Source organism: Crinia signifera, chromosome 1, assembly GCF_055691185.1.
Source record: "Crinia signifera chromosome 1, ASM5569118v1, whole genome shotgun sequence".
Taxonomy (NCBI): Eukaryota; Metazoa; Chordata; class Amphibia; order Anura; family Myobatrachidae; genus Crinia; species Crinia signifera.
In genome coordinates this window covers 360,052,989-360,181,373 of record NC_139217.1, presented here as the reverse complement: position 1 = coordinate 360,181,373, position 128,385 = coordinate 360,052,989, and the positions used below count along the sequence as shown (strand labels likewise).

Sequence of the window (128,385 nt, the reverse complement as noted above, 5' to 3'; positions counted from 1 at the left end):
TCACTGTAGGGCATCATGTGGAGTGCCGTTGAGGGGGGCGTACCACATTTTACCCAAAGGGCGTATCTATCTCCACCCATGGGCGTGTCTGCTGTCACTCAGAGGTGTGCCCTGCAGTGGCAGGTAAAAAGTAAAGTACAAAGGGCGGGATGTACTAAAGGGAAAATGCGGTAAAACCCCCGTTTTACCGCATTTTCCTATGTACTATCACCGGTTCGCCCCGTTTTCGCAGGCCAGGGTATCGCCACCCAGAGGGTGGCGATACCCTATAGAAGCCTATAGGCTTCTTTCGCCGCCCGACGTACGCCGTCCGCGCGCCGCCCCCCCCCCTCCCGTCCTCCTTTAACCTCCTCCTCCCTCTGGTGTGACAGCCGGGAGGACATCCGGCTGCACGGGGAGGAGGAGACGCAGGGGGACGCTGGCAGCTGCGGGGAGGTGACGGAGACCCCCGCAGCCCACATCACAGGTATCGCGGGGGGTCTCCGTTACCGCAGCCCGATGCTGGCCGCATATGTTAGTACATATGCGGTAGCATCGCGGCGGCTGCCGTGCGAAGGGCGGGGATGTATGTTGATACATCCCGCCCAAAGTGCAGTACTGGCTACACACACTGATCACTCAGCTACATGGTGACAGACATGGTGCTTGGGCTGGGGCCACATGCTGTGTCCCTTCCCACAGTACTACCAGCCTTCCTTTTAAACTCTGTCCCTGTTCGTTTTTGACTTGTGCATGCACAGTCCATAATGTAAAAAGGAGGCGGCTTAGGGGATTTCTAGAGCTGCGCTTCAATTTGCAGGCCACCGGGGTACTCAGCCACACATCATAGTACATTATACACAGCACCCCCCCTCCCATATTAAACCCTGTACACACAGCACATTCTACAAAACACCATAATATATCACATGCAGCTTCAACCCATATTACACCCAATCCCATTACATATACACAGCACCCCCCTCCCCCATATGACACCCTGTACAGTACACACAGCACATTGTACAAAACACTATAGTATATCACATGCAGATTCCCCCCATATTACACATATTTACATATACACAGCACCCCCTCCCCCATATTACACCCTGCACAGTAGACACAGCACATTGTACAAAACACTATAGTATATCACATGCAGATTCCCCCATATTACACCCATTACATATACACAGCAGCACCCCCCCCCCCATATTACACCCTGTACAGTACACACAGCACATTGTACAAAACACCATAATATATCACATGCAGCTTCCCCCCATATTACACATATTTACATATACACAGCACCCCCTCCCCCATATTACACCCTGCACAGTACACACAGCACATTTTACAAAACATCATAGTATATCACATGCAGCTTCCCCCCATATTACACCCATTACATATACACAGCACCCCCTCCCCCATATTACACCCTGTACAGTACACACAGCACATTGTACAAAACACCATAATATATCACATACAGCTTCCCCCCATATTACACCCATTACATATACACAGCACCCCCCCCCCCATATTACACCCTGCACAGTACACACAGCACATTGTACAAAACACCATAGTATATCACATGCAGCTTCCCCCCATATTACACCCATTTACATATACACAGCAGCACCCCCCCCAAAATTACACCCTTTGCACAAAGCATAATGTACACAACACCATAATACATTACACACAGCTAGTACATGCAGCACATTGCACACAACATATTAAATTATACATAGCAGCCCCATATTACACCCAATACACACACATAATACACCAGCCCCCATTTCCTGTGTTGTTGCTCATGTCAGGGACTTGCAGGGAAGCAGCCATGTGGTGAGGGAGGGAGGCGGAGAGGCAGGAAGAGCTGGTCTGTGTAACTAACACGGAGCTGAGTGTGGGGGCGGGCCCAGCCTCAGGGAAGCCCCGACTGCAGTGCCAGATGACCTGATGCACAGACTTCCGGTCTGTACGCACAGGAGCTGGTCACTGCTACCCATAACACCGCGGTGGCCGGCTGTGACTCCCCCACACAGGCCCCGCCCCCCGCCACTACGGACGCGCGCATGCGCAGTCCGAATGTCCAGAAAATAATCCCAGAAACCGGGAGGTATGAGGGGCTTTGCGGGGCAGCGGGAGGTTCAAGCAAAAAGCGGGACCCTCCCGCTGAATGCGGGAGGGTTGGCAAGTATGACCAATGATTATAAAGAAAGCATAAACTATGAATTATGTTCAACAAGGGACGGATTACCATGCCACGCTATAAAGATAAATATGTCCCAGTGAAGGAAACAGGTGTTGCGCAATTCAGGTCATTGAGTAAACCAATTGTAAGGCTTGAAAGGGTCTATTCAATTGGTTCCGATTGATAGATCTACAGTGTTTATAGATAATCAATTAGTCTATCCCAGGAGTTCTCAAACTCAGTCCTCAGGACCCCACACAGTTCATGTTTTCCAGGTCACCCGACAGGTGTATTAATTACTTAATGACACATTTTAAAAGATGCACAGGTGGTGCTAATTGTTTCACTTGTGATTCTGTGAGGAGACCTGCAAAACGTGCACTGCGTGGGGTCCTGAGGACCGAGTTTGAGAACCTGTGGTCTATCCCAAAAGGTTGACATGCAATAGCGCGACAGGGTTAAAAGGTTGACAGGAAGAAGGTAGACACTTGACAAGGTCAACACGAGTTTTTCATGAGTTTTTTGTTTAAACCAGCTTGTTCTTACTTTATCATCCAGGTCGGCATAGAGGGAGAATATCATAGTGTGTCGAGCATAGTGAGACACTGAACCCGAAGCTTGGCGTGTGCACACGTTACACTTTTTGGGGGTCCATGGCATCAGTTGTCGACACTGACACAAAAAATGGGAAAAACTCATGTCGACCTTTTCATATGTCTACCTTTGCTTTTTAACCCTGTTGACCTATTGCATGTCAACCTTTTGGGGTCCACCTATTGACTGTCTATCTAGTAATCCACACCAATTCAATACAGTGTGCAGTGACTGGTGCCGGGAGGAAGCTGCACGCTGCAAAGCCCAACCAATGGATTCCTGTTTGCACCCCTCCTGCAGTGCCAGCAGAAATCCAACAAAACTAGAGTGCCAGTGCTGTTTTGTGCCCTAGTGCAGCGCAAACAGCATCATGGGTGCTGTCAGAAAATGCCTGTACCCATGGCTAAACACTGAATACTGGCATTCTTCGGAGTTCCATCCCAGCACTATTCACTGCGTACTCTATTGAATCAAATTAGGCAAGAGATCCTAGACAAAGTGCAATGCTCTGTGGACTAGAGTTCATGGTGGGATGTCCTCATTATTGGCATATCAGCCAACTCCTGGTCACATCAGAGCAGCTTCCTGGGCGGCAGGATCATATATCGTATGCAGCAGGGTTGCCGACCCTCCCGGAATTACCGGGAGTCTCCTAAAAAATCGGGACCCCCTCCCAGCCCCCCGGAAGGGTGGGTTTCAATGCGCATTCATAGTACAGAGTAGGCTCCAATAAAGAGAAACGGCGAGGCAGAACATATTGCAGGGGGGTTAATACATTAGGCCAGTGGTTCCCAAACTGTGTGCCATGGCACCCTGGAGTGCCACAGGACACTTGCAGGGGGGATGTCCCATGACCAATTACATTTATTTATGATCAATATATCAGGCAAAATCAATGCTGGTGGCTGCCAATCATAGCGTGAACAAACAGAAGCAAATACTGCCCCTTACCATATGACTGATCCCAAGGATAATATATAAGCACAAATTACTTAATTTTATAATTTTTTTCTGAATTTCTCAATAATAAAAATTCAGGGGAGAGTGCTATGAAATTTTTTGGTGCTGTAGGGTGCCATGATCTGAAAAAATTGGGAACCACTGCATCTGTTACGGCTCCTCGTTATGCAGGAGAAGAGGGACCCATTATTTTTAAAACATTAAGGACATATTAACATATCTACCCCACTGTAATGAAACACAGAAAGAGCACTCATTGTGGTTACTGTGATTGACAGCTTTAATGATATAGTTTTCTGTGGAATAATAGCAGTAATGAGCACAAATGGCCACAGGATGGCAGCAAAACATTTGAAATACTGTTGTGGATCCAATGATGCCGTTAATAGGCGTAAATTCGATCCAAAAAGATGGGACATTACAAAATCTGTGATGTGGTAAAACTTTGGGGGATATAATACAATAATCTGTGGATTTGCCTATACTGTTGAGATGCAACAGACGGGAAGTGTTGTGTCCTTACAGCAGGGGTGAGGAACCTTTTTTCTACCGGGGGCCATTTGGAAAATTTGAAAACCCTTCGGGGACCATATAAAAATTATCAATTATCGGCATATACGCGTGGGCATTATACACAGGGCAGCGGCATATACATGTGGGCATTATACACAGGGCAGCGGCATATACATGTCGGCATAATACACAAGGGCAGCGGCATATACATGTGGGCATTATACACAGGGCAGCGGCATATACGTGTAGGCATTATACACAGGGCAGCGGCATATACGTGTGGGCATTATACACACGGGCAGCGGCATATACGTGTGGGCATTATACACAGGGCAGCGGCATATACATGTGGGCATTATACACAGGGCAGCGGCATATACATGTGGGCATTATACACAGGGCAACGGCATATACATGTGGGCATTATACACACGGGCAGCGGCATATACATGTGGGCATTATACACAGGGCAGCGGCATATACATGTGGGCATTATACACAGGGCAGCGGCATATACATGTGGGCATTATACACAGTGCAGCGGCATATACATGTGGGCATTATACACACTGACAGCGGCATATACATGTGGGCATAATACACAAGGGCAGCGGCATATACATGTGGGCATTATACACAGGGCAGCGGCATATACGTGTGGGCATTATACACAGGGCAGCGGCATATACATGTGGGCATTATACACACGGGCAGCGGCATATACATGTGGGCATTATACACAGGGCAGCGGCATATACGTGTGGGCATTATACACAGGGCAGCGGCATATACGTGTGGGCATTATACACAGGGCAGCGGCATATACATGTGGGCATTATACACAGGGCAACGGCATATACATGTGGGCATTATACACACGGGCAGCGGCATATACATGTGGGCATTATACACACGGGCAGCGGCATATACGTGTGGGCATTATACACAGGGCAGCGGCATATACATGTGGGCATTATACACAGGGCAGCGGCATATACATGTGGGCATTATACACACGGGCAGCAGCATATACATGTGGGCATTATACACACGGGCAGCGGCATATACGTGTGGGCATTATACACAGGGCAGCGGCATATACATGTGGGCATTATACACAGGGCAGCGGCATATACATGTGGGCATTATACACAGGGCAACGGCATATACATGTGGGCATTATACACACGGGCAGCGGCATATACATGTGGGCATTATACACAGGGCAGCGGCATATACATGTGGGCATTATACACAGGGCAGCGGCATATACATGTGGGCATTATACACAGTGCAGCGGCATATACATGTGGGCATTATACACACTGACAGCGGCATATACATGTGGGCATAATACACAAGGGCAGCGGCATATACATGTGGGCATTATACACAGGGCAGCGGCATATACGTGTGGGCATTATACACAGGCAGCGGCATATACATGTGGGCATTATACACACGGGCAGCGGCATATACATGTGGGCATTATACACAGGGCAGCGGCATATACATGTGGGCATTATACACAGTGCAGCGGCATATACATGTGGGCATTATACACACTGACAGCGGCATATAGATGTGGGCTTATACACACTGGCAGCGGCATATACATGTGGGCATTATACACACGGGCAGCGACACATACTTGTGGGCATTATACACACTGGCAGCGGCATTTACATGTGGGCTTATACACACTGGCAACGGCATATACATGTGGGCATTATACACAGGGCAGCGGCATATACATGTGGGCTTTATACACACGGGCAGCAGCATATACATGTGGGCATTATACACATGGGCAGCGACATATACATGTGGGCAGAGACACCATAAAAAGTGACAGTCTGGAGGAAGGGGGGGGGGGGGAGTGTCACCCCCAAACAGGTTAATAAGAATATGTCTGATTATGAGAATCAGACATAATCACATTAACCTGTTTGGGGGTGAATCCAGGGGTAAATGACAACCCCTGGATGTGTCAGTCACTGGGGAAGGGAGGGTGAGAGAAGCAGCATTGGCGGGCGCATCTTCTGCATATCTCCCCCGCCACCCGCCCGGCTATATTACCGATTAATCAGCTGCCCGCCCGCCTATATTACTGATGTATCAGCCGCCCGCCCGCCCTCCTATATTACATACCAGGCGCCGGGGATGGCTGCTGCTGCTGCTGCCGCCGGGGAGATGTGTAGAAGATGCGCCCGCCAATCACAGTGGCTGTGGAGGGGATGCGCCGGCAGTGATCGGCTGGCGCGTCTTATGCACATCTCCCTGGCGGCAGCAGCAGCAGCCATCCCCGGCGGCTGGTATGAAATATAGGCGGCCGGGCGGATGATACTTCTGTAATATAGGCGGACGGGCGGCTGTAATATAGGCAGGCGGGCGGGCTGGACATCCCCGGCGGCTGGTATGAAATATAGGCGGCCGGGCGGATGATACTTCTGTAATATAGGCGGACGGGCGGCTGTAATATAGGCAGGCGGGCGGGCCGGACATACTGGGTGCGGGGGCCGTATCCGGCCCGCGGGCCGGAGGTTCCCCACCCCTGCCTTACAGCCTAACATTATTCCACACACCGTAATTCCCTTTGCACATTTTAGTGAACTTTGTAATACCCATTACACATAAAGCCACATGCTGTAATGCCAATTACACATAAGGTCACACATGATGCCCATTACATACTATATAACAAACCGTAATGCCCGTTACATACTATATAACAAACCGTAATGCCCATTACACATAAAGCCACATGCCGTAATGCCAGTTACACATAGGGTCACACATGATGCCCATTACATACTATATAACAAACCGTAATGCCCATTACACATTTGACACAAGTGCCACTTACCTGCATGCTCATTGCTAGGAACTTCATGCTCGATGCCAAGGGGGGACTGAAATTGCTAGTTGCCAAGGGGGGACTGAAATTGCTCGTTGCCAAGGGGGGACTAAAATTGCTCATTGTCAAGGGGGGACTAAAATTGCTCATTGTCAAGGGGGGACTAAAATTGCTCGTTGCCAAGGGGGGGCTAAAATTGCTCGTTGCCAAGGGGGGACTAAAATAGCTTGTAGTCAAGGGGGGACTAAAATAGCTTGTTGCCAAGGGGGACTAAAATTGCTCATTGCCAAGAGGGACTGAATTCTGCTGCAGCCCACTCCCCCGCCCGCCCAGCTTGCCCGCTCCCCGCTGTGCCAGGCTGTCCACCGCTATTTTCAATTCAAGTCTCCCACTGGACTGCTAGCCAATAGGTGCTCGCCATCCAGCAGCCACCAATGCTGCTTCTGATTGGCTGCTGGACCGCAAGCACCTATTGGCTAGCAGGCACAGCAGGGAGCGGCAAACTGGGTGGGTGGGGGAGTTGGCGGTGCATGGCTCAGGCGCCCTGTGATCTTTCGGCGCCCGGAACTCGTGCTCCACCCTTGCCCCTGAGCAAAATATGTCTGCTTATTAAGTGATGGGGAAAGAAAAGAGTGTCTTTTTTGTTGGCGCACAGAGGTAAGTTGAAAAAATATTAAAATTATAAGTCTTTAATGAAATTTGTTTGTATGTCTGCTTATTACCTGATATTTTATGTGCTATAGTTCTCAGCAATGGTCGAAGTGAGAAATTTAAAGGGTTTTAGTGCTCACACCAGTATGTTTTTTTTTGTGTGCCTGGAAATGGGACATGGCCACTATGTCCTTAAGAAATGTGAGGTGCTATATATTAAGGCAAAAATGCAGGGAAACCCCCATTTTCTGGGTTTTCACTGCATTTCCGAAAGTACTAAACCCCACTGCTGGGGCTTCAATGTGAAGGGTATCCCTCCCAGTATATGCGGTGCCATCGGCCACACTTTGCACATGCGCAGTGGGACTCCTAGGTCATAGACTAGACACCGGTTCTCATTGCAAAGGGCAGCTCTTATGTGGAACTAATTACATGTAGTACATAAATATGCAATTAGTATTGGCACGATGGGAGGCGGGATGTATAGCAAGTCATAAGGGACGTTCAGAGTGATAGAGCCGGTTTGTAAGCCTGTCACTAACACGTGCCCATTCTGTCCCTGGGGCTCTCTATGCCTCCAGATACACAGGGGAAATGAATGACCGGGAAGAAGCTGGAGCTGAAGAAAGCCAAGAACAAGATGGTAATGGAGACCAGGAACTGACCGTGCCAGCTGCAACAAGTCCCTAGATACCCCCCACTCATAGGAGTGCCTACCCATGTTCATACCTCCCAACCATCCCAATTACAACAGGATAGTCCTGCTAATTGGAAACTGTCCTGCTGTCCTTCCCATGGGTCACAGTGTTGGGTAGGGGGGCTAGTTGATGGGAGCCAGAGATCACTGCTGCTCAAATCTGCAGAGCAGCAGGTGATCACTGAGTGCACACGGCATCTATCAATACAGAGAGGGGAGACAGGGGGCTGCCCAGCTGCTCAGGGGGTGCTGGACACGCCTCATAAAATGGCAGTAATGGGGGTTTCCCATCCCCTTTGTGTATAGCTCCACCCCTTTACTAGGAGCATTCATTTGAGAGTTATGCATGTTGCTGCTTTCACTGCTGTTGGCAGAGGAGCCTGATTCAAAGTTCAGGAGTGGAGTGGCTGCTGCTCTGTGCTTGTTATTCAGGGCCGCATGTTGCCCCCCCCCCCCCCCCCCCCCCAGTGGCACCAAGAAGGAGGGGCAGCTACTTTTTACCCAGGCCAGGTCTGATGGAGGAGGGGCCTGGAGTCAGCAGTCCCCTCTGCTATTGCAGAGTGCCGTGCAGTAGGATACAGAGTGCACGGCCCGGCTGTCATGCAAGGAGCAATACCCTCAATACCCTTGGCAATGAGCAATACCCTCCCCCTTGGCAACGAACAATACCCTCCCCCTTGGCAACAAGCAATTCCCCCCCTGCCCCCCTCCCTTGGCAACGAGCAATATCAATTCCCTCTGGCAACAAGCAATCCCAACCCCCCCCCCAACGAGCAAATTCGCCCCCTTTTTGCAATGAGCAGTTAACTCCCCCTAGGCTAGGAACAATTTAATCTCTCTCGGCAGCAACAGCATTCCCCTTAGCAACGAGCAATCTCCACTCCCCCTTTGCAATGATCATTTAACAACTCCCTCGGCAACAAGCATGTATTCCCCCTTGGCATCAAGCATGAAGCCCCGTTGGCATCAAGCATGAAGGCGAAGCCCCTGGCATCAATAAATAGTATGCAATGGACATCATGATGTGTGGCACAATGTGTAATTGTCATTACGGCGTGTGGTCTTATGTGTAATTGGCATTACGGTGTGTGGTCTTATGTGTAATTGGCATTACGGTGTGTGGGTCTTATGTGTAATTGGCATTACGGTGTGTGGTCTTATGTGTAATTGGCATTACGGTGTGTGGTCTTATGTGTAATTGGCATTACGGTGTGTGGTCTTATGTGTAATTGGCATTACGGTGTGTGGTCTTATGTATAATTGGCATTATGGCGTGTGGTCCTATGTGTAATTGGCATTACGGTGTGTGGTCTTATGTGTAATTGGCATTACGGTGTGTGGTCTTATGTGTAATTGGCATTACGGTGTGTGGTCTTATGTGTAATTGGCATTATGGCGTGTGGTCTTATGTGTAATTGGCATTACGGTGTGTGGTCTTATGTGTAATTGGCATTATGGCGTGTGGTCTTATGTGTAATTGGCATTACGGTGTGTGGTCTTATGTGTAATTGGCATTACGGTGTGTGGTCTTATGTGTAATTGGCATTACGGTGTGTGGTCTTATGTGTAATTGGCATTATGGCGTGTGGTCTTATGTGTAATTGGCATTACGGTGTGTGGTCTTATGTGTAATTGGCATTACGGTGTGTGGTCTTATGTGTAATTGGCATTACGGTGTGTGGTCTTATGTGTAATTGGCATTATGGCGTGTGGTCTTATGTGTAATTGGCATTACGGCGTGTGGTCTTATGTGTAATTGGCATTACGGCGTGTGGCTTTTTTGGTAATGGGTATTACGACGTTTGCTAAAATGTGTAATGGGCACTACGGTGTGTGGTCTAATGTGTAATACCACGCCCCTTTTGTGATGACGAAAGGTCCAGCCTACTTCTTTGTTTGGATCTGGGACCACCCATTACATATTTCTAGATTCGCCTATGCTGAGCAGGTGTGTGATGCCAGTCCCCATCCCTGTTTTTTTTTTTTTTTAACAGGGGTGTGACCATGCCCCCTCATTTTACTGGGGCCCAGCAGAGCTGTCGGTGACCCTACTCTCCCCTACTGGGTTCTCCTCCCAGGCTGGAGATGTGTGCTGGGGCAGGAGAGGAACACATGATTGATGGAGAGAGGAATAAGGTATGGAGCTCATTGGTCCCGGTGTTTTGTTCCCCTCACCCATGTCACTGTACAGGGGATTACAATTCCCATAAATTCACAGCTAATACATACAGATGAAAGATTACAGATGTACTATACTTTCCTAATGCAATCCAAAATCTTCCACTCTGCAGCGCATTGGAGTAAGTACGATAGTCTGGGGGAGCGGTAAAAGCCCTGAATATTGGTCCTTTTTTACATTGGATACTGTATGGAATACAGTATTAATATTTAACAGTACAGATGGTCTGTAGTATAGGCTGTTTCAAATATTTAAATAAGATAAGTGGTCAGGAAATGTTTTAAACATATAATAAGTAAATAACTACACAAACATAATAGAACCAGTGCTGCACTTTCTAAGCTCACAATCTCCTACTGCATGGTAAGGCTCCTGTCTCTTTCTCCTGACAGCTACTCTCTGGTCCAGGCTCAGATCCACACATACAGTAAATGTGGTAGAAGAAGCTGGTACACTGGGCATGTGCAGCAGCTCTGCTCTGTCCCTTAAACTGCATGATGTGATGGCAGCTCTATTGATCATATTATACACCAGTGCTATTGTTATAATTTAAGACACTTGCCAAGAGGGGGATTTCCAGGCAACCAGAAACCCCCCTTGCATTTGCCTATGAATGACAGGGAAAACGTAGGCATGTTAGAGGAGGGTTTGTGAGGTCAGCTGCAGCCCGAATGTGCCTGGTTTTTCCCCCTTATAGCATAAACATCCATTCGCAGCCTAGTGGGCGAGGACCACATCATTCGATGGTCACAGTCCATCGAATGATGTGGATTGTACACTCTCAGTTGTCTAAGCTTTGCGTGTGTCCTGTATGAGGACAGGGTGGGCAGCTGACATCCGGTGATGGCACCTGCATTATCGGCCCATTACCATGAGAACACCCAGCATCTTCATGGTAACGCCCATGAAAGGCTGGGCGTTCCCATAGGTGCATCCCCTGGCCCACCGCCCCTCACCTGCACTGTGCGAGCGCCTGGTGAACATTCTATTCGTCATGGCTGCTATCACACAGCGCATGCACATGCACAGAAATGCGCATGCGCAGAACATAAACATTGGCTCCCATGCATATTCGCTTGGTAGCGCATCAACTAGAATCAGGCCTCAAATACACAGGTACAAGAGTGCTAGTTACATAATATCCAGCAGCAAAAATAAAGAGAAAACCAATGTAAGGTTCTCTCACTGCTTCACCAACAAGAATACAAAGATTAACTACTGTAGGTTATCACTCAGCGCTATACTGTAGACCTTATAGTCCCTGGATTTTTTGTAGTTTGTACACCTATACATTTTGGGCAATTACTTTTCAGGAGTGTAAGTTGCCCTCATGGAATTTATTAAACCCATTGTGGGTGATGCCAACTATCAATATTTCTGTACGCATGTTGGAGGATTCTATTGCTTAATTATTAATATACAGTATAAGGAAATTACATCAAGGGGATGTCATTTCTTCTTCTTGCACGGCATATGTGATGTCATGCCCCCCCTGCTCATTAGGCAGAGCATAGTCCAATGCTCCTCTTAGTGGTTCTTCTTCACTTCAGCGGTGGTGATGGCATGACATCACATATGCCATGCCAGAAGAAGAAGCCGCTGGTACAGGCTTTTCTGTTCAGGGCTGTGGTATAGGTCGAACCTGAGGTGGTAGAACTCAGTTCCACCCTGTTCCCCCCCCCATTTAACCCCTGTGATATCCTTACAATGAAATAAGAATCAAATATGATTTGAGGTAAAAGTTTAAAAAAGGGGCAGACTAGATGGGTTCTTATCTGCCATCAAATTCTATGTTTCTAGGAAGCAAATGCCCAATTCATCAGTGTTTCTCCAAATGAAACACGTACAGACATACGTGCACACACTGTCGATATGGAATGAACAGTTACATTTTTTTTTTACAAGAATGGGGAGAAGTAGTAGTAGTAGTGTCCCACCCCGTCCCACCCCCCCCCCCCCCCCCCCCCAAAAAAAAGAAAATAAAATAAAAAATACACATGCAAACCATTCAAGAGTGACAGAATTATTTTATGGGATTTGAAACATCCTTTTTTTTAATATGGTTTTTGAGAAATTACCCTCACAAATAAAGGTTTAGAAATTTGAGGGCATGTACAAGCTACTTTCATCCGCTGTAGCCATGTTAAATGTAATAATTAGAGACCGGATTATATGCATTTGCATATTTGCCCGATTTTCAGCAGAAATTGCATATCTGACCTAAATGTCCTGATGGTGCATATTTGGCATAGCGCGGTCGGCGCGGAGCGTTCACCCTCACTTCCTGACTTTTTTTTTCTTTATATGAGGAAACGCCGCTGATAGGCTGACAGAATCGCCCATCAGAGGAATGGATTGAGCGGCCTGTCAGCGTGGCGGGGGGTGGGATGTGGGTGGAAGAGCTGATACGCCGCAGTGTGTACTGTAGGCTCTTCCAGCTACATCCCACACCCGCTGCGCTGACAGGCTGCCCGCCGCGCTGACAGGCTGTCCACCTCTGCTGACACGCGGGGAATCACTGCGCGCCACATGGGTGCTGGAGGCCCCGAACAGTGGTGCTTCTGGACAGAACACTGACCTCAACCAACGGATGGCAACGGTGAGTGTAACTTACAGCACAGTTTCTGCTGGGGCATTACAGTATGTGCGGTTTTGCTGGGGGCATTATGTACACTTCTGCTGGGGGCATTATGTACACTTCTGCTGGGGGCATTATGTGCACTTCTGCTGGGGGCATTATCTGTGTTATACTGCTGGGGGCATTATCTGTGTTATACTGCTGGGGGCATTATCTGTGTTATACTGCTGGGGGCATTATCTGTGTTATACTGCTGGGGGCATTATCTGTGTTATACTGCTGGGGGCATTATCTGTGTTATACTGCTGGGGGCATTATCTGTGTTATACTGCTGGGGGCATTATCTGTGTTATACTGCTGGGGGCATTATGTATGTTATACTGCTGGGGGCATTATGTGTGTTATACTGCTGGGGGCATTATGTGTGTTATACTGCTGGGGGCATTATGTTAGGGTTGCCGACCCTCCCGGAATTTGCGGGAGTCTCCCGAAAATCGGGTCCTTCCTCCCGGCCCCCGGAAGGGTGGGCAACCCTCCCGGAAACAGGGGGACCGCCACTGAGCCCCCCGATCGCGGCATTTATATGCCGCAATCCGCGGGTCTCAGGGGAGGGGGCGGAGCTAAAACGGCACAATCGTGACGTTTTAGCCCCGCCCCCTCCATGGATAACAGTTATTTCGGCTATTTGTCGTAATGGGGGCGGGGCTTAATGACGTCACAGTTAAGCCCCACCCCCAAAACGCGTAATGCAAGATTCCTCTCCGGGCTTCTCCCGGAGAGGATTTTTTTAAAGTCGGCAACCCTGCATTATGTGTGTTATACTGCTGGGGGCATTATGTGTGTTATACTGCTGGGGGCATTATGTGTGTTATACTGCTGGGGGCATTATGTGTGTTATACTGCTGGGGGCATTATGTGTGTTATACTGCTGGGGGCATTATGTGTGTTATACTGCTGGGGGCATTATGTGTGTTATACTGCTGGGGGCATTATGTGGGGTATACTGCTGGGGGCATTATGTGTGTTATACTGCTGGGGGCATTATCTGTGTTATACTGCTGGGGGCATTATCTGTGTTATACTGCTGGGGGCATTATCTGTGTTATACTGCTGGGGGCATTATCTGTGTTATACTGCTGGGGGCATTATCTGTGTTATACTGCTGGGGGCATTATGTGTGTTATACTGCTGGGGGCATTATGTGTGTTATACTGCTGGGGGCATTATGTGTGTTATACTGCTGGGGGCATTATGTGTGTTATACTGCTGGGGGCATTATGTGTGTTATACTGCTGGGGGCATTATGTGTGTTATACTGCTGGGGGCATTATGTGTGTTATACTGCTGGGGGCATTATGTGGGGTATACTGCTGGGGGCATTATGTGGGGTATACTGCTGGGGGCATTATGTGGGGTATACTGCTGGGGGCATTATGTGGGGTATACTGCTGGGGGTCATTTACTACTTACTAATTGTATGCTGATTTAAATAAAAAACTATAAAATTTCACTTTATTTTGTATTTTTTATTTAGCATATTTTGACACTTTTCATGCATATTTTAAGTATTTTTCATGCATATTTGCATGCATTTTTCGAGCTTTTTATGTTGCATATAATCCTGTCTCTAGTAATAATGTTGTCTGTTGAATATTTTATATATAGATTTTATACTTTTATGTATGTTATGTTATATGTGGATACTGTTCTATTATACTGGTATTTTATGAGGATGCAGTCAAAATCCCGACGGTCAAAACACTGACATTTAAAATCCCGACAGGGTCAAAATACCGACATATAGAATGTAGACAGGTGAAAAAGTCGACATGACTTTCGGGCAGGTTTTTTTTTACAGGTTTTTGACTCGACATGTGCCGACAGGCAGTATTGCCGTACCATCCACTACGGCAGGGCTGGCCAATTGCGGCCCTCCAGATGTTGAGGAACTACACATCCCAGCATGCCTTGCATCAGTTTCAGCATGGCCACATAGCAAAACTAATGCAAAGCATCCTGGGATGTGTAGTTCCTCAACATCTGGAGGGCCACAATTGCCCAGCCCTGCACTAGGGCGTGGTGGAAGAATAAAATAGTGTGCCAAGCGCAGCCTGAAGCATAGCGAGCGATGCGAGGGGCTGCGATTGACTTCCAACTGTGTCCATGTCGACTGTGTCGACATTCGGGTAAAAAAAACGGTGAAAAAAACCCCTGTAGACCGAAAGACATCTCTATATGTCAGTATTTTAAATGTCGGTATTTTGACCTTGTCAGGATTTTAAATGTCGGTATTTTGACCTTGTCGGGATTTTGACCGTCGATATTTCATACCGAATCCATTTTATGTACACTATAATCTCGTCTGCAGAGAGAGTTTTGTTTCTTTTTGCTGATGACAATAAACTTAACTTGACTTGACATCGGGAGTAAAAAAATTGCTGTTTTTCACTTTTTCAAGTTTTTGCCCGAAAACGCTTCAGCAAAACCTGTGTGTTTTTTGCAAAGTATTAGCCCCATTTTTACTGGGGCGGGTAAAGCAAATCCCTGATACGGGGTTCACACCAGTTTATTGGGGCTATTAGGATAACCCCGGTCGAGAGTATTACCCATGTAGTGCCGCTTACACCACCACATTTTTAAATCTGCTCAAAAATGTGGGTGAGGTACCAACCAACATTGTTATGTGTGTGCTCGATGTAAAGAGCCTTTACACATGCATCCTCCACAGTGGTGCAAGTAGAATTTTTTTCTTGGTGGTACTGATAGTCTCCACCAAAAATGGGCATGGTCATATGTCATCAGGGGGCGTGGTCACACAAAACTAGAGGAGTGACTAAATGACAATAGAGGCGTGGACACAGGAGACAGGGAATGCTTGGGGGAGAGCCAGGCAGCTTGTGCTTACAATAGTGGAGCCTGCTCTTCATGCTGTCGGCGCTGCTGATGCCTGTCAGTGTGACAGGCTAAATCAGCAGTAGCCGGTAGCTGCATACAGCACCAATCAAAACGCTGGGTGGGCAGGCTGTGGATGCATTATATTTAGACTTAAAATGAAAATAGAAATGACAGTGGATCAGGGGTAAGTGGTACTGCGTACCTGCAACATATTTCTTACAGGTACTCCGTACCACGCCGTACCCCCTTACTTGCAACACTGATCCTCCATGATATTGGTTTATGGACCTTTTTCTGGTCCACATGCAAAACTGCAAAATATACTGCGAGTGCCACCTCCCCCCTTGCACACCGAGTTCCCCCACACACGTGTGAATGGATGTTTAGCATAAAAACCCATTCTCAGCTTGCGTGCGGGTAGGAAATCATTTGATGTTCATCGACCATTGAATGATTTTTATAGTGCTCACAGACTTAAGACACCTGTGTGGTGTCTTAGGTCTGTGGGCTCCCTGTGCAGGAAGCGTGTGGGCTGCTGACATCCTTTGACATGGGAACATAAATCAATTTGATAAAATTTTGGCGAATATTAATGCTCTCTGAGGACCAATTAATTTTACGTAGCATTGCAGTTGCGGGACAATAGACTTTCTCGATGTCTCTGTGAATCTATCCAGTGGCCAACTTCATACACCACTTTTCCAAAAGACCACTGACAGAAACACTCTTCCCTTTGCCTCTTTAAAAGAGAAGTACTACCATACTTGCAGATACCATACTTGCAGATGCTCCAAGGACCAAGCATTACCAGCGATGTGTCTAAGCTCCCTGAGGTACCGAATTATATGATTCATAAATTTAGACCTGAGGGATATTGCTTAAAAGATCTGCCGACCAGTAAGGTGTTATGCCTGGATATGCAAATTCTACTGTTCTCTTCAACAACAACACATTTTTTTGGACCACTACATTTGATTCTTCTAGTCAAGTAATGTGTGCCCCCTGGCCTATCATTTCCAGTGATAAAGACTTATCCGGCCTTAACAAAAGAAGACCTATAGTATGACCTGTTACAAGAGGGACAGGAATCTCAGAGATAGGCTTGTCCAGATGGATGTGACAGATTACAGTCTTTGGAATTTTACTACAAAGAGACCTTCCTTTTACCATCAGCACTCCAGTCAAAAAGTTGACATTCAACATGTTCTCACATGCAACACTAGATATGTCGTTTACATTATAACATGTCCTTTTGGTCTTCCCTACGTGGACATGACCACAAGGGCATGTAAGGAGCGCATCAGTGGCAAACGCAGGATTTTCAGAAGGGGGTTTCCAGAGGGGTGGAGCAAAGCACGGAGGTGGACACTTAGATGACCCAGTATATGCCGGGTCAGTTAAAGTATTATAGATAGACCAAATGTTTATAAATAATAATAATAATAATAATAATAATAAAAAAATAAATATATATACATATATACATACATACTGTACATACTGTACATACAGGGGTGTCAACAGCAGTGTAGACCCCTGGGCATAGCAATGTATTGGGGCCCCTACTGATCCTTCAGCGGTAGGGGTGGGGGAAGCTTTGATGTCCCGCAGGTGGTAGGGGGTATTAAATCAACCGCTCAGCATGTAGGGCCTGGATCAGTAATTTCCACTAATTACCCATTTACTGCACAGATGGTGGGAGATGGAGTGGGAGAAGGGGGCATTGGGCTGAATGAAGGGGCCCTGATACATAACTTCCAGGGTGGTAGAGGATGTTTAATACGCAGAGGGGTGTATAGTGGAGTGGGCTTATTATTCATAATTTTCTGGTGGGAGGACAGCTTGCCTGACTGCAGATATCTCCAGTTCCCGGAATTAGATTTCTTAGATTTTACTGGAATTAAAACTAGATAATCCCACCTACCAAATGGTATTGGGGACTAGGGGATCAGAGTTCAGGAGGCAGAGAAATCTGCCAACGAGTATATAGAACTACATACCAGGTGTGTGGAGCTGGAGCAGTAACCAGCTGCTGGAAGGCTGATATCTCTGGTTGTGGTCAAGGTAGCGACAAGCTACTAGTGTCCATCAATGGGGGAGAGTCCAAGCTTTTGGAATATACCCTGAGAAAAACTCTAAGCCAGAAAGAACCTGAAATATCTGACTGGGAAGAGCAATTAACAGGCTTGGATGGGGACCACTGCTTTGAAGTCAGATATCTCCGGTTCCCAAGGGCCGATTTTTACAATTCTTGTACCCATGGAAAGAGGGAACCCTCAGCTTTCAGATGAGGGCCCTTAGACTCCTGGGGAGGTTTCTGGATACTCAGAAACCCCCCCTGCGTGCGCTACTGGCATGGCACTCCACCACTCTGACATTAATGCAGCATTGAGTGGTAAACCTATGGAACAGCCAGATGCCTCAAATTTTAGAGCATTTGGTCATCAACTGCCTTAATTGAAATATTGTATTATCGAGGTGGTGATTGATTATGAAATTAAAGGCTTCAGTGGACTTGACAAACGGAATTCATGGAACTTTTTAACATAAATATGTCTTCTAGTGGCTTTTTTGTCATTGCCTTATTTTTAAATGTCTTTGTTTTCTTTGATGCCCATCTCTAATTATCCTTGTTGTTTTGTTTGTATGATCTAAGTAGTCCTAATACGATCTCAGTATATCCATGTACATATGTGTTCTTCATTGCTATGCTGTGGGTTCCATGTGTTTCTTTGTTTCACTATACTTTATATTTGACATCCTCCACAGACAGCCGCTTGGACCAACGTGAATTAGTTATAAACTGCTGGGGAGAACACTTGGTGACATCACTTTGTGTGTTGCTGCACTTCTAGAAATGTTGTGGTTGGTGTTTCTTTTCACTTATAACGTATGGTTTTTATTAAGGCATGTAGCTTGTTGTGATTAATATTTGGAGTGCCAAGCTGCTGCTCTGCTCTATTCTTCATCTGTCCCAGTGACGAAACGCGTAGGGTTGTGGCCTAGTGTTCTGAACAAATTACACTACGAGTGGGGAATCCTGTGGCCGGGTCCATGCTTTTGATACTTGAACCACCCGTGTTTATTTTATTATTTATTTATTATCAGTTTCTTATATAGCGCAGCATATTCCGTTGAGCTTTACAAAGGCATCTGCATTCATGATGGACTGTAGTGGTGAGAGTCTGTATTGGGGAAGGCCAATTAGGAGACTATTGCAATAATCAATGTGTGAGATGATGAGAGCATGGATTACAGTTTTTGTAGTGTCTTGTATAAGGTACGGGTGAATTTTGAATATGTTTTTAAGGTGCATGTGGCATGATTTTGAGGCAGATTGAATGTGGGGTACACAGGAAAGTTCAGAGTCAAGGATAACACCTAGGCAGCGAGCTTTAGAGGTAGGAGTGATTGTCATATTCTCAACAGCAATAGAGATATCAAGTTGGTAACTACTTTTAATGGCGGAAATATAATTAATTCTGGTTTTGAAATATTAAGTTTGAGGTGGCGAGATGACATCCAGGATGAAAGAGCAGAAAGGCATTCAGAGACACGGCTCAATATAGATGGGGACAGGTCAGGGTAGGATAGGTAGAGCTAAGTATCATCCACATACAGATGATACTGAAATCCAAAAGAGCTGATTAGTTTGCCAAGAGATGAGGTATAGATTAAGAAAAGCAGAGGACTTAAAACTCAACTCTGAGGTACTCCAACTGAAAGAGGTAGTCAAGAGGAGGTAGAATCAGACAAATGAACACTAAAAGAGTGGTTAGATAAGTAGGATGAGAACCAAGAGAGGGCTGTGTCTTTAAGACCTAGGGATTGTAGTGTTTGTATAAGAAGTGTGTGGTCAACAGTGTCAAAAGCAGCAGAAAGATCTAGAAGAATTAGTAGTGAATAGTGTATTGTAGACTTAGCAGCTTTAGTCAGTACTGTCTCTGTGGAGTGTTAGGCACAAAAGCCTGACTGAAGCGGGTCCAGTAAGTTGTGCGAGTTAAGAAAGTGTGTGAGGCGAGTGTAGGCAAGTCTTTCAAGTAGATTGAAGGTGCATGGAAGTTGAGAGATGGGACAGTAGTTTGAGAGAGAGCTTGGGTCAGAATTTTTTTTTTTTCAGAATCGGAGTAATAACTGCGTGTTTGAACAATAAAGGAAATACACCAGTTGAGAAAGAGAGGTTACAGATTTTAGTTAAGATTGGGATGAGCGCAGGAGACAGAGATTTACTTATTTGTGAGGGTATAGGGTCAAGAGGAGAGGTAGCAGAATGGGAGGAAGAGAAAAATGCAGATACTTCATATTCATTCGTGGGATCAAATGAAGTAAATGTGTCAGAGGGCTCAGGCATGGAATGGAGCAGATCACCAACTGAGTTGGAGAATACCAATTCATCTCTGATCTTGTCAATCTTATCCCTGAAGTAGGAAACAAGATATTGTGCATGGATAGTGGCTGGTGGCTTGGGTGAGGGAGGGTTGAGAAGGGATTTAAATGTATTAAAAATACGTTTTGGGTTAGAAGCTTGAGCAGAAATGAGAGTTTTGAAATATGTTTGCTTGGCAGTTTCCAGAGCACAACTATAAGACTGATAGATAGTCTTATATGTAAAGAAATCCATTGGACTGTGAGACATACGTCATTTACGCTCAACTTTGCGTGAGAGATTTTGAAGGTGTCTTGTTAATTTAGAGTGCCACGGTTGGCGTCTACGCCTACGGGGAGTGTAGTGGGTAAGTGGAGCCACTTCATCCAGGGCTGTTTTGCGAGTTTAGGTGTGATACAGCCATCTCAGGAGTAGTGAATTCAGAAATAGGAGCAAGCTGTTGTTGCAGAGAGGAGGAGAGTACTTAAAAATTAATATCATTAATATTTCTGCGGGCTTGAGGTGGATTAAGGGACTTCAGTGTTACTAGAGGACAGCATGCAGTCAATAAGGTTGTGATCTGAGAGAGGGAAAGTAATATTGGTGAATTCATACACTGAGCACAGCTTAGTGAATACAAGATCAAGGCAGTGGCCCTCCCGATGAGTAGAGAAGTCAGTCCATTGAGAGAGACTGAGAGAGGAGGTTAAAGAGAGAAATTTGGAGGCATGAGCATAAGATGTTGGGCTATCAATAGCAATGTTGAAATCACCCATGATGATGGTTGAGATGTTAGAGGAAAGGAAGTGAGGGAGCCAGGCAGAAAAAAGCTTACTGCAGGGTGCACTAGGTGTGCTGCATGTCAACATGAAGGACTGCTTTGCACAGATACTTTACTGTAGCAGTCACACAGCACAAGCACTGTCCTTATAAATTCCTTGGTACTGTATAACCCTGGCTGTGGTCTGGAGTTTTGATTTACTGTACTTTATCATATGATTCAGGGGAGTAGGAGATACACTTAGGGTTACCACCTTTGTGTTGAGAGATTCCCAGACAGTGGCCCGCCCCTTGACAAACACACAGCCCACCCATTGACCTGCCCCAGCCCCGCCCCTTGACCCATCTTATCATGGTTTTTTTTAACCTTTGCTTCGATTCTATTCTTGATTTTGTACACCGTAATGCTATTTACACGTTATGTCACACACTGTAATGCCCATTACACGTTATGCTATACACTGTGATGCCCATTACACGTTACTCCACACACCACAATGACCATTACACATTATGCCACACACCGTGCTGTCCATTGCACATTATGCCACGCACCATGATGCCCATCACACGTTATGCTAGGATGCAACACTTTTTTTTATTAGGGACAATACAGACAGTGCGTGCCCACAATTTACACCGTAATGCCCATTAGACATCACACACCCATTACATATTATACCACATGCCATAATGTCCATTACACATTATGCGTGGGCTCTACAATTTTTTTACTAAATCTGGATAACAGGGACAGTGTGCGCCAAAGGCGAGCAACAAATATTTACACCATAACGCCTATTACATGGCACACACCCATTACATAGTATACCACATGTCATAATGGCCTTTACACATTATTCCGCACAACGTAATGCCTATTACACATTATACCAAACACCATAATGCCCATTATATGTTATCACAAACACAATAATGCCCATTACAAATTATGCCACACACTGTAATGCCCATTACATATACCACACACTGTAATGGCTATTACATATTATGCCGGGATGCAGTCAAAATCCCGAATGGGTCCTAATACCGACAAGGACAAAATCCCGACATTTAAAATCCAGACCGGGTCAAAATACCGACATATATAATGTACAGGTGAAACAGTCGACAGGTTGCAAGGTCGACATGGGTTTTTTCACTGTTTTTTGACCCGACATGTGCCGATAGGTAGTATTTCATGCCCTACCATCCACTAGGGCGTGCTGGGAGAATAAAATAGTGTGCTGAGCGCAGCGAGGCACCATGCCCGAAGCATTGTGAGCGAAGCGAGCTATGCAAGGGGCTACGGTTCACTTCCAACTGTGTCGACATTCGGGTCAAAAAAACAGCGAAAAAAAACATGTCGAGCTCGCGACCTGTCGTCGGAAAGTCATGTTGACTATTTCACCTGTACATTCTATCGGTATTTTGACCTTGTCGGTATTTTGTCCTTGTCGGGATTTTAAATGTCGGTATTTTGTCCTTGTCAGGATTTTGTCCTTGTCGGTATTATGACCCATTCAGCATTTTGAATCTGTTGGGATTTTAACCTTCGGGATTTCATACCGAATCCATTATGCCATGCAAATGCCGCTTACCTACATGTTAATTGATGGGGTTTTCTTGCTTGATGCCAGGGCCTTCATACTTGTTGCAAAGGGGGGGGGGGGGGGGGTGCAAATGCCTTTTGCCAAGGGGGAGTGTAATCAATGCTCATTGCCAAGGGAAAAGTTAATGCTTGTTGCCAAGGGTGAGTCAGTTTAATCAAAGCTCATTGCCAAGGGGGCATTTAATAAATGCTCATTGCCAAGGCGGCATTAAGCTCATTGCTAAGTGGGAGTTTAATTAATGCTCATTGCCAAGAGTTGCCGGGACACTGGAGACAGCCTCGGACCTGGCTGCTCATTGGCTATTTCAAATCTCGCACCAGCCCGTGATCCGACACCCAATCAGGAGCCGCTGCTGAACCGTGAGATTTGAAATAGCTAACAGGTCTGCCTATCTCATCTCTCCCGTGTCCCAACTTCCAGCAGCGGCTCATCTTCTTCTCTCCCCTCACCCTAGTGGCAGCGCTGTTCCTGGACACTGTATAGTCCAGGAACGCCAACCATCCGGACTCCAGACACCCAGCTTAATTATCGGACTGTCCAGAGTAATCCCGGACGGGTGGTAACCCTAGATACACTACATTAAGAACTTTAAATGGGAGACTGTTGCAGGATCCTGGAGGGTAGGCAACTACTGTATGAACATAAAAGAAAATATGTGTGGAGAGAAATTACCCTCCACTGCATGCAGTAAGAACTCGGTACAATTGGGCAAAGGTCCAAAATTTTATTGCATAAAATAATTAAAAACAATTACACACATAATTTCTGGCAGGAGTGGAGCTACAGGAGGGGTGACTTGTTTGAGGGAGTGGCCAGAACGATCACATCAATTTAGCCATACCCCCCATCATGCAATTCCAGTATTTCAGGCATTGCATTGCGGTGGGTGGGGCTAAAATGATGCTATTTCTATTTCCAATGAGGGGAAGGGGGTGCAGGAGACAGATGGCAATTCTGGGAGGGTAGGCAACCCTGCAACACTGTACAGTATTAAAATGAAAAATGTAAGCATAATTGTAGGCCGATGTGTCTGTTCGCCTTGTTTTGCATTGTGACCCCAGCCCACACATGACAGGCAGCCCACTTCATACTGAGTATACTGACATGTCTCCATTCATTCTGTTATTCCATTTTTGCAGTACAGCAGCTCTGCCATCCAGTGATGCTGACATGGCTAAGCGGTATGTTATACAGTACCTCTTGTGCTGCCCATGCCGGCCCCACCTAGAAAATTTTACAGGACCACTTATGGTCTGGGACACATCGGCAGCAAAAGATGCAAGTAAAGCTGCATTTGCATGTAATCAGGCCCTATAAGGAAGGATCACGACCCCACTCAACATACATTACTCCAGGGCCGTTTCTAGAGGCGGACAAGCCGTGCAGCAGCCCGGGGCGCCGCACGGCTTGTCCGCCTCTGAAACAGCCAGGGCGCCCGGCAGTCTCCCCCCCCCCAAAACCCTGTAGCCGCCGTAGCTGCCATAGCCGCCGCCGCCGCTGTCTCCCCGGCCGGCCCGACTACACGCTGGAGAGGGGAGGGGAACGCATCGTGCGTCTCTCCGTCCCCTCGCTCAAGTCACTGGGCTGCCGCTGTCAGCCAATCAGATCTCGGGCGCGAGATATGAATGGCTGACGGCTCAGCTCAGGTACACACACTGAAGGGGAAGGAGAGAGGCAGGATGCGCTCCCCTCCCCTCGGAAGCAGCATTACAAAAGTGAGTTTGGCACTGTGGGGGCATATATTTGTGGTACTGTGGGGGCATATGTGTAGCACTGTGGGGGCATATATTTGTGGCACTGTGGGGGCATATGTGTAGCACTGTGGGGGCATATATTTGTGGCACTGTGGGGGCATATATTTGTGGCACTGTCTGTGGGGGCATATATTTCTGTCACTGGGGGCATATGTGTGGCACTGTGGGGGCATATATTTGTGGCACTGTGGGGGCATATATTTCTGTCACTGGGGGCATATGTGTGGCACTGTGGGGGCATATATTTCTGTCACGGGGCATATGTGTGGCACTGTGGGGGCATATATTTCTGTCACTGGGGGCATATATTTGTGGCACTGAGGGGGCATATATTTGTGGCACTGTGGGGGCATATGTGTAGCACTGTGGGGGCATATATTTGTGTCACTGTGGGGGCATATGTGTAGCACTGTGGGGGCATATATTTGTGTCACTGTGGGGGCATATGTGTAGCACTGTGGGGGCATATGTATGGCGCTGTAGGGGCATATCTGGCACTGTGGGGGCATATTAGTAAACGGCATCAGTTGTGCAGCAGCGGCACATGGGGCATAATGTGTAATGGGCATTATGATGTGTGGAGTATTGTGTAATTGCCATCACAGTGTGGGGTCTAATGGGCATCTTGGTGTGCGGCGTAATATGTAATAGTCATCACAGTGTACGGCGTAATGTGTAATTGGCATCACGGATAGTGTATAATGATTTAAGTAGCCTGTCGTTGTTTGGCCTTGATCTGTGAGGCGTACTAGGTCACTGTGTGTGGCCTTCAGCCGGCCAACCTAAGTGCGGGAGGACAATAACAATTCCTGCAGCAACCAATGTCTGGTCATGCAGGTTGCAAAAGTGTGATATAAGGTAATTGTTTTCCTGCTAGACCACGCCTCACATTAAGCCACACCCCCTTTTAAAATTAAGCCACACCCCCTATTTCGGCGAGCGCAATTTCTATTATCCCATGTTATGTATGGGGGGGGGGGCGCATTTTTTTTTCTTCGCCCTAGGAGCTAAATTGTCTTGAAACGGCCCTGCATTACTCCAGCGCACTGTGTACAGCAGAACTGGCATCCTGTGTTACATGCCATTTGTGCATACTACGCTGTTCATCTAGCGCCTGTGACAAAGGACTTTCATTTGCGTGTGTATACAGTAGAAGCACGATTACTTTAAAGAGTTCAGTACTACACTATAAGTATTGAGAGGCTTGGAATTTAGTTATGCAGACGGGATGCGGTCATTTGGTCTACAGCATGATGGTAGAGAGTCATTAGGTCGACATGGGAAAAGGTCAACATGGTTCTAGGTCGTCAGTCAAAAGGTCGACATGGGGTTTTTCACAGTTTTTTTAGCCGACAGGCGGTATTTCATGCCCTACCATCCACTAGGTCAGGGGTTGGGAACCTTTTTTGTGCCAAGGGCCGTTTGTATGGGGAAAAAATCCTTTGGGGGCCATATGTAAAAATTTCCCTTACAAATTGTCCTGCTGCAGCCGTACCACGCTCCAGCGGCTGCCGCTGACTAGGACTGACAGTCTCCGGCTGCTGTTGATTAAGTGGAATCTCGCGAGAACTACCGACCTCTCGCGAGATTCTCCTGTACTTGACTCCCAGCAAAACTGCCAGGCGGGTGGGAGGGCCACTCAGACCGGCTAAGAGGGCCGCATACGGCCCCCGGGCCTGAGGTTCCCCACCCCTGCACTAGGTGGATGGTGGGAGAATAAAATCGTGCATAGCGAGCGCATGCGGTGCACTTTAAACTGTGTCCATGTTGACTGTGCTGACATTCAGGTAAAAAAAACTGTGAAAACCCCACATCGACCTTTTCCCTGTCGACCTAGACATTGTCGAACTAATGACATGTCGAACTAATGACCTTTCAACCTAGAACCATGGCGACCTTTTCCTATGTAAACCTAGACCCATGTCGACCTTTTCCCACGTTGACCTAATGGTGTCGACCTAATGACTGTCGACCATCATGCTGTACACCGAATGATCCCAACCCACGCAGATCATTTTTGTGCATGCATACATATTTTAAATGTAATAACAAAACAAATTCTGGTACTTGTTTCCTAGAACGGCGCCCACTAAGCAAATAGCTTAGTGGGCTATTCTGCGTAGGAAAATTGCGTACCGTGTATAGTGTTGTGGGATGTATGTGAGTATTAAGTGTACAGGAGTGATTATACAATTAAATATCGCATAGGATCGCATGGCACCAAACGCGATGCGATATTTGATTGTATAAGCACCCATGCCATGAGTTGTGATGGGTGTTTACTATGCCATGTAATGCAATGACATGTGATATGTGCATAGTATAGCATGTGATGGGTGCTTACAATTGTAAGCACCTCTGGCATTTTTTTGCGTCACCCCCACTATCCATGCCACCCCAAAGTGTGGCGAGCGGAGGCGGAACGCGTCCTCCGACCTTTTCATACCCCGACTATCCACGTTGGTGTGGAGTTGATTTTATATAGTGTGGCAAGCGCAGAGAGCCACCGAGCCCGAAGAGTGGCGAGTGGACGCGGAATACATGTGAAGTAATCCGCGACCCTTCGTGGGGCTCGCCACGCTTCGGGCTTGGTGGCTCGCTGTGCTCGCCACACTATATAAAATCATCTCCACGCCGACGTGGATAGTGGGGGTATAAAAATGTTTTAGGAACACATTCACACCAGCCATATCATACATCTGAGACAGTAATGACAACATGTGTTATCAAAGAACTGTAATTTTTACTGAAATATATTGTGTGTGATTTCTGTGAGGATGTGACAGGGGGCGGGATTACCAGTGAGGGTAAACATTGACCCAGATGAGGTAAACAGTGAGCCAGAGAGCAGGAATGGGAGTGAGTGAAATCGCACGCATTGCATGTCACTATATAGTGGCATGTGATGCAATGCGATTTTACAACGTTAGCGTACGTAGAAAATCTGGGCGCCGTGCAAGTACCCAAGTTCTCACTTAAAGAATCGAACCTGGATCTCCAAGCTTGGAGAGCGGCACACTGATCTAATAGCCTAGCCCAACTGGTTATAGTGAACCATGCTCATGAGTCAATGGACTGTTGCTTTAACACGTTCCTTTGCATCGTCTGAATACATTCATTTTATTTACTGATTTAGCAAAACACCAACAGTTATGCTTATGCTGTATCAGCTACGGGATCATTTTATATAAAGTATGCTATTTTTATTAAAAGATTTGCTGAGGGGACCCTGACGCTTGCTTTAAATTTAAACCATTCCTTTATGTCTGACTACACTCTTTTTATTTACTGATTTAGAGTATTGTTTTCTTCTTTTTTTCTGACCACTGGTCTGTGTCACGGTCCATTTGCCTTTTACTATACAATATATATCCATCTGCAGCAGGATTAGTGGAGCATTATCCACCCAGTGGTGAAGATGTGTGTTGCATGCTGTGTATGTTGTTGTGCCTAAACTCAACTCAGTGCATCTGTGCGTGCTCCAAATGTGGTGCGACAAAATCCACATCTAGGCATGCTGAATAACCGTGGCTCCATCTGTATACACTGAGTGTATAGATGAAAAAAAGGGATGTTTGTCTTCATATGTAGGGGAAAGCTATGACATGCCAAATCGCTGTTGACTGGAAAAAAGCCTACACAGTAACCTACGCATTTCATCCTGTCATGGATTTGGGGGGTGATTCTGACTCCTCCTTTAATGGACAAAACCATGTGCACTGCAGGTGGAGCTGATATAACATGTGCAGATAAACTTACATCTGGGTTGGGTGTGTTCAAACTGAAATCTAAATTGTTGTGGAATAAAACAGCCAGTATTTACTCTGCACAGAAACAAAATAACTCACCCAAATGGGTCCATGGCTGACTTCATAATCGTTTGGCAGCTGAACACATGAATTGGTCTTACAACTGTTATATCATTATTTGAGGTCCTTCACTACATTTCTTCACCTTTCTCCTTTCTAATATTTATTTTCCTATCTTCTCTTCAGTTGCTTTCTTTTATCTCTCTTTTCTCTTTAGATGGTTAATCTTGCTGTCATAACTGAGAATGCATTTGTGCTGTTTATTTTCTTCTTACAAAATTTGATCACTTTGATGCTATTGTTAGTTTCTAACACACATGTATGTGCTTACTCTTTGTGATTCAGGTTTTCGTTTGTGTTCTTTATACTTACTGTATCTTTTATCTCATTAATAAACAGCACTTTTAAAAAAAATTAAAAAGTAAATGACAAATTGCAGAGGGTGGAGTACAACATGTACAGAGTACAGACACGCGCAGTACAACAATAATTGTGCAACTTCACAAGCAACAGCATTGCTAACAACCTGCATCCACCTCTGAATAAGGTCCTCAGACGCTGTTCCATTTTGTTTTGCCAGGCGTTTCTCTCAAGAGTTAAAACCAGGTCAATAAATATGCCCCAGCGGCCCAGCCTTAGAAATTGGTTCACTTCTGCCAAGAGACTTTTCTCTCTGCATCTCAAACTCTTCACCTTACTACCTGTCTCATAACACCTTATTTTCATCACAAGTGTGATGGTCCCCAGTGATCTGAAGGACCCCAGAGCTTCCATGCCCCCCCCAGCCATCTGTATTAGCTGTCAGTGACCCCTGCCTACTGTGCCATCTGTGTGTAGGCAGTGTGGCTGAGTCTGACTTGCTGTGTACCATCTACTGTGCGTGTGCTTGTGCCCGCTCGGAGTCAGCTGTCTTGAGTCCTGTCTGTGCAGTGCACAGTGCGCACGGCTGCAACCGCTGGACGATGCTGCTGTGGCATCTCCGGCTCCTGTACTCACTGCGCATGTGCAGCTACCCGGGTCTTGTGTTCCGCACTCTACGACCAGGGGAGCCGAGAGAGGGGGGGAGCAGGTACTAATTACCCGGGCCCAGGCTTGCTGAAGGGGCCCTGCAGGGACCCTGGTTCGACCCCTCCCTTCCCCCTCCGTCCCTCCCAGGTATCAACAGTAGCACACACTTCTACTGCATGTGCTGTTCTGACAGCAGGCTCAGCATGAGTTTTCTTTTATCCACCTCTAAACATTTTGGGGGTGTGGCCTAAGTGTGGGAGGTGGCCACACCCCCAAAATTTTACCGTGGCCCGGCATTCCTCTCGGCTGCCCTGTCTACGACTGCCTGCTCACAGTGCACGGCATTCTTTTGTGCAAGTCAAGGCAGGTGGCAGCAGCAGACAGAAGCCAGCAGCATGGAGAAAGGGAGAAGTCTGTGCCTAAAAGCAGGATCTGGAGCCGCGAAAAGGTTAGATGAGGAGCTCAACTCTGCAGTGTCATCATTATTGTCATATTATAGTAAAAATTAGAGTACCGTGTTCTTAATTGTTTTTAAGCAGCGTCAATGTGTTCAAATAGATTAAAATAATATAAGGAGCGCTTGGGGTATTGTGTATCATTAACAGCGTGCACCGGTAAAAAAAGAAAAATTTATAAAAAATAATGTATAAACGCCTTTGGAGTGGTGGAGTCCCCCGATGGGAAACCTAACTGTCCCTACCGTCCAGGAGTTTGGCCTGCCGAACATACCTCCCGCTGCACACCGCCTGCCGCCACACACGGAACATTTATTGGTACATGCAGAAGAGGTTTTTGGGGGGATTTGGTGGAGGGGGGGGGGGGGGGGGGCAGAAATATCAGTGTACAGGGCCCCAAGCTTTAAGGTGCCCATACACGGAGCATTTTCCCTGTGTGATCCGATGTGTGCTCCCACACACAGCACATAAAGTATGTGCAGCCAGGGCAGGCGACAGGGGGGGGGGTCAAGGGGGACAAGTGTGACGGGCCCCAGAGATCTGAAGGGCCCCAGTGTTTCCATACCCCGGCACGGCCAATACCTGTACTAGCTGGCCTGTCAGTGACCCTTGCGGCCTGGCCGTCTACTGTGCACCACCTGTTATTGGCTGACTCAGTGTGTGCCACTGACGTCTACCGTGTGTGCGCCCTGCCACTTGGCGCGCAGAGCCATCTACTGTGTGTGTGCATGGCCTGGTGCCACAGGTGCACAGCCGTACCCACCACTGGTGCTGTGGCCTCAGTCTCTGGCTCCTGTACTTTTACTGCACATGCGCGGGTCGTCTGTTCTGCACTCTGCGAATGACCTGCCCTGCCTGCTCATAGTGCTCTGCATTCTTTTGTGAAAGTGACAGGCCAGCAGGAAGAAGCAGCTAGGAGCCAAGCCAGCAGGACTGAGAACGAGAGAAGTCCACACCTGAAAGCAGGATCTGGAGCACCAAAAGGTTAAATGAGGCTCATGCAGAAGAGCATTGTGTGGATTTGGGATTAGGTGGGGGGCCCCAGAAATATCATTGTACAGGGCCCCAAGATTTCTGTTGCCGGCCCTGTGTGCAGCCCCTGCTTTTTGTACGAGATTGCTTCACATCTAGTACAAAAAGCATGCTGCTGTAGCACATGGCATGCTTTTTGTACTAGATGCGTTCTAGTACAAAAAGTACATAGCACATCGCTCGGTGTAAGGGCACCTTAAAAACAACAATCCCACTTGCTACAATTGGACACACCATCAAAACATGCACTTGCCCAATGGAGAGTGAGTGTTAGTAGTTAGTGTGAGTAGTAGATTTATTAAGTTTGGTGAAGTGATCAAGTGTCACTGGCCAATCAGCTCCGACCTGTCATTTTTCAAACCAAGCCTGTAACTTCAGTTAGGAGCTGATTGGCCGGTGATAAAAACCAGACACTTTGGGGGACATTTACCAAAATGGATTCGTTGAAAAAAGGTGTATTCATAGGGAGAAATACACCTTTTTTTTACGAATTTGTATTTTCAGGATTTACAATCCCAAAAATACAACAATTCGTATTCCTAAAGATGGAACATTCGTATTTGTATTTACAAATACGAATGTCCTACACCATCGATAGGATACGACAGAAATCACCATTCAAAAGAATGGTGATTCCTGATTTACTAAGCAGCCGTATGGATAATACGGCTGCTAAGTGGTGTGAAACACCCACGCAAATACGACAGGAAAATAGAACACCATTTTCCTGTTCTATTTGCTTTAAGCCTGCACGGATCAGTCAGATCCGTGCAGGCTTCAGTGTAAAAAAATAGAAAAATTAAATAAAAATAAAAAAACAGCGTGGGGTCCCCCCCACAGCCGAAACCAGCACCAGGCTGAAGGAGCCGGGGCCGGTAATTAAAAATCAGGGAACCCGACAAATAGGGGTTCCCCGATTTTTAACAACCAGCCCCAGGCTCCAGGTCCGGGGCTGGTTCCCAAAATACGGGGGACAAAATGACTAGGGGTCCCCCGTATTTCAAGAACCAGTCCCAGGCACAACCAGCCAGCAGGGTAATGTCACAGCCGGGGGGAGACTTTTTATACAAGTCCCCCCGGCCAAAACATTAACCCCCTGACCGGTCAGCCTGGCCAGGGGTCCTGGGGGAGTGGGGACCCCCCCAATGAAGGGGTCCCCCCCCCTCCAGGACTTACCTGACCAGGCTGAAGCCTGGTACTGTCCCCGATGCCACTGGGCGGTGGGCATCGGGCTGATTATGGTGTAAAAAAAAAGATAAAACTATTGTTTTTTTACTGTGGCACTACAAGTGCCAGCAAGCCTCCCCAGCAAGCTGGGACTTGGAGAACCACAAGTCCCAGCCTGCTGGGCATTAAAGGGCCCGCTGGCACTTGTAGTTCCACAGTTAAAAAAATAGTGCACAAAACACACTGACACACATTTGAAATAAAAGTTTAATACACACATCACAAACACACTGATACTTACCTATCTTGATCCCGTCGGTAGGTCGCTGGCTCCGGTGTCGGCGGCTCCGGTGTCGGCGGCTCCGGGTCGGCGGCTCCGAGGTCGGCGTCCTGTCTGAAGAAAATCCATGTTGGACCTGTGGAAGTAAATCCTACTCACCAGGTCCTCCATGGATGGTCTTCTGTCTTATCTCTTCTTTTCCAGGACTTTATTCTTTCTCTTCTGTCTTCTGTCTTCTTCTTTGTTTACGCTGCCGGCTGTCGGGACTTTCAGAGCTGGAGAGATGTTGCCTCCTCGACGTCTGGACTAAGAATGAATTCTAGCCAATCAGGAGCCGACTTTACTGGCTCCTGATTGGCCACTAGGCCTAATTTAGGGGCGTGGCCTATACTCGCGGCTCCCCGTTTTGTCACGCCCCCATTTTGCCGCTATGGGGGCATGACCCAGAGGCTCTGTGAGCCTCTAGCCATGCCCCCAGCCCCCTGGCTGCGGGAATAGATGCTGTGCGCATGCGCACAGCGTTTATTCCCCGCTGCTTGGCAGCCGACAGGGGGGACTCCCAACAGCCCCCCCCTCACTGCGGGACACTGCCGCCCGCAGGTGGCAGCACTGAGATCAGTAAAATGCATTGTAAACTGAAACGGATCACCTTTTTGGAATCGGTGACTCATTCGTCCTTAAATGGGATCCGTTCAAAAGATCCGGTTCGGTCACGAACGACCCATCTCTAGTGCAAACATACCGTAAGCAAGTCTGTGCAGTGGCGTCACTATTGTTGGTGTCACCCGGGGGTAGGAACTCATGGTGTCACACCCCCCCCCCCCCCCCCCCCCCCGGCTACTTTCTGGAAGACGGAGAGGGGATGCTTGTGCGCGCCGGAGGCGCGCTGGAAAATTGGGGGTGTGGCCTATCAGAAGGGGGCGTGGTCTGTACCATGATTGTATTGTGTACCTGCTGTCACAGTCTCCCGGACCGCGGGAGTTTCTTACCGGGTCCGGGGACGTGGCTTCTGCGGGGGTCAGGCGCTCCGGGCACTGGCTGGGGCAGTCTGGGCGACGGAGGGCTGAGGCGGGTGGCAGGCGGCAGAGTAGCGGGCGGCTGGCGTCTCTCCCTGCACAGCTCCCGTCAGCGTGTCTGCGGCTTCCGGGTACGCGGGCGCGCGCTCACTAGGGGCGCGCGCGCCGCGCGTTCTGATGTTTAAAGGGACAGGCAGGAAATTGAACTGCCTAGTCCCCAGTATAAAGGAAGTCTCTGGCAGGCAAATCACTGCCAGAGTATAGGCTCACACCTACTCCAGCGTTACTGTACCTTAGTGCTTGTCTCTATTGCTACTATTTTGATCCGGCTTGTTACTGACTACTCTTCCGCTTAACCCCTTGTACTCCGCCTGTGACTTCCCCGTGTATGACCCCAGCTTGCTCTCGACTATTCTCCCGTCTCATCCCAGTGTACCGCAACCAGTGTCTCCCGTGTATGACCCGGCTTGTATTGGACCTTCTTTGCCTCTCCCCTGGGCTCCTAACTGACCGCACAGATACCGACCCGGCTAGACGACCGCCTCTCCATATTACCTACTCCCGGCCGCCAGCTCATAAAGGGAAACCTAACCGGAGGACCGCGACCGACGTGTCAAGTGCCGCAAAAGCCCAAATCCCAATTGGAGGGGTCACTGGCAGAAAACCCTCGGCACGGTTAGACTCCGCACCTCTGCGTTAGGTCAAGCCAATTCCCGAGCTGAATAGGCAGGGAGGCAAAGTATAAATTGTGACACCTGCAGATTGCACATTTTAGCGAACTATACCCATTACACATGACGTAATGCCAATTACACATAATGCTGCACACGTGATGCCAGTTACACATTAAGCCCCACACCGCAATGCTAATTACACGATACACCGCACTCTGTGATGCTAATTACACATTATGCCGCACACCTTGATACCCATTACACCCCACACTGTGATTGCAATTACCCAATGCTCCCCACACCGTGATGCCCATTACACTGCACACCATGATGCCCATTACACCCCACACTGTGATGGTAATTATTTAATACACAATACTCCCCATACCATAATGCTGCCCATTACACCCCACACCATGATGCCCATTACACTCACATATGCCCCCATAGTGCCAGACACTGATATTGTATGCCCCGGCCCCACAGTGCCAGATATGCCCCCACAGTGCCAGACATATACCCGAAACCATGATGCTCATTGGGCCATTTCACTCACATATGCCCCATAGTGCCAGACAGACTCTGATATCATACTGTATGCCCCCACAGTGCCAGAAGCCAGAGCCTTCCAATGGCAAACACACAATACATAGAGCATTCAAATGAGATATAATACAAATACAATGCAAAGAGCATAGCAATTATCTGTAATTTACAGATAAACAATAGACAGCATTACAGTGACAGATGTAGTAAGTACAATGAGTATTCCATCCAGTTACAGATATAGAGTACACAGCATTCCAGTAACATATATGTGTGTATATATATATATATATATATATATATACTGCCCCTATATACGCCCCCACAGTGCCAGAAGCCTCACCTGCTGCACTGCAACCATTGGGAATGGGTTGGGTTCGTTCGAAGTTGATTTTTCAGGTATTCAATTTCAGCCAGTAATCCAGCAGACTCAGTGTGTGCCAGTGCGCTGCGCAACGGCCGCAACCTAAAATGTCACTGGCCGCGGATTCGATGAGGCCGCGCCCACCCTCTCCCCCCCTTGAGTGTCACAGTGGTCCTGCTGCGCTGTGCGCGCCCAAACAAGGTGCCTCCCTCCGTCCCCTGGGGTGGCCAATCCCCACACAGGAGGGGGGGGCACCCGCTCTACGCCGCCGATAGCCGCCCTTCGCAATTCGCCCGGGCCGGCGCACCGCACCGCGCCGCACACACAACAGGGGGAGAGGGGGGCGGGTCGGCATAGCATGATGCACAGTGCGCATCATGCTATGCCGACCCGCCCCCCTCTCCCCCTGCTGTGTGTGCACTGCACCGTGCGGCCCGGGTCAGGTGCTGCTGCTAGATAGACGTGCTGGTGCTGAGAATGCTGGGACTTGTAGTCCCGGCTCCCTCCCCCCTCCCGGTCTATGCGCCGCTCGCTGCCCTGGCCTGGCTGTAGAGTGACTGACTAAGCCAGGGCCGGGGCCCGAGACAGAGATTTAGAGCACTGGGTGTCACCCTAGAGACTGGTGACACCCGGTGCGGCCCGCACCCCCCGCACCTGGGTAGTGACGCCACTGAGTCTGTGCATTGGGACTGGAGGAGAAGCTAGCAGCCGAGGCTTCACTGAGGCTGGCCCCGCCCACCACAGGCTCCTTGTGTCAGCCTGCTCTCACAGCTCCTGTGCCGTGTGCTGACTTCATCCCTGGAAGGAAGAACACAGCCAGGTGAGTGCTGCGGGTACTGAGGGAATGGGGTCTGTGTATAATGTGTATATTTGATATAGTGTGTGTGTGTGTGTGTGTGTGTGTACTCACTGGTTGTAAGATGGGGGGGGGTCTATGTATAATTTACTTTTGTGTTGTGTGCATTGTGCTGTGTGTATTGAGTGTAATATGGGGGGGGGTATGTGTATAATTTACTAGTGTGAAATGTGCTGTGTGTAATATGGGGCTGTGTATAATGTACTATGTTGTGTGTGTGTGTGTGTGTGTGTGTGTGTGAATGTACTGGGTGCAATATGGGGGGTATATTGTATTGCTGTGTGCTGTGTGTGTACTGGGTATTATAATGTACTATGGTATTGTGTAATATGGGGGGCAGACTTGCCTCCCACTTTTAGCCCAAATCCTCTGCTGCCCTGCAAATTGAAGCACTGTGCCCCTCTTACAATGTGGATTGTGCATGCGAAAATTAAGAATAAACAGAGAGGGGACTTGAAAGGAAGGCTGGTAGTCCTGTGGGAACAACCGAGCATGTGGCCTCACCTCAAGTAGCGTGTATTCCCGCCTCAAGCAGCGTGTCTGTTACCATGCTTACATACAGCCCTATCTTGCTCACATCCCCCTCCCTTATCCATGCACCCCTGACCCCCCCCCCCTCACAGGTACCCCTCTCCTACTAACTTTTTCCTCACACCTCCCCATCCATGTCACCCCTGACCACCTTCCCACCCCACACATGTACCTCTCTCCTGCTCAATTTCCTCACATCCCCCTTTCCCCATGGTACTGAGGTTAGAGCTGTTGGTTCGACTATTGTAGATGCACATTCTTCATTGCTGTCTCCTCTCTCAGGGCATGACTCCGGCATGAACGTGACCTGACTGCTGACGTCTGACATCGGCAGATACAGATCCCCACGGTCACCTCCATGCTGCCTGGTTAGTGCTCTCTGTTGCAGCTGCTTTCCAATACCTTTCTATCTCTCTCTCTCTCTCTCTCTCTCTCCGGCCGCATCAACATCGGGCAGCCCGGCTTCGCACCCCTGGGTTATCGCCATTCCGATAACCCATTGTAGCCTATGACTACACATCGCACTGCCCGGGCAGCAGTGCGGTCAGCGGGGTCGCGGGGGGTGGGGGTGGATTGTCAGTGCGTAACCGCACATGCGCAGACCCCCCGGCTTCCGGCTCCGGGCATCACAGGGACGGGCTCTTTTCGGAGCCCTGTCCCTGCGCCTAGCAGGTCATACATTGGGGCGAAATGATCGCATTTTACAATGACACTGAAATCATGCAAGCCTACTCTAACCTGCAGAAATACTATTGCTATTAATTTTCCACAACTTTCCACCTCCCTGCAACAACAGCTCTCACTAATTTCTACATTTACCTCTCCTGACTCTGCTGTTTCCCACCTCTACCAGACTCTTGAAACAGCCCTTGATGAAGTGGCTCCAGCTACCCATTACACCCCACGTAGGCTTAGAGGCCAACCGTGGCACTCCAAGACAACTACGAAATCAGTCACTTAAAGTAGAACGCCAATGGCGCAAATCTCGTAATATGACTGATTTCCTCGCATATAAGACTACCACTCCTACTGCAATGCTTTGGACACTGCCAAACAAACATACTACCAATCTCTCATCTCTTCTCATGCCACCAACCCTAAGCGACTTTTTAACACATTTAAGTCTCTTCTGTACCCTCCCCCTCCTCCCCCACCAGGCCAACTACCATCAGTGCACAAGAACTTGCCTCCTACTTCAAGGACAAGATAGATAACATCCGAGATGAAATGATCTCAGCAGGCCCTGGAGTCGGAGAGCGGAATGATGCTCAGAAGGACCTCTGTGATTCTGCTGGCCCACGTCCGCACTCCCAATGCTGCCGCTGAACAGCTAACTTCGGTGTACTCGCCACCAAATAAAAAAAAACTGTGTGTCCAGACAAGGGCCCCCTGACAGGCCCGGGTAAACTGTACCTGCCCCCCCCCCTCTCAGCACCCCTGCTAACAGCTAACACCCCAGCCTCTCTCTCTTTCATCCCATCTATCTCGAGTCATCTCCCGCAACTCTCTTTCCTGGGCACTCTCTCTCCCACCCCCCTTTATCTTTGACACTTTCTTAGTCTTTCTGTCATTCCCTCACTTTTCCTTACAGCCAAATTCTTTCTCTCTATCTCTTACACACCCTGACACTCTTATTCTCCTTGCATTTCCTCAATTTACCTGCCCCCCCCCATCCCTGTCCCCGACTCTCTCTCTCTCTCTCATACACTTTCTCTCTCATACACTTTCTCTCTCAGACACTTTCTCTCTCTCTCTCAGACACTTTCTCTCTCTCTCTCAGACACTTTCTCTCTCTCTCTCAGACACTTTCTCTCTCTCTCTCTCATACACTTTCTCTCTCTCTCTCTCATACACTTTCTCTCTCTCTCTCTCTCATACACTTTCTCTCTCTCTCATACACTTTCTCTCTTTGTCCCGGATTCTTTCTTCACTTTTAGGGTGGGACCTGCAGAGGAAATGTCTAATACCCCTTTTACACCGCCGAAAAATCCGGGTCAGAGGCGGGTCAGACCCGGATCTTCGGCGGTGTAAATCCCTAACGCCGTGTCCCTTTACACGGGACTTCTACCCAGGTCCTGACCTGGGTAGAACACGGCTAGGACCTGGGTAGAGGGCGGTGTAAATGGGAACGCCGGGTCGGATGACCCGGCTCCCATTTACATGAATGGGGAACGTCCAACCTGCGGACCGCAGCGTCCGCAGGTTGGACGGGTTGTCAGCCTGACAGTCACTGACAGCCGGCGCTGCTGTCTGCTATACCCTGCAGACAGCAGCAGCAGCGGCGGCGGGGGAGGGAGGTGAACGGATGCCTGTGTGCGGCATCCATTCACCTCCTGTGCGACGGCGGGGGAGTGTGCGCGGGGACTGGGGGCAGCCTAGCAGCTTACCTTAGTGCTGGGCTGCCCCCAGCAGCGTTCCGGTCCGGCGGCGGCGCGCGGCGGTGATTGGCGCTTGGAGATGACATCGCGCTGTCATCTCCAAGCTCCGGGGAGGGGCGGGCGCGGGTGCGGGTCAGGCTGTCCGCCCGGTGTAAATGGCACTAAACGCCGGGTCGCACCCGGCTTGAACCTGGGTCTAAAAAAGCCGGGTGTGACCCGGCGTTTTGGTGTAAAAGGGGTATCATTTACAGGCCAGCCACTGGCACTGTCACCACCACACTTAGGGAAAGCTGTATTCAGTTTCAAAAAATTATAAAATACAAAGAAATAAAGTACCAGCCAATCAGCTAACTGTCATTTTTCAACTATTAGCCTGTAGAAGTTAGGAGCTGATTTGCTGGTACTTTATCTCTTTAAATTTTATCACTATTTTGAAGCCTAGCCCTGAATGTCATGGGGAGGCTCTTTGTTGGCAGCAGTGGCCTCAAACCAGTATGATCTATAATCTCCCTGAAACTACTTTTCAGAAGTAGGCAAGTATGTTGTACACATGCACACTTGCTTGCATTGTGTGTGGCTCAAAATGAGTCTCCCCTTCAGTGGGAACAGCTGCTCTGTATTTACAGCACAGAAACCATAAGGGTGTAAGTATGATACAAATAAAACTCACAGGTTCTCACACTGCAGAGGACAGAAGTAAGGTAAGAAGAAGGTTACTGTTTCTATTATTTTACATTCGATCTCAGGCCAGCCACAATACAACAGATCAGCCAGCACCTAGCCCAAACCAAAGATGGCTGACGGGTACTCCACCGGGCCACGCCCATTCTGTGGATGAATTGAGGACGGGGCTTTCTATAGGAAATGCCAAGTTCTGCGCAGGCTCCACCCTCCCTGATCAGCTGACGCTGCCTGGTTCGTGTTGTGACAGGGAGGCGGCCGCGAAGGAGACGGCGGAGACGGGAGGAGAGTCGGTAATCTTTCCCTAGGGACAGAGTCTGTGCGGGGTTATAGCGAGGCCGGACTCACCGGGCATCCGATGCAGGGGCGGGGATTTCCAGTGGCGGAGAAGGGAGGGGAGCGCCGGCCCATAATAGCATGCACCCCCACCCTAACACCACGTAACCTCTTCCCCTGGCACCCATAGTAACCCTGCGGGAAGTGCTGGGGTTCGAATCGTCATGCACGGTCGTTCTCTGCTTGCCATACCATCTCTCTCCTCCTTGGGGTGTCCATGGGAAATTGCCACGGTTGTGCCCCTTTCTCCTCTTCACTTATTGTCAATTGATCCTGATAGAGTGCTGATACCCCTTTTACCCTGGCATGGACACAGTACCATGCAGTGCTAGCTCACCCTTATCAGCCATCTGTCCTGTACACCTCAGGTCCTGGTGCCACACTAGGATGGTATAATCTTGGAATGGTAGGAGTATAAGATTGGCATCTTCCTTTATAGACTTTTTCATCTTCATCAGTGACCCCTTTATTTTTAACAGCTTGGTTTATGCAGTGCTATTGTTTTAGTTGCTACCACCTTACTGAGCCATACTGCCCTACCTATATACTTCTACCCTTTGCCATATATTCCTTTTCATTTTGACTTTTTTTTTGTTTACCTGTTTTCCCTTTCAGCTTATTGCTTTTGTTTGCTTATCTTTTGCACTTCTACCACCTTACCTTGTTTGTGTTTGCCTATACACCCTACTCTGCATTTTCCACTTCAACGCTATACTCACCGGTGCTAATGGAAAATTTGAGTCATGTACAGTATGAGACCCCCATTTCCCCCCAGCCATAGGTTTAGATATGTATCCTTATTTAATGAACCCCCTCCAGTATTTTAATAGCTATTGTATTCTCTCCAAGGCTTCTGTATTGAGAGGGTAAAATGTCTGCATTATATAACCATTCCTGTTCCTAGCCTCATTTAGTTTGCAAGCTACTGTTACTTTTAGAAGTTTTTTACTTACTTGGGAAAGACTGTTTGCAAAAACCCCACTCCTCCCCACTAGAGACAGAAATTCCATGGCACCTCATCACCCAATCGGACTCCCACATTCATGGACAGCTGCCTCCTACCCCCACCCTGACTCCAGCAGCAAAACCTCTAAGAATAATACATCACCACTCTATCTATTTATCTACCCACTACCTTTCAGTCCCGCATGAATATTTTGCAATTATTCATTAGCATATGATAAACATTATTTTCATACCGATTTACTATCCTTTAAAAAAAAAAAATTATTCTAGCTATGTTCTATCTCGATCTTGCATTCCGTTAAATGAAGAAAACATGGGTAATATAACCACTTTGTAATATAAACTGCAAACAATAGAGCTAAATCCGTACATTTTTTTGTTGACCCACTGTAGAAATAGCCATGTACTGCAGAACTTAATTCATAAGGACGTGTGAGCAAAAGCTTCTTCGTCTTCACGATATATGTTTTTTATTATGACAGTGTGATTTGTTTTGCTGGACATGCAGTGATAATGCTAGCAATGCGATGGTTAATGCCTGCCTTTTATATCCCAGTTCATGTAATATTAGCAATGCCTCTTGTCTGAGCTGCTGCTACTGTTGTGTCTGGCTGTTGGGGAGGGGACCTCTCATGTCTCACTGATGCACAAGTTTGCTTCTCCCTGCCCCCAACTCATTGTGGTTTTCTCCCGATTGTTTCAGATGTGAATTGAGATGGAAGGCTTAGGGGAGAATAAACCTTGGGGGAAGCTGAGCAGGCTGCTGGGAGCTGAGACTGAGGCTTCGTCTGAGCTGTTCCTCTGTAAAAAGCAATGGACAATTGGAAGGAAGAAAGGTAATTCTCCGTCCATACATTCAGTGGAAGGCCAATTATGCAATTTGTTTTCAACGTTTTATTTTTATTAAGTCTTATTTTTATTAAGTCTTTCCTCATGTGCCCTTCCTTATCTTATTTAAAACATCCTCTTCTCCATACTCCAGTTGACGGCATCTAATCTCTTGGATTTTTAGCAACGCTAATATTTATGTCCGTATCGTCTGCTGATGCAGATATGTTTATATACCCTGTACTTGTCCTATACAGTCTTGACCTTTTAATGGTGTGTACACACAGTGAGATCCCCTTGCTATTCGACGTAAGATTCGACTGCTATCCAAGCTTTGCTAACTCTGTACTATCTACATACAATTCATGCTACTTACATTAGATTTGCACTATATAGTCATTGCTGCCCTGTCTATCTGGGTTTCGATTTGTGCTGTCACGGGAGCGCGCATCGGGATTCAAGGTAAAAAACCTGTGCGATCTGCATGCGATATTGACTATATAGTCAAAATCTCATGCTGATTGTACCCGTGTGTACACACCATTAGTCACTGTTTTCTTGTTTTGCCTATTTGTGTTCTGTAACTGGATGCTGTGGATCCCTTGTGGCGCTATATAAATAAAGGCTATTAATTATTGCAGCCCCTGATCCTTTTTGTCACTTCTTCTGTTAAAAAGCTTATTAGGCTCTATTTCCCCTTAAATGTTGCTGTTCAACAACCCATCTTATCCAGCCATTCTTCCATATCAGAGCTTAACCTACAAATTGTGTTATTGGGGTATTTTGTGCGCATCACTTCTGTACTATACCCTGTAAAGACCCTTGTAATATACACTATATGAGGTAAATTTACTAAAGCTTCTAAAAATTAAGAGGTGATGTAGCCCATAGCAACAAATCAGTTGTGGTTTTTTTTTAAAGCAGCTTTAATAAATCTACCCTATGCCTCATGTGTTACACAGAACAATATTATTTGCATATATTTAGCAAACTCTAAGAAAACGCATGTCCAAACTGTGGCCCTCCAACGGGATTCCGACCGCCGAAATCCCGAAACTTTCTCCCTCCGTGGGTGTCCACGACACCCATAGAGGGAGAATAAAATAGCGTGCCGAGCGTAGCGAGGCACCGGGCCCGCAAGGGGGGGCGCTCCACGTCCCCCCCCATGTCGGGTTTTCGGCGGTCGGGATTCCGACCGCCGGCATTACATATCGGATCCCCTCCAACACTTGTGAAACTACACATCCCAGCATGCCTTGCCATAGTTTTAGCATTCCCTAATTGCAAAACTGTGGCAAGGCACGATGGGACTTATAGTTTCTCAACAGCTGGAGAGCCATAGTTTGGACATGCCTGTTCTAATTGCTTTCAGCCTTTCTTTAAAGTAAATTGTTTGTTAGAAACTGTTAATTAAATTACTAAATAAAAATAAGTTAGCTGCTTAATATTCATTGAGTAGGAGTTTTCACTATTCAAATCTGAACAGTGAGTGAAAATCTAAAGTATCTAAATATTAAAGTATATTGTTTTACATGGACGTTTTGGCACTGTATCAAAAAACAGGCTTTATTTTGTATTTTACTTCTGTACATGACAAATCTGTGAATGCCAGCAGATCCAATACAATTGTTTGTAAATGGATTTGAATTGATCTGGTTGGATTAGCTTGATATTTTTTTTGTTTTTGTATATTATGTTTTTATTGAGTATAATCAATTAAACGTTACATAATGTCCATACTATAAAGTCTGTACATATTAATAGCAAATTACCAGTCTAGTTCTGAACAAACTACCAGTTAAAATAATCCTCAACATATAAAACTAAGCAGAAAAGGGGGGTAGAGAGTGGGGGTATGAAAGAGGACAGATAGAAGAGAGAGGAGGGGGGCAGGGGTGACCATCGTCCGAGAACGGAATTGCTAAGAGCCTAGTAACAGTTCCTCATGGCGAAACTTCTACAACTCCAAGATCTGTAAGCATAGGGGGAGATGGCATGGAATAGAGAGGGGCACATGTATCACCTCATTAATACTTTTATATTGTGTCTCCCTTACTTGGATGCATATAGAGCTTCTATGGGATTTAAGGAAGATGGTCTCCCAATTTTTGGGGGTTAGAGGTATACCCAAGTCTATCTCCCATTTGTGGGTGAAAATAGGGAAGATTTTGCCTGTCTGGAAGTTGGAGTAATTTGTATAGAGATGAGATAGTGTGTTCAGGATCTGCAAAGGCCACACACATACTTTTGAACGGTGTAAGTTCTCTAGAAGCTAGTTTGGCCCTGTTATTGGTATTCAAAAAGTGTCGTACTTGTAGGTATTTCCAGAAGCCACTGGAAGGGTTGTCCCACTTCAAACGAATATCATAACATAATTGTTTGACACTTGAGGCTTGGACTAGTTGACCCACCCTAAAGAGACCGTCTAGCGCCCATTGTCTGTAGTGTGCTAGGGTCATTCCTTGGAGGAATTCAGGGTTGCCGAGGAATGAGGTCAAGGGGCTAAAAGTCGAGGAGATGTGTACATTGCATTGTATCTTCTTCCAGCACAAGAGTGTAGGGGAAATAGTCGGGTGTTTAATGGGAGGTCTATCTAGTCTAGTCTAGGGAGCCAGGGAAAAATCTCAGGGTATTGTTGCATGCACTCCCCCTCCAGTTCTACCCACTGTTTATAATCTCTGCTCCTGGTCCAGTCCAGAACTCTATTGAGCAATATTGCATTATAATAGTTTTTTTTGATGGGTACCTGGAGACCGCCATTTCACACAGAGCGGGCCATGATACATTTACGGATTAGCTTGATAATTATGCTCTAGAACCGTTTTATTGAATTTAACTAAATTGTAGTAACCATACATCTTTATAGTCAGTGAGCTCAAAGCAGTAATGTGTGTGTGTGTGTGTTTGTGTGTTGCAATTTCTATTTTTTTTTCTCTTTCTTACAATCTCATTAAAAAACATTAAATATTTATGTGATTGCACAGAATTGCAATAGTTTTGTGGAAACCGCAACAAAAATGTATCTGTTTTTCCTATTTGCATATGGGAACGCCCAGCATTTTATGGGCGTTGCCATTAGAACGCTGGGCGTTCTCCTGCTAATGGGCCAATGGTGGGCAGCTGACATCACCGGATGTCAGCTGCCTGCCCATTTCCTCCCGAGCGCCCACGCATCTATAAGTGACTTGAGTCACTTTTTTATATGCGTGTGCCTTCGCCATCATTCGATGGTTGCCGACCATCGAATGATGTGGGAGAATCCCCTAAGGCTACGAATGGATGTTACTGTGTAACATCCATTCGCAGGCCCTGCGTGGTGGTGGTGGCCAGGCCCCATTCACAGGGGGGGGGGGGTTGGTGGACTCGCAATAAACCAGAATAACCCCCATTGTGTAGTGTGCATCCACGATTTTCCCAACAATGTGTTTCTCTGTGCATCGTCCGCCGTCGTACCTGAGGGCAGCATGATCTTATTGTAGATCAGTTTGTATCATTTTGTCTAAAGCACATAATGAAAAGTATGGGTAGCCACTTTGGGTACTTGTGTATTATAGCGGCGCCCCCGATGTGCATCGCGCAATGTTTATATCGCATGGCATGGCATGCGATGCGACCCGATTTTTGCTCCCTATGCGATGAAAGATCGTATAAGAGGAGACAAACCCGCATGCAGAATTTGATGCAAAAAGTGAAAGTGTATCCGAAATACAACATGATAAATATGATGCACAAACAGCGGACCTGACAGCTGTCTCAACAGACTTGATCAGTTTTCTTCAGGGGTGAATGCAACGGATACAGGGCTAGATTCTCTAAGCTTCAAAAGTGATAAAATGGAAAATGATATAACAGCCAGCTAATCAGCTCCTACCTGCCATGTCACAGACTGTGTTTGAAAAATGTCAGACAGGAGCTGATTGGCTGGCTTTTTATCACTCTCCATTTTATCACTTTTGAAGCTTATAGAATCTGGCAATAGGCATAGTCTTAAATAAAATAAAAAGGACACCAGTCCCGTCTCTGGTGACCCCACAGGGAGCTGTCAAGACTGTCAACTTGGGGATTCCACTGAATGACGCCCGATGATCCACCCCGGCTGTTGGTAACATTGTCAGCTGACAGTTAAACCCTGGTACTGAATGACGGCTCCCTTTGGGGTTACCAGAGATGGGACTGGTGTCCTTTTTATGTTATTTAAGACCATGCCTTTACTAGTTGTACCCCTGAAGAAAACTGGTCAAGCCTAGTTGAAACATCTGTCGGATCCGCTGTTTGTGCATCATATTTATCATGTTGTATTTCATACGTTCACCTTTTGCATCAAATCCTGATTGCGGGTTCCTTTCTGCCATTTCACCTTGGATGTCATTTCGCCACCTCAATGTCCACATTTCTAAAACTGAATTTATTATATTCCCACCAGGCAAGAGTAGTTACCACACTTTTGTTGGTAAGCTGCTCAATCAGAGGTCTGTCACTCAGGTGCCAAAAGGGAGGGGCAATTCTGGTTAGGAAAACAACATTTTGTATCCCAATTGCACACTGAGTGAGAGATATCTACATAATAATCAGATAACACAGAGATTTTGGTTGCGTATATCTGCAGATATAGGGTTAAGCCCCCAGGCCGTACGTCAAGGCATCTCTGTCACTGGGGGTCCCTAATACTGGGTATGGGTCTGGGGTAGTTACCAACCTGATATCTCTATCACTGAGAACACATCAATCAATCCTACTCCACAAGCTCGCTGCCTATCACATTTATTTTGTCTCTAAATCATGTTACATGCATCTAAAAAACATGTCCAAAATTTGCTGTACCTTACACAAGACACCTACATGATCTCTAATCCATGCACTCATTATATCATGCATTGATTATTGCAATAGCCTCCTTACCGGTCTTCCTAAGAAAACTCTCACCGCTACAATCCTTTTAGAATGCAGCTGCGAGGCTGATCTTCCTGGCTACACGTTCTTCGTCTGCTGATCCGCTCTGTCAGTTCCTCCATTGGTTGCCTGTATATTACTACATTCAATATAAAATACTTACATACAAAGCCATTACTCTGACTACACCGAGTTATATCTCTTCGCTAATCTCAAAATATATCCCCACCCGACCTCTCCGCTCTGCACAAGATCTGCGTCTCTCATCCACACTCATTACTTGCTCCCACTTACACTTGCAGGATTTTTGTCAGGCTGCTCCCACCCTATGGAATGCCCTTCCATGCACACTAACACTCTCCTCTAGCCTCCAAACTTTCAAGCATTCCCTGATAACTCACCTCTTCAGGCAGGCCTATCATACTCAGGACCCCCACACAACCTCCAGTAGCATTCTTATCTAATTGCATCCCATCAGGACTGTCTTGTGGGACTGCCATGCTATGGAATCCTATCCTTGTGTATCTCTCCTATAATCCCTATAGATTGATAGCTTGTGAGCAGGGCCCTCCTACCTCTGTCAGTTTGTTTCTACCTTTGTTTTATCACTGTTGTTTCCATTTGTAAAGCACAAGGGAATATGCTATGTAAGAAACTAAATAAGTTGAGGAAGTGAGTGCCGATATTGGAATGTTCCTATGGACCTTGCACCTCTCCCTCTTTACATAAATGAGTGCCATCCTGCATTATGAACTGTGCCTCTAGAATTTTGCATGTGCTGTTCCCTTTCTCTGAAATACCTCTCCCCATAAGGCTCTCCACCTCTTTACAAAACTTCCAGAACCTCTCAAGACCCACTTCTTAACCAAACCAACTTTCTTACTAACCCTCTGTACCACATTCACTGTCTCAAACTCGGTCCTCGGGACCGCACAGAGTTCATGTTTTCCAATTTACCCGACAGGTGCACTCATTAATAAGTGACACATTTTAAGGTGGAGCTAATTATTTCACTTGATTCTTTGAGGAGACCTGCAAAACATGCACTGTGTTCCCATACACGCAGGGCCGGATTATAATGGAGGCACAAGGGGTCAGTGCCCCTGGGCCCCCCTCTAGCTAGGGGCCCCCTGTGGTTGGCATGTATTCATGTATTCACCTATCTGCCAATGTGACAATGATTAATGGTGCTCAGCATCGGGAGCCAAGGCACACTGATTGCACAAGTGTGCAGTGCATTACTTGGAGTTGACTAAGTCTCATGACACTTTGCACCAGAGGGCAGAGGCTGAGAAGTTTGTGCTGAACTCTGATTGGTGGAGCTCATTACATGCTTCTCGGGTCCCTGAAGAATAGCAGCAGCAGCTTAGTCATGGGAGGGTTTTTAATCAGAGGCAGCACTAGGACTGTGAGGTCTCCTCCAGAGTAAGGGGCAGAGGGACAAACACAGGCTTTTCATGTGGTGTGTGTGTGTGTGTGTGTGTGTGTGTGTGTGTGTGTGTGTGTGTATGTATGTATGTATGTATGTATATATATATATATATATATATATATATATATATATATATATATATATATATATATATATATATATATATATATATATATATATATATATATATATATATATATATATATATCCCCTGCAGTTAACGATTGACCAAGTTTATTCTGCCTTTACTCTGTGTTTTGACAGTATAATATTCTCCCATGCAGTGTGCGGCCAGTAATGACAAGTGCAAGAGGGCCCCCCGGTCTAAAGTACCCCGGGCCCCCCGAAGGCTTAATCTGGCACTGCATACACGTTACAATTATTGTATACAATATCACATCGCATCTCAGTTTTGCGATGATCTAGTACAAAAAGTATGTGCAGCACATACTTTGTGCTAGATCTCCTCTCATCTCATCTCCTCTCATCGCAAAACTGAGATGCGATATTGTATACAATAATTGCAACGTGTATGGGCACCTTTAGAACCCGTGGTCTACTTCATCTGTGTCACCCCGGTCAGGCTGCCCCTCCCCTGTATAATGCAAGCTCTCACGAGCAGGGCCTACTTCCCTCATGTGATTTTCTTACTCTTATTTATACCATCTTCTACTCCATAGTTCATATCTACTGACTTGGTTTTCTGATACTTATTTCAGTGTGTTGTGTGTAAATTATGTACTTGTCCTGTATTGTCTTCAACTGTATGTCACGGTGTTCTTGTTTTGCTAATTTGTTTATGTTCTCTGTAATTGGGCGCTGTGGATCCCTTGTGGTGCCATACAAATAAAGCATAATAATTATCTATAGTTTCACAATACTTAATGATATCATTCTATGAAGGCTCACTTCATACTGGGGGAAACTCACTTTGTGGCAAGTCTGCAGAGTTCCATTGGTGCTCATTGGGGAATGGCAGAACGCTGGTTCTTGACTGACTGACATTGTCACTTTTCTCTAACCCCACCAGATGTGTGCAGCTAAATTTTTCTACCAAGAGTATAGTATTTTTATTAGGTTTGTGTAGTAATACCTCAAGCTCCATATTTGTACTCTTTACTCAAGGTCAACTTTTTTTTTAAAGGCGTGAAAAAGCAGTGATTTTGCAAATCTTGGCCAAACCTCATCCAAATAACATTGGTATAAATGGAAATTGCACTATGTACTAAGAATTATTTTTATAAAAACCCTCCACTACAAAATTGCATCAAAAATCACATCTACGCACTAAATCAATGCAGTGGGGGTTTTTTTTGTATCATGTTCACATGTGTGAATCAAATATTTTTTTGGTACTTATATGTTAGCACACACTATAGTTAGTACGCTCATACCCCCACTATCCATGTCGGCATGGAGTTTATATTATATAGTGTGGCGAGCCACCGAGCCCGAAGCGTGGCTAGCATAGCGAGCCCCATGAGGGGATGCGGAAAACTAAGCAAATAGCTTAGTGAGCGCCCAACTAACATAAGTACCTATTATTTTATTTTTTTGTGCGTGTGCCTAAAGGGCCCCTTACACTTGTGAGATTTTGTCAGATTTTACATAATTCAGATGGATTGGGCCAATTTATCTGTCAAAATCTGATGTGTAGGCACAATCCCGTGCGCATTGGGTCTAACCAAGAGATTGATCCTCCGGCACATAGGATAACAAGGTAGTCAGGTCCAACTTGTTGGACAACAAGTTGTCCAAGTGTAAGGGGGCCTTAAGACACCTCAAAAGCAACACCAAAATTGCATAAGAACACTGATAAAAGCCCACGAGCCACTAGTGCACAGGTTTCCACTGGATTGTTGGCGTATTTATAACCTGATGATGTCACATTTATGTTGAGATAATTTGTTGCTTTATGATGTCTTGTGGTGTAAAGGAAGGTGGAATTTTGTGGTGCAAATTGAAGTCTGATTAGGTTTGTGTTGGTGTGCAACTTGTGAGGCATTGTACTACACATACAAAATGCGATTTGCGTAAATTTTTCCACTCTCGCATGGGAAAACTATAACTAAATATATAATCAAAAGTAGTAGTTAATGTGTGATTATGTGCCTATGGCTTCAAGATAATGTGCATCTATCTCCTTGTAATACTAGTCCTTTTTGAATGACATTCATCATACATTAAGTGTATCCCTTGTGGTTTTCCCATAGGTTGCGACCTCTCATTCCCTGGCAACAAGTTGGTCTCTGGAGAACACTGCAAAATCACAGTGGATGAGGCGTCTGGGCTTGTTTCATTAGAAGACACCAGGTAAAATACAATAAGGCTGTCTAATACATGTTCATCAATATATAATAATTAGCAGAAAGCTACTAACACTTGTCGTATAATATAGCATGGTAAAGTACTTTGTGATATAGAAAATGGCAACCAAGGTCGACATGGGTTTAGGTCGACACAGCGTTAGGTCGACATGATTTTTTGTTTTTACTGTTTTTGACCCAAATGTCGACACATGGATACAGTTGTAAGGCAACCGCAGCCCGTTCGGGCACGGTGCCTCGCTGCGCTCGGCACACTATTTTATTCTCCCACCACACCCTAGTGGATGGTAGGGCATGGACTACCCCCTGTCTGCTCAAAAAACCAGTAAATAAAAAACCATGTCGACCTAACGCTGTGTCGACCTAAAACCATGTCGACTTTCACCTATGTCGGTCTAGACACCCGTCGACCTAATGACTGTCGACCTTAGTGCTGTCGACAATACGACCGTAACCCCTTTGTTTGTGCATATGTGAGAAAGTTGTAGTCTCACTCTCTGCCAGCAGATGGCAGTGTTTTGGAGAATCATGGACCTAGAAATATACAGTATACAAATGATATACATGAAAGGCTAAATAATTTACGATGTGGCTTATGTTACTGCTTAATAGCTTGCTTCCTCTTTTACATGCCTCTTTTTGACAGTTGTTTTTTTCTTTTTTTTTCCCCCAGAGTGTTTGTACTAGTTCACTTGAAAGCCACTTTTAGATACCTGCACCTTCCACATCTTTCGATGGTTGGCGACGATCGAAAGACGTTATTAGAGGTTCCCCCTGCCCTGCGAATGTGTAACATCCATTCGCAAACCCCTGCGAACGAGTCGCCCTTGAGGATGGGTGGTCCCAGCCAACCATTCGCAAGGTGGGCTTTGGTGGACTCGCAAGGCGCCTTGCGAATCAACCAGAATAACCCCTTAAATCTGGTCTCCTGCTCTTAAGGGCCACATGCACTGCAAGGTTTTGCACAATTTCATTCAATTACGATCTTTTGGTCCAATATATAATTTGTAAAGTGTCAATTTGTGTGTGTGTGTTCCATACGATTCAATGCGCGGTTCCGTGTTGAATAGGAGCCGCTAGGTCGCTCGTACTGCGCCAGTCATTTATCAGAATCAGGTGGAAAAAGGAGTGCTTTTTTGTTCTCGTGATATATCGGTTCTGTGTATTACCAGAAGATTGACTGACTTTTCCAGTCCCTCTAGCCCCCTAATCCAGCCCATCAGATATACCTTATGGTACAATTGTATTCCATAAGAGATATCGCATGCAATGTATCGTGGCTAAATATATTTTATGCAAAATATCTTATGCAAAAAAAAAGACACCTAAGTACCAAATCAGATGGAATCACTTCTGAGAAGGTTGAGGGAAATCCCATGACATATTGTTGTAGTGTATGGGGTCCTTCAGCTGTCATTGGTCAGGTTTCAGATCTGCAGTGAAGGTTAGGTTCTGCAGAAACTCATCTGTTGAAAAATATATATATTTTTTTTCTGGCATCATAAGTATGATGCTGTCCACCAATTTTCTTTTTATGTGTGGAAAGAGTTGAGCACAATGTTCACCTTGCCTCCAGACCCAGAATTAGTTTGTTTTTTTTGGCCTTCTGTGTGGCACTGGCCAGAGAGTGTTCCTTTTTGTGATATGGGTCCTGTAGTTGCAGGGGAAAGTTCTGTTGGGTTGGAGACAAATGTATATTCTCCAGCCAGTCAGATACTGACGTCATGATAGAGATTTAGATATATTTCAGATAGACGTTTCTTTATTCCTCTCAGAGGTGTCAGTTGTAGGAATGGTGACCTTAATGGGCACTCGAGAGAGAGGTACTATGCTATCCAGAATAGAACAGGAGCACTGGAGGTTCTATGTGTTTCTTTATGTAAAATTACCTCCTTGTATGAGGCGATCATGGGATTCAATGTGGGTGGCATGCTCAGTCATTTGGTAACTGAAAGGATTGTGAATTTGCAGTGATCAACTCTGAATCAAGCCCTTAATTTGAGTCTTCTAAAATGTCTTATTTGTGCAGGGTTAGTGCATTGGCAAGTGCATACACACTTGCCGTTGGGGATGAGCATCACGGGGTGGGGGGGCAGGGACCCTTATTACCGATCCACTCATACACCTATTCATGCACAGATGATGAAGGAAGTTGTCAACGACTCACGGGAGCTTACATTGACTGCCGCTGTAGGTGTACACACACTAGACCATATAATGAGCAATAGCGCTCATTTTATCCCTCCTGAATGGCTGAAATCTGTGATATTGCTATTTATATCATCCAGTATGTACAGGGCTTAACGGATGGCGCTCCCCTCACAGCCATAAGACTGCACCTCTTATAGGCCTCGCTGGGCCTGATTCAGACCTGATCACTGGAATCTTCGGAGGCCAGCGATCCTGTGCATCCACATTCCTGTGCAAAAATGTTGCAGCTGTGCACAAGGGTTTAACCAGTCGCAATCACCATCAAATGGTTTCCCCCCTGTTTGCAGTTGAGGGGTGTGTTATTATCCTGCCACCCCCCTTAGGCCTATTGTCCCAGCTTCAGTTGTAAGATGAAAACATGGTTAAATATTGAGGAGAGTAGTGTGACCCGATTTCTGTATCTAACTGGTTAATCATTGCCAACTTGCCGAGGTGTATGGTGCTAACCACAATTAAAGGTTTGGTACCCCGCCTGTCAACCGGCCACTGAGTCACATCACTATTTTATCAAAGTACTGGTGAACTGCCAATTTACCTGCATGTGTGCACAGTGCAGTCAGATCTGGGGACTGACAGCTTCTGACTAATGACTCCATCCTAGACCCGCCTTTGAGCTCTCTCCTTTGTATTGAGGACCTAGACTGAGGATTATGATCACATCAAATGGGATTACACTGCTGCCAATCCTAATCATGCTTTGCTGCTGAGTAATATCTGGGTAATTATATCTATCTATATAGATAGATGATATCAGTGGTATGCCTGTATAACCTGACTGTCCTATTACTTAATAGATAGCAGTTCTGCTACTAACTGGTGCCGCTCGGGCTCCTTTCGGGTTCCTGACAGTTGTGATTCTGAGAAACGATGGTCAGAATAATCCCAACTGTCTGTAAATTATACCATACCCCATATAACTACGTATCGTTCTCTTTTAGGACCAAGGTAACCGCAGAAGTTTTCTTTTGTAATATTCATTATCCTTTTTAAATTATTTACGGACTGCAATGCTGGTTTAATCCTACAAAGTCTACTTATTTTTTGTTGTAGGCATAAATTACTTACTTCATCTATATAGAATAATCCCACATTGTTAGATCATTTGAACTTGGATGTTTTATATTGTTTTTAGAAATAAATTATTGTATATTTCGTTTATAAATATGTTAGTCTGACAGATTGCACTTTATCCTAATTCTTTTTCTGTGTTTTGGTTTCTAGCGATCCCTCATTTAGGAGCTTGGTTATCCTAGTGCTAATTGTATTTATTCCTATTACCGGTTTTCTTTTGAGGGGGATTTTCGCTAAAAATCTTACTTTTTTGGTTTTGCTATATTTTGTTAACAATACTAGTTACACCTTGCTCTTCCATCTTTATATGCACTTGTTTATTGTTCATCTGTTTTTCTTTCAGCTGACATTGATTTTTGTTCCTCTTCTATATATATTTCTGCAGTACTAATGGCACCGTAATTAACCAGCAGAAAATACTAAAGAAACAGTCCTACCCTTTAAAGAACGGTGACGTGATTTATGTTGTTTACAGGAAAAATGAGCCAGAACAAAGTAAGTTGCAGGTTTTTTCTCTTCTCTATACTTGTAATTATGTTCCATGACCAACTAAGTAATTACACTTTAATTACCTCTGCTTTTACTTGTTCCTGTGTGTGTGATTTTTATATCCTGATTTCTATGCGCTTTCGTGTATATATAACCTATAACAATGAATCTTTATTTTTTTTTTATTTTTTTGGGGGTGGGGGGTGGGTTGTCACAAAAGTATTGGCATATGAGAGGTTACATTCGCTAATACAGAAAATATGGAGGTGGGGGGGGTATCCGTGCGCACTATTTCTCCTACGGAGGTATATGCAGCCCTCTGTTGCCAAATAAGAGTGACACCAACTCTTAGGTGTACAATTTCGGATAGGGAGATAGGTCAACAGGTTTAGGCGCACATAGCCCGGAGTGGATATGAGAATAATCTGGACCCACAGTGGGGAGTATTAGACCAGAATGAAGATTTATTTACACACACCATTCACAGATGAAATACACAGTTAAAAAGTGCAAATGCAAATGGATACACAAAAGTGCAAGTGCAGCAGCAGTACAAGGATTCAAAGTGACAATGCATATATATTCAAAAGTGCATGTACAATGAATAAGACGGGGCAATCTGATGCTTTTATCTCACCATTCCAGGGTGGTGCGGTGGGCTGGGTGCTATAAGATGGTGAATCCCGGGTAGCAGGAATAAAGCACCACCGCACAGGCTTTGGATGGGGATAAATGGATGTTACAGCAGAGTCCTCCCGTCAGAGTGTTGGCATCCTCATAACATGTTTCGGAATCAGGTTCCTTCTTCAGATGTGGATGCCAACACACTGAAGTCAGGGATTTTTATACCATATGGGATGAGGTGATTTGATACACCTGTGTCCCACACCTCCGTTTTCAGGAAGTGACGTTTTTTCGTGCACTGGGGAATCTCCTCCTCCATATGCATTCCATTCCACAGACACCCACAGCGTGGTTCCGCCTGGAGGCAGACGCTGCGAGTGTAATCACATGCAGTATGGTTACACACAGTCTATTGCGCTCCGGACCGGAAGTTCAAAACCGGAAATGACGTCTGCGTGTCATAGCGCTTCCTGTATGCGTTCCACTGCGTCTTTTCTCACATGATCCAGGCTTTCAAGTTTTTTCAAATTTCATTTTGGCGATTCGGGTTGCTTCTATAACAGGAATCATTCACAGTTGTATGAAGACTTTTCTTAGGAGAATCTCTATGATCCTTTACATGAGTCCCAAATCTCCATTTTGAAACCTGGCAGTCCAGCAGATAGCGCAATGGAATATCCTATATGGCCACATCTAAAGCTAAGCCCTACTTCATTCAGGCTAAGTCCATCCCTGATGTGGCCATATTTCATGTAAGAATCAACCAAGTGTCATGTGGAATAAAAAGATTAAAAAAAAAAAATTGATGGGTTAAAATTACAAATACAGAATGAAAGATACTAAATACACATTAATCTAAAAACCACTTTAACTCAAAATCTATGTTTAGTCCATGTGGCGTGAGGGTATCTAAATTAAAAATCCAACGCATTTCACTCTGGGCGAGAAGTTTTTCTACATTCTTCTCTCTCCAGGTGTCTTTCGCTACTTGGATTCCTAAAAATCGTTTAATGTGCTTCTCATTGCTGCCATGTTTCATTTTAAAGTGCTCTGAAACTGAATGACTCATGAGGCCTTTTCTTATATTATATATGTGTTCAGCAAGCCTCACTTTTAAATTTCTTGAGGTCTTGCCCACATATATTAGGCCGCATGTGCACTCCAAAAAGTAAATCACATTTCGTGTATGGCAGGTGATAAAATCTTTTATTTTATAGGTTTTGTCTTTAATTTTGAATTCAGTATATTTTCTTTCTATATTAGACTTGGTGGTGGCTTTGCACATAGTGCACTCACCACATCTGTGGAAACCTACATTCCTCGTACTTGGAGGTTTTTCAATGAGAGCACTTCTGACCAGCTGATTTTTAAGTGATTTTGCCCTTCTATAAATAAAAGATGGTCTTTTAGGTATTATCTTGCCAATCACAGGATCATCTTGTAGGATTCTCCAATTGTTAGAGATAATCTTTTCCAATTTTTTGTGATGGCTACCATACTGACTGATGAAAGATCATTCTGTTTTATTATCCTGAGCCACTTTACTTTTTTCTATCAGCAAAGAATTTCTATCAACCTTTTCTAATTCGTCAAGGGCTTTATCTAGAGTTTGCTCTTGGTACCCTTTTTGTTTGAACCGATCTTTCATTTCAACAATCTCTTCTTGCAAAATATTTGGATCCCCACAGTTCCTTTTTAAGTCTCTTAAATTGTCCTAGAGGAATATTTTCTAGCCACCTTTTGTGGTGTTCACTCTGGATATCAATATAAGAGTTGGAGTCAGTTGGTTTTTTAAAAGTTTTTGTGCAAATACTGTTGTCTTTAATGTAGATCGTTAAGTCTAAAAAACAAATTTCTTCCTGACTAACACTGCTGTCACTTGATGTCTTGCATACTTTTTTAATATATTGAATTAAACGGATCTCATGTTAATTGACAATAAAAATTCAATTTGAGAGATAAATCATATTAAATAAACACAATACTGGTACATCTCTGTAGTTTACATTAGCTTAAGAGTGATCCAATTTTAGAATATCAAGAGGTGAGGAAAACAACCTCACATAGAGCGTTGTGGCTAGCCGCTGAGAGTAAAAAAAAAAAATAGTTAAAGAATGGCGGTAAGGTAACAAAAAGGGTTTACTGAATTCTATTTTTGATTTTCAGTGCTTAGCTTCACATTCGGTTTTTTGCTACAGTATTTTTTCACAGGCTATGTAGTGCGGCGTGCCAAAAGTCTGCCAAGGGATATTTTTTGCAGGTTTGGTTTACTTCGTAACACAGGGCCTTATTGTAGTTCACTCTTAGAGGCAAATTCCTTCTCAAATGGACAAAACCATGTGCACTACAGGTGGAACAGATATAACATGTGCAGAGAGAGTTAGATTTGGGTGGGGATTTTCTTCAAAGTGAGATCTATATTGCAGTGTAAAAATAAAGCAGTCAGTATTTTCCGTGCACAGAAAAAAAATAACTCGCCCACATCTAATTCTATCTGCACCTGTCACCTGCAGTGCACATGGTTTTGTCCATCTGAGAAGGAATTTGCCTCTAAGAGTGAACTAGAATAAGGCCCATAGTCCTTAAGTCTTGAGCCAGGCGGAATTTCCCAGTTTGGCTTCTCCAATGAATTGTTGATCTGTTCAGGTTAAACAACATTGGCAGAGATGTGTTAACTGTTCATGGTGCATGCTTGAGCCCTAGCTAGTGTGCACTAGAACTTAACGGGCGACAGGTATGTTCCAGAATCTCTGCTTTGGTTTCCCTTCTCATTTTCCGCTCCTATTTGGGTCTGTCCTTTTGTGCTTCCCCTCTTTTTCGCTCCAATACCGAAAGAGCCACATTAGCTGCAAGAGGGCTCAAATTATCATTTGGGCGGATTCTAACATCTCATTTTTTTTCTCCACCATCCGCTTCCCAACTTCTTTGCAAAAACCGTAGGCTTTACAAGAGACGGTGGGGAAACTCCATGCTTCTGCGGTGGTCGCAGTTAGATTGTTTTGTGTTTCTGAAGCCAGACGGTTCATTCCAGCCTATCTTGCGTCTCAAATCCTTAAATGTTTATTTGATATTTCACAGGTCAAGATGAAATCCTAAAACTCACATTAAGGATGCTTAGCCTCACATTCTGATTTGGGAACTTCATCAAACTTTCTTGCAATTCTGGGCTATCAGCCTTTTTATGGCCTTCCCAGGTATTCATGGATGTGACCCATGTGATGGCGCTCCCACTGCAAGTAACCATAGTTCCCTACCTTTATAATCATCTTATCAATGTACATTTGGAAGATACTCAGTTCATGGGACTGTGCCAGTCGCATTCTATTTATCCAGGGGTGGATTTTCAACCTCAAGAAGTCCAATCTGGTACTGCCCTAGTGGCTTCCCCTTCTGGGCATGATTTTAAACATTCCAATCCATGCTCCCGGTTGGTGCTTAGAAAGGTGTTAGTTCACTTATGCATCCACTTAATGGGAAAAAATGGTAGCTTCTTTTGAGGCGATCCAATTCAGGAGATTTCTATCGGTACTTGTGTAATATCATGGCACCCGGCTACGCTACGTTTTCAGCGTAGGCTAAGCTACATTGCCAGCATAGCCCAAAGGCTACCTAGTGTAGTCAGCGTAGCGCGCCTGCCAATGGCTGCCTAGCGTAGTCAGCGTATCACCCCTGCCAGCTCTCCCCAGGGGGCAGCTTGTGCTGCCTGTGTCCCTGGGAGTCCTCCTACCCCCCACACGGCCTCCGGTGCAGGCAGGGAAGCTTCCATCTCCCTGCCTGCCGCCGTTCCCAGCCTCCCTGCGGCGAATTTATACCAAGTTTTGTGTACTTATTCCCAATAAGCAAAAGGGTTTACAGGAAATTTTACCTGGTGTATTTAAGTACCTAGTACTGAGAGAGGATACTGCTTTTCACTTACTGTCCATCGGTTTGGGATTAATTTGGCAAATGCCTCCCTTTAAAAACCCACTATCCACGCCAGCCCGATGCGTTGCGAATGCAGTGATCCCTGCGAGGGGACGCGTTCTGCGTCCTCCCGACCTGTTTATACCCCCACTATCCACGTTGGCGTGGAGTTTATTTTATAAAGTGTGGTGAGTACATCGAGCCACCAAGCCCGAAGCGTGGCGAGAGGACGCGGATTACTTTACATGTATTCTGCATCCCCTCCCGGGGCTTGCTGCGATCGCCACGCTTTGGGCATGGTCGCTCGCTGCGCCGGCGTGGATAGTGGGGGTATGAACAGGTCGGGAGGACGCGTAACGCATCCCCTCGTGGGGCTTGCTGCGCTCGCCATGCTTCGGGCTGGCGTGGATAGTGGGGTGTTTCAGGAACACATTCACACCTGCCGTATCATACATTTGAGTCTGCAATGATGACATGTTAACTGGTAACTGGATTTTAGTTAATAATAAAGAAGATAAAAGCAACTTGACAAAGTACGCGGGAACACTACGCCAAATCTGACAGGGATGCTGACTATACGCTGGCCGCGGGACCACTACCCCGAATCTGACAGGGACGCTGACTACGCTGGCCATGGGAACACTATGCAGAATCTGACATACGCTACGCTAACTACGTAACGGGCACCGTGATATTACACATGTACCTTTCTTTTTCAGATGCTTCAATTGGGCTTACTCTCCAAGTAAACAGGGTCCCATCTTCAGATATGCTAGTTTGTTCATCTGTCTTCTCCAATTCTTCTTTCGGTACTTGTTTCCTAGCACGGCCACAATCTTCTTGGTCGTGTGCCTTAACTTTAAGGCACACGATGCCCACGATGGACCCGATTTTCTTTCAAATCAGGTCCATTTTACCGGCAAATGGAAAATCGGGTCCATCGCGTCGGTCGTGTGCCTTTAATAAGGCACACGACGCGACCGACGCGATGGACCCGATTCTCCATAGGCTTCAATGTTAAAATATTTTAACATTGAAGCCTATGGAGAAATCGCGTCCATCGGGTCCATCGCGTCGGTCGCGTCGTGTGCCTTAACATGGCACACGATGCGACCGACGCGATGGACCCGATTTCTCCATAGGCTTCAATGTTAAAATATTTTTAACATTGAAATCGCGTTGATCGTGTCGGTCTTGTGCCATTATAATGGCACAAGATAAGATGGACTTGATTAAGTCCATCTTCACATAGTAATCAATGGGAAAGGGGCCAATATGGGCCATTTCTCATTGTATATGGCTCTGTCATGCCCCCACATTGTAAACGCCACCCCACTATTGACGCCAACCCGAAGCGTGGCGAGCCCGCGAGGGGCGGCGGTGCGCGTCCTCCGACCTTTTCATACCCCTACTATCCACGTCGGCGTGGAGTTGAGAATAGAATAGTGTGGCGAGCGCAGCGAGGGGACGTGGATACCTTCACAGGTATCCGCGTCCCCTCGCGGGCTTCACAGGTATCCGCGTCCCCTCGCGGGGCTCGCTGCGCTCGCCACGCTTCGGGCTCGGTGGCTCGCTGCGCTCACCACACTATTCTATTCTCAACTCCACGCCGACGTGGATAGTAGGAGTATGAAAAGGTCGGAGGACGCGCACCGCCGCCCCTCGCGGGCTCGCTGCGCTCGCCACGCTTCGGGTTAGCGTCAATCGTGGGGTGGCGTTACCAATGAGGGGCCATTTCAACCATCAGGGGTGCTGAAATTGGGGTCTGGGGGCTATTTTACATTGAATCCTATGTAAAATCGGGTCCCAGGGACCATTTTACATTGGATCCAATGTAAAAATCGGATCGCATCGGTCGCATCGCATGCGACCAAATCGCATGCGATGCGACCGACGCGATTTTTCCGACACGACCATCCCGATGCTAATCGGTGTGGCCGTGCTAGGAAACAAGTACCCTTCTTTCTGTTCTCTGGTTAAATGCTGATCACCACGGGGCAGTTAATTGTTTTTTGATCTAAGATTGGGTACTTATGATCACCGATGGCAGCATGAGGAGTTGGGGTACTGTGATTCTGCATGCTCATTTTCAGGATCAGCAGTCTTGCCAGGAGACTCTTCTTCCAATTAACATTCTAGAACTCGGCTTGATCTTACTTGCTTTAACAGCAGTGTGTCATCTCCTCAATGGTCATCCAATATGAGTACAGTAGGCGCAGTGTCCTTCCAGACCCCAGTCACTTTTCTGGACCCCAGGAGGTAACATGAGATCCGTTCCCTCCCCTTGCCTTGCAGATCAATTTGGCCCAAGGGGAGGGACACAGGATGGATAGCAGAAGATGTAAAGGAGGGAGCACTGCAATTCGTGTGTTAGTCCATACTGATGGTAGCCACCCCCCTACAGTTTGATTCTTTTGCACCTGCAGAAGCTGAGTTTGGACGCTTGGTGCTGCAAGTTTCTCAGAGGTAGATGTCTGAAGCAGTGATAACAGAAAAGTGAAAAATTGGCCGTTACTTTATCACTTGCCAATCAGCTCCTAACTGTCCATTTTTAAACCCAGCCTGTAACTTAACAGTCAGGCGCTGAATGGCCAGTGATAAAGGCACTTTATCACTTATCCTCCCTTATCACTGCTTAATACATCTACCCCCTCAGTACCTTCCTGCCTAGGAGACCAGCTTTGGGATGTCCCAAGTGTAACTCCAATATCTCCCAGGGAATCAAGGATAAAACCGAACTTTGGTTCTTAGCAAAAAATACCTTTCTCTCATTACATAGGTGCACTGAGTGGCCCTGGTGCAGTTGTTGATTGTTTCTGTGTTTTGTATTGCTGTTGCATGCCTTTCTGTTTTTGGTTCTTGTCTAGAGCATGTAGTTGTTGCATACATTGATTAAATGGTGCAGTCCTTCTGGCCCCTGCTTTCTTTCTGCTCTGTCTCTGAGCTTGGGTAATCTTCACTGAGGACCATGAGGGTATAGAGGGGGAGGAGCCAGCTCCAATTCATAAAGAATTTAAGGTGAGCATGGCGCCCACTAAGCAATTTGCTTAGTGGGCTATTCTGCGTAGTGAAATCGCATCGCATGGGCCATTTTACGGCGATGTGATTTTCCTATGTAATTTATTCACTGCTCTCGCATCGCATCTGCAGTAAAATTGCATGACATGACATTAGGTATGCAATCATATAATTGTATGTCTCAAAAAATAGGTTTAACGCACCCCCCACACTATCCATGCCAATCCGAAGCGTGGCGATACATGTAAAGTATTCTGCGTCCCCGCTTCGGGCTCGGTGGCTCACTGCGCTCGTCACATTCGGGGTGGGGGGGGGTGCGCATTACCTCTATTTTTGGGACTTACAATCATATTATTATATACCTAATGCCATGGCATTGCACACCCTATAAAATCACATGTGATCGCATGCGATTTTGCGGGACATGTGATGCGATATTGTGGTGTAAAAAAAATAAAAAATTACATGAAAAAATTGCATCGCATGCCGTTATAATGGCCCATGCGATGCAATTACCCTACGGTGCCATACGTAGCAAATCTGGACACCGTTCTAGGAAACAAGTACCGAATTTAATTACCAGGCTCCACTCCTTACCCCTATATTCCCCAGTATAACTCCAGTGTCCCCTATGGAATTGGACAAATGATTTATTGATATGTACCAAAATCCTTTTTTCTCCCTTGACACCAGTTTAATGTGAGACCGTTTAGCCAGATTTATACATACTGTGAAAAGCTTTTATTTTCAGCTGTCAATTCTGCTAAATTTTAGTTTTTGTTTCTAGATGTTGCATATCTGTACAAGTCCTTCAATTCAGCACAAGACAGTATGCAAGAATCAACAGGTATGTTCTCTTATTAGCCTTTTTTCACTGAGAAGTAGTTAGGGAAACATTTATCCTCGTTCACCTTCAGTGTGCATACCTCCCAACTGTCGCGCTAAACGCGGGAACGTCCCGTTTTTTGGGGACGTTTCCGCATCCTTCCTGCGGCTGGCAGTGTCCTGCTGAGGTGGGGGGGGGGGGCAGTGGGAGTCTCCCCCCCCCCCCCCCCCAATCTGACCGAATAGATGCTGTGCGCATGCGCACAGTGTCTATTCGCAACCGAAAAAGGGACGCGACTTAATTTGCATAATATGTGCCCTCATTTGCATAGTCCACACCCCCTTTTCAGGCGCACGAGTGTCCCTATTCTACTATTAAGAAAGTTGGGAGGCATGAGTGTGGTTACCCAGCAAAGCGACTGTTGAAGTGCTCTTCTTATGATGATGTGCAATAGAACTCCTCAGCCCAATCTCACAGCACTCCTGCTTTTCTATATACCAGCTGTACTCACTCACAGGTCTCATTAGACAGAGATACCCTGTTACCACAGATAGGCTCCTCTGTGAAATACAGGAAGAGTTCTGTCACTTAAACATCAGCAATAAATTGCTGCATTGTCCTGATCCCCTGATGGCTGGGTCGGGGAATCGGGAATATGAAACATATTTAAAAATCCAGATTCCTGTAATTTTTGTAACATGTTTAATCCAGTTGGTGTTGCTGGCAGATCAGGAATTGTGGGCGCTGATGTCAATATTTCAATTGAAATATTCAGAATATTTGTTTAATACTCCTTTCAACCAATTGAGATGTGGCATGACATGAGACCAGCAGTTCATGTAAGATTGACCATTAATTACCAAGTACTGTAGTTGATGCATTTCTGTGGAGAGGTCAGTGACTGAAATGTGTCAAACCTGTGATTTAAAAAAGAGAGCAGAGAGAGAAACAAATGTAATGTTGTACTATACTTCCAATAGTGCAGACAGTGAATGTTGGGTTCAGTAGTAGCTACAAACCTTAGTTGTGTAAGTTTCTCTTCATCCATTCTGAATTGTTTGCAGATACCTCAGAAGAAGCAGATGAGACTCAGACTTTGTCTTCCCTTCAAGACTCTTCATTGACCTGTGAAGAACCTCAACCTTCCACCTCCACATCTGACCTCTTCAGCACACCCACTACCTCTGCTCATGAGACAGATTCTACCATACAGATTCAGCCGCCCCCAGCAGGTTTGAGCAATTGGCTAAATATATGAAGAAGCTATAAATCTTCTCAGTGGCAAGTAATGTATAAATCTTGCTTTGGAGCGTAGCTCTTGTACATCTGCATGTAAGAAATATATATTCTGGACATTTTACAGGATTATTTCTGCAGAGACTAGAAACATAGAATTTGACAGCAGATAAGAAACTTTGCTTATCTCGTCTGCCCCTTTTTTTTTAAACCTGTTACCTCAAACCATATTTGATCCTTATTTCTTTATAAGGATATCAATATGGCTATCCCAAGCATGTTTAAATTGTTCTACTGTGTTTACTTCTACCACCTTTTGATGGGAGGCTATTCCACTTATCCACTGTAATGTAATTCTTCCTCCCTCTAGTTTCAGTGCATGTCCTTGTGTTCTTTTTTTATTTCTTAATAATAGATCTTTATTACATTTTAATGGCATACATACAGGAGTACAAAATGGGGGTACAGAGAAAAAGTTAAAATGGGGAGGGATACATGTCGGGTAAATAAATGTCCTTGTCTTCTGTTGCTCCTATTTCTGTTAAGAATGTCTCCCTCCTGTACCTTGTTAAAACCCTGGATATATTTGAAAGTTTCTATAATTTCCCCCCTTTTCCTTCTCTGCTCTAAAGTATACATATTAAGATATTTTAGTCTTTCCGGGTAAGTTTATTGTGATGTAGGCCCTGCACCATTTTAGTTGCCCTTCTTTGTACAGTCTCTAATGTATTTATATCCTTCTGATGATATGGCCTCCAGAATTAAACATAGTACTCTAGATGAGGTCGTACCAATGACCTATTCAATGGAATTGTTACTTTTTTCTTTCTACTGCTGAATCTTCTCACTATGCAACCAAGCATCTGACTTGCCTTCATCATTAGTAGTACGTTTATTTATAAGGCGCCGCAAAGTGTCCGCAGCGCCGTACATAGCAAACACAAAAAAATTACAAGGTAACGTACAGGGTGTGTTGAAAAATACAGTATAAATAGGGGTATAGCTGGTAGAACTAAAATCAGCATCAGTTCAGAAGTAGGTGTCAAAATTGTCGAGGAGACTGAAGATGAAGTAGAGGAAGGGAAGAACAGGACAGGAGCACAGATTAGGTAAAGAGGTAGGGTGAGTACGTGAGGAAGGAGGGCCCTACTCATAAGAGTTAACATACTAAAAATAGGTGGGTGGACGAACGAAAAACAATAGGATAAGTAGGAATGGAGGCAGGATAGGAGGATCAAAAGAGGTTAGGAGGAGGGATAGGCTAGTCGAAAAAAGTGGGTTTTGAGGGAGGGCTTGAAGGAGGTAAGGGAATCAGAAAGCCTGATGGGTGGCGGGAGGTTGTTCCAGTGCAAGGGGGCAGCGCGAGAGAAGTCTTGGACACGGGAGTGGGAGGAGGTGATTAGGTGAGAGGTCAGTTGGCGGTCAGTAAAGGAGCGAAGAGGCAATGTAACGATGCTTTGTTACATTGCCTACCTGCTTTTAAGTCACCTGAAATAGTGACACCTAGATTCCTCTCTGTATTTTTTGCATTAAACTGTAGTTGCCATGCTCTTGATCATTCCTCTAATCTACCTAGATCATCAATCATTTGTTTTACCCCTCCTGGTGTGTCTACCCGGTTTCTTACCTTTTGTGTCATTTGCAAAATGGCATATTTTACCTTAAATTCCATTTGCAATGTCAATAATAAAGATATTAAAAGCACTGGTCCAAGTACAGATCTCTGGGGTACTCTACATGTAACCTTTCCCTCCTGTGACTGCACTCCACTTACTACAACTCTGTTTTCTATCCTGCAACCAAGATCTCATCCATTCAACCATCTTAGAATCCAAACCCAAACTTTCAAGTTTGTTTAATAGTCTGCGATGTGGGACAGTATCAAAAGCCTTACTAAAGTCTATATAAGCTACATCTACAGCCCCCCCCCCCCCCCCCCGATCTATTACTTTAGTCACCCAGTCAAAAACTCAATAAGATTTGTTTGACATGTTCTCCCTCCAGTAAACCCATGCTGTTTAGGATCCTGTAAGTTGCTGGTTTTTGAGATTTTCTACAACTCTGATTTCCATTACATTTTCCTGTCGGTAGTTACTTACCTCTTCCTTGCTTCCACTTTTGTGCAGTGGGGCTACATTTGCTATTTTCCAGTCCAGTAGCTACAGATGGGGTAGTTCCCATCCTTGCTGGCGGGTCGCCAGGACGTCCCCTCTGGCGACCCGCCAGCAGCCTCGCCAGCGAATATACTGAGACGCACGCGCGTCTCAGTCTCCGTCGCCAGCGCGACTGAAACCCTGTCCGTCTCCGCCTCATGGAGACGGACAGGGTTAGGGGGGGGGGTGCGGGCAGGCGGTGGGGACCCGGGGGAACGGATGGAAGCGCCGTCGGAAGGGGACGCGCACGCCCCCTTCTCGCCATCGCCATGGCACTGGCGGGGGATGGCGGCTGGCGACGCCAGCGCCATCCCCTGCCAGGATCAGACCTACTCCATCTGTATTGACTGGTTGAATAATTCTGTTTAATGGTTTTACCAGCTCCTTTTAAGCTTTTTAGTATCCTTGGATGTTCCCATCTGGCCCCATTGATTTATCAACTTTCAGTTTCAAGAGACTTTCTCCTCTGTAAACTTGTTTCTCCCTCCATTTTTCTGAATATATTTAAAACTAAGTGGATATGATCCCAAGTGTGGTTGTAATAGATATATTTTTAAGATTTTTTTTATATACTCAGCCAGTAACTCTTCCTTTGCACACCGTATATTCCCAGAAGTTGTCTCTGCAGCAACAACAGCAAAGCATCAACATGACCTGCGGTCCAAAGCATCACTGGGCAGTCAGAATATTCCAGCGGAGACCAGTGATACAGCTGGCATCCCTCTTCCTAAATCTATCACAGACCAGGATCATCCTCTTCCTCCTCCTAAAAAACGACTGAAAATAGGTTAGTGTTCACTTGGCTAGTGTCCCCAAAACACATCTGGTGAACATTACAGAGGGAACACCCACATTTTGATGTGAATCCACCTAATTAAAAAAAAAAATTCTTGAGGTCTACAGGCACACCATGTTGTTTTTGTTTGTTATTTACATATATGGTGCCACAAGGGTTCCGCAGCACCTAATAATACATAATTGAGCAAAAATATGAAAAAATTATCTGTAGGTTTAAATGAAATTGGCTCCTACTTAGGTGTAATTAAATTATTCATACATATCCAGTGGTTTCAGACACAGACAATGGGATTAGGGATGCCAAGGTCATATTTTCAATCCTGGGATTCGGAAGCGCAGTCTAATCTGGGATTGGAAACTCCATTCCTGGAATTTTAAATTCTGGTGGTTTTCGGGTCAAATCCCGGGTTCTTATCGATTCCTGGATTGGCCACCCTAAATTAGATATTGTATGGTTTATAATATATGAGACTTGTAGTACAATTGTGTGTAAATTTGCACCATGATAGGAAAGGAGCTACAGGGCTGTAGTTTGTAATCGCTAGCAGGGACAGGCAGTCAGGATAGGCAGTGCTTCCCCATTAATTTTGTTTAAAATAATACAAAAAAATATACCTGTGTCACATTCTGTATTTTCTTCATATTATTTTAGTAATTTGTAAAATTTACATTAGTTTGGGAAGAACTGATAAGCGGAGCTTCCCTCTGATAAGTGTAAGTAGATGAAGTGCCGGAGGGGGGGCTAAGCCGTGGGCTAAAAAAACCATCAAAAAAATGGTAAAAAGCACTTTGAGAAGTGCTTCATTGACAGCAGATTCAGCTGCCATCCAGTCACAGCAGCCCCTGTTAATTAAGCTGCTGGAAGTGCCGCTTTTGTCCGGATCTCTCCTGGTGCACCTGGTGGTGAGGGGTGGCTGTGGCAGTGCCTCTCTGTACATAGCTACCACTGCACGTCACTGATCGCTAGAATAGGGTTGCTGTACTGTAAAAACACAGTGCCCCAGAATTATTATTATTTTTTAGTAGTACATTTGCAAGATAATATGTGATACATTTATAGATGGCCACCGATTGATGCAGGTGTTTGTACTAATAATAATTTTTTATATATACCTGAAGTTGTATTTATCCATGTGGTGATGAATTAACTTTCAGCGCTGGTGCACATATTTTTAGATTAGCGCTGTTTCATGTGTTCATTGTGATTTTTACACAGTTCTTCCGGAATGCCTTGTCCTATTTTTTTAATTTTCATTGAGAGAATGTATTAATTGATGTTCTCGGTCTACATCTTTTAGGCGAACATCCTTATGTGTGCACAGATGTAAGCTTAAGTTGTTCTTTGGGATAGTAAATTGTTAATTGCATATCGATATGCAAAATCTGTTGTTACCTTATATCGTATTTCACATGCGTTCACTATAGACACTATCTTCAGTATTGAGACGGGTATAGAAAAACAGCTGGGTGGCACTTAAAGGCATCCTTGAAATATAGAGACCATTTAATATATTGACCTCTGTATATTGGATGGAGGGTCGCATCCCTTGAAATATATTTTGGAAAAGGAAAGTGTTGCCCATCTAGTTGCTCTTGATGTTCACAGGGCAGTTGTTGGAGAATAGTAATGATATTCTAAAGATTTGGAGGAACAGTAAGTTTATTTTTTTTGGGGGGGGGGGGGGGGAGGAGTTATTCCATTATGAAATTGGGAGTTATCAACTTTTTGACCTTTTTCTAAAGGAGAATATTGATTTTTTTTTTTACCATATATTTACAAATATATATGTATATCTCTTCATTTAGAAACCAGTGGTACAAGTGGCCATAACCCCGCACCAGCCAGTGATGCAAAAGGCGCACCTGATGATGCTAAATCGGCTAGTTTGAAGCCAGACAAGATGGAAGAGACCCTGACCTGCATTATTTGCCAAGAACTGCTGCATGATTGTGTCAGGTAACATTTAGAGATTAGCTCGAAACAACTCATTTGTTACGTTTTTACTCTGACATTAAGGGGGAAATTTATTAAGATCAGAATTAGACTTCGCATGTGATGTTGCTATGGGCAACCAATCAAATCCTGTCTACTACCTTTTAGAGGGTGCTAAATAAATAAGAAGTAGATTCTGATTGGTTGCCCATAGCAATATGACATGTAAAGTCTAATTCCCATCTTAGTAAATTTCCCACAAAATTTATAGCAGGGATGTCTAATTTATATTTGAGTAATGTGTCTTCTACCATCTTGTGTACTTTACGACCTCTAAATTATAAAGCCACCTACACACAAGCCGATCCCCAACGATGCCGATATTAGCTGCTTCAGGGGACCTAGTGGAGGTGCTGGAATTGGCAAGTGCATACACACTCTCCAATGCTAGCTCAAAAGGGAGCGTGCGGTGGAGGAAGTGACCAGTCCTTAATCAGGACCTCATGCAGGATGAGGCAGGGGGTCGTTAATTATATGCGGGAGCGCCATCATTAATGTTGGGTGTACACACTAGGCGATATTGTGAACATATTGCTCAGAAAACCCTTTTGAGTGATATTGTAAACCATATCACCTAGTGTATGTGGGGCTCAAGTCTTATTCCTTATGTTAAAAGATGAATTTATTGTACTATCTATAGGGCAGGCGTAGGCAACATGTGGCTCCCTAGCTGTTATGAAACTAAGTCCCATGCCTTGCCACAGTTTTGCTATTGGAGTTCTAAAACTTTGGCATGGCCTGCTGGGATTGTAGTTTCACAACAACTGAAGAGCCACAGGTTGCCTATGCCTGGTATATGGTGTTTAAAATGATTAGCTTTTGCTGGAATCTGATGCACCAGTATATTCACACAAGGGGGAGTGGGAGACTTTGCACAACCTTCATGGAATTAGTTTTATGCACTGCCATGCTATCGTGAAGGCTGTAACAGTCTCTCTCCCTTTTTTCATCCATGGTTTATTCATATTTTATAAGAACACTTGTGATGTTCATAGGAAAAATTTGTTGATTGTCTTTTTTTTTTTATATTTTGTATGTCATGAATTTTAAATAGGATATTCTAAAACAGAAAGAAAGCTAAAAGGGGAAGGGTACATTAGTCTTGAAAAATGTAAAGTATGTACGCATTCAGTCTCATACAAAGGTGTGTGATGCAGTCAGCATCCCAGTGATCCCGACTGCCACCAGATGTTGACTGTGGGGGGACTTCGGGCATTATGAGGGGAGGGGGTGTAAGGTTTCGGCACCAAAATGCACGGTGGGGGTGTAAGGGGGGGGGGGGCTGGGCTGTGGTGTTAGGCTTAGTCACTAGCAGGGAGAGTTGGGGTCTGCCCTCCGATGTCGGTATCAGTATATTGATCACCTGTCATCTGTATATATGCAATTGGGGCAACTAGGGACTATGAGAAGCAGTACAGAGTGGTGCGAACGTTACAGTAAATGTATTAGATAATATACAAAATTAAAATACATTCCACAATAGGCTGTAAAAAGATTGTTGACCAGTCAAAACACATTGGTAGAGAGGGCTGGAGACTATGAGCCCGATTCAGAAATGCTTGCTGGGCAGTGATTGTTCGGATCTCAGCGAGCAGGTAAGGCAGACCCACACAACTATCCTATATTAAGGATTAAGTGGACCTTTTCCTTCATACCCAGGACAGGGGTCCAATATTTTCCATCTGGTATTCAGGCCCCAAACATATATGATGGCAATTCTACCAGCCTATGGTGGAATGTGTTTTTTTTTTTTTTTTGTATGTTATTAATATGCCTTACTGCGCTGAGGTGCACTTTTTGTTTTGTTTGAGGCTTACCTGTATGTGTGTAGTTCGAGTCAAGTGAGACCTTTTGTATAAAAGGTGTAATAATGGGGCAGATTTATTAAGCCTGGCGAAGTGATAAAGTGGCTGGTGATAATGCAGCAACTAGTCAGCCCCTAACTGTCATTTTCAGACCCTGTCTTTAACTTCACTGGTGCTAATTTTCTGGTATGTTATTGCCCATTTTTCCACTTCACCAGGCTCAGTAAATCTGCCCCATTATTACAACCTTTTAAATGTGTGTTCAGAAAGTGCTTTTATAGCCTTTTTCAATCGCAATCAACCACGTGGGGTAGACTAAACCAGTATAGCTGTGGTGTGTTTAAGCAATGTAACTTTTTGAATGAACCTTGTTCTGTCAGTTTGCAGCCCTGCATGCACACATTCTGTGCTGCCTGTTACTCCGGGTGGATGGAGCGTTCATCCCTCTGCCCCACTTGCCGGTGTCCTGTTGAACGTATTTGTAAAAATCATATCCTTAACAATCTAGTGGAAGCCTATCTGATCCAGCACCCAGGCAAGTCCAGGACCCATACTTTTCTTTTTTTTATTTTTATGTTCAAAAGCAGTAAAACATTCAAATGTGATCACATTTAATCTGTATTCTAAGTGAAAGTTGAAATACTGTTTATGTGATTTTTGTGCTAATATATTCCTGTGACGCATGTGCCCTACTCCTGCGAACTACAGAGAAGTGCCGCAGTGAGGAAGACAGGCGCAGCATGGATGCTCGCAACAAGATCACACAAGATATGCTGCAGCCTAAGGTGCGCCGGTCATTCTCCGATGAAGACGGTAGCTCTGAAGACCTGCTTGAGCTGTCGGACGTTGACAGTGAATCCTCAGACATTAGGTTTGTGACTCAAATTTGTATGAAGTTTGTGACATTTTTTGCTCTGATTTTTATTCTACTTTTTTGAATACAAGCTTTTTCTGCAGGGAAGCGACACCTGAAGATATTTGTGTCCTCAATTACTTTAGTATTTATGTATTACTGTATTTATATATTACTTTTTATTGACTTGATTTGCTTTATTTTAGTCAACCCTACACAGTCTGCCGACAGTGCCCAGGATATATTAGACACATGCAGTCCCCACCTTATCCACTACCCATTGAAACGGAAGCGTTACGGACTTTGAGGGACGCCCCTTCTACCTCAGCCAACTTTCCTGCAGGTTTGTTTGTTAACATTACTATGTGCTATGACCTAATCAATGTATAGCATTGTGGTAAGCCTTCCTGCCTCACAGCACATGGTCATGAGTTTCCCTTCCCTTCCACAGCCCATTCTGTGTGGGATTTTGTATATTTGGAGCGTGGTTTCACCCCACACTCCAAAAGTAACTGACAGGTTAATTGAATAACCCAAGTGTATGTGCACTTGTATGTTACCCTTTCACACCGCAAATGCCAGGTCGCACCTGGTAGTTGGACACTGGCCAGTCCTGGGAGCGACCTGGCATTTGCAATCTTTTAAGTGACCCCGCAATAGGAATTGAGACAGCGGTGGGGGTGGAGCTGACGCAGTCTCCAATTGCTGCTGTCTCCATAGTGTGAACGGGACCTGGGTCGCTCTACCCAGGTTACCTGTTCACACTGCACAGCAACCCGGGTCAGACTTGTGTTCAACCCTGGTAATGACCAGGGCTGAAATGCTAGGTTGTTTGACCTGGGAATTTGATCAGTGGTTCTTTCACACAACCGAAAAGTTTTTTTTGGGTGGTCTGAAAATGGTATCAGAGACTTGACATGTAAGTGAATAAAATATTAATACCATTGCTTTTCCGCCTCTCAAGTAATGGGTTTAGAGGGTCTGTTTGTTTCCTCTCTATGGACTCTTGGAGCCACATGTTGCATATTTTACCAATTGTATAATGTAGAGGCTAGATTTTTGCAATCCTGGACAGGGGGCGTTAAATATTGAAGGACCATTATTCGCACCTAATTTATTTTGTAAGAACAATTTTAATGGCATTTTCATCACTTCTTTCTTTTTTTTCCCTGTGCCTTTTTATTTTAGTTGCCCAGGAATATGTATGCTCTTCCCAGGGAAGTCATGTGATATGTACCTGCTGCTTTCAGCCAATGCCGGACAGGAGAAGTGAACGGGAGCAGAATCCACATGTGGCCCCACAACAATGTAAGGGCTGACTATGTCTACTGAGTTTTAAAATGTCATTTTAAACACTTATTGCCACCTGTTTCATTCTCCATTACCAATATCCATATTATTGCACCTCCTTGACCTTGTTTTTGCTTTCACAGGCACTGCCTGTTTGCAGCCTTTCTGTCACATGTATTGGGGATGCAGCAGAATGGGCTGCTTTGGCTGTTTGGCTCCATTTTGTGGTAAGCTGCTTTATTCCTAATTGCTGCATTTGTTTTTTGTTTGTTGTCCGCATGGGTGATGCTCACTCACAACCATTCTATCAGAAGTGAAGATTTTTTATACATAGTATAAAATCCTTCACATTCACTTAGAAAACAGGGCACATTTAGACATGATTAACCCACACCTATTTCCAACTAGGATGTATCCCTTTAAAGTAGCAAAACCACTTTTTCCTTCCTTACAAAAAAAATCCCATGTAAAAGCCTTTTCCTTCTATAAATGTAGATATTCTTAAAAAAAGACCTCAATTAAAATGGTATGTACCCAGATACAGATGTGTTCCTTATACATCTGTGCTACTGTCACTCCCCTTTTGGTGCATGAGAATCTTCAAGCAATGGGGTTTTGGTGTCTTAAATCAAACAAAAACACTTGAGTCAAACGCTGCCTTCCCCCGCAACTTTGTTGGGCATACACCCTCAGAAGAGTTTCTAAAACATTGACCTAGCAGCGGAAGCCCATACTACAAAGCACCCCACCTTCTGGAACACTATTCCGGTTTCTTTTGGGTAACCCCTCGTACATTTTTTAAAATAGAACTGGTTAAGCGGTTCCAGTTGATTAGATCTACAGTGTCTAGTTCAACATTGACAAAAGGTTGACATTGACCAAAGGTCGTCATGCAAAAGGTTGACATTGACCAAAGGTCGTCATGCAGAAGGTTGACATTGACCAAAGGTCGTCATGCAGAAGGTTGACATTGACCAAAGGTCGTCATGCAGAAGGTTGACATTGACCAAAGGTCGTCATGCAGAAGGTTGACATTGACCAAAGGTCGTCATGCAGAAGGTTGACATTGACCAAAGGTCGTCATGCAGAAGGTTGACATTGACCAAAGGTCGTCATGCAGAAGGTTGACATTGACCAAAGGTCGTCATGCAGAAGGTTGACATTGACCAAAGGTCGTCATGCAGAAGGTTGACATTGACCAAAGGTCAACATGTCATTTTCACATATTTCTCACATTTTTGGACTTTTTCCTAATTTAACATTCACATGGACTCCGATTGGCAGGTGTGCTACACTTATTGGGGGTCCGTGTTGACAGGTCTTGACACTGACACCAAAAAAAACTTTTTTCATGTCAAACTTTTGCTTGTGTTGACCTTGTGAATGTCGACATTGTCCATATCTCACTTTTGTCAGTGTAGACCTTTTGCATGTCAACCTAGACACTAGACCTTTCCATTCACGCCCATAAAAAGAACAGTATAACAGATTGTTTAAATAGTGTTAACAACCCAAAAAAAGTTACGTGTATTACATATTAAAAAATAAAAATCTGTTGCGTAACTAGCAAATACTAAGTCTGGGTCAGGTGGAAAATAAGTTAAATATTGCGGTGCTCATACCCTAGTGCATCTTCTCCAAGGGAAGCAGTTGCATGCAATATCTCCTGAACTGCATGCGATAGACTGTATGTAGGTCTTTTGCATACAATGTATAGTATCTAGAGCTGGGGTAGCCAACCCTAGTCCTCGAGAGCTACCAACAGTGCATGTTTTGCAGGTCTCCTCACAGAATCACAAGTGAGCTAATTAGCTCCATCTGTGGATCTTTTAAAATGTGTCAGTGATTAATGAGTGCAGCTATGCAGCAGCTAGGTTGTCTAGAAAATGTGAACTGTTGGTAGCTCTCGAGGGCTAGGGTTGGCTACCACTGATCTAGAGTGTAGCCTTCCCGATCTTCAGATTCTGATCCGATGCTCATAGGATCATTTGTCGGAATCCGATGAAATAGGTCAAAATTGCTCTAGTGTATGGTCACCTTTAGAATCCTCTACTCCCTGCTCTGTTTAGCTATAGCTTATACTATAAAAATAATTACATATCATCTATAGATTAAGTCATTGCTGAGTTGCAAATAGATAAAGTGATAAAATGTTACGGATCATGTTGGAGCATACTAACAATAAGAAATAGGGGCAGAAATACCGCAAATTAAAAAATCACAACACTATCCTAGGAGAACCGCAATATATGTCAACAGGAGGCAACAATGAATATTACCACTAGGTGGCTCTCTTACCACAGATGATCTAACGAGTGGATTGAAAGGTCTGCAGTGTCTAGGTAGACAGTCAAGTCAATTAGTTAAGACAAGCAAAAGATCGACATGCAAAGGCATGTGCACATAGTGTTAAGGCCCGCCCTTGTAAACACCTCACTGCCGCTAGCAACCAGCAATACCTTTTACCAAAGACTTTTGCTTTTTAGAACTGTATTCTATTATAAGAAGAGCCCATCATTCAATTATGTGTGTTTTGCATTGTTAATTGTACTAGACCATTGTCATATCACTACATACCTGTGTCATCCATATATGTTTTTGACTTTATTTGCATGAACTGTTACATAGAGTAATAAGAAGATTAAAAACTGACTGAAATAGGCAGGAGATTATGGTGCGGCTGAGAGACTTTTAAATTGCCAATAGATTTATTTATTTATTTTCAGTTTCTTATATAGTGCAGCAGATTCCGTTGCGCTTTACAATAGTAGACCGTGATACAACAAACTGGGTAACAGCAGACATAATTGGGGGTTAGAGGGCCCTGCTGCAAGCTTACAATCTATAGGGTGATGGTAGACACACCTAATTGGTGTTGTAAGACGCACCCAGTGGTTGTTGTTACACATGCACAATAGGTGGTGCACCCCCTATGACGACATGGAAAAGGTTGACACATGGAAAAGGTTGCCATGAGTTTTTATATGGTAATGTGGGTATCATTGATCAACCCTTATTTATGTAGTATCAAATTTTGTAAACAATCAATAGAGTAGCGGCGACTTAATTGCTAAATCACCATCAATAAAGGATATGCCAAATGTATTTTGTAAAATAAAATAATTTTATATAAAAAAGATATATATTGTATGACATGAGTATAGAATTTTTTTTTAAAAGATTTTCTATCTAAAAAGTGTACACCTATGAAAAAAACAACAACTTTTATCTCCACAAAATAAGTATATAAAGGATGAAACCGAAGGATTGCTTAATTTATGGATTCAGTGGGAGATGAGCAACACCTAGGGTTGCCACCTCACTCATCATGAATTCCTGGAGATCTACTCCCCACAATTCTAATGCGCGCCCTCCTGGAAAAGTGGGTGTGGCCTATTCAAAAAAGTGGGCGTGGTGTCTGTAATATTTGTATATAGCATATAATATTATATGTAATGTAATGTAATATTAGCTTTAGGGTATTGCACAGCTGCTTACTTATGACTGTATGTAAGTGTACAACTCTGAATCTGGCCCATTGTTTTCACATCCATTCCATCCCATCCAGGGTGACATCTAGCACCCGCACTTAGAGTATGTATGCTGCTGGGTTGCATAGGACTGTGAGATGCGGCTGTGCTTGTACCTGTGCACCATAACTGCAGCTGTTTGTATGTAATGTGTGCAGAGGTCACCGTGAGTGTGGAGCCAATAACATACAAAGTTACAGTACCTTGCTGCTGACCACACTGGGCCTGGATCTTCTCCCCGTTCAGCGTGCACCCTGGACCCTCCACCGTAGTGACGGCGGCGTCCTGGGACCAGTACTACTGCTCCCAGTGCGGCTAATACTACATTCAAGATAACAGTGGGGATTGGAATTCAAAATAAGGTGCCAGCTATATGGTGAGGTCTCGCAGCATCCCAAACATGCAGCCTGCAAGCTGATTGTGATTGGCCGGCAGCGAGAGGGGAGTACAGTGAGATAGGTGGGATTCTCATTGGTACGTGCCCCCAGCTGTCATCTGACGTGTCTGCCTGTGTCTCGTCTCCCGCACAGCTGCAGTGCACACTGGTGGGATGAGGGGCGGGTAGTCGGGCGGGTTCTGGCCACTGGGGAGAGGGCGAGGCGCAGGAGGCTTTTCTGGACACCCGGATTCCGGGAGACTGGAAAAGCCTCCTGGAGGGTTGCCACCGATTCCTGGAGAATCCCGGAAATCCGTGAGAGGTGGCAACCCTAGCAACACCTGACTAGTTTTCGGCTGTCTGACTTCATCAAATTGCACAATTCATGCAATTTGGCTGCAACATTTCCAGATGAGGGAGCTGGTGCATTGTCCTGGTGGGAAAAAAAAAACCTAACCTATGAATTGATCTCAAATGTAGTATGGCATTGTTTGAAAGATGGTAGTACACAATAGTAATACCAATTTTCACCACAACGCCACCTGTCTTCAAACACAGGTACTTATTGATCCAATACTGAAAGCAATAACACAAACAATCTGTTAGCCGGATGAGTCATATTCTTTAAGATATCATGCGCCCTACACAAACAGCGCTTCCTCTGAATATCCTCAGCGGCTGGGATAGAAGTACCTATTATCCGTTGTGCCAGTTAAATTACCCTCTGAATTGACTTCCGCTACACAGCCGTACAGTTCCCATACCAAATTCGCTGTGTACAGGTAGTATTCACAGTCTTCCGGTAGGGCCGCTCTCTCTTCATACATAATAGGTGTAGGATTGACCATGGCCACAGTCCCAGTCTCTCCCTCCTTGATACGTTTTTGTTTAAACGCAAGATAAAGGCGACTGTAACTTACCCTTCAGCGCAATTGATCTTCGTGTGGAACATGTTTTTGCTCCGATGCACCGCATGGAGAGCAGTCTGTGGTAGAGCGTATCAGAGAAGCTGTGACCTACCTTGGAAGGATTTGGCTTCCAGCATCCTTTTTGTCCAAATTTTGGCTTTGGCAGCTAGAAGAACTCTCTGGCTTTGCATATGGAAAGCACACAAAATGCATGAATGCCTCCCTTTTAGTGGTGGCCTCTTTGTCCTGACGTAGATACGTTTATTAAATCAGCATTTCTGCAATCCACAGCCCCCAAAGCTAATGTTCCTTCTTTTCGGTCCTTTTGTCCCTATGTTCATCAGTGGTTCCAAACTTCCTTCCACTGTCGGACTTCTTCCTCCTGTGGCAGAAAGCCCAAAGGAATACAGGAATGGCTGGCTACCAAGGCTGCCTCCCAAGTTCAGACAAGCCAGCCGCATGCTGGCTATGACTCCCAAGGTAGGAGGCTGTCTACAGTTGTTCTGCAACGTTTGATAGAGGGAGAGTCCTGTCTCTATGCTTCAGAGTCAAATTTCCTGTGGTTTGCAGTCCTATTGTGCCTTACCCTTCAGGTTATACACCCACCCTTGTGTATTTACTTAAGTTATTTCAATTATGACTACTACCATGCGACTTTAAGGGGGTCAACATTACACCATATCTGGATAATCTCGTCCTAGTGGCCCAGTCAATGATCGCTCTGCAGGATTATCTCTCCCTGACAATTAGTTTACTTTAACATGGATTTATTTTTCAACTGTCATAGGTCCAACTTTACTCAGCGCCTGACACACATGTGAACCCTCTTGGGCACCTATCTTCGTTGTGCTTTTTAACCCCAGGACAAGATAGCTTTGCTACAGGCATTAATCAAGTCCCTTCTCCGCACTCTAACCATATGGGTACATCAATTGCATGCTACTTTTGGAAAAGATGTTCACCCAGTTTCACTAGTAAGTCTTCCAGACAGGCCTTCAGCCAAGTGGAATGGGTTCCCCCTTTCAATCAAATTTGGGTACTTATGTTTTATCTGGGCTCCCATGTTAAATGCACCCCATTTTTTTCATACCCCTACTATCCAACTACACATGGAGTTGATTTTATATAGTGTGGCGAGCCACCGTGCCCGAAGCGTGGCGAGCGCTTGCCGTCTCATAAGAAAAACGGGAGCCCAGATATTACATAAGTACCCAAATTTGAGAGGATTTTTTGTCCCTGGAAGCTAGTCACTCCCTCCTGTTGTGTCTTCAGGTGTCTCACTTGGACAAAGGGCGTCCATTCTTGTTCCGTAAGTGGGTGTTTCTTACCATGAATTCTAGCCTCTGGGGCCGGGTGGCAAGCACTCAGGAGGTGAGCTTTCAGGGTTGCTAGTCCTACAGAGACTCTCACCTTTTAATGGACTCTTTTGAGTTTCATGTGATCTACAGGGCCCTCCGTAAGACAAGGCCCCTTTTTCAGGGCCTTCCAGTCATGATCCATTCTGACGCGACTGTGTAAATTTGCCTATATAATTCATCTCGGAGGCAATAAGTTACCAAGCCATGCATGAAGTTGGCAGGATCTTGCAGTGGGGGGAATGATTCTTTTTTTCTGACTTTCATTGGTTTACCCTCCCAGATGTGGACCATTAGGAGGCTAATTATCTCAGCCATTGGGATGTCCACCCTGTAGAGTGGTCTCTTCACCAGGAGGTGGTCAACTGGTGGATCGTTGGGGTCACCGAGTCATAGACTAGATGGCCTCCTGCCTCAACAGTAGGGCTTGCACGTTACTGTTCCAGGATGCTCCATGTGGATGCTTTCTCAATTCTTTGAACTTCTGTTTATTTATATCTTCCCACCGATATCGATTCTACCCTTGGTGGTATGCAAGATAAAATAAGATGGCAGCACTTTCCTCTTCATATCTCCGGTTTGACTATGTTAATGTTTTATGTGTTTCGCAGACTTAACACCACTCTCCGCCGTGGCACTGTGACAGACATTCTTTCCCAAGGACGGTAGATCTAGCGTCTTTGATGGGGTGGTTGATGAGACAACCCTCCTAGGGATCATACTCTGTGCATAAAAGCCATCTTAAATCAAATATACGTCTCCTCGTGTGTTCACCAAAAGCTTAGACCTGAAATTTTCCAGACCACCAAACTTAGCTTTTCTGCAGTCGGTTTTGTCCTTTTTGAAGGTTTTGCTCTTTTTGGTTTACTTTCAGGGGCATTTGGCTACTATCACTGCGGTTCAAACTTTCCTCCAGGTAGTTCTCCGCATTAAACCCTCATACCTTTTGGTGAAGCCATGGTATTTGTTCTCAGGGATCTTCAACATCCTCCCTTTTTAAACCTTGGTGGACCTACAGTAAAGTGGGTTTCTTTTTGGCGACCTCTTTGCCCTGCCATTTCTCTGAACATAGTGACTTCTCATACACTTTAGATCTCCTTTCATAATTTTTCAACCGGACCAGGCGCTGTTACGTACCATGCACACTTTTCTTCCAAAAGTTGTTTCTAAGTTCCATATCAACCAAGAGATTGTTCGTCCTTTAAGCAGACTGGACATCCAAGTCGTCTCTCAACTATGGATGCAGTGTGGGCACTGTGCACTTATGTGGAGCTGTTTGAAGAGTTTTTTTTTTTTTTTTTTCTCTCAGTGGTTAGCCTGCCACCAAACAAACTATTGCTTATATTCACATTTAACATTTAGACTCCTTTGCCTCTGGGGACATTCCATTTGTGTAAAGAGTCCTTTGTGCAGCTCAGGAGCATTCCAGTTCCATGGTCTGTAATCCAGTGTCCCCTATGGCTGAAGGAGAAAACTGGGTTTTGCTTCTTCCCTGCTAAATCTGTTTATTTTATTGGCATGAAAGACACTGGATGCCCTCCCATTTACTCCTGGTGTGCGTTGGGGTTACCAGAATTCGTTTTTTGCCTGCGCTGCCCTAAAGATGAACCCTTTGGTGTCCAGGCTCCTCCAGCCTAACGATTACCTTGTACTCCAATGGAGGAACCAATTTTAGCAAATCTGAAACCGAATCCTGGGTACTTGTTTCCTAGCAAGGCGCCCAGTACAAATTTAGGGTACTGGGCTATTCTCCGTAGTGAAATCGCATCGCGCAGCGTGTATAGTGCTATGCGATGTCCATATGAAATGCACAGGAGTGCTTATACAATGAAATATCGCATTGAATCACAGGGCACCAGGTGCGATGCGATATTTCATAGTAGAAGCACCCACGATGAGATGTGATGGGTGCTTACTATGAGAAGTGATTACATGTGATGTGTGCATAGTATGATATGTGATGGGTGCTTACAATTGAAAGCACCTATGGCATTGTTTAGCGTCACCTCCAGTATCAACGCCACCCAGAAGCGTGGCGAGCAGTGGTGGAACGCGTCCTCCGACCTTTTCATACCCCCACGATCCACATCCGCTTGGAGTAGATTTTATATAGTGTGGTGGCAAGCCACCGAGCCTGAAGCGTGGCGAGTGGACGTGGAATACATTTAAAGTAATCCGCTGCACTCGCCGCGCTTCGGGCTCGGTGGCTCGCTGCGCTCACCACACTATATAAAATCTGCTCCATGCTGACGTGGATAGTGGGGGTATGAAAAGGTCGGAGGACGCGTACCGCCGCCCCTCGCTGCGCTCGCCACACTTCGGGGTGGCGTGGATAGTGCTGCTGTTTTAGGACCACATTCACACCTGCAAATTCATACAGCTGACACAGTAATGACGACATGTGTTAACTAATAACTAATTTACTAAAATAATTTCATTAATGTATCATAAATAATTAAGAACATTCATTAATTAAAATATAACAATTTTTAAATAAACAGTAATGATTAAAGAACAATAAATAAAATAATAATTAATCATCCTTGGGGAGGAGCTTCAGTGCCTCAACTATGTGGAGGAAAGGGTCCTCGGCTCACAATGTTTTTCGCCACATGAACTCTGTCAGATATGACTGCAGCTTGCGACGCACAGTGCCTCTTTGGCGCTTATTGTGCCCCTTACATGCGCTCCACAAATGCTCTACATTTTCCCCCTGTGGCCGGGTCAATAAAATTGAACCGGTGGTTCACCATAAAATGCTGGTAACCAGCCAGTTCAAGTTGGGCGGTGCTGTATGCCCTCCAGCACTCTATATAGATTGTGTTGCCCGGCTCTATATTCTCCTGGATACACTCCATTAATATCGTGGCATCACGCCTGGGCACCATTTGCAAGAAGCACTGTCCAGTCTCATGGCATATCCCTCCAAAAATCCACTGCTGTGGAAGAATGCGGCCTGCGTTTTTTCCTCTTGACGAACAGCATCTCATCAACTTCATGTGACCAGGTCCACCAATCCTCCGCTGGCCATTATGTCCATTGCGCACGCCTCCTGCATCCAGCGGTTATAGAGGACAGCATTTTTTTTTAGACATGTCCAGCTGCTGGCTGCAATATTCAATAGAGGTGAGCTCCTGGGCCCATGAATAGATGAACCGCAGCATCGTCACAAAGGACAAGCGGCACCCTGGAAACCAGGGTGCCGCTCTCAGGCACACTTTTACATGGCAGCGCCACATTGATTCCTTTAAAGAAAGGTGCATAGTGTGGCCATTCGCGCAATTCTGCGCCACTGGAAGCAGATCATGCGCCTGGAAAAAGGCGATAGCTTCCTCCTCCATCTGAAGCAGCGAGAACACGGTCATAGATTCAGCCATCTCAATAATCTCAAAAGATACTGAATAATTTCCAAAAATCACCACCAGCTCTGAGGTATGCTTCTTCTCACAACAGAATATCACCTCAGAGTGATTTCTGAGCGTATCTGACAGGGGGCGTGAATGAGGGAACGGGAAAATCGCATCGCATGCTACTATAACGTGATGCAATGCGATTTCACTACGTTGGCGTATGTAACAAATCTGGGCGCCATGCTAGGAAACAAGTACCGAATCCTGTTTTCCATGAAGAATCTGCAAAATGTTATCATGAACCCTGTATGGAGCTCTTGAGAGAATTTTTATATTTTAATGCACATGTTCTGCTTTCTCCCTCTTTTATTCCCTCAGAGTTGAATCTCGGAGAAAAATGTTTGGACTCTGTGTTAAACAACAACAACTATGAGTCAGATATTCTAAAGGTAAAGTTATGGTGCATGCTGGTACATTTTAGTATTTTGTATACTTTTCATAGGGATATGGTCATTAGGTCGAGCATTGTGGTGACCACTGAAGTGCGACAGGCCTTAGGTCGACACCTGAAATAGGTCCACATGGGTAGGGTTGGAAGGTCGACACAAGCATTAGGTGGACAATGGGAAGGTCGACAGACAAAAGGCCATGTATTCCATGTTAAAAAGACTGTTCTAACCTAATACAAATGATATTTTAGCATATTCAAGTTACCAGTCTTTTGCATATAAATGACGTTAATGTTGTATGAAAGTACAACATGCATCAATTCATGTACTCTGCGTATATGCTTATGTTTTACCAGAATTACCTGGCATCCAGGGGCTTAACGTGGAAAGACTTGTTAAGTGAAAGTCTTGCTGCTGTTCAGCGGGGAGTTTTCATGCTTACTGGTAAGAATTGTATTATCATTGTCGGAGTTTATATATCTGTCTGAACATGCAATGCTACTATATTCCGCTAGGTCTAACTTCTGCTTCTGTAGTTGCAATTGTGTGTTGCTCACTCAGTCCATCTTTAAACTGCTTAAGTAGCGTAGGCATAGGCGTGCACACATTGAGAGTTAGGGGTGCACAGGCACCCCCTAATGCTGTGCCCACCCTTATGAACACCTCCCTGCCGCTAGCAACCAGCAATACATTTTACTAAAGACTTCTGCTTTTTAGAACTGTATTCTATTAAAAGAAGCACCCATCAATCAATTATGTATGTTTTACATTATTATTTGTACTAGACCATTGTCATATCACTACATACCGGCATCATCCATACATTTTTTTTTACTTTATTTGCATGTACTATTACACAGAGTAATTAGAAGATTAAAACTGAAATAGGCAGGAGATTATGGTGTGGCTGAGAGACGTTTTATATTGTAGCGAGTGCCAGAAGATGATAGGAGACACGCTTGATTGGTGCTAGACACACCCAATGGCGGTGTTAGACATGCTCAGTAGGTGGTGCACCCCCTAATAAAATGTGCTGCGCACGCCTATGAGGGTAGGCTACATAAAATGAGAAGAGCTGGATATTTTTGGGGGTCTGTTCAATTAGGTGAGGCATAGCCACATCTGCGAGTAAGTGCAGCAATATGCTGTGCTCACAGTACTACCTGACTCTATAGGTCTGCAAACAAAAATGGTCAATTCAGGGATGTTATTGGGCCACGAGGGCAAGTTGTACAGCCAGTGGTGGCATTTTTCACGCCATTGCAACTGCGCCCCACCCCCCATCTAATTAAATTGACCCTTTGTTATATAGAAATTATTTTGTACTGCAATGTACATTGATGTGTGATTAGCTGATCATTTAAGTTATTCAACTAATTAACCTTTGAACCTATACATCCTAATGTATTTTTGTTTGCATATGTAATTGTTAAGGAGAATCAGTCGTGGTGTTATGCATTAGGGTTTTGCTTTGCTCACCATTTTTTATATTTACATATGCTTGTGCCTACAGATTACAGAATAAATGGAAACACTGTTCTCTGCTACTTCTGTGGTCTGCGTAACTTTAGAGATCTAACCTACCAATACAGGCAAAACATCCCACCTACCGAGTTACCAGGTACCCAGCCTTAATCTGTCCTTCTCTGAATCTATCTATCTTTGTTATTTGTTTAATCATTCTAACAATTGGTCCGGTATGCCTAATCCCAAACCCTTTGTTGAGTTGGAGGGGGAAATGCTAGGCAAGTTTCCCTTAAGGAACTTCATTTGGATCCCATCTAGCTCCAGAACCATGCCACCTTTTGTGTCTCGGGTGACACTTGAGGCTCTATAGGAATGGGATAAGCTACTTGGCCTTTTTTAACTGATTCCTCTCCCTTCGATTAATTTATCCTAACAGTCTATCAGATCATAATCTGTCCTCATGGATCACTAAGGGCATTACTATACGTGATATGTGTTTCGATAGTACACTTATGCTCTTTGCTGAATTATGAGCGAGTGGATGAGGGTCTTCATTGCGTTTAGAGTGAGAAAGGGTTTCAGCTTGGAAATTTTTTTGAGATGGAAACGTCAGGACTGTGAGATACTGAATATGTGGTTGGAGATACAAATGACAAGAGAGGGGGCAGAGGTCAGGGGAGGAAAGATAAATTTGTGTTTCAGCATAGGAGAATGATATTGGAAGTCGAAAGAGCAAATGAGCTCACCTGAAGACAACATATAGGGGGAGCGAAAAAGGAAAGGTTTAAGGACAAAAACTTGGGAGACAACTACTGTTAGTGGAAGTACTGGAGAGTTGCAGTCATGAATAAAGACAGAGAGTGGTAAGAGATGTTGTAGGTCAGCCAGAAGAAGACTCACGCAGACCAATGGAGTGAAGTATTTGCATGAGGAGAGCATGGTCCACCATTTTAAAAGCAGCAGAGAGGTCAAAGAGTAGGGCCCCTTGGATTTTGCAGCATGGAGGTCATTGCAGACTTAAGTGAGTGCAGTTTGGTGGAGTGAAGAAGATGGAAGCCAGAGTGAAATTGGTTAAGTTGGAGGAAAGGAGAAAAGACAGGTGACTGTAGACAACATGCACAAGGAGTTTGGAGACAAAAGGGGAATAGTGAGTGTTAGTATCAGGGTAGTCTTTTCTTTTAAGTATAGGAGAGAAAAGCATGCTTAAAGGCACAGTGCCTGATGAGTGGAAGGTTGGCAAGATGGAAACTGGCAGAAGGAAAGGGGTAGGAGAGAATGGGGTCTAGTTGGGTGGGGGAGGCAGAATGAGGGCCATTACTTCATCTACAGATATTGGGGGAAAATAAATCTGTTAGTAATATATATGGGAAGGGGCATGTTTTTGAGCCCCGGATGGGATGTAATGTCTTGGTATATGGAGTAAATTTGTGAAGTAGCTGGCAAAGTCAAGGGCAGAGGGTTGAGGGTTGACAGAGGCACAGAGATGTTGGGAGTTTAAAGACTCGGCGGAGATGATTATCTTGAAGTATGACTGTTTAGACAGTGAAATGGCAACCCTGTATGATGAGAGCCTAAACTTGAAATAAATTAAATCCGTTTTAGAGTGTGACTTAAGCACTGTTGCTTGGCAGTAAAGGAATGTTTTTTTCAGATGTCTGCTGATTTGGAGTGCAAGGGTTAAGTTGTTGATCTGCGATGGTGAATAGTGGTTGGAGCAACATAGTCAAGGACAGAAGTAAGGGAGGGATTGTATATGGAAGTAGCTTGTTCAGGACAGGAGAAAGAATAGGAGAGCGAAGTGAGTCAAGCAGGAAGGAAAAGGAAACTATTAATAGCCTCAATGTTATGCTTGGTGATGGTAGGCTGAGGATGCAGAGATGGAGAAAGCAGAGGGGTAAAGGTTAAAAGAGAGCAGGTTATGGTCAGAGAGGTAGATTGGGGAGTTGGAGAAGTCAGAAATATCCCAATGTTGGGTACTTATGTAGTATCTGGGCGCCCGATTTAGAAATCGGGTCGGATCGGGCACATCGCATCGGATGCGATGCGATGGACCCGATTTTTCAATAGGATTCAATGTTAAAATGGACTGAGTCCATTTTAACATAGAATTCAATGGGAAAAAGGGGTCCTTTTCATACCCCTACTATCCAAGTGGGCATGGAGTTGGATATAAACCTGTGGCGAGCGTAGCGAGCCACCGAGCCCGAAGCGTGGCGAGCGAAGCGTGCCCCGCGAGGGGACGGTATTCTGTGTCCCCTCGCGGGGCTCGCTACGCTCGCCACGCTTCGGGCTCGGTGGCTCGCTACGCTCGCCACAGGTTTATATCCAACTCCATGCCCACTTGGATAGTAGGGGTATGAAAAGGACCCCTTTTTCCCATTGAATTCCATGTTAAAATGGACTCAGTCCATTTTAACATTGAATCCTATGGAAAAATCGGGTCATCGCATCGCATGCGATGTGGTCGTATGCGATGCGATGCGATATCGCATCTGATTGTATGCCTTAACTTAAGGCATACAATCAAAAAATCGGGCGCCCAGATACTACATAAGTACCCAATGTTGAGCAAAGACCATATCAAGTGAGAGCTAACACATGGAAGGGTAGTTCACTAGGAGAGACTCATCAATTATTGGGTTAAGGAGTTCTGGTGATAACCAGTTTATATGCGATTATAAACCAGACTCTGATCTTGATGATCCTATGGGAATGAGGTCAACATATCTGAAATAAAGGTTTGTGTATTCTTCATAGTGTCTGTGACATCACGGCCAAACTGTTACTGGGGACGTAACTGCAGAACTCAGGTCAAAGCACATCATGCTATGTGAGTATTGCAGTATATTTTCTATCTTATGAATATTGTTCTGTAGCAGTAAGTACAATGCTACAAATGTTTTTTGCAATTTCATTGAAATTACTACATAATGTACGTTATCATCATTTTGTATGCTTTTGCGTAAAAAAATGTACCTTTATTATTTTTACACTGCTACTGTGACTGATTTATATTTGTATTGCGGCTTTCTGCTCTCACGTTGTTCAAGGAAAACGTAGGAAAAAAGGTTCTATGGATGCACACGGTCTCTTGTAACACAAGTTTAATTTTAATAAAATGCGATTAGTGAACAATAAAAACCTAAAGAATAGAAGGGAAGGAAATGTGTTACAGGTCGAGTATCCCTTATTCGAAATGCTCGGGACCATGCGAATTTTGGATAAGGGATATTTATGGTTTTTGGAATACTTTTGTTTTTTAATAATTACCTTGTCCCCTGGTAGAGCCTCAATGGTCCCACGGCGTCCACAGTGTCCTCCGATGTCCACATCCAAGTCTTGAGATAGTTTGGGTTTATCAAAACGCTTTTTCTCCATAGAGACATTAATTTATTGATAACATTAAGTTTTTTTTTTCTGTACATAATATCACATTTTGTTATGGACATATTAAATTTAATTATTTGTTTTGTCATTGTGTACCTATTCTATATCTTGATCAGTTTATGCAATAATGTTTATATTTGCATATAACCGTTTTTATTTTGTAACAGTCCTTCTTAGCTTGTTATTGTTGCTGTTTGTTGCAAAGCGGATACACATTATTAATGTGAGATGAGGTTTTTCAATACTGAATAAACAAGTCACTGCTTATAACCAGTGGGGTAACTACTGTGGGTGCAGGGGGTTCAGCTGCTATGGGGCCCAAGTTCTCTCTAGGGCCCGCCTCTCCCCCCTGCAACCAGTCACGCTCTGAGGAGACAGGCCACACTTTCCCCTCCTCCTGCTGTTTCTTGGGTCGCACTAAGCCCTGCCCACATTTAAAGCCCCACTTCCAAACCACGCTACTGTATGTAGTCTGGCCACAGATGTGACCTTGAATCCCAGTACATATTCCCCTTATCACCAGAAGCTCCACCCCTGGGCCATTCTAAGCTTCACTCTCCCGATCATCTGTGGCTGGATATTCTTGATTCACTCCCCACTCCTGCACTTGGAGAGAGCTTAATGTGACCCTAAAGCTGCGACTGTGATTGGCTGCTATGCGCTCCAGCGTCTACAAAGGTACCTGGCGCAGTGGGTATTACTATGTGGGGCATAATGTGGTGCTATGGGCTTTGCTGTATGGGGCTTAGTTTAGGGCAATGAGCATTACTGTGGGGCATAATGTGGTGCTATGGACATTACTGTGTGGGGCATAATGTGGTGCAACGGCCGTAATGTGGAGCTTAGGGCATTACTGTGTGGGGAGTAATGTGGCCTAATGGGCATTACTGTGCAGGGCGTAATGTGGCGCTGTGGGTATTACTTTGCAGGGCATAATGTGGCGCTATGGGCAATACTGTGTGGTGCGTAATTTGCTCTTGTAATTCCGTGAAAGAATAATGTATTGAATACATAAATGTACAGTTCATCCAGAAAGTATTCAGTGCTTCACTTTTTCCACATTTTGTTATGTTACAGCTTTATTCCAAAATGAACTAAATTAATGTCCCCTCAAAATGTACACACAATACCCCATAAATGACTATGTAAAAAAAGTTTTTAGGATTTTTGCAAATTTATTAAAAATAAAAAACTAGATCACCTAAGTATTCACAGTCTTTGCTCAATACTTTGTTGATGTACATTTTGGCAGTAATTACAGCCTCAAGTCTTATTGAATATGATGCCACAAGCTTGGCACACCTATCTTTGGGCAGTTTTGCCCACATGCAGCACCTCTTAAGCTCCATCAGGTTGGATGGGAAGTGTTGGTGTACAGCTATTTTCCGATCTCTCCAGAGCTGTTTAATCGGATTCAAGTCTGTGCTCTACCACAGAGTCGTCCTGAAGCCACTCCTTTTGATATCTTGGCAGTATTCTTAGGGTCTTTGTCTTGCTGAAAGATGAATAAGTCACCACAGTCTGAGGTCAAGAGCACTCTAACAGGTTTTCATCCAGGATGTCTCTGTACACTGCTGCATTCATCTTTCCCTCTGACCTGACTAATCTCCCAGTTCCTGCTGCTGACAAACCTCTCCGGGGCATGATTCTGAAACCACCATGCTTCACTGTAGGGATTGTATTGGCCTGGTGATGAGCGGTGCTTGGTTTCCTCCAATCATATGAATTATTTATTAAGATTGAGCAAGTGTTTTTTTACATTAGTTATAAAGTATGTCCCATCTAACAAAAAAGCTGCTTTATAATGACCATTAATTAAATGATCTCATTGTGAGGCAGATGTATTAAACCTTGTAGAGTGATAAAATAGGAAGAGAAACTACAAACCTAGCCTGTAACATGGCAATTATGTGATTTGGCTGGTACTTTGTTTTTCTCCAATTTATCACTGTTCAATGCTTCATACATCTGCACCTGTTAAGTTGAAATCTTGTATCTGCTGCTCTGTCTCCTGTGACTTCCAAGGACTGGTTATAGGGAACAATTCAGTGGGTTATAGGAATATGGCCATAGTAAGCTATGGCAATCTATCTAAAGTTATTCATGTTAATAATGGAACAAGGCAAGAATGCCTGCTCTCTATGCCAATGTTTATACTGTGCATGGAGGCCATGGTGAAAGCAATACGAGCTAACCCAGATATCTCAGGAATATAAGCTAGCCCTCTTGTGGATGGTTTATTAACTACCATTACAAATCCACTGTTATCCCAAACAAGCCTTATGAATGTACCAAGAAAGACTAAACAATCTTAATATGTATACTTTGGAGCAGAGAAGGGAAAGGCGGGACATGATAGAAACTTTCAAATATATCAAGGGCTTTAACAAGGTACAGGTGGGAGACATTCTTCACAGGAAGAGGAGCAACAGAACACGAGGACATGCACTGAAACTAGAGGGAGGAAGATTCAGGGGAAATTTGAGGAAGAATTATTTCACAGAAAGAGTAGTAGATAAGTGGAATAGCCTCCCATCAAAGGTGATCGAGGCAAATACAGTAGTACAATTTAAACATGCAGGGGATAGGCATATTGACATCCTTACAAAAAAAATAAGGATCAAATATGGTTTGAGGTAACATTTTTAATAAAGGGGCAGACTAGATGGGTCAAGTGGTTCTTATCTGCCATCAAATTCTATGTTTCTAATGAGTTTCATAGTTTCCACACCTTATCTAGCTTTAAAATGAACTATAAATCTGTTGCTCTAAATGTTACAGCGACAACCACTATAGTCTCTACTCTTGTCGAGTAGTTTACCTTTTAAATGAAACCTATCACATTTACAATACTTTTACAAATGCAAATTATTTTCACAAAATGTTACCCCTATCCTTAATAAAATACGGACAGATTTGTTACTATGGCAACCTCTGAAGTTTTCATGGCCGTATTAGCATCCTAAAGATGAACATTCTTCCTAGAATACTTTCTCCAGACAATTCGATACTTCTTCCCCAAAAATACCTTTCTGAATTACATTATGTTTTATGGGCTTTTGTGTGGGTGGAAGAAAGCCCAGGTTTAATCACCAAATAATCTGGAGACCTTAACCTCAAGGTGGTAGACAAATTCCTATAATTTCTGCATGCCACCGGGCAACTATACTTAATAGGATCTTGGAATGGATTTGGAAATCAGGTGACAAGCAATGGGTCCAGTTGGAGACTCAGATGTAGGCCGATCTATACATCAAACCGTGGGCCCTACCTTTTCCATTTGGAAAAAGATGTGTCCATTTGGATCTTTCCACAAAGATTTCCTCTTTGACTTATTGTTAAAAACCTCCAATTCCTGCCGGGTATGTTTGGGGGTGCTGCTGCCTAATGGAAGACAACAGGCATTACAGATTACAATATTTGTTTTCTGATGGTGTGCAGAAGTCCTCTGAGATGTTGACATACAAATAAAGACTCACAAGCAAAGATTACTGGATATATATATATATATATATATATATATATATATATATATATATATATATATATATATATATATATATGTTGTGGCATTTTATTTTGTCCAAAGGATGAACTAATATATGTACAGGTTGAGTATCCCCTATCCGAAATGCTCGGGACCACGAGCATTCCGGATAGTGGAATTTTTCGGTTTTTGGAATTTTTTTCTTAAGCATACTTACCTGTCCCCTGATGGTGTCCGGTGGTCCCTCGGCATCCACCCAGTCCCCAGGCATCCACAGCAGGCCTCCGGCATCTTCTCTGGGTCTCCAGCGGTCCCAGGAATGACGTCACCGGCGCGCGCACACTCGCGCAATGCATTCCTGGGACCGCTGGAGACCCTGGAGAAGATGCCGGAGGCCTGCTGTGGACGCCCGGGGACCAGTGCCGTCTTTCCCATTGGGCACGATGGGCAGTTGCCCGGGGGCCCTAGGACCTAGGGGCCCCTGGCCCAGCCCCATAGGAAAGATGGTGGCCGGGGTCCGGGAATCCGCTCACCCTCGCTGGGGGATCCGGGCAGGGGGATCAGGGCGGTGGCGGTAGCTAGAAGCCTGATTCGGCGAAGCTCTATTTGCCGGCGGGGCGGGAAGCGCTGTTGCATTTGAATAGACTGGCCGGACGCTGATTGGCTGAATTCAGAAAATCAGCATCCGGCCAGTCTTTGAAAAGGCAACAGCGCTTCACCTCCTAGCTAGCAGTGAATTTAATTTCGGGGGTCCGTGTGCCGGGGTTCTGATCACCCTCACTGGGTGATCCGGCAGGGGGATCAGGGCATCGGTGGCGGTAGCTAGGAGCCCGAAGCGCTATTTGCCGGCAGGGGGGGCGAGAAGCGCTGCTGCATTTAAAATGACTGGCTGAATGCTGATTGGCTGAATTCAGCCAATCAGCATCCGGCCAGTCTTTTCAAATTCAACAGCGCTTCCCGCCCCCGCCGACAAATAGTGCTTCGCCGCTTCGGGCTCCTAGCTACCGCCACCGCCGCCCTGATCCTCGCCACTCGGCCACCATCTTTCCCATTAGCGCTATTTGCCGGTGGGGCGGGAAGCGCTGCTGCATTTGAAAAGACTGGCCGAACGCTGATTGGCTGAATTCAGCCAATCAGCGTCTGGCCAGTCTTTTCAAATGCAACAGCGCTTCCCGCCCCGCCAGTTAATAGCGCTTTGCCACTTCAGGGCAGGCTCCTAGCTACCGCCGCTGCCCTGATCCCGCTGCCCGGATCCCCCAGCGAAGATGATCGGATCCCCGGCCGCCGGAAGCTGACTGGCTGCCGCACGGAGCCAGAGAGGTGAGGGTTGGGGAGGTGACTGTGGGCTCCTGGGCAAACTAATTTGGGGGGAGGGGGTCCAGTGAACTAGGTTGCCCAGGGGCCCTTCCTAATGTTAAGACGGCCCTGCCGGGGACTTGGTAAGTATGAAAAGAGGGTTAGGGGGGTTAAAAATAAGAAAAATTCAAATGATTCAAAAAACCACGGTTTTTGGAATAATTCGGATAAGGGATGTACGGATACAGGATACTCCACCTGTATTAACAATCTTACTTTGTTTTGAAACTATGGGCATCCAAACTACTTTATATCAAATTCTCCTAAAAGCGCTCTCATCCTCTGTACCATGTTATCAAGAGCATTGGGGAAAAAAAGATTTTCCCAGGTGGTACAGATTCTGTGCACTATTTTACACACATTCTATCCAAGTGTTTCTCCTCTCTGCTGGATACAGTATGTGGTAAAGACCAGGGGACACAAATACACTTATGGTGGGATTGCCCTTTTATTACCTATTAATAGGGAAATGTTCTGAACATTGTGCTAAGAACTTCAATTATACTCCATGTTAATTGTAAGAGTTATCAAAATTATTTTTACTATCAGTGTTCTTAGCACCTAGAGTGTGCATCAGTATTGTTCTTTTTTCCTGTATGGTACTAGAAGCCTTAACTTGGTAGCACCTCTCAATATGTTTAAAAATATGGTGTGCAGTCCAGTCCCCCCTTTCTTTCCCAAATGTTCTGAACTGGTCAGCAGAGATATTGGGTATTCCAGTAGCTCTGTCCTAACTTTTGGTTATTATCTCACTCTGCTATACCGATCACTAAATAAAAAAGTACCTACTACGACATACAAAGAACGCTGCTAGAGCAGTTCCTCCAGTTCGTTGGCGTTCTTTAAACTCGCCTACTTTCTGGGATTGGTGGCAATGCATGGACTTCTACATGAATAAAATATATTGCTCTTCTCCAGAAAAACGTGGCCTTTTTCAAACCATATAGATATTGAAAACCTCTTCTAAGTATAAGGAAATGATACCCCTAGAATAGGTTTGATTTGATTTATGATAGTTGTAATTCTTGTCTAGGCCAGTCCTACACTGGTCGATTTATTGTTGCAATCAGTTACTTTTAAATCAGTTTTAATGTCGTCAATGAAAATTAAGAATAAAACTGTTTGCGGACAAAGGTTTTTTCAGTGACTAAAATGTGATAATAACAATAATAGGAATTTTTTAATAAGAAAATGTTGACTAAAATTTCGTCCATGTTGTCATGACTAATATTGACTAGACAAAAATGCTGTACCATTTTCATCAGGGCACCACATTGTTTGACTGATTTTTGGGGGATTCTTTAATTAATAATACTGTATTTTATGCAGTTTATCCATCCTCTCCTAGAAATGAAAAATGTAAAAAAATTGTATTTATGAATTGAAATTTGCAAAAACTGAATGACTGGCGGTGAAGGAAATATTTTTGTTGCTCTTGTTTGATACCTAGTTCACATAGTGAAATGTATACAAAATATTCAAGGGAATGATAGAGAAATTATCTTCTGCAAAAATCCATTACAGTATCAATAAAGTGCACAGCTATGACTAAATCAATTACTAAAATTAGATGAAAATGTCTGTCAAGATCCACTTACTAAAATTTGACTAAGACGAAATAAAAAAATGTGACGAAATAAAAAAATGTAACTATTAAGTGTGACAGTCATTTTCATAAAATTTGATGAAATTAAATAAGACTAAAACTAAATTTGAAAATCCCTGACCAAATCAACACTGCTTTTAATTGATGTATGGATCTATAAATAAAGCCTCCCCCCTGCCAGATGATTCCCTTTTTTTTTTTCAGTTTCCTTTTTCTCCTCTTCTCTCTCCTTTCCTCTATTGTTTATATCTTTCACAAAGAACTACATTTCAATATGAACAGGATTCCTCTTTTTGATCTCAATCTGATGATGTTGGAATTAGAAGGATTTGGTATAATAAGTAAAAATATCCATCTAACTCTGATTCACTGTTATTTTTTTGGTCCTTTTTCTGTGCATACCAGGTTTTCAAATTTACATTTCTGTATTTCAATATTGAAAGTTATTCTTGAGATAAAGAAATTATATTAAAAAAAAGGATCCAAAATAGAATTACAAATGCTGAACTCATGAGGGTAGAATTATACAACCGCAAGTGTCTGCCCTTCAGAAACAGTCAGCAGAATTCCCCACTGTTATGTCTTATGAACCTCCATCTGTTTGTAAAGATAATACAAATTTTGTATAGAATCTCTTAAGTTCCAGGCTTCTAGAAGGAGACTTCATTGTGTCAGGTTTATGGGATGTCTACCTTCACTTACCATTTACACTACAATTTTGAAAACTCAGTTTTGTCAGTCATGGAGTATCAACCAAGTCCAGGCCCTGCAGATCCAGCAAGGCAATAAAACCCTGGAACATGCCAAACAGGAGTGAGTCTTCATCCAAAGCCGTTATCAACCAGGATCCTAGTAACAGCTCAGATGTTGTTGTTTGCGCTCTTTCCAACAAAACTAAATGACTAGTATTGCAGCAGAGGCTACTGTCAATGTCTGTAAGCAGGTAGTGGAATGCCACCCTTTGAGATTTCAAGAAGCGCCACAATATTCAAGGAAATGTAATTCTCCGTTTCAGGAATCATAACTCACATCTTCTGCAAATCTAACTGTAGGGGTTACAACTGAATGCTGGGGAGAGTAGCGGAGAAGGGCTGTGGGCAGAGAATTGGAGCAGATTAAAAGGGTTTTCTCTCTGTCCTGACACTGACTGGGTTAACTGTGGATGGCAGCCACAGTGTGCTCTATGACTGGTGCCTCTCCACATATTTATTTATTTATTTTGGGGGGGGGGAGCACCTCCCTGTTCTAGCGCCTATAAATGTATTTGTAGATATGCGAGAAAGCCTTGACCATTTACTGTGTAAAATGAAAACCACAACCCTGTCCTTACCTTCTAGGAAATTCAACCACATCTGTGAACAAACCCGCTTCAAGAACTAAGTCTGTGATCATCTGCCATCAGGGACGTCTCTAAGGTCCCCTGAGGAACTATACTGCTATGTTCTCACAAGCGAAAGCATCAGAACATCTATGTCCCCATGTCTTCTGCAGCTCGCCATTCCTGAATTTTCAAGACTGTCTACGCTCTTTAGACAGGTTGTGTTGGGGAAAATAAGAAGGTAGTGGCAGTAGCAGCTTAATTGCTGTTTTTTTTCTAAATGGAGTTACAATGGTTTTAAGATCGAGAAAAGGTGACTGATAATATTATGCAATGCAAGATATGTATCTTCCAGTTAAATGCATGTAAATAATGGTTTAAACATTGGATTGATCTGTTCAATGTGAGTTTGTATTACAACTTTTTTGCTGAACATCGCTGCTGTGGATGGACAATATACTATTGTACATAACCTTTTTGGCTAATTTTACTTATTTAAAAAAAAATGACTGACTTCAGTGCAGGTTGCTCCATAGTCTTTCCATTCAAGGAGATTACTTACAGCCATCAGTTTGTTGTGCACATAATGACTACGTTTATTCTGCTTCTCCTTTGGACATAAGGGTTAGAATGGGGTGAATTATTTGTTCATTCATCGAATGGAGTCCTGGAACACTCCAGCTTCGTACTGTGCTTTCTGTGTATGTGACCTGCATAACAAGATATTTGTGTCGCTCGTGGATTATGTCTCCAAGCCATGTGATTACCATTTATGTGTACTCTCCCCATTTTGTACCATCATTTTTTCTATGGACTAAGTTACAGTACTGTATGGTACAGGGAAACTGTAAATGTTTATACCTCAAGCCACATTCTCCATGTATTATAATTCTAGAACAATATGAAGATTGGTTTCTTTTCAATATAACTTTTTCTTGCACAATGCTAATCTGATGTCTATATTATCTATATAGTTTTTGTTGTTATAATATTGATTATTTTGCAAAAAGGAAAAGGTCATAGCTCTGGACAAGAGCAGGAAAATTACACCTGGAGACTGCATAAATTTCCCAGAAAGACCTAACACTGAGTCCTGTGCTACAGCCAGGTGGCCTGTGTGCTAATGCATACTCATTGGCAATATACAGATTTTATCTTGCACTCCGGCAGGCTAGTGATGGCGGTAGCAGAGAGCCCTTTATTCAAAAAGTATTTGATCGGTAGTCCGCGTTTGGGGGAGAAATGTCAGTGGTAGTAAAACCCAGAAATGTCAGGACTACTTTGGCGGCATGTTACTGTTTGCAGCTATGATTTGGTATGCAGTAGAATGGTTCCAGCATCCTCCTTCCAGTGGCCATGCTGCATGACCATAGGGAAACTCAGGTTAATGTTTGACTGATGTGCAGTCTGATAATTGTACCTTTTTTATACAAGCAACAGGATAGAGACCTCTCCGTACACCTCCTGGCACCTACAACATTTGCAAATTTTCCACTCTGCTTTAGGGCGCTGATTCTAATCCATGCGAACGCGCGAGGGACCGATGTTTGTGCCCTGTGCATAATCAGTAATGCGCATGTGCTGTGTGAGCGCCCTCGCCAAACTGAACTGTGCAAATATCAAAAAGGTCAGTCTCCAGTGACATTTATATTTTAGAGCCCTGGTGACCGATTATTCGGTGACCATCGAATAATTTCTCCTGCAGCGGGCAAATGCCAGGGGAGATCAGAATCATGGCCCAGGTCCAGTGTTAAAAAATGGAAGGGCTCAATTTGTTGGAAAGAGCTATTGAAACATGCATTTTGCAAAAATTGGAATGTTCTCTTGGATTACTTTATTTATTAAGCTGGGTACTCTATGGTAATCTATTTTCTGAGCAAGCAAACAGTCGGGCCGGTATGTACACCGAATATGTCTGTGAACCAAAATGTTCAGATATATCAACCTGTGTTTGAAGGCGGTCCACTGACCGTCCATACGCTGGCAGCAGGGACTACCAGTGGCAGCATTGGCGCATCAGAAATAGCCATGCCTGCCGCAAAGATTTGTTGGATACTGTGGTAGTCAATGGCATTGAAAAACAATACATCGTATGCAAAAGGACTGCATTGATGGGCTGTAGCCATTGCATACGAGGCTGTATGTGAATTATTTTTGGGGGGCATAATGTCAGGGCTGCCGAGTTTTTTCCCATCCATGTGCAGAGCCTATTTTGACACTTCTTTGACTATGCCCCTACCCACATCCTTCTAATTTGTTTATGTTGGTTCCACAACAATTTGTGCCTTTTTTTATTTTTTTTTATTTCTTTGTAAAATAATCAAACCTTCCTTGCACAGAAAAATAAATGAACCAAAATTTAAACTGCGAGAACATAAAGGAAAATAAGCTCTCCTTAACCATCAATACTCATGCTTTCATAATAAAGGCTCCACCTAAAAAAGGGAATGTTCTTTTTCTTTTCTGTTGCTAGAATGTACTAATTTGAATGAAATGTATTTATTGTGGAGAAATAATACAAATGGCTAAACAAAGTAGAATTTTAGAGAACTAGATCCTCTGTAGAAGTGGTTCTCAAACACGTCATCAAGATGCTTCAACGGTCCCCAATGAACACATGCTTTATTTCTGAGCTCTCTGTAAGTTGTCATCCTCATGCAGTTTATCTAGGCCCTCACTGATGGGAAATGGGCCATAGTGTTGAGTCCAAGTAGTGCAGGCATTTTATATTCTAAAGGTTTCCTGTAGCTCTGCTTCCACCTTCTTTCAAGCTAGGTATGCAGCATTCATTTTTATCATTCTTTTTATAATAACTGTATTACAGCAGGGATCAGCATTTTGGTGGAAGTAGGCAAAGGCAGATGTAAGGGAGAATATTTAATTCCTAGAGCTTGGTCGGTGTATTAGGTGTTCAATAGGCTGTTTGCAAACATATCACTCATTGCTGTTGTGGCCAAAAGGGGCGATTACTGGCTTTTGGGCCCAGGGTGGGTGTCTAAAACTGTGCAGTTTGTGAACTGTTCATGTGAAGGTGTATCGTGACTGGAATAATAGCACCAATTTACTTAACAGACGGGGAAACTGCTATTGATCCTTAGAGGTGAATGTCTGCTACAAAGGTGCATGGGGGCCAACCTCCATGGCCAGGGCCGGATTTGGGGGTCAGGCCCCCCCTAGGCACCACACTTTAGTCCGCACCCCCCCAGTACCTGGTCGGACCATCCCCGACACTCAGTGCCTCCACTTAGCCGGTCAGCCTCTTCACCTGCTCTCGCAACCACCGGTACTCGCCCTGTAGGTCAGCGACGGAGGAGGAGAGCTGAGCAGCCCTGCCAGCATGTCTTCAGTTCCAGCTGCCTCACCAAGCCCCTGGGACTCCTCCATTTCCGCCTGCAGCGTCCCCGTCACCCTCCCGCCAGAGGCTCCTGTAGCTGGCAGCCGGCCACACAGACACCTCCGTGCTGGGTACATGGATTTGCGGCTCGAGCAGCATTGAGGAGGAAGCACAGGTACCGCCGGACACCTGTGTGAGCAGGAGCCTAGCCGGCACAGGTCACTAGCTCCTGGTCTGTACAGGCATCTTTGCTAGGGTTGATGTCAGTGCTGCTGCTCGGTCATCCGATGCTGCTGCCCATAGGGACCCAGAGCTAGTGACATGTTCTGGGCGAGGCTCCTGGCTGCCTGCCGCCCTTAATTTGTGCCGCCCCTAGCCCGTGCCTCACGGGCCTAGTGGCAAATCCGGCCCTGTCCATGGCCCAGTGGAGCAGCCCATCATCAAAATTGACCTGGAGGCTGCCAGACATTTGTCCAAAATGACAGCATGACTCTAGATACCTGTGTCAACCTAACAGCACCTTATTGAATCACTCCCAGTGCGTCTAGCTCAGGGCTGGGCAACACCGGTCCTACAGATGTTGATGAACTACACATCCCAGCATGCCTTGCATCAGTTTCAGCATGGCCACATAGCAAAACTAATGCAAAGCATCCTGGGATGTGTAGTTCATTAACATCTGGAGGGCCGGTGTTGCCCAGCCTTGGTCTAGCTGCTACATATCATTTATTGTCTGGTTTGCCATACACACTAGCGATCATGCTAGATTTTGATGTGCAGCAGAGAAAACCTGAGGACATTGCATGTGACCTATGGAGCATGTATACTGGTCCTGGTCATGTCTGACTAGAACAAAAGACTAATATACCAATCACACCAGTGCTTTTTCTAGTGATAAAATTATGTCCTGCCATAGTTTTGCACAGCCCAGGTATCAGTTTTAAGGGTACTGCAGATTAAGTAACAAAACTAGCCATGACTAGATGTATAGCCATCTCCTTTGTGGTTCCTGAAGCCCTTTTCTCTGCTGCTTTCTGGGTGAGAATGGTTGTGTAATTCAAGTCAGAGTTTTGGTTGGTAATGATAGGACTGTAATCTAGACACTTAAGAGGTTCTAATCTTGTTTAAATATGCATATTATTTTTCCACACTCCCCAGGCATACAGTGGGGCAAAAAAGTATTTGGACAGCCACAGATTGTGCAAGTTGACACACTTAAAAAGATGAGGCTTGTAATTTCCATCATAGGTACACTTCAATGATGAGAGCGAGAATGTGGAAAAAAAAAACATTGTACATGTATGATTTATTTGAAACAATTTATTTGTATATTCTTGCGGAAAATAAAAAATTTTATCACCTACCAACCAGATTTCTGGCTCACAGACCTGTTACTACTTTAAGAATTTCTTCTATCCTCCATTCGTTACCTGTATTAATGCCATCTGTTTGAACTGGTTATCTGTATAAAAGACACCTGTCCACACCCTCAAACCAGTCAGATTGTACCCTCTCCACCATGGCCAAGACCAGAGAGCTGTCAAAGGACATAGGGACAAAATTGTAGAGCTGCACAAGGTTGGGATGAGCTACTTGATGCACAAGCAGCTTGGTGAGAAGAGATCAATTGTTGGCGCAATTATTTCAAAATTTAAGAAATACAAGATCACTGACAATATCCCTCGACCTGGGGCTCATGCAAGATCTCACCTCGAGTGGTATCAATGATCTTGAGAACGGTGAGGAATTTGCCCAGAACTACACAGGCGGGGGACCTGGTCACTGACCTAAAGAGAGCTGGGACCACAGTCACAAAAGTTACCATTAGTAACACTACGTCGTCATGGGTTCAAATCCCTCAGCACCCGAAATGTAAGCCAGCACATTTCCAGACCCATCTAAAGTTTGCCAGTGACTATCTGGATGAGCCAGAGGAGGATTGGGATAATGTAATGTGATCAGATGAGAGTAAAATAGAACTTTTTGGTATGAACTCCACTCGCCATGTTAGGAGAAAGAATAATGGTGAGTGGCATCACAAAAATACCATACCCACTGTGACGTATGGGGGGTGGAAACCTCATGATTTGGACTGATTTTCTGCAAAGGGAACAGGATGACTGATCCGTATTAAGGAGAGGATGAATGGGGCCATGTATCGTGAGATTTGGGCCCAAATCTTCCTTCCCTCAGTAAGAGCATTGAAGATGGAACGTGGCAACTAAGGAGTGGCTCCATAAGAAGCATTTCAAGGTCCTGGAGTGGACTAGCCAGTCTCCAGACCTCAACCCAATCGAAAATCTGTGGAGGGAGTTGAAAGGCCATGTTGCCTGGCAACAACCCCAAAACATAACTGGTTTAGAGAAGATCTGCATGGAAGAGTGGACCAAAATACCTGCTACAGTGTGTGCAAACCTGGTCAAGAACTACAGGAAAGGCTTGACTTCTGTAATTGCCAACTGAGGTTATAGTACAGTGGTCATGGAACTCTGTCCTCTTACCCTACACAGTGCATGTTTTACTGGGTTACCAGCAGGTGCACAGGTGTACGAATTACTCAGACACATATAAGGTCCGCAGGTGGAGTTAATTATTTCACTTGTGATTCTGTGAGGAGACCTGCAAAACATGCACTGCGTGGTGTAATGAGGACCGAGTTCCCTGACCACTGTTATAGTACAAAGTATTGAGTTTAACTTTATGATAGTCCAAATATTTATTTTGTGCAAGAATATACAGATAAATTGTTTGTATGATTTTGAATGTGATTTAATTTTTGTTCACATTCTGTCTCTCACAGTTGAAGTGTACCTATGATGGAAATTACAGACTTCTCATCTTTTTAAGTGGGTCAATGTGCACAATCTGTGGCTGTCAAAATATTTTTTTGCCCCACTGCGGATGTGAAAGGATTGTTAAAATTGTGGGTGCCTCCTTTTTCAGCTTGTCTATGTTCACCAGCATCCTTAGTGCTACATCAATTAAGGATGGTGCAAAATAGGCTTTCTTCTACAGGATCCATAGGCTCCACAAATTACCTATTAGGTGGTTTAGAATTAACTAGGCAACAAGCAGTTAAAGCTTTTTGGCCTCAGAATGCACTGGGCCTTTCTCACCTATAACCCAGCTCTAGGACATACAGTTTTGTTTTGGTGCTGGCAGTAGCTGGATATTCCTTATTTATGGGAGACTTCTGTTGCAGCTCTATCCCTCCAAACGACGCCGCAACAATGGTGACAAGGGGCCTTATTCTATCCATCAAGGGAGGTGCATTACCCCTTATTTTCCCCGCCAGAAGCATTTGCAGCGGGGACAACCCACCTTGCCCACCCGCCGCCAAGATTTTAAATTCCCCTATACCCTCTCCTCCCTGCAACCATGGACAAAGGTGGCACAGCTGGGACGAGAAATAATAAAGTCTAAAATCCGGGAGGGCAAGACCGCCTTCACTTCTATCACGATTTAAAGTAGATAATCTAATCCTTGGGCTTTTGTTTTTCCAAATGAACGACGAGAGCACACTGTTCAGCTCGTGGAAGAATTTTGTACCTATATAGCACAGGGAATGGAGAAGCAGGTACAGAAGTTTAGGTTGAATACACATCTTCAACAGGTTAACCCTCCCGAGTTGCGACAGAGGTAGTCCCACCCATCTGCGACACTTAGCTTTAATTTCCCTTACTAACGGCCTCAGATTATCCGCAATGTAATCCCGTGGGTTATCAGATATCATAACACCCAGATATTTAAATCTATTGGAGGACTTTATCAGGCAGGCAGGCTGGATGCCGGGAGTCGCGGGGCCCAAATACATAACATGGGACTTGTCCCAGTTCATTTTAATGCCTGAAATACCCCCGAATTCCTCCAGGAGGTTAATAATTACTGGTAAGTCAGCATCCGGATTATCCGAACCAATAAGGAGATCGTCGGCATACAGAGATACCAGTTTGCTCCCACCTTTATTATGGCAACCCAGCTCTTTCCTGAGTAAGTGAGCCAGGGGCTCCACTGCCACCGCAAACAACAGCGGGGACAGCGGACACCCCTGCCTAGTGCCCCTAGCCAGTGAGAACGAGGGGGAAGTAAACCCATTGATCGAAATTCGGGCTAATGGCTGCCGGTATAACAGTTTAATCCAACCAATAAACCCCTCCCCAATGCCGTAAGCTCTTAAAACAGGCCATAGGTACTCCCATTCAATTACATCAAACGCTCTACTAGCATCAAATGACGCCGCTGCTGCTGATTTTTTGCCCAATTTAATAATTTGAATATAGGATAGAACCCTCCTGAGGTTAACCGCGGTCGATTTTCCGGGTCGGAACCCAGTTTGGTCTGGATGTACAATTTCATCCAACACCCTCCCCAGACGATTGGCTAATATTTTGGCAAAAATTTTTGCGTCCGTGGACATGATAGATATCGGTCGATAGGATTCGATCCGGGAGGGATCTTTCCCGGCCTTTGGAATCATAGTTATATACGCTTCTTCCATAGAGGGCGGAAGCCTACCTTGAGCCTGAACGTCGCCCAGCAGATGCCACAGTGGTGTTGCTAGCACCTTAGAGTATTTTATATAGAATTCCCCTGGCAACCCGTCTAAACCTGGGGCCTTGTTACGGGGGAGAGCCTGGATTACCGACGTTACCTCCTCTAACGTAATAGGAGAGTCCAATAGGTCCTTGGAGGCCCCGACCAATTTCGGGAGTTCCAATGACCCCAGGTAGTCAGCAACAGTTTCACTACTGTTCAAAGACTGGGACGCATACAGTTTTTTATAGTACGACACAAAGCTAGATACAATAGTGGGAGTATCCGTCACAGTATTACCGTTGTCCTCCTTAATCTCAGAAATGAGATTGGAGGAACGTTCGTTCTTGGCCATCAACGCTAGCCATTTCCCACCCCGATCCGACTCTACATAGCGCCTATGATCCCCGATTTTGACTCTCTGACATGCGGCGTCTTGGACGTGGTCATGCCATTCATTAAGAGCCGCCTGCCATACCGTCCGATCCGCCTCCCGCCCGCTAGACACGTAATTATTTTCAAGTTCCCCTGCCCTGCCCTCCAATCTTTCCGACTCCCCACGATATTTCTTTTTTGCATAGGCAATCTTCTTAATAAACACCCCCCTCACATAGGCTTTGAAGGAGTCCCATACGATGGAACCACATGCCGTACCCGAATTCAGCTGAAAAAATTCTCCCATTAACTGCTCCACTTCCTCCACCTCACCCATTTGTGTAAGCCAAAAAGGCTGCAATTTCCAACTCCTGTATCCAGCCTGCCTAGCCAGCACCAGGTCCAACGTAATCGGGGAATGGTCCGAAATACCACGTGACCTGTATTCGACCATCTGAACTTTATTCAAAAGGTCTTTGGACAAAAGCACTAAATCCAACCGCGAAAATACCCCATGTGAGTCGGAGTAGCATGAGAATTGTTTACGATCGGGATATTTTAGCCTCCACGGGTCCCACCAACCCACCTCCTGGATGAAATCCCTAAACTTGTTGCCCTCATGCGTCGGCTGCACACCAGGCCTCCATCTATCTAGTCTAGAATCTAGGACTTTATTAAAGTCGCCAAGGCATACAACCGAGGCGCTAGGGAAGCAAGCCGCAAATTCCACTGCTTTCTTAATAACGTCATAGGAAAAAGGGGGAGGAATGTAGACCGCCAATATACACAGCTGAACCTGATCGATACGGCCCTCCATAAAAATATACCGCCCCCCCGGATCAATTTGATGGCTACCGAGAGAAAATGCTAAGGACTTCTTAATTAGTATGGCAACCCCCCTAGACATATTGGTAAATGGGGCATGAATGACTGAACCAATCCAGGGCCGTTTCAGGGCAGAAGACTTTCCAGCACACAAGTGGGTCTCTTGGAGGCATATTATCTCTGCCTCATACTTCCTACATTGACCCAAAACAGTCGCCCTCTTGACCCTGTCATTCAGGCCCCTAACATTCCATGACAAAAACCGCACTCCCATAAAGATTCAAAGAAATTATTTCCCACCTCAGCCAGTAACAATAGTAGCGATCCCAACATCAAATCTAAACATTCTTGGAGGTGACCGGACCACGTAGGTTTCCCAACACACTTAAGACATACATATACACAACCCCCACCCTCCTCCCCCCTCCCTGTAAGCCCATCCGTGGGCATACCTACCCCAATTCAACACGTACCCCCCCCCCCCTTTTTTGAGGCTTAGTCAACCAACCACAAAAAGACCCCTCCCAGCTCCCCCCTTCCCCCGGCCTACTTTACTTTCAGACCACCAGCGAACCATGGTGGTCACTTGCGGGCCCGTCAAAACCCGATATCAAAACATAGCCCCCCAAGTCTCCACCTAGGGGACCCACCACCAGTTTAGCTAACCAAGACTTGACGCTTTCCTGGGTATGAGCGGTCTAGCCATTCCGCAACATCACCTGGGGAGAAGAAAATGTTAGACACACCATCAACCACCACTCTCAGTTTTGAAGGGTATAACATATTAAACTGAATGTTCAAGTCTCGTAGGCGGGCCTTAACCAGCCTGAACTTCATTCTATCCCTCTGGACCTCCAAGGGAAAATCGGGAAAGGTGGAAATCTTCTTCCCATTATGTCCCAAGTCCCCCTTGTCCCTAGCCAGCCGCAGAAGAGTATCCCTGTCCTTGAAGTGCAAGAACTTGGCAATGATTATTCGTGGTAATGCCCCTGGCACAGGGGGTCTCCCTGGAATACGGTGGGCCCGCTCAATCGCAAACTGGGGGGAAAAAACCTGTCTTCCAAACGTTTGGACCAGCCAGTCCTCTAAAAACTTTTCCGGCTCTTTGCCCTCAACTCTTTCGTCAAAACCTAGAAATCGGACATTGCTCCTTCGCAACCGCCCTTCCATGTCCGTAAGTTTTAGCTTTAACTCCCCCACTTGTGAAGAGATGCTTTTAATTTGTGAGCTTAGAGGGGTGGTCATATCCTCTAAGGACGAAATACGGGCCTCGACCTCTGTCATACGTTCTCTCATTTTTTCAGCGTCTTGTCGAATTAGCATAATGTCCGACTGTACCTTGCCCAGCTGTTCCGCAAGGCGGGTTTCACATTTATTTATAGCTTCAATAACCTGCTGCAAGGTAATATCCGGAGTAGCCTGGGCCCCATCTCCCTTACTGGGGGAGGATGTGGGAGTTGACGTACGGGAACTACCTCCCGGCTGGGTTTGAACCTGAGTTCTGGCGTACCTCTCCAGCCTGGCAGCGGCCGCAGTTTGACCTGTCTTTCCCATACTCATCAAACAGAATGGAGCCGCCTGTTTTCTTGATAAATTAAGTGATAGTCACTAACACCCAGCCTTAAACCGCACGCTCCGTTAGCCCGGAGCAGAACAATGGGCAGGGGGCCAGTATCACAGTCCAGTGTTATTATGTTCTAGCCAGCTTTATCACGCCCTACTTCCCCGGAAGTGCCAGTTATATTTATGGTCACCGACTCATAAGGGCATAGTGGGTCCGGTCTGTGCACCTTACATCCACATATCACACACTGAATCAGGGCACTCACGGTTACAGCAGATACCGAACGGCAGCCACAATCTTCAGGCACGGCAGCTACAATCTTCAGGCAGACCAAACGCCAAGCCAGGCTGCAGATCACAAAATGATTCTCCCACTGGGGGCAGATCACGGGCTATTCGGGCAGGCGGGCTCCAGGCTGGGGTGTCCTCACATACGCCAGCTGCACTGGGAGATGCCGTTCACGTGGACGCCAAATGTCCCTTGCTTACAGCAGGCGCGCGTTGATGATGTATCCACCACGCGGCCCACGTGCAGCTCACTCCTTAACCGGAATCCTCAACACGGCGCGCTGCTCTCCCCCAGGGCTCGGACAACAAATCGGGTCAGCTCAGGAAGCATAAGGGAAGGACATAGCCCGCGGCAGGTCTCAGCTGCCTGGCTCCATTACCGGGCTTCCATACACGCCGGAGGGGGAGGGAGGTGGGAGCGCGTCATCCCGCGCTACGCAACGTGCGCCGTGGTCCGCCTCTTCCCTTCCGAGGTGGACTAACTTTGTGGATACAGACCCTCAAACCTCGATTCTTTCCTTGACAGAGGTAAAAAAAATGAAAGATCTAATTGGGGGTGTGTGGGAGGATCGAGGCTTGTTGGCAGTAGGATCATGGGTACAGGGGGGGAACATCCGATCCTTTGAGGATCTACAAAGGTGGTATGACCTCCACAGTAAATTCCGCTTTAACTACCTGCAGGTTAGGAGCGCTCTAGTATGCATGTTAAGGAATGGATCTTTGAATATAAGGGAAGCACCCTGCAAGGTATTTGTTAGAAAATTGGGCCCCAGGAAGCACCTCTCAAAACTTTATAAATATCTTCACTCCTTTAAACAAGAAAGTGGATTGGACAAGCTGAGGACCCAGTGGGCCAGGGTTATCCCCCAGATCTTGTTAATAGACTGGAGGGAGGTTATATCAGCTCCAAGTAAATCTTCAATGGCCCTCTCGGTCCAGCAGGTCCAATTCAATGTCCTTCATCGAATCTATTTTACCCCAGAGCGCCTCAGGCACATGGGGAACTCCGCCGGGTGCCCGAGATGCGGAGCTGAGCCTGGTACACACTGGCATTTAATGTGGGAGTGTGCGGATGTCCAGGCGTTCTGGTTGGCTATTTGTGATGTTATGTTGGAGCTGGATGTTTCCAGTTCCCTTTTTAGTCCGATATGTCTGGTAATGGGGGTGGTGGATACCCGACTAAGCGGGCAATGGACCCAATTGATTAGGATCTTAACATCTTGTGCTAAAGTAATTATTGCAAGGAAGTGGATGGCCAAGGAAGGGCCCTCGGTGGTGGAGTGGACTAATCTAGTTAATGCTACCTGCTCTCACGAAAAATACGTATATGCCACACGAGGGTGTTTTGCTAAATTCTATAGGATTTGGGGTCGGTGGACGACCTCTAAATTCTATATTTCAGTATAAATACACTTTGTTTCACTTTAGTTGTTTACTTATTCTTAGTTTTTATATTTTATTTCATTGTATGAGTGATGGCTAACATGTGTAGCCCCTGATCACGTTTGCACTTTATTCATGACAAGAATTGGGTAGTGGTGGTATCCGTAACAAGTTCATGACACTTTAATGATGATAGTCAAATTAAGATTGTAGTTCACAGGAAAGTATTTAATAGATATATTGAGCAATAGGTTAGAAGGTGGGGTTAGGAATAATTATAGGTTATATTTTTTATGCTTATGCGCATGATGATAATTTGGGAGCAGAGGAGAAAACATGATGTGGTGTCACCTGCAGCCTTAGTTCTTTTAGCATATAGGTGTAGATCTCTTATGTTTAGCTGGGGGCGTGACCGGCCACGGGGTTGTAGGTGTTATTGTATTGTATGTAATGTATTGTATTTTAAATGTTGTCTATGTGAATTTTTGCAAAAGTAAATAAAAACTAAAGTTAAAAAAAAAAAAAAAAAAAGGTAAGAGTTGAAGATGTTCTGGAGATGCTGATGGTGGATACTGGGTTGTCTCTTTCCTAAGCGCAGGGGCACTTGAAAGATGGTAGGCTAGGAGGCTTGGGAGGGGGGGGGGGGGGTTATGGAAATAGACTCTCCCCATTAGTCTCTCGTCCAGTCCAGGGCATGGATCTTGAGAGTTCATGCTTTTTCTCGGATGATACATTTTACCCTCCACCTCCCCCAATGAGACACAGTCTGTGCTGGTTTCAGGAGGTCGGGTCACGTGTCCTGTTTACCTATCCTTGGGGGCAGGTTATACAGCACTTATCCTACCAACCTTTGAGGTTTCCATAGTAGAGTCAATGCCTATGGTTATATGTATTGTATGTGTATTGCTGCTGGCTTCTGCTATTTGTTTTCAAACTCTGCTGTAATTATTGTACCTGTTTTCACCTCTTACTCCCTAAACCAGGTGTTAGTGGTTATGTTATTCCTCATATTTTACTTGTAATTTGTGAAAGGTGTCACATTTGGATATGATAGTTGCACTCTGCAGGGGTGTTTAACTATATCCATACACAAGGACAAGATGAGGTCTGGGGCTCCTGTACTTGTTTTTTGTAGGACCGGCTCAGTCAAGATAGATGTGATGACTTTTGCGCAAGATTATTTGAATTTGAGGTGTTATGCGGCATCATCACTTACAGTAACATCATTATCAATACAGTAACTCCAGCATCTGTCGTAGAACCACTATATTTAGCATCTTTGTCTCCTTTTACGTCTCGGTTAGTAGAACGCTTATCTGTGTCTACTCTAACTACAACATGAGTTGTCTCAACAGTCTCAGGCTTCATTGTTGCACCCCCAGCCTCACCTCCCCTTGTAACCTCCTTGGATGGACAGGTTTTCACAATCTGTTCAGAGTCCAGCTCAGACGTTAGTTGCCTTTAAATATATGTTACAGTGAGACAGACCAGGGGAATGCTAAGGTGACCAGACGAGGTACTCCCTCATCTCAATTGGCTCAGACATTGGATTCTGAGACTTATTTATCAGGAGATTTTGTTTCTTACCCAGAACCATTTACTAAGGTATTTCTACCTTAGTTCGAACAATTAAAACTATTCTTGACACAGGAAGGGGAACCAGTGTATAGGCCTAAGGGGCCTAGCTTTAAGCGACATAATCATTAAGGCAAAGTTCCCTCAGTCAGATCAACTAACTGAGATAATGCATGAGGCTTGGAGTACTCTGAACAAGAAGTCTGTTACCAAAAAAAGCTGACTTCTATCTATTGGTTCAATGAATGTATGAGGTGGAAATTCCTTCCTCTATAGAGCTCTGCATACCTTCTGCATCAAGATTTTCCTCAGAACTGTTTCTCAGGCAGGTGATATGGTCCAGCCATGGCTACTTCTTAGGACAGGTAGTAAAAGTCATTGAATGAGTAGTAGAAGCTTTAGAGGGCAATTCCCTGCAGAAGCTATCCAGGAACAATGATCATGTATTATTCTTAATAAAGAGGCAGCCTTTTCTATTGAGGAAGCAGCACTGGATACAGGAATATTTCCTTCCAAATTATCAGCAACTTCTATAGCTGCTAGAAGGGTGCTCTGGTTTCACTCTTGGAGGGCAAATTCCAAGAAGGTATTAAAATCCTTAACTTTTACAGACGAGATATTGTTTGGCTCCGGGCTTGATAAAATGGTAGCTTCGAATTCAGACTTCCTGCCTTCAGGGATAAGCCAAGAACTAAGCAATCTTGGGCTGTCAAACGTCCGGCTTCAAAATCAGCTGATAAACCTTCTGCCTGATGGAACAGGCCTCCTTCATTTTGCAAAAGCCTGGTGTCAAGACTATCACAGGAAATTTCCTCTGCAACAGGCCGTTCATGACCTTCTATAGTCATGAGTCATAATACCAGTTACTTTTACTTCTACAGTGGACAGGGTTTTACTCCACGCTGTTCGTGGTGCACAAACCAAAAGGTTTTTTTTTTCAACCCATACACCTCAGGGCTCTCACCAGATTTGTACAAGTTCCCTGGTTCTGCATGGAAACCTTCCTTTTCATTGTCTTGGCATTGGAACCTGAGGAATTTATGGTTTTTCTAGACATTCAGGGTGCATACTGTACCTGCATCTACCTATAGCTGTGTACACAGTGCAATATGGGCGCAGAGTGACCATATTTCCACCGATTTGTGTGTGCTGCAGCAATAAATCGTCGGGTGCATGCTCCCGTGTTTGGCCTCCTAATGGCCGCTGGCCGCAGGAGCTTGCACCTGCGATCAGCTGTTTCCCTCTGCAGCTCTTCCGGCAGAGTCTCCTGTTCATCAGCGACCATCTCTGGTCGCTGATGAAAAGGAGACACTGAGCAGTATATTGCACAGTGTGTACACAGCTTTACAATGCCATCCAAAAGCGTTATCACAGGATTGAAATTCATTAGCATTATAATTTTTGTACTCTGCCCTTTGGACTCTCCCAAGCCCCTTAGGTTTTTAATAAATTGTTGGCAATTATGGCTCAGGCATCAGAGAATCTAGATTTCTTCAATAGAGTTAACAAAGGTAAGGCTTCCATAGCTCTTGTTTCTGTATGAGTGGTTAAGGCAGTGGAAAAATCTACAGTATAGGTTCTTAAGAGATCCAACAAACCAAGAAATACCAGGAATTTTTACAATACTTGGTAATCCCAGCTGTGGATGCCAGTCATGTTGCAATGAGAATTTCTGCATCAGTAAGTTTGTAGGAGTGTAAGATCTTAGGAACATCCTCCTATAAAAGGAATGTGGGAAGAGAACAGGACACTTCCATAATTGTTCTTTTGTGATGGGACAGCTCTGGACTGACTGGGGGTCTGTCTTGGCAACTTCCACTGAGGCACAAACTGCTAAACTCACAGACTTTTTTTTTTCACCTGAATTAACAGTGACTGGCTTTAATGTCAAGGCTGTTGATAGCATCATCCTTAGAGCAAAGTGGTGGTCTTAAGGAATACAGTTAATGATTAATGCAATTAAACTGGTCTTTCCAGTGTAAAATGGTTTCCCATTAATGGAGGATATGTTGGTCCTTCATGTTGCTTAGATAAATGCCTGGCTGGATCCAGAGTAATCAATCACCATGTGGTTTATCTATCATTAAGAATTGGCAGCCTGTTCTGAAGTATCCTCATGTACATTCAAACAAATTGTGGCTTGCCACTTGGGTGATGCCCTAGAAAGGGACCTTGGCAGTTTCTGAAAGTCCTAGTTATACAGAGGAAGTATCTTTTTAGAATTAAAAGTTTCCTAATTCCTTGGACCCACCACACTGTGTGCTCCAGTAAATAAGTGTGCTATGGCAACCAATTATCTTTGCAATAACATTTGTCAAGCGCATTCCATAAAATGATATGTAGCATCTGGTTGGTTGCCATGACACACCTTTCCACTCTTATCACTGCTCATTCATCTACACCTGGGGTAGCCAACTCCAGTCCTCGAGAGCTACCAACAGTTAATGTTTTTTTCCAGATCTCCTCACAGATTCACAAGTGAAGTAGTTAGCTCCACCTGTGGATCTTTTAAAATGTGTCAGTGAGTAATTATTGCACCTGTGCAGCAGCTAGGTTGTCTGGAAAATGTGAACTGTTGGTAGCTCTCGAGGACTTGAGTTGGCTACCACTGATCTACACCTATAAGGGTAATCTATCACACAGTAAAGCAAAAAAGTTCAGAAGTGGCCCAGTGGAAGGTTTCCCATAGCAAATAATCTGCTACTAGTTGTTATTTGATAGAATGTATTTGCATATGCCACCTTGAAGCTAATTGGTTGCTATGGACAACTTCTCCACTGGTCCATTTTTACAGTTTGATACATCAATTCCTATAGCTTAACATTTTCAGTATTACCAAATTTATTTAAGTACAAAGAGTTAATATAAGCTTCTTTTTTTTTATTGAAAGCTAAGAAATATGGAACCCAACTCAAGAATGTAGCAAAGTATCAATTAACAAACCACTTTGGGCAAAAAAAAAAAAAATTCTTGTGCATTAGGTATATCCTTAAAAGTTTGATGTGGACTGAACTAAACTTCCTATCCTTGGAATTTATCTACAGTAGGTTCTTTATCTGTTTGTGTTGGACTCATAATAAGCAAGGTATGTACCATATGCTACACTGCTTGATGTGCATATCTAATGTTCCAAATGCAAATGTAATTTTGTCTTTCTTACATCTGTTCTCGTGTGTGTGTAATAGCACAACCACAAACCTGTGTGTTTCTACTATTTGCTGTGCTTCTATACTCTTAATTGAATGCATAAAATAAAGTCTTCCCTTTTGAATAAACTAACCAGTCAATGAAAATTAAAGTTTAAGGTTGTGTTATATATAAAAGCTGCAAATAAAACTCCACGCTCAAATTGAGGGTTACATTTGGTAAATGTGTCAAATTAGTTATGTATAAACTTATGCTATAACTATGCTTTCAATGAACAATCCAAAAATATAGGTATGTGGAAAGATAAGGAAAAAAACAACAAATTTATTCACATTGCAGTTTTTAAAAAAAAACATTTTATTTAAACTACCATGTACAGTATTTGAATAAGCCATAGTGTTAATTCAATTATATGTAGTTTCTCAATACTTCTTTTCTCTCCTGCCTTCTCCCCCCCAAAAAAACGAAACCTAGTCTACAGGCCTTTGGCAACACAGCCTAAATAGAAACATTACAAATTGTATGTACTGACAATTCTATTTAGCTTTTAGATAATCAATATTATTATACTTATTAATTATACTTGTGTTCTAGAAATATATAAATATGACAAAAGGCTTAGAGGGAGAGTCCAATCACCTGCAGTAAACTACCTTGGGTGAAATAAAGGGTAGTTGCCTCTGGCTTTACCACCCATGACTATTCCATTGGACTCCCTTTTTCACGACAGATTTAACAAAATCAGTGTTACGGGTCTTCACACATAGAATCTGCAAAAATATTGATTGGCATACAGGTTAAAAGAGTTACCACACCTGTTATCGCATTGGTTATTACAGAGGTGAAAAAAAATCCCAGGGCTGCCTGTGGGGGTAAAATTAAATATCCCCAGGGGATCAATTAGTCTACAGTAAATTCCTGTAGTTAATTGAAATTCCCCACATAGACAGCTATTCATTCAAATATAAATCTACATGTTAGGTAGGGACCCCCATAGCTATTTGAATACATCCGCTGCCCATCCATAGTATCACATGGAGTTTATAACCCAAGTAGAGTACAAGATAAGGCTATGTACATGGTAGTGTAGTGAACAAATGTCAATCTGTGCTTGTTGATATGGCTTCCGGAGTGTTCAAAACAATGTTTCTTTGTGCGTTGAGTAGATGTAGCTTTGTAGAGTTTCATATTCCACTGTGCAGTACAAGGGGAATGGATTGTGCGCTATGTACACCAGAATTAAGTTGTGCAAAATTATTGACATAGTCATAGAGTCCAACACCATCTGATTTTCTGTGTTAAATTGTGGTAATCCAGAATGACTGCATGACTCTCCAGACTTGAGATTTAGGCAAATAAGTAAACAATATGGGTACAAACATTATCTTAAGCCTAGCAGCAAAAAACGTGGGGAAATGTATTAAATATAATTCAGTGTCGACAACACAGTAGAATAGTGTTGTGTCATTACCATCACAGAAAATGGGTGAAAAAAACATGAAAGATATGGTGCAGTTCTTTTATTTAATTATCATCAGTCCAAAGGGTCCCAAATATAGGGAATATATTTTTGAGTCCGTAAAAAGCGAGATTTAAGGTTACTGTTTAGTGTTCATATCAGTTCCTAATGCTTTTGAATTTGTGATAGTGTGCCAACCTTTAGAAATACACTAGGTATTTTGATTGTAGTCATTCTGTAACTAATCTTATTGGTGGGGATGGTAGTTGTGCGCACACTGCAGATTCCAGTCTACCAACAGCTGTATTACAATGATTGGTCAAGTTCCCAGCTGAATTCATGGATACAGTTTTGTTCACATGCTGAAAAGTGGGAACTTCTGATGAATTCATCCAAGGGCTTAAATGAGAGCACATTTCTCTGGATCCTTGGGAGCAGTCAGCAACTTTGCAGCTAATATCATTCTTTTTAGGCAGACACTCCGTAGAAATGCTCAGTTGGTCATCAAAAACCAAAGGCTGTTGGTCATCTGCCTCTTCACAGATAACAAAAACAGGATTTGGTTTCTCAAAATCCTCCAAGTCCTCTTTGGATCGAAGACCATTGCTTGATATGGTGTTTGAGAAGCTTGTGAACTCCGCTGCAGATCTTTGGCACACATTATGGTTCTCCTTAGGACAAACAGACTTTTGGTCAGAGCGAACACCGTTCGGATCATTTAATAACCCAAAGTATGGGCGCGTCCTCTTCAAATTGCATGATGCAAGTGTTCTCTGGAGGTGTGCAGACTGTGTGAGGGGATAGGAGGCATTACTGTCTGGAGATTCTGAGTACAGGTGCGTGGAATGATCCCCAATCTGCATGGCGGAACCGGCTCTTCTGGGTTTCTTCGAGCTTAGACTTTCAGCAGGTGCATTACATCCCTGAGAAAATGGAAATGGTGAATTTGTTATTTATCTAATACCTGAAAATGTTCAATTTAAACAGATTGTAGTTTTAAGCTCAATTTAAGCCTTACCCTGCTGAGGGTTTTCACACCCTTGTGCTGAAGTAATTTTTTTTCATATTTGCACTAATCACATTTGAACATCAATATATATATATATTTTTTTTTTAAACATAGTTTATTGAAATGTCACGGTAAATAAAAGAAGCAATACAACGTACAATGACTATCAGAAACCATACAAAGCTGACACAGGTTGAGTCTCCTATATCCAAAATACATAGGACCAGAATTAGTGATCATTTTGGATTTTCTATATTTTGTCATTTGCACACCATAATGAGATATCTTGGAAATGGGACCCAGGTCTCAACACAAAAATGCAATTTAGGTTTTCTATATACAGTACCTTATACACACAGCCTGTGTATAAAGTATATAGGTCATTTTATAAAATATTTTGAATAATTTTGTTCAAGAATCAAAGTTTGTGATCACTGGACCATCAGAAAGCAAAGCTGTCACTATATTGATCTTGCTTCAAAAATTCTGTATTTTGGAATATACCGTGTTTACGAATTTGGGATATTGGAGACTCAACCAGTCAAAATATTCTGTAGTGGGTGCAAGAAAAAAAAGGGATATGTTCTTGGTGCACTATATTAAAACTAACTTTTATTAGATTATATAAAAAGTTGTAGCTCATATAATGACACCAGTAAAAGGGAATTAAAAGATAGCAATATTGTGTATATATAGTAGGAAAGGGTTTTAAGAATCAAAGGAAATAAATTCCAATTAACTGCTGAGTGACTAATTAGTCTCCTTTTTTATTCAATGATAATTCTGCGAAATTATCTTATTGAAATAGTCGGCACCCGTTAAGGGGTTAATATTATGGTTGTATAATCAAAACTCATTAAGTTGATCTGTGTAAATATACTGTAGATTGCTATATATATATATATATATATATATATATATATATATATATATATATATATATATATATATATATATATATATAGTTTAGTTTTAATTTAGCTAATTTGTCAAACACACAGAATAAAATAATGGATAAGAGAAATTCCATAATGAAATAATGGATGATCAATCCCATATTGTCCAGTAACAGGTTGTTTTGTCAAAGTTATATTTTATGACAGGATTCAAGTGGTTCATTCTTTAACACTTTTTTTTAAATTATGTATTTTTTATTGATTTGATTTAACCTTGACATACATGTATATATTACAATAAAATACATGCAATATAAAAATTATTAAACACAAACAATGTATATAGAGAATTTCGCTAACACAGCATACTGAGCTCCTACACGTGTACCTATCTATAGTACTCTCTATATTGGTGACACCCCCCCCCCCCCTTAAAAGTTAATGTATGCCACCTGCTCTGTTTAATATAATATTTAGACATCACACATCGCACCTCTAGACCTAAACATCAGTCCAGAAATGTCATTGACTAGCGCTCTCCACTGTAAGCAGCGGCGGCGAGCTACCTGTGATAATACACACAAGCAGCCTTCAAAATACTGGGATTTGCGTATGTTTTTTTTTTTGCCCCTGGGATACTCTACCGGACAGAATTGAGTGGGAGCATGTCTATGTGTGTGAATGTGTGTATGTAATAAAGTTTTACTGTACATGCTGTGTGTGTAATTATTTTAATCTTGGTCATTCTGTGGAACTACAAGTCCAAGGGGGCTCTTAAATACCTCCAAGTCCCTGCATGTGGGGACTTCTAGTTCCACTGCACAACTCAAGGTTACATTTTGAATCTATTTTTTTACTACAAAAAATCAGCCCGGCGTTCACTGCCCAGGAACGCCAGGGACAGAACCAGGCTGGATGGTCCAGTCATGGTGGTCATGTTTAGGTCGGAATACCTTGCGTAAAAAGTGTCTGCCAGCTGTGGCATGACACCATTGGATATTGGAGCCCAGTGCTGGTTCCAAAATACAGGGGACCCATAGTCTTTTTGACTGGATCAATGAGTCTGGGGCTGTTATGCTTGGGTGGGAAGACCACATGACCTTTTAATAAATATATATAATTTTAATGTCAGACACTTTTTTTGAACAGAACCACACACAGATCTCACTGATCTATGCATGGTTCTGTCAAACTCGCCAGCCTAGACCTGGTCTATTTTTATTTCTGATTTCTTTTTGGTAATATTTAGGTTGCGATTTGAAAAATTGCACTCTATTACTTTTACGATTTTGAGGTTTTCTATGAGAAAACATCTGGATGCGGTTTTTGAAGTGTGATTTTTTTTGGTCACGGCAAAACGTGATTTTAAACTGCAAATATCACGCTACTGCATATGTGAAATTCGGAAAACGTGCAAATTCAGCCATTTTTCTACTCCCAAAAATTGCACATCTCTAAAATGTCTATTACAGATCACCCTAAATCTATACATTTCAGGTGCAGGGGAGATACATGTTTAATCACCTATATTGTCACTTAAGTACACATCAAGCTTAGGATTTCCTGGTGATGTTATAAACAGCCCCCTGAGAAATCCGCTGTGAAGAAGTGCTTTACAATAGACCTAGACCAAAATAATTGGCTGGTTACATTTAAGTTACTCACACTGTCCACCAGTTTTGTAAATGAACCGCTCGAAGTCCGGCTGAGAAATCCGCTGTGAAGAAGTGCTTTACAATAGACCTAGACCAAAATAATTGGCTGGTTACATTTAAGTTACTCACACTGTCCACCAGTTTTGTAAATGAACCGCTCGAAGTCCGGCTGAGCCATTTCATCTGTAGCTGAGGCAGGAGACTGTTAAATGTGCGAACGCTCCAGGTTCTCGGTCTGCTTGGATCTACATCTTCAACTTCATTTGCCTTGTCCTCTACACTTAAACCCACACTAGAACAATCTGAAGTGAGCCAGTCAGACACAGAGGCAGGGCTTGTTACACTCCTCTTTAAGTTTCCTTCCTAGAAATAAAGTAAACATTGAAAACACTACAAAAAGGTAGAATATAATGGTTGCAGAAAAAATATAGGACCTACACACATATTAAGGCATTTTCTAAGCGACTTTGCTTAGTTTGGCAAAGTCGCTTAGAAAACGCCCCATACAAGGGGTTTGTGTGCGTGTGTGTGTAGGGGCTACAGCGACAGCAATGTGCGTCACTGTCCAAGACTGATGGGCAGTGTCCATCAATCTCGCTGATAGTCAGTGGCGCATTCACCTCACTCCGCACACAAATCTGACAGGTCCCTCTGTGAGTGGGCTGTCAGCGCTGTGCGCTGAGTGACAATGTGGCATAAGTGCTGATAACGCCAATATCTTCATGGTGATCACTGCAACTAAAAATGAAACATTCTTTACTACCATAATCTGACATAGTTTCCACTCCCTAATAACTCCCCAACCCCATGTCAACTTTTTCCACAAGAGGAAATCTGGTCTAGTAAAAAAAAAAAAATCAGAATTCATGTAAGACAACACCACTGTTTCCTGTTAAATGAAGTGCAACATTTAAAAACTGATCCAGGAATTAAATTCTAGAGGAACAGACTGCTGCAGAAAAAGAAGTAAACCCAACTTGCAAGAAGCTTATTCTGAACACTGCTAAGTAGCGTGGGAGCAATTCTGTTTTATTGGGATTTCAGTAATATGCATGAAAATCAACTTATACAGGTTGAACATGAGACACACGTTGCTCTCTCTGTAATTTACATGAGTAAAGGAGAGAAACTCTGAACACAAGTCACATTGGATTTGCTAAATATGGCATTAGGCCATGAAATTCTTTCATCATTATTAAAAAATGATTATAAAAATGGACAGCAACAGTTAATATGAGGAAAATTAGAGAATAATTACCATTATTTTAATTTTTTTTTTCTTATGCAGTAATTTTTTATTAATAGTGTGCATAAACATACAACAAACAAGAGAAATAATAGTAGCAGCTGTGGGTACATTGAAGCAGGGTTGCCTACCCTCCCGGAATGTCCGGGAGGGTCCTGGAAATTGGGTCCCCCCAAAAGGGGGGCAACCCTCCTGCATTTCCCGCGAACCAACCCCCCCAGTGGGGGGGACCGCGGGTCAAATGACGAGATTGCTGCATTTTAGCCCCGCCCCCCGCAGTGCAATGCCTGAAATACCGGCATTGCACTGCGGTAGGGGGGGGGGTAAAAAATGACGCATTCGCTATAGACACACCCCCAATAGGGCAGCCTGTCCATGGTCGCACCCCAAACCGCCTTTCCCCCTCCCAGCGAGGTCCCTCCCCCTGCTTCAGTGATTTGGCTGCTTCAGTGATCTGATCTGGCCGGGAACATCCTACAGGAGACAATACGGAATGTATGCTTTATATAGAAGTCTTATAAGAGAGTAAACAGTACCCATCCATGTATATTGAAACTGGAAAAATATACATCGAAGTGTATTGCATTGCTACTAACAAAATAAACAAAACCCAAAACAAACCTACCACATAACCCCCTACCCTGTACAACCCACCCCTAACTTAGGCGTACTTGGATCCCATAGGATAAACCTACCCCATTAACTACTACGGACTATAGGAAGGAAGTAAATTAGCTCTTAGCTAAACCCAACACAAAACTACATCAGCAATAGGATAGACATTTCTATGTTAGCCAAACTTTGCCAAAAATCTAATCTACCCCTCCATCCCCAACTAAAGAATAGCAGATCTATGGACCGATCGGGGCAATGGACATATAGCAACTTAATTAAAATAGTAACCCTAAGCCAAGTTAGACTAGAACCACATAACTTTGCTTAAATTCTCAGGATCCCACTAAAATAAAAATTACTATACCGATATTAATAAGTATGGACAGGATATATTAAAATTTTCATTAGTAGAAAAGTATTAAACAGGAAAATTAAGGTGGAAAGGGCTATGTGAACTGTTAGGTGGTGACAGTCAGTCCGGCCATTTATCAGTCCCAAGATATGACAAAAATGTAGCAAATTCAGTCCAATGTATTTGAAAGTAACCAGGAGAGCGTCCAAAATGTGTAAACAAGTAATCCAGTAAGGCAGGGCTGGGCAATTGCGGCCCTCCAGATGTTGAGGAACTACACATCCCAGCATGCCTTGCATCAGTTTCAGCATGGCCACATAGCAAAACTAATGCAAAGCATCCTGGGATGTGTAGTTCCTCAACATCTGGAGGGCCGCAATTGCCCAACCCTGCAATAAGGCCATAGCCAGCATCAGAGCCGGCCCTAGCCTAAATGACACCCTAGGCAAGATTTTGGCTGGTGCCCCCTAGCACCGCCACTAGTTCCGCCTCTGACCCTTCTCCCCTTTCCCAGCACCATCAACCCTCATCATAGCAGTCAACATTTTGGTGCTCTTACCCGCAATATTTTAGATAGAAACAGTGCACACATTCGGTGCGCAGCCCAAACAGGGGTGTGTTCTTGCTGGGAAGGGGCATGGCCACACAATAGTACCCACAATTTAAATGATGCCACACAGTAATGCAACTTTATTCACATTATATCATGCGATGGTGTCCATTATTCACGTTACAACAGACAGTACCACTTTACCTTATATGCATTACTACTCACATTATTCACATTATACCCTTAGAAAAAAATCCTGAGAAAATATTGTATTTTAAGCACCTCCATGGCCACGCTGCAACCCAGCACAAAGCAGCGTGTGCTGGGCAGAGGAGAAGAGCTGCAGCCCTTCCATCAGACTTTGGCCTGGGTAATTTGTACCCCCTACCCCTTTCTCTCGGCACCCCTGATACCACACAGTAATGCCCCTTACACATGACACACATTAATAATGTCCTTATAAACATAATGCCCCTCACATATGCCAACCTTTCTTAATGCCCCTCATACACATAATGACACACACAATGCCCCTTACACATATGTTGCACATTATTAATACCCTTATACACCTGACACACATAATGCTAGTTACACATGTCGCACATTAATAATGCATTTATGGGGGGCGTGGCCTAACGTGCTAGCGAGGCAGACGCACTTTTTAACAGCTCCTGCTTCCCAGTGCCTAAATCCCCTAATTACTAGGCATTACTAACCATCCCGACTCCTACCTTCATCCAGCCCATACCCTCCTGAGGTCCGGTCACCTCTGGCCGTGGTTGCGGAGCCGAGGAGCGCTTATCAGCGCTGCTGCAGGTTGCGGCCCGGTCACGAGGGAGAAGCCGGGACCTCGAGTTGCAGCCGGAAGGTAAAGGACACCTGCCGGGAGAGCGGAGGCAGGAAAAGATCAAGTGCCGGAGAGGCCTCCCCAGCCGACAATTAACCCAGACGCCAGCACAGAGGGGAAGGCGTCCCCGCTGTCTGCCTCACACCCGAGCCGCGAGAGACGCCGGAGCCTGCACCGCCGGAGCGTGACGGACAGGTCTCCTCAACACCCTGCGCCTCCGGCGTCCCGGAGAACAGAGCAGCGGAGATTACACCGCCCTCCCCCGCAGTGAGTACCAACCGAGCGGCACACTGAGAGCTACACCGCCGGGCCATTAAGGAGGCGGGGAACAGCCGGCATTAACACTACGCCACCACCGCCATTACAAAATCAGAGCTGAGGTGGGAACCTGACCTGCCACTCAGCAACACCTCGCATCAGGCCCCCTGGAATCATCCAGCACCTGCAGGCTCACCCCCTGCTGTACATGCCCACAAGCCCACTGTCATCTTAGCCCTGTCCCACTGCTGTGCCCACCTTAACCCCTTCAGCCCCTGGGTCATAAGCACACTTCAGCATACAGCCAGCAGCCCATTATAACACCAAAGTGCACTTCCTGTGAGGGGGATCTGGACGGGCAAGGAGAAAGTAATACTGAGAAGGGCCCCTACATCTACCAAGCTAAAACCCCCTATACGTCCACCACACACACCCACAAAAGCCCCGGTGTATGAACACCTAAACCCGGGGACCTGCCTGGCAGGGGGTGGGCCCCGCCGCAGAGCCGGAGGGGGGAGAAATCTCTCCTTGCAGGTTGCGGCCATCACCCTGTGCCAGAACGCGTATTTGTGCTATTACACCCTATAGGGGAGATGTGTGGCTTCTGACGCTGGAGCTCCCCCTACTGGCCCATCGATTGGCTACATCTGCCTCCAACACACAGTACTGAAAGCCTCTGCAGCCCTGTGCCCACACCTGCACAACAGGGCAACAAGTACATCCTCTTGTTTATAACCTAAAAGATCTCAGACCACTCCCTGGACCTCAGACCCAAAAGCAGAACCTGGGCGAGGGGAGCAGCGATGGGAGGCTGACACTGGTCATGCTAGACCCACACTAGGAATGCCTTGCTGACACCAGACCATGGGGAGTCACCACTAGCTGCAACAAGGCACTCTGACACAGATTGAAGTCCGACGCTTTTTCATGCCTGCATGAGCTTTTTCTCCTTCACACTCTAGTCTATTATGGTCAAAGGTAAAAAGGTTGCACCAAAAAAGAAAAGAAATTCACCTCCTCCTTCTGAAAATATGTCCCAATCCGGGATGAGATCATATCTACAGTCTAATCATCCCACCCCTTCCAAGCATACAGACGACTCATCAACCCCTATACCCTCTACTCCACTCCCAGACATCCAAGCTACACAAATGGCAACAGACCTAGCCGAAATCAGAGACGCTCTCTCTTACATGAGGACACTCCCAACCAAACAGGATATCCAAGAAACTATCCGTAAAGAGTTGGATTCCGTCAGACAAGACCTGTCACAACTCTCTCATCGCACTGCCTCAGTAGAAGCTCGCCAAGATGATCTATATACGTTTTGCAACGCTCTCTCTGAGACTGTTTCGGCCCAGGCCAAAGAGATCCGCTCCCTCCATACACACCTGATAGACCAAGACAACAGAGGGAGGAGGAATAACCTCCGCATAAGGGGCCTCCCTGAGGACGTCTCACAAGAATTGCTACCAGATGCCCTCACCAAAATATTCAATGAAATCCTAGGAAACGATCCATCCGAGAAAATTCTACTAGACAGGGCGCATCGTGCACTCAGACCAAAGGGCTCTCCATCAGACCGACCGCGAGATGTGATCTGTCGTATGCATTATTATGCGCAGAAAGAGGCCATAGTGCGCAAACTACGCCAGCTAGACGGAGTAGACTTCAACGGCACTTCAATTGAAATATACCAAGACCTGTCGTGGCACACTCTTCAACAGAGAAAGGCGCTGCGGCCTCTTACCACTGAACTTCGAAAACGCCAACTGAAATACAAATGGGGCTTCCCCTTCAACCTCCAGGTGACCCTTGCAGGAAAGCTCCACTCCCTGTCCTCTTATGCAGATCTCCCTGCATTCTGCAAGTCACTGGGCCTCCCAATCCTTGAAATAACCAACTGGGAGTTCTCACACCCGGAACTGCCACCCCTAAGACGACCGACACAAGAACCACCCTGGCAAGAAGTTCGCCACACCAAGAAAAATCTTGGTCCAAACTCTTCACCACCTGCCGATGACCATACCTGAATACTCATGGTTTGAACCTGGAGGAGAATGTCCTCAACTCTGAATCCATGACAGGGACTGGTGATTATCACAAACCCATACAGTAGTTATTTCTAATATCTATAAGCGTTATACTAGATGCCCTGTCTAGGAACTAGGAGATAAGGCGGGAGGGCCATGTTAGCCCTTATTGTTGTGTTTTTTATGTTTCTCCTTAGATAGCAGGCAAACGGATACCCTATGGTTCCTCCTTTTTCGTTAAATCGATATACTTTATCTTAGAGTAGCCATATAGTTCGGACTCCGGTCTGTGTCTTACTCTTTTGATTATCTAGAATTTATTAATAGTTGCAATTTGGTGACTCCCTCACCCCCATGACCCGCACTAGACTTAAATGTCACCTGGGTTACTGGTACCACACGAGGCCAGTAGTCCTACAGCGGGAATTTTTTCATTGTTATTGTTGATATTGTTGATATTGTTTATGTCCTTATACACTTCTCCTATCTGTTCCCTCTTCCTTTCCCACTCTCCTACTCAACTACCCGACCTCTTCCGAGACTCTAGGCACACGTTCTCACCCCTCATGACACTACATGACTACAACAGGTAAACTAAAGATACTCTCCATAAATGCAAAGGGTCTTAACACTCCGGAAAAGCGATCCAGCCTACTTAGAACCCTGTGGGCAGAGAGAGCTGACATTGCATTAATTCAAGAAACGCATTTTAGCACATCCTCCCGACATCCATCCATTGCTAACCTCCGCTATCCCCACGTTTATTACTGCAACACCCCGAATAGTAAATCCAAAGGAGTGGCGATTCTGCTCTCCAAACACCTTCAGCTATCCGACATCTCCGTCCAGAGGTTGGTCCCGGGGAGAATTCTCCTTCTTAAATGCAAAATAGCCACTCTACCCTATACATTCGTAGTGGTCTACGCCCCCAATCAAGATCAGTATACTTTCTTTCAATCACAACTTGCGCGTTTGGACTCCTTTTTTGAGGGTACGATAGTTGTTGGGGGTGACTTTAATTGGTCCGTAGACCCGGCTATGGACACTTCCACCGGCTCTCACCGATTTACCCCAGGCAAATATCGGAAATTCAAAAAAATTCTACACGAACTCCAACTGGCGGATTCATGGCGAACGCTTAACCCCACGGGTAGAGATTTTTCATTCTACTCCCACCCACACCAAACCTACTCCCGCATTGATTATCTATTTCTAAGCCATAGACACCTCCCCTCCCTACTAGATGCATCTGTGGGCTCCATTACATGGTCAGACCACGCCCCAATTTCCATGACCTTGGAAACCCCACGACACACTCCAGGCCAATGGTCCTGGAGACTAAATGAATCACTATTACAAGATAGATACTGTAATTCGGAAATTAAAAAAGCACTGGAGGAGTACTTTGAACTTAATAACACAGGGGATGTCTCTGCCTTAACTCTCTGGGAGGCACACAAATGTGTTATCAGGGACAAAATAATCCAATTAGGCACGCTAATTAAAAAACAGAAAGCAACTAAGATCACCACCCTCTTGAACACAATTCAACAACTTGAAACCACACATAAAACTAGTGGCCGACCAGAAACTATGGCAAAACTTACCGAGGCTCGCTCCGACCTGAACAATCTCCTTTCCGAGCGTACTAAATTCCAGATACGCAAATGCAAAGGTAAATACTACCAATGGGGTAATAAGCCAGGCCGCCTCCTAGCACAAGCAACCAAGGCCCAAAGGTCAGCATCATTTATTAACATGATTAAAAAGGACTCAGGTTCTCATTGCTTTAAGACCCCAGAGATAGCAGCCTGCTTTCGGAAGTACTACGCATCCCTATATAACCTACGTGATTCCCCCACTCCGGTAGAACATATCCACGAGACGCTACAAGCCAAAGATTACCTATCCTCCGTGGCTTTCCCCACTATATCTCCTTCCGATAGAGACATACTAGATACACCGTTCTCACAACTAGAACTGGAACTGGCCATATCTGCCTTACCATTAGGTAAAAGCCCGGGTCCAGACGGTCTCACGACCTCATACTACAAAACCTTTACACCCATCCTAGTCCCCAGCCTGCTCCAGGCTTTCAATGTCATCTCTGCAGACACTCACTTCTCCGAGCAATCATTGGAGGCACATATAACAGTCATCCCTAAACCGGGGAAAGACCCCTCGGTATGCTCTAGCTATAGACCCATCTCCCTCCTTAACGTCGACATCAAGTTATTCGCCAAACTGATGGCTAACAGGCTAAATAAATTACTACCCGCACTGATCCACAGTGATCAAGTAGGCTTCGTCCCGGGCAGAGAGGCGAAAGACAACACCACCAAAATGCTCAACCTGATCTATCTGGCCTCTCGACATCGAATCCCAACTATCCTGGTCTCCACAGATGCGGAGAAAGCCTTTGACAGGGTAAGCTGGAGTTTTATGAGATCTGTACTAGAGCATGTCGGCTTGGGTCCGCGTACACTGCACAGAATTCTAGCGTTATACCATCGACCCGTGGCTAGAGTAAGAACAAATGGTTTCCTCTCCGACCCCTTCCCTATCAGCAATGGCACGAGACAGGGGTGTCCCTTGTCCCCATTGATCTTTGTCTTATGTATGGAGGGCTTGGCCAGAGCAATAAGATCCAATAAACATGTCACAGGGGTGCGGATCGGAGAGGAAGAATATAAACTAGCACTATTTGCGGACGACCTATTAGCAATAGTCACAAACCCCGAAACCTCACTCCCCCACTTTATAAAGGAGCTGGACCGTTTTAGCGCTCTTTCTAATTTTAAGATAAATATGTCCAAATCAAGTATCCTTAATATATCAGTCCCTTTAGCAGCAGTTCCTCACTTAAAAACCTCATTCTCCTTTGCATGGCAGCAATCTCATATCACATATTTGGGTATTAAACTGCCCAGTGATCTCACTAGATTATACTCACTAAATTATCACCCTCTTCTCAAATCCCTTCGTATAGACTATAGCAATTGGCAGAATAAACAACTATCATGGCTAGGTAGAATCAACATCATTAAAATGAACTCTCTCCCAAAACTGCTATATGTTCTCCAAACCTTACCAATCTCAGTCCCGGAGGAGTGGTTTAGAACTATAAGGAAACTAACACAACAATTCATCTGGGTACGTAAAACACCGAGAATAAAACGGGTAGTACTGTCAAGAGACACTCAGACAGGCGGCTTCAGACTGCCAGATGTTAAAAACTATCATTATGCTATCCATCTAAATAGAGTTCTAGACTGGACGAGAAGCAGGACCTCCAAGCAGTGGGTGGAACTCGAGGGAATATGCGCTCAGCAGTACCCTGAGATTTTCCCATGGCTCCCCAAACTAAATAGACCCCCACTCTCCCATCCTACTATCCCCCCCACACTTGCCATATGGAAGTCTTTAAGGCGAAATCCTCTCATCTCCTCAGAATTTGGCCCACTGACCTCTTTCATTTACAACCCGGAATTCCAACCAGGGTTAAGTATTCCTGATTTTTCTCAATGGGCTTTAGAAGGCCTGTTTAGGGTGGGCCAATTGGTGAGTAACACATACATCCGTGCATTCTCAGATATTCAAGCTAAATGGAAGATCCCTACCAAAGATTTCTGGAAATACCTTCAAATCCGGCATTTCCTATTAACAGGCTCTAGATTATCTCCTTCCACTAGAGAATTAACAGCATTCGAGAGGCTATGCGTTGCCGCAAGTAATCCCACCCATACTATCTCATTATTATATAAACTTCTCCACAACTCAAACACCATTATAGCGACATCATTCACGCGGGCATGGGAACGGGACTTAGGTATCGCTATCTCCGACAAAGAATGGAAAAACATCTTTTTAAAAGCTCATACCAGCTCAACCTGCATTCAAACTAGAGAAACGCAATATAAAATTATAATGCGTTGGTATAGGCACCCATCCTTACTACACAGGATGAACCAAAGCATCCCTGAGTTATGCTGGAGATGTAGACAAGCCACGGGTACCTTCATCCACATATGGTGGGAGTGCCCTCTTGTGACTAACTTCTGGACGGACATCATCGAGACGTCACAAAAAATTCTCCACACACCCCTCCCTAACAGTCCAGCCTTTTGGTTACTAAATCTCTCTTCCATCCCAATCTCCTCCTATAAAACATCACTGAGTAAACATCTAAGCAATGCGGCCAGAGCATGCATACCTATCTTATGGAAATCCACAATTCCCCCTACACGCAAAGCTTGGTTTAGCAGAATTGAGTATTACATGTCAATGGAGGACATCCTCTTATCCGCTGTTGACAAACACTCAGAATTCGCGGACACCTGGCTTCCATGGTTGACCTATAAATCATCGCCAGATTATAGAGACTACATGTTCCAGCAACTAGTCTAGCAGAGTCTCATGAACCTCACTGATACTCACAAGTAGTCATCTTTGGACACTCGGGAGAGGTCGGGCCCCCCCCCCCCCACATCCACCACACCTATCCCCTCTTTCTATCCCCCCCGCTTTTTCTTCCTACCCCCCTTTTCATGTTCTACACCCTATCTGCAGAACGAATCAGAGTATGGAAGCTGTATTATCATGCAACTTTCTCTCTTTTCTTCCTCTCCCTCATTTCCATTTCGTTTCATGTTTATAGTGTTTATCTAGCAATTCCTGGAAAAACTTTTAGACGCTTCACTTACTCATGATTGTAAACTGATGCATTTTTGACTTCTCGCTTGTGACGAGAGGGAGACATAACTGCAGTCTAACATTGCATGAATCCATTGTCAACCCTTTGTTCATTTCAATAAAAACAGAATATACAAAAAAAAATAATGCATTTATACATGAAACACATAATGCCCCTTACACATAAGCCGAACACTATTGCACAACCAACCCTCCCGCAGACAGCACTCGCACAGCCGCTAACACTGTGACCTCTGCCTCTGCTTGGATACAAATGTTTCCTCATACATCTTGCCTCAATAGGCCATGCAGCTCCTGGCCAGTTCTGCGAACGTTGGGTGCCTTTTTTGCTGAAAATTCATCTTATTTGCATGTTATGTGACCAGGACACACAAGGACCTTCTGATCATTAAAATGATATGTGGCATGCCTATATTCTGTGTGTGACTGTGACTGTACCTGCATACGGAATGCTAGGTTACAGTGATTTCCATGAATACACTATTTCATATGCAGATACAGCCTCACTCACACACATAATATAGGCATGCTGCATATCATTTTAATCAGCAGAAGCTGCTGGTGCCCCTAGGCATTCCAAATGCCCTAGGCATTTGCCTAGTTTGCCTATGCCTAGGGCCGGCACTGGCCAGCATCTGGAGCAAATCGAGGGTGTTTAGGTGG

General features: G+C 44.7%; 2 protein-coding genes across 6 annotated transcripts in view; one reads left to right on the top strand and one right to left on the bottom strand.

Annotated features, from left to right (window-relative positions):
- The first annotated feature begins 39,566 nt into the window (after window positions 1-39,566).
- CHFR (checkpoint with forkhead and ring finger domains) lies at window positions 39,567-96,012 on the top strand. Of its 4 annotated transcripts, none has more exons than XM_083149934.1 (18): window positions 39,567-39,718; window positions 41,431-41,563; window positions 50,091-50,190; window positions 53,872-53,981; window positions 62,308-62,367; window positions 63,411-63,578; window positions 66,352-66,522; window positions 68,340-68,490; window positions 70,712-70,866; window positions 71,040-71,202; window positions 71,391-71,527; window positions 72,373-72,492; window positions 72,618-72,701; window positions 82,372-82,442; window positions 82,799-82,886; window positions 83,956-84,063; window positions 86,667-86,739; window positions 95,083-96,012. In XM_083149934.1, exons 2-18 carry the CDS (start codon window positions 41,443-41,445, stop codon window positions 95,123-95,125), a joined length of 1,923 nt encoding a protein of 640 aa, XP_083006060.1. In that variant the 5' UTR covers window positions 39,567-39,718; window positions 41,431-41,442; the 3' UTR covers window positions 95,126-96,012. The 4 variants fall into 4 exon arrangements, with proteins under 4 accessions (XP_083006060.1, XP_083006068.1, XP_083006043.1 ...); XM_083149942.1 differs by having other exon boundaries at window positions 66,349-66,522; window positions 68,376-68,490; XM_083149917.1 differs by having other exon boundaries at window positions 39,568-39,718; window positions 66,349-66,522.
- Window positions 96,013-112,408: 16,396 nt separating this feature from the next.
- The window catches only part of LOC146009474 (uncharacterized), a 69,486-nt gene continuing 53,509 nt past the window's right edge, over window positions 112,409-128,385 (bottom strand). For both annotated transcript variants that reach the window (XM_083149905.1, XM_083149895.1), the window contains exons 6-7: window positions 117,235-117,468; window positions 112,409-114,468 (exon numbers count right to left, since the gene is read on the bottom strand). In XM_083149905.1, the coding sequence (XP_083006031.1) occupies window positions 113,776-114,468; window positions 117,235-117,468 (927 nt within the window). In that variant the 3' untranslated portion in view covers window positions 112,409-113,775. The remainder of the gene's footprint in view (window positions 114,469-117,234; window positions 117,469-128,385) is intronic.

Coding starts and splice junctions, on each gene's coding strand:
- CHFR (XM_083149917.1), top strand. CDS start 41,443: ATGGAAGGCTTAGGGGAGAATAAACCTTGGGGGAAGCTGAGCAGGCTG. Junction 50,191..53,871: donor GTTTCATTAGAAGACACCAG/GTAAAATACAAT, acceptor ATATTTCTGCAG/TACTAATGGCACCGTAATTA. Junction 71,528..72,372: donor CTCAGCCAACTTTCCTGCAG/GTTTGTTTGTTA, acceptor TTTTTATTTTAG/TTGCCCAGGAATATGTATGC.